We start from the raw sequence: 142,576 nt of genomic DNA on the forward strand, positions 1-142,576 counted from the left end.
GGTTGAACAGCTGAGAGACTGGAGGTACATGTACACACACACACACACACACACACACACACACACACACACACACACACACATACACACACACACACACACACACACAACACACACAGAGCTCCATTGCTATGTCATACCTCAGATGGTGTTAGGGTGTTCCCAGGTAAGGGTCGAGCAGGAAACAGTTCCCTAACAAGGACTCTTTCAAAAAAAGCTTTGTGCGGTGATGGACACAATGAATAACCCAATTTTCTGGCGGATTTTCAAGGTTAGGTTAGGCAGGGTGCTTTATCATTTCTGATAAGAAAAATGACCAAGATACTGAAGGTTCTCTTTTTCTACTACTTTTTCTACTTCTAAAGACTCCAGTCTCAGTATCACAGTTGTCGTGCAGTCACCACAACTTACAATACATTCTAACTAATTCTTTCAGTGTCCTTTTTTTTTGCCACAGCAAAGAATTATGTTGTCTGATTACTTGTATGCTTCTGTCAAAGAGACAGAGAATAATGATATTCTTGTGTCAACACAATAACAAAACTCTAGTTCTGTGGTTTTTAAATATTGGTTTGTGGTCTGGAGTTTGCGGTTGAAATTCCATAGCTTTGGGGTGACCTTTCACCTCCCTCTGCACATTAAATAGTAGGCCTGAGCAGAATGTGTGCTTCTTGACACACACACACACACAAAGAGTTTTATTTTATCGATGACAGAAATGAGGAGAGCATTTTGCTGCTGTGAAACTTTAAAACAAAATGTTCCCTGGTACACCACATCTGAAGACACTGGGCCTTTTGAACCAGCACAGTCTCTATTCTAGAGTAAGGGACAGAAATGGACCAATGGGCTGGTGGGTGGGTGGCTGAATCCCCAGCAATAACAGCACAGCTCTTTGCTGTAGGTAAAACATAGAGGACTAATTAGCCCCCGTCACTTAACAAAGGCATGTGTTGTGTTTGGTGCCACTGCTTGCTAAAGTGGAGGTACATATTTGTGTGTGGCAAAGTCTATGGGATGTGTGTGCACTACATGATGAGAGTGAGTTGCAAAATAAAAGTAAGGCTATGTACTTGGAATGTGTGGGTAAATCAGTCTGTATGTATATATGAGAGCAGAGAGCATCTTATCAGCCTGAAATAACAAATACATGTACTAATATTAAATTACTTAACTAGCAGCACCATAACAAATGGTTTAAATGGTCAAAAGGTCTGTGTTTCCCCTAAAGCTCTCGTACTGGGTGAGAGCCAGCTGTCAGTGTTTGCAGGCTGAGCTGCTTGTTTGTCCGAGTGGCAAGGTGTTTACTCCATATGCTTGTCCGGAAAATGAGCTGGAGCGAGAAAGTGAGGCTCAGAGAGAGAGTGCACATGTGTGTGTTTGCTTCTCTGTGTGGTGTGAGCCAATCAAGTTTTATTCACACATTTAAACCTTCTCTTCTCTGAGAAAATGAAGTTTAAAGGAAATGGTCTAATTAAAGCCACATACTTATCTACATTCATACCGTATCTATTCCAAGTGACAATTGTGTCTCACAAATAGAGTACACGCCTGACCTCCTGTACTTGCAGGATTTGTGGTTTTATTTACTACTAGTGCACTCTCTTTGCTAGACATATTTGATGTTTTTTTCCAAAATCAGTAACTGAAGTAACTGTAACTGTAATAACATAAAATGTATTTTATCTGTGTACTATTTACAACAATCAAACCCTAGAGCGAGGCATTCATGTGGCATAGGATAGAACTGAAACTGGACACATTCAAAGAACCCCCCTGCCACACACACACACACACACACACTCACACACACACACACACACACACACACACACACACACACACACACAAACACACACACACACACACACACACACACACAGGCATACATACACACACACAAACATACACCCACCCTTGTCACATTTGTGTCACCTCTAAGTGGCAGTGTGGGTGGGGCCACGGCAGTAGCTGCTGCAGCAGCCCTATGGGAGCGCAGGGGCCGGCTGTCAATCACCCCAGTTTACCACATAAACATCAGCCCCACACCAACAGAAGTTCATGCACAGCGGTGGACCACTTGCTAACCAGTACCTCTTACCGAAAGGTCTCAGTGATAGCAGGATCTATACCACATAGAGAGACTGGAGTCTTGGTGGACTGCTACTGAACTTCCATTTGCTGAACAAAGGAACTGGACTTCCCTCTTGGTCTGTTTTTCAAACATCTACTGCATGGGAATCAAGAACCTTTAGAAGAAGATGTTCTTGACCGGCCACCATACGCTTCTCTTCACCCTGAGCTCTGTGCTGTCCCTGTCCGGTGCTCTGGGAAAATACCACTACAACCTCTTCAAGCCTCAGCTAGGTCCACAGCATCATGCAGGAAACCCCATGGCCCGACATAAGTGAGTATTTGAATCCACCATAGGTACAAACGACCTGTAAAGATCATGCTGTATGAATGTTAACTCACTGAGTTTAAGGCAAATTTGACTAAATGTACTGCATAATTAAGACCCTAAGTGTCAACATTTATCAATCATCAGCTAAACTGAATCATTCATGGGGAGAACATAATTTGTTTTTTTGGAGCCAATAATAATGAGAAGAATGTTATGGGCAGTAGTAATGATAGATCTAAGTCATCATTTCACATTCATTTCTGATTTCATTCTGAATTCTCATTAATTTATTTGTATTCAATTTATATGTTGTATTTCATGGATGTTTTTATCTGCTTTTATGATTCCGCAGAAACCACTGCGCCTATGTGGTAGAGAAGAGTGTCTCATTCACAGTCCAAGATGGGGTAGCACCCTACGTCAAGGCAGAATACAACAAATGCTCCTGGGGTCAGAAGTGTCCTACACTAATGTGAGTTGGAAATGATGTATTACAGAAACAAGTTACAGTAATCAACTCGAAATTGACTTTTAATCATATAAGAATGAATGTAGGGAACAAATATGAACATGAAGGGCTCTTTCTCAGCCTAGGTCTAAGACAAGACCTAAGGTTGCATGGTGGTTAGCCCTCTGCTGTACCTTATAAGGATAAACCCTATCTTGAGGCCACCATAACATTGTGTTCATTTAGGCTACTCTATTTAGAAAAGTGTTCTTAATTCACAATTTGTATTTAAATTAAATTTGTATTTAAATAATCACAATTTGTATTTAAACAACATGTTCTATGTTCAACATCGATCCATTCATGAAATGTGTTCAATTAACACAGCATATATATTTCAGTTTACAAAATGTATTTAAGTCCCTTATAAAACACAAACAACTTGATCAACTAATTCCACTGACCACTGAGATTTGTAACGTTATTATTACCTGCCATGCTCAAGTATGGCACATTTCAAGGCAAAACATGAAGACACAGACATGTCCTAAAATGGTATTGGTATCTCAGAACAACTCAAATAACCAACAAAAATAAAACATTTGGCAACACCAATATCTAAGCTTGACTGGTGGCAGCAAGGTTCTCCAGAGACCCCATGTAGTTGGATAAGGTGGACACTGTGTCCAAATGAGTTGGTTCAACACAATAATATCATGTTTTAGAGAATATTTTTTTTCAGTGTATTCTGTTTCATCCTTCAGGTATCGTCTGTTCTACAAGCCCTTGTACAAGGTTGCATACAAGACAGTGACAGAACTGGAATGGCGCTGTTGTCCTGGATTTTCCAGTTTTGGGTGTAAAATTGGACCTATGCCAATGCACAAAGGTCCTATGTCAATGCACAAAGGTCCTATGCCAATGCACAAAGGTCCTATGCCAATGCATAAAGGTCCTATGCCAATGCATAAAGGTCCTATGCCAATGCACAAAGGTCCTATGCCAATGTATAAAGGTCCTATGCCAATGGACAAAGGTCCCATGCCTCCATTTAAAGGCCCAATGCCACCATTTAAGGGACCAATGCCCCCGTTCAAAGGTGTGATGCCTCAGCCCAATAATAAAGGAAGCCATTGGGGGCAGAGCATAATGAACACCAGACCTCAAAATAATTTTGGCCAAGATGGAGGTTCCTACCCAAATCCTTCCTACCCATCCATCTCAAATCCTCAAAATCCCTCTGCTGGTCATCCTGATGGCTTCCCAGATCATCACGATTCATCTCCAGAACACCATGATCCCACTTTGGATCACCATGACCAAACGCTAGATCACCACAATCCCTCACTGGATCACCACGATCCTTCATTGGATCATCATGACCCGTCTACAGACCATCTAAATCCCAATCCAGACCATGATGCTGCTCCTGAACATCATCCCATTACAGTGAATGTTGAGGCAGAGCTGATTCCTGAAGAGCAGGCACCTTCTGCTGACAGTCATCCAAACTATGGTGAGAAAATGAGTGTTCTTCATTAGATATTTGAGAAGAGTAGTTTTTTGATAATCTATGTATGGTCTATTCATGTCTATCTATTCATGTCTAATTGTCTAACTTGTGCCTGCCTCTTTACTAACAGATCAGGACCTTGACGGTGTGACTGTTGAAAGATTAGACAGGATGGAAGACGACGTGCAACGTCTGTCTAGTGGCCTGGAGACACTACGAGGCACAGTGACAGGACTGGAGGAGAGCCTCCGTGCATCTCTGCGTGAGGACGCCAACAGGATGCTCTCCGCCCTCCTCTCTGCAGCTCCTGCTGCTGGTCCACACCCCGTCCTGACCTCCAGCGACTCCACTGTAGGCTTTGCAGACCTTCCTGGTGTGGCCCCCGACGCAGTGGGCCTGGATGGTGGTGTGCAGTTCCCAGGTCTGAGCGACCTGGTCGGAAAGGTGGCCGAGCTCCGCAGCGAGCTCCAAATCAAAACAACCGAGCTGGAGGAGCTCCGGGGAACGGTACTGGGCCACGACAGCACCCTGAAGAGGCTGACCAATGGGACACACTCCCTCACTGGGAACCCTCTTGCGCCTGACGCTCAAAGAGCCATGGAGAAAATGGTCGATGCCAAGCTGAGTGGTACCCGCACAGCCATTCTGGGTGGCTTTGAGAGGCGTGTAGAGACTGCAGAGAACCGGTGCGAGGAGAGAGCAGGTGAAGTGCGGCGACAGTGCCAGAGGGATCAGATGGACGGGCAGAGTCAGCTGGAGGACACTCTGGATGGAAGCGTGACTGACCTGAGGAAGCAGCTGGCAGACCTCCAGGCTCAGCTTCAAAGTCTCTCACCAGAGGATGGTTGCTGCCATGGGGTGTCCGGTTTAACTGAGAGGGTGGTTCTACTGGAGCAGTCAATGGATGGGCTTAACCAGTCACAGAAACACCTCAAGGCTCAGCTTGGAGGACACAAAGACCACGTGGAGGGCATGCTGGAAGGCCGACTGGGTTACGTAGAGGCTAAGCTAAACATAACTCTGAACGTGCCACAAGGAGGGCCAATAGGAGGGGCTCCTTGGAGTGTGGAGTCCAGACTAGAAGAGAAGCTCAAGGCCTTGGAAGACCGTCTCTTTATTGCAGTTGAGGAGCTGGGTAATGCAACAGCTCCTGCTCTTCTAGAAGGACAGGTGGTGCCAAACCTGGAGACAGAGGTAGAATCACTTCGAAAGAGGGTGGCGGTAGATGTAGACCGGGTGCAGAGGCAGCTCTCCAGTTTGGAACTTCTGTGCTCTTCATCTTGTGCCCCGGTGCCTTCACTCGAGGGAACCACGAACATACAGCTTACAAAAGAGGACACCACTCATGTGGACAACCATACAAAGGTTTTGGACCAGCACACTGAAAGGATGAACCGTCTTAATGCAACCCTGGCACTTCTTCTACAAAAAATAGCTGAAAGAGAGGAAGTAGAGACTGGAGGTCTTCACGGGGAAGTGACTCTGCTCAGGGTGAGTGTGCGTTCAGTGAATCACACTCTGTTTGGCTTGAGGAACTCCCTGGGTGCGGTGGTGCAGGAGGTAAATCGGGCCAACACCACTTGGCAGGGTCGCGAAGAGAGACTGGCCCAGCAGGTGAAAGGGGTGGTACAGCTGGTGGGCAAGCAGGCGTCAATGCTGAGCAGCGGAGAGAAAAGACTGGCTCGCCTAAAGGGAGAGCTGCAGGAGTTGAGACGCCGACTTTCCGGAGAGCTCCAGGGTTGCCGGTCAACTGCTCTTGGGGTCCAGAAGGAGGTAACAGAGGTAGGCGGCAGGGTGGCACGAGTGGAGGGCCAGTGTGGTGGCTTGTCACACCTTGCTGAGGACCTGGAGAGAATCCGCGGTGAACTTGAGGGCCACTCAGATGGGTACCTGGCACAGTTTAACAGCACCGTGGCCAATCACTCACTGCAGCTGTCTGAGCTGAGAGAAGGACTGAAAAACTGCACAGGAAACACTGGGCTGGCTCAAGCACTGGGCGACCTTCACATAGTGCCGATCCACAAGATGTCTGAAGAGCCAATAGAGGTAGCAGCTGAGCCAAGAGGAGACCAATTTGCAGTGCCAATTCAACCAAAAAAACGACATTACCCATAATGCACCCGTATCAGAGGAGTATTACTAGTAAGCCTCAGTAACTGCACAGAATGAGAATATGATTCAAAGATGAGTGACAAAACCAGAGAAACCAACACCAGTCTCGAAAAACCTAGGGTTAGACCCTAGAGTATGTACAGTAAATGAGAAATTTGTATGAGAATGGTTGTAAGTGGGCAGTCTAAGATACAAGGGATGTGTAATGAGTTTAATGTGATGTGTCATGTGTCTGTACAGAGTTTAAATCAACCCATTTTATTGGGAAACTGTCTCATTCTTACTGGACTGCTACTGTTGATTGTTGTTAATTTTTTATACTGATTTTAGATATGTATAATTTTGACACTGATGTTAGGGAACTAATGGCAATCAGATGGGCAACATATGGGGATTATGTTATTATGCATGTCATTTGAAGTCTTCCTTTGCCGTTATTTCAATATTATGTTTACTTTGAATTTACATGTTTATAATAAAATCACAAAATGCACTGATAATTTGTAATTGTGCCCATTACTGGAAACTGCCCTGTCTCTGGTAGCTATGGATATAACTGTCCCTTCCTGTGAAATGGCATACTGTTTGGGGCATAGGGTGGAGGCTTGATTTCTCCCCCGTCACAACCTCTTTCCTTAAGGCCAATTTAGGGTCGTTTTAGACGCAGAGCCGTAAGCACGTAATTTACACAAGGAACTTGTTTTAGACAAGTTTTGATTTAAGGTTCGTTTTAGACGCAGGGCCGTGTTGCAAGGCTTGTGGGCCGTGTTGCGTGTTGCAAAGCAAATTGACGCCAGAACTGTAGATTTATTTTGCGTTAAGTAAGCGTATTTATTGCAGCAGGACAAAGGAAAAAAACTTACCGGAGCATGAAGTGTAGTGGGCGAAAGGCTTGATGTTATGAATACATGTGTTACACAAAATACAAATGTTGGCAATTCAGTACCAGTGGCGAAAAAGACAGATCACATGACGCAAAAGTTCGTTTATTGAGACATCTTTTAATGACTGCGATAGGCTTTAAAACGATGTGTTTATGAGTTACATTATTCAAAGATGAGGTGGTAAACGGCGAGAGAATCTCATCATGTTGTCAATGCTTGTATACTACAATGGTGCTGGCCACAAGGTAACGGCAGGTTAATGTTAACTTTTGTATATGAGCAGACCGGGCTCATTCTATCAAATTTGCGGGTGCAATTGATTGATTCACGTCAATATGAACTCAATGAAAGATATCACCATGACTCACAAGTGGCGGAAAATGAATATGAAAGTACCTATTTGTTCGTGAATTACCACATTTCTCCAAACAATCGCGGGTGAGAATGGGATATTCTCTCCATAAATTTGCGGTCATTTGAGCGTCCTTATAAGTGTTTAAAGAGGATCTGTAAAGGAGTTCATGTCTTCGGACCTCTTCTGTTATGTTTGTTCCTAATCCATAAGAAAAGGCTTGTGAGACGGTCTGCAGGGTATTCATGATTTTAAAAAAATGTCTGGGTCTAAAAAAGACTGTAGTATGCTATTAACCCGGAAACGTGAGACTCTGTGAAAGGTGAGGTCAGCCGGCCAATCACAGTCCTTGCAAGCTGCGTAGGGCCGTAGTGTTTTAGTCGCATAGTCAGGAATTTTGGGCGACGCACTTAAGCACGTAAGGGGGGATATTTTACCGCGCAAGGGGGGGTTATGTATCTTACGTGCTTACGTCTCTGCGTCTAAAACGACCCTAAATCGGCCTTTACTCTTGTTCAGATTCACTGTATTGATATACGATTCATAACACGAATAGACATTTGAGAAAATGTGTTGGACCATTAAAAGACATCACAATGTCGGGGAGGTCAGATGTGTCAACATGTCAGAGTAAAATGATAGACCTTTACACAGGACTTTTATTTAGGCAGAACTTCGTCTCAAAATCTATCCGAATTTTCTATCGTTTTGGCAAGTAACCATATAATAAGCGGGATAATGTATAGTGCGGCGGTCATTATCATAAAATAAATCCCTTCAGGACGAAACAAAACCTGTCCTGTTCGTCCCGTCGGGATTTATTTGTCGATAATGACCGCCGGACTACAAAATATCCCTTACAAATTGTGTGTGTATCAATTACAGAAGTGTCTCACCTGTACATTTGAAGTCAGTTATGGGAGGGGCTTAGATATTTTCACTTGACAGTAAAATATACAAGGGTTCAAATTCCAGAGGTCAAAGAGCAAGAATAGCCATGGTTAAATATTAGCCACGACAACCACACCTGGACTATCTTGAAAAAGCATTTGTATGGAAAATTATGCCAAACCACACCACTGAGGGCGATAAACAAAAGACCAGTGATGTAAGTGAAAATATCAATTTCTTTTACATGGACTTTTTTCTCTAAGAACTGAAAAGAGGGGAAATGATAAGCACTATATAATGTGTTAGCCACTACTATTATAAATATAGACCTTACAAATTGCCATAGTAAAAGTTTTTTCTGCTGTACGGTCTGGTCACTGGTCTTTGTTGGGTTTAACATGAGACGTTTCACACACAATACTAGTTTATTAGTCTTCGCGTATTTGCATATCACTGCAAAAAATGGAGGTGGTGAATGTCTGACAAGCTTCTGGTTCAACAGAAGGTGTTGTAATTGATTTCAGTAATAAGCAATACTGAGTATGTTGACACTCATCATGTTATGTGTTTAAGACCATAATTACTTGAACTTGATTGTGGTCAAACAGTAGCCTACAGTTTATAGTAAGTTTATAATTCTTCCAGACATTAAGAGTGGCGAGACTGACCTCCAGGGACAAAAAGCACAATGGAGTATCACCAGCAGGTAATTTCTCCCAAGTACTAGTACAAGTAAAATATTGTTATAGTCACTTTTTAACATTGCTTTTAAAATTACTTGTTGACATTTTACTTGTTTACTTGAAAACATATTATAATCTAAATTACTCTTAAATTCATTGGGCCTTAAAGGCACCCAGTGCAACTTTATGTAAACATTCCTATTTCTCACCACACAACGACGTCTCATCTTTGCTGTTTGAATGTCGGTATGTAATGGTATGGAGTTATTGAAACTTACTATGTGTAAAAAAGACTAGAAATTGAATGTTCATTTTTAAGCCTCGAAAGTTGCACTGGGTGCCTTTAATTTCATTGATGAGGCGGCTGGCAACATACAAAGCCCACTTCAGAGGATCGAGAGCTAATTTAATAATTTGGAAAAATAATTTTGTTAATTTCATAACATGGGCAATATTCTAGGCGCAAACAGGGGTAGGTCATTGCAATGGTGCGGCGTGTACACAGACTAGGAAGTTCCATGTATAAACGAGTGCTTTTCAAGGTTATAATAGGTTTGCATTTTTCACTAGTTTTTATTTTTATTTCGTTTTGACTTTGTGTTTTCAATTTCAGTTTAGTTATCATTCGTTTTTAAAGCGGGTTTGCTAGTTTAGTTTAGTTTCTATTTTTTGAAAATGCTTAGTTTGAGTTTAGTTTTTATTAGTTTCAGTTTTAGTTTTAGTCTTTACTGCGTAATGTTTCAGACCGGGGGGGGGGGGGGGGGGGGGGGTGTCAGGGAAGGGAAGATTTTTTTTTTTGGCGACCCCAAGAAAGAGTTTAAGTGGAATGCTGCATCTGAAACTATTTGGAAATCTACTCAAGAAGTATGAGTATGAAAATGACTCTACAGAAGGGATATTAGGGTTGTTGAAAAACAAATGCGGATACGTTGCTGGGAAACACAACACATACGTACATTGTTATAAAGATATGGGGTGGGGACCTTTTTCCTACCTCATTGAAGAAGAAGGGACTTTGGACTTCCTATTTCTCTTATACAAAGACTGAACACTAGGGCAGCAACGTGTCCATCAATGCCATCTGAGATTAAGCTATTTTCATTTTTTTTCACTTTAATTGTGGAAATCATGACCAAAAGGCTCACTGTACAATCTTTGCTGTTGTGCTATACACGTAGCAAGTTTCTTCCCACTCTGGACACTAAACTATAATTTTAAATGTAATTGTACTGTATCTGGTTATTGTTATGATTTTGTTACTAATCATAAACATGCATATGTTTTCTGTATGAATATTTGGAAGCGTCATAGGTCAGTATTCTCTCAGGCTAAGAAAGACAAGTCTGCATGGACAATGTTAATGTGGACCAAATTATGATTAACCTTTGATTGGAAATGTGCACAACTGTAATGGTTGGTAATGGTGAAATATCTCAATATTGACAGAGCATTAGCTATGTGCTATGTAACTCACTTCACAATAGGCCCAAGATGGACATTTCCCAGTCATAGACCCCGCCCATCCCATGAGCACTTGAGGTTATGAGGTTGTGACACTAGGGGAGGAAGGATGTGCAGGGGAAACAATCAGAAACATGGCAGATGAAATCATCTCCATATCATGATGAGCATGCTAGCACATGCTACTCAACACATACAAACGTTACATGGTATATACGTTCATGATACATACAAAATTGATAATAGATAAGAGGGGTTTACTATCTGCCTCCTCATCAGCAATGTAGCCTCACCCAATGATTTCCAACTGTCACCTAAACCTGCCTTTCAACTCCAAACCTGACCAGTGCTATCCCTGTGCTATAATGCACCTTGTGCATGTTGAACCACCTTTCACGAATTTCACTTCTTCCCTGTTTTCACCATTCGACTAGTGTTCTTGACTGATGGATCTTCCCACTGAGAAAAAGTCCTCTTTCAACTAGCTGATCATTGGTAACTCTAAAATTCCAATTTCCCACACAGTGCTAAAGTACTAAGACAACATGGGACCCGAAGCCATTTCCTAGCTGCCTTATTCAGACAAATATCTCTATTTCTGAAATAGCAACTCCACACATTGTCAAAGGCCATCTTTATGTGTGGCAAAAGCCCAAACTGCGAGCACCACAATTTCAATTTCCCAGGCCAGAAAGACAATGATTTCTCTTCAACCTGTCCGCCATCACTCAATGTGGAATTGTACCACCTGCTCTATACAATGGAAGGAATCACCTCAATTTTGATATAACAACTCTCTTTCACCAGTTGTCCTGTACTGATAGATAAACCTCTAAATTTGCAAGGTTTCACTATATCCTTGCTCAATATCAAACATTTAACTCAAGAGCCGATGGGTACACAGAGCAGTTTGCTGTAAGTGTTGACATCCAAAAAAGCTTAGATGGGATGTAACTGGATGCTGTCACCACCAACAACCCATTTAGATGCCCTTATAATTACCTCCATTGCCATGGTCAAAGCCAACATTGAGATGACGCATTCAGCCATGATACCAATCTCCAAATGCTGCCAGGATGTGGTGTTGTTACCTATGCCAAAGCACAGCTGAATCTGAATTGGTCAAACTCAAAAAATTATGGCTAATAGTTGATTTGTCAGAAATTGTGGTCGAGAATGCTTTACAACAACGGAAGAAACAGTTTTATCAATTACCTTCACAGATTCAATACATTGTGGACAACGGCCGGTTTGGTGATTTGATTGAGTTTTCTTTCCCTGTTGGATTTTCACACTGGGGTGTGTATGACGGAGAGGGCCATGTGATTCATTTTGCTGTTGCAGGTAACATTTAATAGAGTTTATACAGAGATAATTGATTCACCAAGTTACAGAGAGAACAGATGCCAACTTAGCTTCCTAAACCTTTGTAACGGGACCGAGCGGTGTCGCCGTGTGCGGGTGGGTCTGACCAAAACTCAGAGACAAAGTAGTTGTAGGAGCTTTATAGAGAAAGCAGGACAAAAGTATTTACAATCCCCAGTACAAGCTTCCCCCCCCAGTGAAGACAAGAATATCCAGCTCAGTCAGTCATCTGCTTGGCCTCACACACAGGAGGGCAAAAATCAGCAGTGCTTCCACTCTCTCTATCAGAGTAAAACCCCCCAGCTCTCCACATTTGACAAACCAACCGATACATATACACCAGGGACCAACACCATTTACAAATAGGGGGTACACTTCATAAATCAATCAGTATACAAAATACATGAAACACTCTAATAGAAAAATGGGTCATCATACAAGATACAAACAGCTTCATATCAAGTCCATGCATTTCAATCAGGTTTCCCTGTAGCAAAATACATACACAACACAGCTGCCGATTGACAAGTGCGATCTCCGTTATCCCCCCTACTACCAACCGAGTAAACCTGCCCAATCTCCCCCCGGAACCAAATAAAGATTCCGCATCTCCCGTCGGCACCCTTTTCTCCGGGACCGATGTTTTTACAGCCTTGGACACTAGCTCAACTGCGCATGCCGCTGGTAACTTACACTTCTTATCCCTCTCGATGTTTCCCTACAAAATAAATGTCTTTACCATGTATCAAAGTCTCTTGTATGTATTCTGTATGTCCGTTAAAATGTTTTTGCATTTGAATGTCCGTGTACCGTGCGTTGAGTGTATTGTGTATCGTTGTCTACTGTGCCGGACTGGCACCGTTTCTGTGCGGTCTCATCCAGACCGTCACAACCTTAAAACAATTGGAAAATCTCAGAGTACTTACTACTCAACACAAGGACATGTTTAACCTATAGGTGTTTTCCACACTTAACATGTTTATGGTCTTATATCTTTTATAAATAAAACAAAGGATTAAATGGATTAAAACAAATTTCAGGTGTATGGATTCAAATAAACAACGTCTGTGTGGTTTGCCTCTTTAATAGAGGCTGCCATAGTCCTTTTGGTTCACATTGAATTCATGTATTACCTTAGTTTTGGAATGTGCATTAGTGAACAAAAATACAAAACTAAAATATATTTGGACAGTGATGCTTATTTTGCCTGTATGTATCGTCTGCAGTGTATTAATGGATTTCTGTATTATTCCCAGATCAAGCAAAGTCGATGAAGAAATTCCGTGAATTTCTGCAAAAAGTGGTCCCTTTGAGTGGGGATATACTGCTAGGGGTAACAAAAATACGCCGGCAGCCCATAGCTGAGGTCAATGTACCGAAAGGAGCTAGTGTCATGATCAGCAACAATCGCCACACCTACAGGCCATGCCTGAAGAGTGAATTACAACAGCGCCTAGATGCTCTTCTGGGCAAGGACTTGCACTACAAATTATTCTCTGTGAACTGTGAACACTTTGCCACATTCGTACGATATGGAGTCGCTGTCTGTAACCAGGTAAAGATCAATGCTTGATTTCTTTGCTCAGCTATGAGCATTTTGACAACATTACTTCTTTCATCTCATCCATCATATGTTCCCTTCCCAACAGATTCCTGCTAGAACCAAGAACAAGGAAAGTAAAGAAGCATCACAAACCTTCCAGAGATTAATGTTGTTGTGACAAGTGATGTCATATGAGAGCAGACAAGAGTAAAATAAGTTGTATACTTTTTCTAATTTTATTCTATGGAGAGCTAAATATTACACATGGAGATGGTTCTGAAAATCCTCTTTGATCTTTGAAAGGAAAGATAACTTTATAGTGACAAGTCAACTCCTGTGCTCTTGACGAGATGAAACACCCACAAATGTGAGGTATGAATAAGTCTTAAAAGTCCTGTGTAACAGTGTTCTCTAGTGGCTGTGATCCAAACTGCAGGCATAGGCTTTTTATTTTTAATTTTTAATATTATTATTAATATTAAACTATTATTTTCAGGACATAGGGTAAGTTGACTGAGCATCCTCCTGTCTACCTATTTAAACAATGTACACTGTTTCAATGCCTGAGATCCCTAAGTTATAGGCACAGACAACCCCTCTTTAAAGGGATGGAACACCTTGACTGGATTAAATGCCCTGCCAAACACACACCATATGCCTCATACAAGGACACACAAGAGAAGTGGACATGGGAGAGGAGAGTGTTAGTGTATTATTCCATGCACTGTATGATTCTCAGCTAGTAGGGTTTATTATTTATGATGATTCATGTTTTTATTGTTATATGATTTTACAATGCACAAGTTTGTGTTGTAATGTATGTGCCTGTCAGTGAAAAAGAAAAAAGGTTTTGGTGAGGCCAAATGCAAATATCCAACCTTTGGCTCGATAATAAAGTTGAATTGAAATTAATTTAATTGCAATCTTCAATGAAATCTCTGATAAGGGGAATTTAGTCATCAACCATCTGAACTACCTATGTTCCAACAGACCTGTGTGGAAGCAACATTTTGAGAAAAGGGACCTTTAGTCTGCCCTGCTTTCATGTGAGTAACTGTGAGCTGTGTAGACTACTGTCTTCTAACGTGTCACTCTTCCAAATTCGACACAGTTTGGCGACCCCAAGAAAGAGTTTAAGTGGAATGCTGCATCTGAAACTATTTGGAAATCTACTCAAGAAGTATGAGTATGAAAATTACTACAGAAGGGATATTAGGGTTGTTGAGAAACAAATGCGGATACGTTGCTGGGAAACACAACACATACGTACATTGTTATAAAGAGAGATATGGGGTGGGGACCTTTTTCCTACCTTGGAGAAGAAGGGACTTTGGACTGCCTATTTCTCTTGCACAAAGACTGAACTCTAGGGCAGCAAAGTGTCTATCAATGCCATCTGAGATTAAGACATTTTAATTTTTTTTACTTTAATTGTGGAAATCATGACCAAAAGGCTTACTGTACCATTTTTGCTGTTGTGCTATACACGTAGCAAGTTACTTCCCACTCTGAACACTCAACCATAATTTTAAATGTAATTGTATCTGGTTATTGTTATGATTTTGTTGCTAATCATAAACATGCATATGTTTTCTAAATGAATATTTGGAAGCGTATAGGTCAGTATTCTCTCAGGCTAAGAAAGTCTGCATGGACAATGTAAACATGGAACATATTATGATAAACCTTTGATTGGAAAAGTGCACAACAGTAATGCTTGGTAATGGAAAAATTAGGTGTGTGCTATGTAACTCACATCACAATAGGCCCAAGATTGACATTTCCCAGTCATAGACCCCGCCCATCCCATGAGCACTTAGGCAAATGTTTTGAATCGTCACTCAAAGGAGACTCAGGGCCATGGACCATCAAAAGCAGGTAACTCTAAAGTTTAAACTTAAATGGTACATTACATTACACCCTCTTGAGATACAAATCATTCGTATGTTTTCACTTTGTTTGTCTCAAAACTGTACACCACTCTTCAGCTTCCTTGTTTGTTTCTTTTTCCACTGCATATCTAAATTGCATGACATGACCTGGATTTACCTTTTAAAATTGAATTACAATTTCAGTGTAACAATTTTCCTAATAATCTGAACATTTTGAATGGTTATGAACTATCTTTTCTTCTGCAGCATTGATTTTTTTCCCCATTTTAAAGTATTTCTTAAATGATTTCTGCACCACTTGTCAACTCCGTCAGAAGGTATGCAGCTAAACCTGTTTTAGATCCACACCACTCTAGGCACCAAAGGACATGTTGAATGGTTACTTGTACAGGTTGAAGATATTGTAGCCAACGCCCAGTTTGGTGATTTGATCGAGTTCTCTTACCCTGTTGGATTTTCACATTGGGGTGTGTATGACGGAGATGGCCTTGTGATCCATTTTGCCATTGCAGGTAAAAGTTTCACAATAACCATTTTAAAAAGTATGTAAATATAAACATCTAGACAAAACAGATGAGAAATTTGAAAGATGACCAGTGTCCTACTGTGAATCAAACTTTTGGGGGGGTAATTCATTTTCTAGGTAATGTAAGGTGCTCATAGTTTCTCATTTAGCAAATATGGAAGCTGCTCATAAAAAAAAGAACCTGTGTTTGACATTGTTGTACATATTTGGATAAAATGGGTCATGTGACAATAATTAATTGGTTAGACGAGGGGCAATTTGTTCTGGGCTACTTCTGTTTCTGTGAGACAAAATCCTAGATTTTTACACCAACGTTTTGGTTTTCAGATGAAGGAGACTTCATGACGACATTCCGTAGTTACCTGCAAAAAGTGATTCCCTTTTGTGGAGACTTGCTGCTTGGGGATACAAAAATACGTCAGCAACCCTTAGCAGAAATTAACGTACCAGATGGAGCTCATATCCTGATCAGCAACAATCGCCATGCCTGTGAGCCATCACAAGAGGGTGAAATGAGACAGCGTCGAGATGCCCTTCTGGGCCAGGAGTTACCCTACAATCTCTTCGACCTGAACTGTGAACACTTTGCCACATTTATCCGATATGGAATGGCTGTGTGCAATCAGGTATTGTAGAGTATGTTCAAGTGCATGATTATTAATTGCACCAGTGTCTGAGTGTATGTTATTTTCTAACTGGTTATTTCTTTGACACACAGATCCCTGGTAGGACCAAGAACATGGAATGTGAAGAGGCAACAGAAACATTCCAAAACTTGTGTCCTAAATGATCTATTTATGAAAAAAATGTTTTAGCTAATCATGTAGGCCTACGTTTTGATATTGAATACATTTAAGATTGTGCGTTTACTGCAAAAGTAGTTGCTTAACAAATCGGTTGTCTTTCCTGTAATGTCTCTTTTTTATAATGCTCATGGTGAACAATAAATGTTTTAATGTTAAATTCAGGCCATTCAAACGCACAAAAAAATAACCACTTTTCAACCCATCTGGCTGGAAAGCTTCAAGACTTTAAGAAGCTTCGCCATCACTAGCCTACTACAGGCTTAATGTCTGTCTGCCAAAAAATGAGGGTCCAATCTGCAATCAATGTTAGAAAATAACAGCAAACACAAAGTCATACTCGTTATTTACATAATATAACTATGTATAGAAAGAGCAAACATAACATTTCTTTAAAATAAAGACAGACTACTACTTTGTATTTCCATGCTAGAGCTGTATGTTTAAATTACACATTAAGATGACGAACTCATTGGCCTTTCACTTGCCTAGATCACGGTTCACGGCCAAACTCTTATCATTCCCCGGATGCAGTTGTAGCTGCCAAATGTGAGGACCCTGCCTGATGTGAGTCCGCCAATAGGATGTCTAGAGTCCGCCGCTGCCTGATGTGAGTCCGCATGCGCAAACACAAACGGTTTACGGCAGAAGGCTCAGGAGCAAACTATCCAAGACGTGCATTCTCATACATGGTTTAATATCAACGTATCTGGCTTCTCTTAACGCATAATGTAGGTTTATTTAACGTAGTGTTTTATAATTGTGTCAACGGTTTACAGCATAAGGCTCAGTGTCAACATATGGGGCTATGTTGTATTACTGTTACTAGTAGGCTAATGAATGCACTGCTTAACTAATAATTCAATAAACATGAAGCTTAACATCATAAACCTTGGTGGATTTCAAACGTAAACAAATGCGTTTGTCATTCCACTTCATGCTGTAGCCTACACCACCAGCATTACCTGGCTCGTTGTACTACAATAGTGTCGCAAAGTTTGCGCATGCGGCCTCACATCAGGCAGGTCCTCACATTTGGCAGCTACAGCTGTCCTGTGCTTCTAGGTCTCCCGGATATGCCTTCATTTTAGCTGTGAAACAAAAATGGGCATGTATCTGGTTAGCCTCTGGAAACGAGAGAAAAAAATCGAACTTTCCAATGTTTTAAGACAGGGGTAACCGACTTCTTCAAAGTTCCGAGTTCAAGCTTCAAAATACTGGCAGTCAACAGAAGATAAATGAAATCACAAAGGTGAGGAAACAGATATAAACAGCTGCTAACGATATCCAGTTGTCATTACCAACCAAGCCAAGTAGGTTAGCTCTGTCTGACAATGCTAGCTAATAGATTCTGCAAGCTTGCTAGCTAGCCAACGATATCACAAGCATATCGTGAGCTAGTTGGAAAGCAGTCATCGTTAAATGTACAACATTGTATAGTAAATACACTAGGCTTGGTTATTACTTTTAATATGCATTTTACTGTTGGTAAATACATTTGAAATTATGAAGATTTCCTTTGTTAGGAGACATGCTAAGTGTAACGTCAGCTTTGTGTTTTGATTAACTTATTAGTGCAAGTTGCTATCGATAGTACCATAGCTAACGTTATCTAGTCAACTTGGTTAGGTGAACAACCGTTAGCCAGTGTAGTGTTAGCATGGTAACAGTAACTATCGCTTGCCTCTTTATATCCATATGGTTGGGAAATGTTGAAGTGTTGTTTGAAGTTAGATGAAGCCATGTTTTCGGCACACTCCTTTTCATTAGCTAGCTAGCCTACTACGGTGTCATTATGTTTGGTAGCTAGCTATCGATAGCGGTATTTTATCTAACGTTAGTACTTGTGTCGCCAGGTTGTTAAGTTAGAAAACGTTGGTTAAGCCAAAGATAGTTTTCAAACAGATACAATAGGACTTTCCAGATTATGCATTGAGTTATCTAGACAACTAGCGATCCTGTTAGTTCTGGTTGGTTGGCAGCTAGCGTTTGGTTGTTCGTGAGATGTAGCAACATCCAGTATTACTCAACTGTTGTGTTTAAGAGATGTCTTGGGTGTCCTTTCTTGATATGTCTGGGCTACACCAGTCAGTGGCCTCCTTTCAACTAATCTATCCAGTTATATTTGTTCTTTGAGTGTTTTTAGTTTTAGGATCACATTGAATCATCTTTATCCAGGTATCTCGTTGCCTGCTAGCTATCGTGTTTTGAGCTACCTTAAGAAATGTACCCTGTTACCCTTTTATCTTTTGTTACTAAGACGATCATGTTGGTGCATTCTTAGCCATTTGTCTTAACACTTCGGTATAAGACTATACAAATGTTGATGTCTGTTATGATTTTGAGGTTGGGCCTCCAAATGACATTGTGAATGCCATGACGTTATGTCAGTATAATTGCTAATAGCCACTGTTTTAATACAATTCCAAAGTAGATGTTTTGTGAACTTCTTTCACATTTTCAAGTTCCACGTGTACCTGTTTTTCCTTATAGAAAAACGAAGGAGGTGAGTGCTGGTCAAGTGTTGGGAGAGTTAAAGTTAAAGTAACTTGAACCTCAAGTTGGACTTCACCTTCAAGTTGTTGACAGGGATTTTGCCATCCCCCCTTCCCTGTCCACCACCCCTGGGTGCAGAGTGATGACTTCACATCAGAATGAGAATGTCAGCCCTCCCTTGCTTGTACCACAGAACTCCTCCACCCATCAAGGTAGGCCTCACACACAGCCCAACCAGCTGGACTCATCCCATAGCAGCAGTGGCGGCAGCAGTAGTAACAACAGTGTAACTGCATCCACGGTGCGCAGAGGAGCCATGGGAGGCATGTCTTCCTCAGCCCTCAGCCCAAGCACGGTGGCCCTAAACAGGGCAGCCTCTGCCTCCTGTAGCACATCTGCTTCGTCAAGGAGACCCACGTCTGGACGTTATGAACCCTGGCCTGAGGAGGCCGTGGACAATGCCTACGGCCTGTACTCGTTGCACCGCATGTTCGACATTGTCGGGGCGCAGCTCACGAACCGCGATGTGCGCGTGCTGTCATTTCTTTTCGTGGACGTCATCGACGAGTATGAACGCGGTGGCATCCGCAACGGACGGGACTTCTTGCTGGCTCTAGAGCGGCAGGGCCGGTGCGACGAGACCAACTTCAGACACGTACTTCAGCTGCTCCGCATCATCACCCGGCACGACCTGCTGCCCTACGTCACGCTCAGAAAAAGACAGACAGGTGAGGGCATCTGCCGTGAGGAGAGGCTGTTTGAAATATGTTTCAAAGCCTACTCATATGTTAATTATAACTGTCAAGATTTGAGACCTGTAATAAATCACAGAATACACCCAATACATCTACTGATGCGCAAACTTGGACACATCATCAGGAAACAACACTGATGATGTGTCCAAGTTTGCGCATCAGTAGATGTATTGTTAGCAACTGGGTGTATTCTGTGATTTATTACAGGTCTCAAATATTTTACATTTATAAGTTATGATTATTTATTAGACTAAATCTAGCATGTCTATATTACAACCAATCATCAGAGATAACGTTAATGTCCTCTTTGGGTGCCTATCATAGTTATGAATCTGTGTGAGGACTCTGAATTTGTGTTTTTGTGTATGCAGTTTGTCCAGATCCAGTGGATAAGTATTTGGAGGAGACGTCAGTGCGTTATGTATCCCCCAGAGGCACAGGGGAGAACAGAGACGGCACATCGCACAGAAGAACAGGTCTGGGTGGGCTATTTTTACTCCCTCTTTCTGCATCCTAGCTTGCATGTTAATTGCTGGATTATCATTGGTAATTGCAACAGACACAGTCAAATTGAATTTGTTAGCCTAAATGTTTTTATCAACTAGCCTGCATTTCCTGTTCCTATTCCAAGTCAGGTTTAGATTATTCGAAAGATATTGTAGAGAGTTTAGCTTGCCAGTATTTGTTGAACTTGACATTGACCAGAACCGTGACTTTGATGTGCCAGAGGAGCTACTATTTCAGAACTGCTGTTTAACAGTTACGTTGCAATGCCTCTCTACTGCTTACCTCCATCAGAAAGTAGTGCATACTATTTCTAAGTTTACACTAATCAATCTCAGTCTGTGAGATTGGATCACCTCTGATCTATCACTGCAGTGTTATTCTTTTGTATTTACTATGCAGACTGCGTGGATAAGACATCCCCCAATAACCCCAACAACACCCAAATAATCTTTAAATGCCCAATCCAGAGGATAAACTGAAGACCACAACTTCAGTCAATGCATTAACAAAACTGACAAGCAAATCCCGGCTGCAACTGTGTTCTCTGTCTTCAGGTCCCCAGCCTCTGATATGCTGCTCACCCTCGGGGCCCCGGGTGTGTCCCCCACGTGCCAAACCAGGCTCCTCGGTCCCCAGTCGCAAGAGGAAGAGGGCCCACTCCAGCGCAGACTGCAGGGAGAAGCAGACATGTGGTGAGAATACAGACTAGCTATTGGATGACCAAGTTAAAGTATAAGTAATCTTAGGAGTGCTAAAAGTTACATGAGGCAATTTTCCAGTGGAGCTTTTTTTCAACAGCGGCTGTCTTCCATAAAGCTTTGATTGGTGAAGAATACGGGCAAAAGTTGTTTTATGTCTCATCTCAGCTGCTGAAGCTTTTAACTCCTTCAGAGTAGTCATAGGTGTCTTGGTGGCTTCTCTCACTAGTCATCTTCTTGCATGGTCACTCAGTTTGTGAGGACGGCCTGCTCTAGCCAGATTTACACATGTGCCATATTCCTTCCATTTTTTGATGATGGATTTAACAGAATTCCAGGGGATGTTTAGTGCCTTGAATTTTTTTTGTATCGTTCCACTGACTTTTCAATAACCTCTTTTCTGAGTTGTTTGGAGTGATCTTTGGTCTTCATGGTGTAACGGTAGCCAGGAAAACTGATTACTGAATTCTGACCAGTGAATAGACCTTACAGACACAGGTGTCCTTATACTACAATCACTTGAGACACATTTACTGCACACTGATCCCCATTTCACTAATTGTGAGACTTCTAGCACCATTTAGCTTGACCTCTGTTGAATTAGGTCAGTCACTTGAAAGGGGGTGAATACTTATGGTAACACTACTTTTTTATTACATATTTTTATTAAATTGACATAACTTTGTAGAAATCAGATTTTGACATTAAAGAGCGTTTTTGTGTGTTTTTTTTGTGTCAAAAAAGCCAACTTATATTTACCATGATTGATTAATAAAAGCAATAAAAGGGTAAAACATCCAATGTGGTGAATACTTATGGGAGGCAGTGTGTGTGTGTACTGTATATATATATATATATATATATAATTTCAATGCCACGTTGCAATATCATCATTCATTTTTTGAATATTGTAATTTGAGTATTTCTATACCTCTGTAAGTAACTGTAAATTGTATGAATAATTATGAAGATGATTTTGTTCACCCATCTGTTTGTCACCCCATCCCCCCCCTCTCTGAACACTCTAGATATACGTCTCCGTGTGCGTGCTGAATACTGCCAGCATGAGTCAGCCCTCCAGGGCAATGTCTTTTCCAACAAGCAGGAGGCGCTGGAGCGCCAGTTTGAGCGTTTCAACCAGGCCAACACCATCCTCAAGTCGCGTGACTTGGGTTCCATCATCTGTGACATCAAGTTCTCCGAGCTGACCTACCTGGACGCCTTCTGGCGGGACTACATCAACGGCTCCCTGCTGGAGGCCCTCAAAGGCGTCTTCATCACGGACTCACTCAAGCAGGCCGTGGGCCATGAGGCCATCAAGCTCCTCGTCAACGTGGACGAGGAGGACTATCAGGCCGGGCGGCGCAAGCTGCTGCGGAACCTCATGGCTGGCAGCGCTGCAGCCGGAGCCAGTGGGAGCAGAGAGACTACATCATAGTGCCATTTTACAGAATGTTTCTGTTGTGGTAGGAATGAGAGCAAAGTTGGTAAGCGGGGGATTCTAGTGAAGGGAGTGAGAATATTGACTTCATAGATGAAGAGGGAGGGTTTGGAGCTTCTTTTGCACGCTGAAGGAAAGGTATGTGTGTGGTATGAAACGCAGTGCAACCAATGACTGAAGTATTGAATGCCAGGTGCCACTATGCTATGAGTTATTTTAAAGACACGTGGAAGAAGTCATTTTGAGGGATAATGAATGGCAATGGAGACATTTAGTTTTTGGCTTTCTTTATCTAGTTCAGTGTGATAATATTTTCTTTCGTAACCTAAATTATGAAACATTCTTATTACACATATTCACGTGTACGCCCCCAGTCGTTTGCTTTTGCAGCTGTTCTCGAAGTGAATTTGTTGAGAAATGAGATGGTGATGTTCCTGTCTAATTGCTTGCTCCAGAGAAGAACTGGCCACAATATTTGGGATTTTGTATACAGAAATAAGTTTTTACCACCATCTTCAAATGGGTTTATATCTAAAGTGTATATTCTCATAAATAGTTACATGGTCAATATTTGTATAAAGTCCAGTACATACCCAGAGCAAGTTATAATTTGAAGCAGGCTTAGGTCATTTTTGTTTAAGGAAAATTTGGAAGGACATAATCTGTCAAGAGGGTATGTCAGAAATACTGAAGGTTCAGTGTTCAGAACAGTGGGTTTGTAAGTTGAGTAACTAATGCCTTCACACCAGCTAGAGGCTATTATTCCCCATCAAGTTTAACAGTTAACCAGTTAAATGCAATGAATCCTCATTATTTAATTTCCATTTTGGGGTAGTTAATGTGTACTTAAGTTGATAGCAGAAAGAATTGACTTGGAGCATATTGACAATTTAAGCCTTCTAGTACCCGAAAGCCATTTTGAACAATCACTGTCAGCAAGCAAACAAGGTAAGCTAGATGGGGGATAAAAAGCAAATGGCACCAGTTCCTTAAAATTTAAACTATCATTTTATGGTGAAGGGAATACTGTAAACAAGCACTGGAGATGGCTGATTACGCCTGTGTGGCAGTAACATTATTGTTAATGGTTAAAAGAAATGGAACGAAAGATGTGGACTCGGTGACACAAGAGGCACACACTTGAAGGTCAGTTTTGAAGGACAGTTTTTATTTGGACCAAATCCAACCTCATTGTACATCTTTTAATTCAGTCTTTTCTTTGTTTTCTTTTTGAATGGACAGTATCAGTTTCAAGGCATGTCCACTTTATTTATAGATTTTCCGTCAGGAAGAAAGTTCTTTGTCACATGCATTTTCCTAAACAGTCACAGTTATTATACACAAATAAATGATTAATCTAAACAGGCCTATCTGTTATAAATACATAAATAATCCTCATGATTGATTCACATGCCAACATCCAAGATCTCAAACCACAACTGATGCTTAGACATTCTGAATAATACTGCGTTAGTGGAATTGTTCTGACGGCAGGAGTTTGCCACTGGAGGTACTTCAGGTGGTCCTGGGGTTCTTACATGAGCAGCTTCCTTGGGCAGTCCCTGGTGTCACAGTGAGCATTGGTTTTATTGTTCTGGTTGGAATAGCGTGCTTTAGGAGGTTGCTCCGATTGTGTTTGTTCTTCTCACTACCCACATACTCTACGCTATCGTGTGATGTACCTGAAAGATTCCTTTTTTTTTTTTTTTTTGTCTATTGCAGTCCCATGAGCTCTTGGAAAAGATACTGGACACTTCTATGTGGTCACATTTTCCTCACTCCCCGAAAAAGTCTTTATCATCTGGATAATCTCCCAAATTATAGCAATCTTTGGAGGTGACCATATCACATGTGTGGGGATTTTGTTTCATTTTATCTTGTGTTTAGTTTCTTTGCATTTCTTTGACCCCCATAATTGTGCCCAGCTTGTGTAATCGACAAACAGGTGCACAGGTTTTTCATGTTTACCCATACTCAACTAAAATGGCAAGAATCGTTTGTGAAATTTCAGAGACAAGATGCACTGGAAAATACCAAAGCTGTTCTCTTAACTAGGATTGATGAATGGTGTCTTCCCCCCCCCCCCCCAGCATTTTTTGAGTTGCTTTTCGATTTCCTAACAGTTGCTCGTTAAGTACTTGTCGAAAAAAGAATCTGAAAGAAGAGAAAGACTGGGAACTAGTATCCAATGTCAAGGGTCTCTTGGTTCATGGCTTTTGGTGACTCAAGGCCACAAGGCAGCATTACTGAAAACTTCACCATACAAAGACAAAAAAAGGACTTTTTATGTTTTCCTAATGGAATTAACAAAATGTTACAATCTGGTATCTATTATATAGGTTATATGTTCTATCGATTGTGTTCGAGTGTCTATCTTTATAACTTGCATGTGTATGATGTTGATCCCCCACATACCCCACAGAGGCAAAAAAAAAAAAAAAACATGAAACATAACAAACTGTGTTCTCTGTAGGTTTAAAAAAATTCTAGTTGTTTCTAACATTTTTATACTTTTCTTTTCCAAGAGAAAATAATTTGGACTGACATGTTGAAAAGTGAACTGTCAACTTACTAGAAGAGGTCGGAAGGGAGCACTTTATTTTTTATTGTTGCATATGTTCACCTTTAGGATCCATGCATAGTCATATACGTCATTCCGAAACGTAGGAGATGTTGAGCAGCATTCGCCTTATGTTGCTTTATGACTATTTGATTTTTGAAAATTCTTATTTGTGTTGACCAAGAAAGAGATTGTGTTCAGTGAATATTTACATACATAATAGTAGACTGATGCATTCAATGTCCGTACAAATCAATAAAACAAGCAGTTAAGAAAATAAGTTCATCACTTCAACGTTATTGTATGATTCTTTTTAATTTGATGATCTATAGGTCTCATTGTTTTATTTTATTTTTGTCTCGTCTCTCTCAAACCCCCAAATTTTGTGGGAAATTGGCAAAATACAAATCCAACAACATTTTGAGAAAAGAAACCCTGATTGTTTGTTTCATTTAAAATGGAGCTACTGGACTTTGTCTTTTTTTGTCTGTTTTTGCCGACACACTGCTTTACACAGGGCCTTGAAGGTCATCACAAACAGCAAAACAATTACAGTGACAAAGCCAAGAAGAAACGCCAGCACATCCACGTTGTAATAGGCGTACCATGGCAGCTTGTAGGACTCTGTGCGCAGGTGTGCAGCCCCCTTGTGCCGCATTACAAACTCCAGCCAGAAGATGGCAGTATCCATGGGCTTCATCGGCTGGTCATGGTGCAGCACTGACAGTCTGCGCATGTTCTCCCTGTATGGTTTCTTTTTATCCAGGATTTCTTGTAGAGCTTGTGTCAGGATGTCCACATCCAAGGCTGTCACCTCTAGTACTTTAGCCACCCCTCTGGATGTCAGGCGAATCATGTTGTCAAACTGGTCAAAGATCAGAGGCAGCCCAAGAATTGGGACTCCGTGGTAGATTGCCTCGTAGATCCCATTGGTACCTCCATGAGTGACAAAGGCTTGAGTTTTGGGGTGACCTAACAAGTCATTCTGTGGCAGCCAGTCCACCACTAGTGTGTTGTTGCCCAAAGTAGAGGGCTTCTCACCAAGATGCCTCCAGACAACTTTCTGCGGCAGTCTCGCAAAGGCTGCTGCGATGACTTCTGAGATTTCTGGTATAAGGCTTCCGAGTAGAGTACCTAAGGACATTACAACCACCCCATGCTCCCCTGAACTCTGCATAAACTCTTCCAACTCTGGAGGTAGAGACTTGGAGGGTTTACACTGAAAACCTCCCATGTAGACCACGTTTGGCATTGTGGGACGTGGAAATTCGAAGACAAAGTCAACTCGCATTAGCCACAGGTCTGCTCCCTGAATCAAAGAGTAGATGTTGGTGTCTGGATCGATAAACTCACTGATGACCCCCTGGTAGAGGGGCCTTGTGATGCCGTGGTCAATATACTGACCTATTCCATAATGCAAGAAGTTTTTCAGCTTATGTACAAAGCTCATTTTGTCTGAGACCTGAGAACCGAGGGTGGGGATGTAAGATAGTGGAGAGGGAGCAATTGCAAAGTGACCTTCAGAGTTTGTTATCCAACGGACATTGAATACCATGGGCAGCTCTAGATAGCGCCCCAACACAACTCCCCCTGCAAATCCGGGATCTGTCAACATTATGTCATAGCCTGTGCTCTTAAGTGACTTCATCAGGTCTTTGTTTTGGAGGATGTCCCGAACCATATCCGCAGAGGCCTTGTGAGCCTCCATCAGCAAGGTCAAAGTCTCCTGCTGAAGAGCAATGAAGGACAAAATGGAAGCGTCGCCACTGCGTATTTCAATGTTCCTTTTCAAGAAGGAGGCCATATATTCTGGGTCCTCCAGGTTGCTCGCGTGTGAGGTGGGAATAGTGATGGCCGTGTAGTGGGCCGCTTGTTCCGGGATGTACCAACTAGTAGACGAGCGCACCACAGTTAGCTTGTGTCCACGATTGTGTAACTCACGCAGGAGAATGTTCATGTTCAGCCAGTGGCTGCCTTCCACGGGATACACGAGGATCTTGCCAGCGTCGGACTGTGCTGGTAGACTCATGAGCAGGCATACCAGAGTGGTGTAAACCCAACATCGGTCGAGGCTGGTCAGAGTTCTGCTCAGCAGCATGGCTCGTCTAATGGAGAAAAAGGAGATGATCGGTGAGCAGGCTGAGCATTATTTTATCATTAGTATGAGTAATTACTAAGTAATAGCATGACGCATAAATCTACAGAGGCATTATTTAGTTAAGTGTACTTTCATTTTTTAATTTTGTTCCTCAAATGACCAGATGATGAACACGGCCTTATGAAACCTGTTCAGTGTGCCCTTAGAGGCTTATAAAAAGGATTACGTTTTTATTCTTCAAAAGAGCTAGTACCATTTACTAGAATCATTACCAAGGATTACTTAAAAAATTAGGCCTATTATATTAACCTAGAAACATTATTTTTCATAACTGCTTAGAAAGTACTATTTAGTAAAAGACATTATTGTATTCCCCAATGTCATGCAAAATTTTAAATACCCAATGTGGTTTGGCACACATGCATTAATCTGGTAAATATAGTTTGTTAAGTATAGTCAAGTGTTACTTGACACATATACCTTCCACCAGTAACTCTTTGTCATCCATATAAAACATTCATATATACATTTTTACCCCTGTATGAATGGCACATTCCTATGCAGAAATTACAATAAAACCTTACTTAACTTTCCACATATCCATTTACCATGAAATGTAAAGTCCTTCAGTTGACTGACACTGACACCAAACTGAAGATTACGTTAAAGCCTTTTTGTATGCTTCACTGCCCAATTAGCTCGAAATGAACCTTTGTGTCAACTTCATTGGTCAGGTCATGGCAGCAAGAGAGAACTACAAGTTTTCTGTAGCAGACGATTGCTCAAATCGTTCGTACCAACAGCTTGATACAAGTTTATGGGTGAATCTGGCATTTTCACTAGACATGTAGATAGATCTAGATATGTCCCATCTGCCTTTGAGATGGCCACCTTAGGCTCAGCTGACTTACATGTGGTCGCTGCCTGGTGGTATGTTGGTTCTCATGGCTTCCTTGTGTTCATCCCTGGTGAATGCAGCCCTACACAAGCCTTGACGTGCTGTCTGGGGCAATGATGGCAACTAATAGAATAACAATAGTCATGTGCTAATCTCTTAGACCAGTGGTTCCCAAACTTTTCTGGCTCACGGCACCTCTAAACATATCTCTCTCCATCCACGGCACCCCTATTTTTTATGTCATATTTGTACTTTAGGCCATTTGATTTAACCTTGTGATGTGTTGAATAGGCTATAACTGCTTTTATTAAAGGCATTACATTAAGAAGGTGAGGTTTATCTCAGTTTTGTTATATTCAAATTAACCACTCTCTTTAATTCAACTAATGTAATAGAACTTTTGAATAAATAGTGAACAGAATATGAACAGACAACGTCTGTCCCTCTCACAACTATATCACAGCCAAAACGTATGGGTAATAATCGAGAAATTAGCTGGCAGTAACAAAACATAGCAGGATGGAACAAACCTTCAGACAACTTATCAACTTAGTGGGACACATGTGCCTGTCTCTGACTGCATAGTTTGTTAATGCAAGGAGGGATTGTTGACAGTGCAACACGGAGGTCCTGTTCAACTGACAGCCTTTGCCTCAGGTGTTGCACTGTCCCTTATCCCTCCTCCCGTTAACAAACTCTGCAGTCAAAGACGGGCACATGTGTCCCATTAAGTTTAGCATGGTTGTCCAGCCGCGGCACCCACTTTGAAAACCCCTGTCTTAGACGGATCTCTGTATTAGGGAGATGATATGCAATACTGAGGTTTAATGCTGTCAATGTTTAGTTAAAATGTATTTTTATTTAGAATATCTTTAAATAAACATGAAATATGTTGCCAGGACATTATAAGGATCAAATATGATTTTGGATATGTTACCATACAAGCTGTCATTTTTTACTGTCTGAGAGGCCATTTTTATGTTTGTTTTTCAGCAATGTGCTCCATGATATATAATTGAATTGTATACATTTTGCTTGTTTTCATAAAGATAGTCCGAGACATTTTATCATACAGAGATGTATTTTAATTTCTGTCAGCATTATTAAGGTTTTTAAGAACAGCTTGTGCCAGGGAATTTTCTTACTCAGCTTCTGATTTTCTAACAGAACTACTAAGCTTTGCAAAAGTCCAGTCTTTGAAAACCCTGGATAAGAGAACAATGAAGGCAAGCAATGCACCAAGTGAAGTCAACAGACTTGTTGATTGAACTTGCAGTTTTCTCATCCACACAATGATGAACACAGGTATGGAGAGTAAATGTGCTACCAAGCCAATGCTGGAAACACCAAATGTTATGTCAGACTTGCATGCAGAGCTGCCCAAGATTACCATTTTCAAAGGATTACTCTCAAAAAGGTTGAGGAATATTAACCCTGCGCTGTTAATCATTCACAAAATAATACAAACAACTTATGGCTACACAATCAGTAAATTAGTACTGTATTATGTACACATTGTTGAAGGCTCACAAATAGTGACAATCCAATACAGCATCCATAAATCTCTGACAACTCTTACCTTTTTTATTACTGACCTCCGACGGTGAATCTTTTTAAACTGACCTCGATCTTAAAAGAAGAAAAACCATGTCCACCTTGGATTTAACTCAGAAGAGTAAAAGAATGTAGACGCTGTACCTGGGTCTTATGCAACTGCTGCAGATCTGTTGTCGGCTCACTTTGCCAAACCTGGGCCAGCCTCCAGAGAAGTAGAGCGTGTCTCGCTGACAATTTAAGTCAGAAGTTTGTCCATCAAATGGATTCCCTCTCTGCTCAGTTGTTGCAATATGTTTCCAAAGGGAAAAGTAATGAACTTTGAACCAGACCTTTACTTCCTTTATGTGTTTATATAGCAGGAAAAAAGGGGTGGGCTTGATCTGAAGCATGTGTTCTGTTCAGAGGCAGTCCACAGAAACTGATTATGTGGAGTGGATTATTTCCAATGCATTCCACACTGGGTAAGCCTTTTGCACTTGGGTTCGGGTTACTTAAAAAGAGCATTATTGTTCAAGTACAATCCCCTCAGTTGCAACATCATACAGATAGTTAATAAGTAACTGATGGGGGCATTGCTCCATTAGTGTATAGGAATCCCCTGGCCCATAAACAAGGTTATGCATTCCTGATTTCAACAAGGAACTTTTGTTTAGATGTCCTGTCTATCCTTGAATTCACATATCATACCCACAACCTGACAAACATGTTCTTGTGGAAGTGGGCTACATTCTCATTCAGTTCTCTAACAGACTTATGTCCTGTGTAAATGACTGTGGGTAGAGACAACTTAAATGTTCTCTATGCTGAAGTTTCAGTTACAGCAGAGCTCAAGGTGTTACTGCCATTGATTGGTGTTAAAACCAATACAATATCCAGTGAGGCAGCACAAATATGCATACGCAAGTCATAAAATAGCACTGTTTTCCTGCATAGTTCAAGTGGAGTACTTGGTCAAGGCCACATCAATTCTTAGGGATGTCAATGGTGTTACTAGACTTGTACACCTCGAACGCACTATCAATTGAGTTAAATCAATTGATTAGATCCAGTCTTTATCTATCTTAACAGTGTTAGGAGCAAAGCAAAACATCACCAGATAAGGTAGGAGGTGAGCAGCAAATTGAGTGTAAAGTTCAAACTGGAATTCTCAAGGGAATAAAGTTAACACTGGAATTCTGCAGGGAATTCTGCCACAGAATATGAGGTACCATCAGACCATCTTTATCATAGAAACAAAGAAATGTCCAGACCTTACAGATGCCCATAGTAACAGGTTGATTTATGAACAGTGGAAGTGTGTGTAGGTCAGTTTTCGTATGCATAGTTATAGGATTGGGATAGACACACAGAAGCTAGGCTACTTCAAAGCTACTTCAAAACGTCAAACATCAGTGTTTATCTTTGCCACTGAAGATCTGTTAGCCTACATGTTGCTTAAAATGCGAGGCGACCTTGGGTGTCTTGAAAGGCGCCCTATAAATAAAATGTATTATTATTATTATTATTATTAAAACTGTTTAATATGGGTAAAAAAAATAGAGTTTGGGGTCTTGCGGTTGAACCGTTTAGGTGAAGGTCCCAGTCTCAATCACTTCCAGCCGCCTCCTTCCTGCTTCCTGATGAAACTCATGTCGGGTGTCTAATGTTTTATTAATGACCATGTAGCTGACTGTACGCTCGCAGTCTTCATAATTAATGCCCCACACTATAGCTACATACGGAAGAGGTGTTCAAGAAGGGCAGTTTGGAACAGAGCTGATTCATTTTTGGGCCATTGATGGATGACCTGTAGAGGCATGAGGCCCGACTGAGCAGGACTTTTCAACGCTAATATAAAATGTCAAATTCTGTTCCTTACTGTCGGAGGGCATCAGTAGGCCATTTCTACACATTGAAGTGTTTTAAATGCAATAATAATAATAATAATACAAAATTGAATAATAATAACAATAATAATTTTGTATGTGTTAATTTTCCAGACATAGGCTATTCGATCACGTGTAGTTTCGTGAAAAAAAATATCGGTTGATCAGCGATAACCTTGTGTTTCTATCTTTAAGCTGTTAGGAATGTGTGCTCTCTGGCCCTCTGTCCCGGTGTGTACTGTGGTTTAACATGATTGTGCCGGCAGGCTAGAGGAGGGGTTGCAGCGAGCGGAGAGAGGAGAGGAGACAGAGAGGAGGGGATCGTCGAGCGCGGCGGCATCCTTCCACCCCTCCCCCTCGCACTCGTCGCAGAGAGCAGCTCCGTTCAGATGGTGCCATCATCATAGTCGGCGAATTACTGGCTTCCAGCATGTAGAACCGAACCGCGCATCACCTACCCATCCAGAGCCTCCGTCTGATCAACTCGCGAGAAAGGCACAATGCAACAACAAATATGACATCGACACAGGCAAACGAGACAACAACCTGCTGTTGGATTTATTATAATTTATGCGGATTTGTTAATATGTAATCGGCATCATTCATTTTCTTCCGCATAAAAATAATTCCACACAGACGTCAGCTCAGTTTTAGCCTAGTATTATAATACATTTTGATCTATATGGCAACAACTGATGGAATATTGCGTTGGTCGACTCATCCCATCATCCTGACAGGCTCTCTCTGCCGGATTTAAATTAAATTTGAAGAATAAAACGCCGGATTTCCCCGATTTGTCCAACCTAACCGTTAAACGTCCTTGGAGCATGGCCTGGTGAGTGGATACATTTTATATTAAAACTCACCTCACATCATTGCATGCATGCAATCTGACCATATTTCTGCTGCTTAATTTCATGATTTTCAAATTGATGTAGCTGAACACTACATCTTGTTTACGTTTTGTAGGCCACAGGTCAAACTAATAATCTCCTAAGCATTATTATTATTATTATATATTCTCTGACCTAACAGCTCGTGCCTAAATTGGTATATTGAATCATAGTTTTAACAAACATGACGACAGGCTACCTTATCAGGGGTTGTGTTCTTATGTGAGAGGGGAAAAAACTAAAATCCTGAACAACCTTGAATCGTGGTAAATGTTTCTTCCTACGTGACGTGAACTCATACAGGATTCAGATATCGATAATTGACAGTTGGTATGCTGTTGTGTCAGCAGAAATACTTCTTATGATTCAGTATTTGGACACCAGCCGGTTTTCATGTCATGCAACCTACATTTGCGTGCTTAAGCGAATGAGACAGATTCATGCGTGGACGCCAACGTGAAACACTAGAAATGAATTTCGCTCCATATTGAAACTACTACTGGATATAAATATGCAAGACGGCGTCCATCGGTAACCTTGCAGAACAGTCAACTAATTCAGTTTGGTGTTGCACACTCTCCTTCACAGTCTATTGAAATCATATTTAGGAAATCTTCGTGATATGTATGTAAAAAAAATCCATCATTCTTCGCATTCACGTTGGTGCACTGTGTATGTGCGTATGTTTTTGCGCATTCATGTCTTGCATTCATTCTTTGACAAAAGCTGTAAGGCATATAGGCAAACAAAACGTAAAGTCCTAAACCCTGCGATATGTGCACAGAAAGTGGGATGAATCCAGATTGAGCGAGTTGTGGACCAAGGTGAACATCTGATCTTTGAAGGTGACAAGTAAAGGGCATGTTTTATATGGCCCATCATTTGAGGTCAGTGCTGAACGAAATAATAAGCAAACGTTGAATGGCTTTTAGATATGCTATTGTTTTATGGATGGGTAATTTCTTTGCCATTTACGGCGATGCGCCTCAGAATTATGTTCAGCAGACACCAGGAAAGGTACAGATGCTCAGTTTAGTGGTAGGGAAACGATGCTGATACCCTAAATTGTAGGGCATGATGGTAGTGAGCGTCGCCTTCGTAAATCCTCTCCCTCGTTGGGATTGGCTAATTCTGTGTAAACGTCAAGTACGGTCCCTCACTTCTATTGGTGTTGTTTTTTTTTTATTCGGTCAGAAGGCGGCATTGTGGGCAAATCCGACAAAGGTGATTGAAATGTCCTCACAGTCCACTATGTCCTATCAGTGGCCTGTTGTACTATCATTTTATGAGGGATGTTCTGTTACAACATTAATTAATTATGGCTGAAATCTAGACTGTGTTTTTATCGTCGCAATACTGAATAAAATATAAATTTGATCTGGGGGGTTGTGGGTTGTTTAAGGTCATTTGACAGAAATAATGAGTTTCTGTCAATAGCGCAATATCCAAGGATACGTTTATTCAGTTAAAGTCTTGGAACTTTTCTAATTCATAGGCTACCTCATGCTGTTCATCTTATTCACCTTTGTGTTTCCTGTTAGATGTTTTTAACTGACTATCTAATATCAGTGACGGATCACTCCAAACCTGATGATTAAGACATTGTAAAGTTTTTGTGACATATTGGTGTGCTGAAAGTATACTAAAATTACTCCGTTAGATAGACAGCTATAAAATATGTTCTGTCATCACATAATAAGAGCTGAAACTCATCATTTCATGACATGAAATGTTAGCATCTGTGAGTGTACACTCCTCTCTTAGTCAACCCTCCTGCCATGTCTTTAAAGGCAAAGGGGCTTTAAACTTCCCGCAATCAATAAACTCCACATCAATACAACTCATACATAAATTATGCTGTTACGCTGCCATTTTTACCTCACTTTTTTTCTTCTCTTTGGGTGGTCTTATACATCACATACAGACCAAGTTGAATCGAAGGATATTCCTTCCTAATATTGTGCCTATATTGATATCCCACGTATTGTTCTTGTGAATGGAACAGGAATATGCCCAAATTAGCCATGCACTTAGGAAAAGTTTTATTACACATTAAAAGTAAAATAATCTTTATTTGTCTTCCACAGATTCTCTGGACCCTTTCAACACTTCACACATCAAAGCCCCACTTCTCCTCTGTCAGTCACACATTGTAATTTCATTTAGAAGAATCATATTTGAATGACTCTACTCAGTAGATTTCAACCACAGATTCATTGGTATTATGTCCACCATTCTGGGAAACACACACTCAGAAGGAGACTTAAGACAGCACTGCACTAAAACAAACAACAGGGTAACGCATCAGCAGCCCAAAACTGAACTGGTTACCTCATATGGTTCCTGAAATGGCGGGCCAAAGGCAAGGCATCGGGGGGAGTGGAATGGGGGAAGACTAAAAGGCAGATCAGTTCCTGTTCTCCTTATCTAACGCACACTATCACCCTTAGACCCCTTTTCATTAAGTACCCAGTGTAAGAGCCAGCTGTCTACCATCACCATACGGCATCATGGGGGACGTAGCGAACAGCTCGGTTGAGTTTATCCCCAAGAAGAAGCGAGGCAGTGGTGCAGGTGGAGGCGGAGAGGGGACCAATCATGCTGGAGATTTCGGGGCCACCCTGGCTGACCTCCGGGACCTCATGGAGCTTAGGGGCCCCGAGGCAATGCAGAGGATCGAGGAGAGCTACGACAGCACCGATGGCCTCTGTCAGAGACTGAAGACATCACCCACCGAAGGTGAGCAGTACAACTCTCTGTGGGTGTAGAGAAGGTAGAGAACTTTTCAGAAATGTTCAGGAACTTTACCTCTATCTAGTTATCTCTATCTCCTCTTTACCACCTCTGCACAGAACCGTTTCTCTGCAGTTGAGTTTGAGATATTCACTTGAGCTAGTTTTCATGTCAAGTTCTCTGTGACACATATTAAATAGTTTTACATGGCAACAACATAAGATGACACTGATGGTTTAAAGAAAAGGCATTTGTGGAGCATTTTGGTCTGGAAGTCGGATGTTGTTGGATTTGCACTCTGGTAGCTCCAGTGCTCCAGCATCTCCACTGGTTCTACAAGGTCAAGAGGTCAGTTTTGTGAAACACATGCAGATTATGTTCATTAAGTGCCATATCTGTATTGTTAAAAGCTTTGCATAACATTCATGATAGATGATAAATCTATACTATATGTCATGCTACTGTCAAGGTCCCCATAATAGTCTTCAGGTCCAAGCTGGCCTCAGTGTCTCAAAGACAGCCCAAACAGGGGCTCATGCAGTCATTTGGCTCCTGTGTTCACCTTTTCACTCTCTCCATCTCTCTGCAGTCTCCCTTTGTGTGAGGCATCAGTTTGCAGTCCCTAACTGTCCACACATGCTCTCATGTCATGTTGCTAAGCTACAGAAGCGGCAGTGATCTGGTGGGTGTGAGAAATAGAGGCAGACACGTCCTCTTGTTCATCAATGAAGCCCACAGTCAAATCCAGACTGTTGGAGAAGACTTCCAATTGAAACAGAGTCTGTAGGGACATATCACATTTCAGTATTGGATTCTCCAAGCAGGGATATATTAAAATTAGTGTTTATCAACCTAAAATTAGGCTACTGGAAAGAAACAGATATTGTAGTTAAGATGTTGAATTTGTAAATGATGGTGTATTTATAGCATTTATGGTATAATACATATGCATTCATATTCACAGCCACATTTTTAATTCGTCTGATAAGTGTGTTTCAAGATTAAAAAAATAAGTAAGACAAAAGTTGGGATTTGTCACAAATCAAATAAATGTATTCTTACTTTTTTTTAAGTTGTTGTGAGGAATAAGATTCATCCTGTTAAAGTGAGATATTATTTTCAGAATCAAATTAGGTAAACTATTGAATGAATATGAGGATATACAGTTTGATTAAAGAAATGCAAGACCAATTTGTGCATGAACCTATATTACCATGGCAACTGCTAGCAAATGATGTGAATGAGTAATACTTAAAGGTGGCATCTTGGCGAGAAATTGCCTGTTTTTTTTTGTTTGTGGTCTTATTTTTCATAATGTTAGTTTCTTTGTTTATTTCTTAATTTTTAAGTATTTTTACTTTTTTCGGGTTATTCATAGTTAAGTAGGTTAGTCCTCTTTGAGTATGCCTTAAATGACAATACCTGTACATATTTATATCCACATATGCCACATATCATGAAGTATTTTAGAGACGGCATTAATCATGCATTTATGAGAGGCTTGGGTAAGGTAAATTATGTGATGTGTGTGTGAGGTATGCGTACATGAGTGTCAGAGAGAGAGAGAGAGAGGGAGAGAGAAAGAGAGAGAGAGAGAGAGAGAGAGAGAGAGAGAGGCAGCAAGAACGGGAAAGAAAGAGAGAGGGAGAGAGAGATTGCCACAGCCAGCAGCAGGCGGTTAGGATTGGCAGGGGACAACATGAGAAGTGTGTGACAGTCTGCCTGAGCGGCACTGCCAAGGCTCCCACCCCAGAGAGAGGCAAACACACGCTGACTCCGCCATCTGCCCCGGGCCCCCCCCACTCCAGCACAGAGCCGAGCCGCACCTTTGTCAGCGTTAGCACTCTTTTCACTCAACTGATCCTCGTGATGAATGAACATGGCCGAGAACCATCAGTAAAATGAAAGCTACCCCAAGCTGTCCGACCCACTGGCCGTCTCTCTGTCGAATGAAATTAAATGGCAGATTTATCGACATTGTGGAAGTGCAGGGAAGTTCTTGGGTGACATTCTGTTTGAATGGTGGCATTTATTTATACAGCGTGTCAGGAGATGTCAAGGTTCTGTTTTCAGCACTTCATGTTTGCTTGATGCAGAAGGGTTTTATGCCAATAAAATAGCACCTTGTTGTGTGTTTTATTTAAATACATGAGTGAATGAACAGTTACTATTTTCAAAAGATCTTACCAGTGCCATTAATATGTTTATTAAGTATACTATCCAGTTTACAGAAGAGGAGAACTTATCAATTAATTAATGAATTGTCTTCAAATTCATACGACAATGCTTTTATTACAATTTACAGTTTGGTGATGTCCCCATCTGTGCATGTGACATGACTGTGGTCTTCTCCTGCCTGAAAGGTCTGTCGGATAATGCTGCGGACCTGGAGAAGCGCAAGGAGGTGTTTGGGCAGAACTTCATCCCCCCCAAACAGGCCAAGTCCTTCCTGGAGCTGGTGTGGGAGGCTCTGCAGGACGTCACCCTCATCATCCTGGAGATTGCTGCACTGGTCTCCCTAGGCTTGTCCTTCTATCAGCCACCCGGTGATGACACTGAAGGTGAGGGGAAGGAGAGATAGAGAACGAGAGATGGAGAGCTATAGAGACTTGGAGGGAGAAAAAGAGAGAGGTGGACAGAGAGAGATGGAGGATTGATGCAGAGAAAGAGAATGACACAGAAGGAAAGGGGGAGAGAAAAAGGCAGAGAAAGAGAGACAGAACAAAGGGTGAGGAGGATTAAGAAAGTGATGGAAAGGAAAGGGTGAACAGGGGAGCTCTGAATAACCTGTGCAGAGGAGCGAGTGCTGGGAAGAGCATCGAGATAAGGCCAGGATAAAGTAGGGAGAGAACAGGCCAGCACACTGTGTGAGGATTACTGCTATCATCTCCTCCAGCCTCGGACTCTAGCAGGACCCAGGTCCAAAGGAGGGTGGTGCATAGAGAGAGAGAGAGAGAGAGAGAGAGAGAGCGAGAGAGAAGGAGTACGAGAGTGTTGGATAAAGAAGGAGTACTGAAAAGACAGATTGATAGAGTTAGAGAATGTATTTAGAGGAGAGGGTGCAGTGGTAAAAGACACAGACTTTGGCAAAGCAGCAGGCTTAACCCTAACCCTGTCTTAACCCTAAGCTCTACCTATGGAGCTCATACTGAGACCAGAGGAGAAAGAGGCTATGTGGAAGTAGCCGGAATCATGCTGTAGGGTTCATTTAATGGAAGTATGATTGGACAGGAGTGAGGGCAGGCAGGAATCAGGAGTGCTCTCACCACAGATGTACCATCACATGTATGCCTGCCTCTCTCCCTCACCATCGCTCCCGTCAGCCTGTGGGAATGTTGCGGCCGGTGCAGAGGACGAGGGCGAGGCTGAGGCGGGCTGGATCGAGGGGGCGGCCATCTTGCTGTCCGTGGTGTGCGTGGTGCTGGTGACGGCCTTCAATGACTGGAGCAAGGAGAAGCAGTTCCGCGGGCTGCAGAGCCGCATAGAGCAGGAGCAACGCTTCGCCGTGGTGCGCAACGGGACCGTCATCCAGATCCCCGTGGCCGAGCTGGTGGTGGGAGATGTGGCCCAGGTCAAATACGGTCAGTCCTGCCCTGTCAATCAACTTCTGTTTGTTTTGTTTTTTTGTATGATCATATATGTGGTTTGGAGTATGTGATAATATGAGAATAAAATAAAAGTACATCTTACTTCTGTAATCAACTGAATGAATGTGTCTGCTCTGAAAAGGACACCTCTAAACTGGCTTGTGCATGCAGAGAAGTGCAGACTCATTTCTCATTCTCTCATATTTCTACTCTAGGTGATCTCCTGCCAGCCGACGGAATACTGATCCAGGGTAATGACCTGAAGATCGATGAGAGCTCGCTGACTGGAGAGTCTGATCATGTCCGCAAAGCTGTTGACAAGGACCCCACGTTGCTGTCAGGTAGGATGTTAAAGAGGAAGAGTACAAAGAAAATGTAAAATAAGTGCTGTGTGTGTGTGTGTGTGTGTGTGTGTGTGAGTGTGTGTGTGTGTGTGTGTGTGTGTGTGTGTGTGAGAGAGTGTGAGAGAGTGTGAGTGAGTGTGTGAGTGTGTGAGTGTGTGAGTGTGTGAGTGAGTGAGTGTGTGTGTGTGTGTGTGTGCGTGTGCGTGTGCGTGTGCGTGTGCGTGTGCGTGTGCGTGTGCGTGTGCGTGTGCGTGTGAGTGTGCGTGTGAGTGTGAGTGTGTGTGTTTGTCTGGTCCGGTGTGTGCACATTTGCATAATTAGGTATGCATGTGTATTTAGATGTGTACATAAGATTTATTTAAATTAGGATATTCATGTTGTGGGTGACTCATTAGCCTAGACCTGTGCTCTGTATTTGTGTCTGTGTGTTATGTGAAGTATCAGTGTATGTATTGTATCCATGTATATTTGTGTTGTATGCCGTTCTAAAGCCTTAGATTAACATAGCCTGAGCCTGTTTGTGTTGGGTACCTTCATTGTGTTCATGGGGATTAAGGCAGACTGGTTTGGGCTTTTAGGCCTGAGAGTTGCTTTGAAACAGTTATCAATTTCTTCAATCAGTGGAGGGAACAGAAATGATGATTAAAACACTAAGAGAATTATCAGATAATTAACTGTCAGCTAATGCACATACTGTATTTTGAGCATATAACATACATTGAATTCTAAGAAACTATAAATCACAAGATCCCCATCCTAATGAAAGAGAGAAAGAAAAAATGATGTGAATGGAAAAAAATCTGCAGAGTGGGGGACAGTTTGTCTTGCTGGAGTAGACCATGTAATGATAATGATTACCATAAATTTCATTATGAGGAAACAGGTGGTTATCTGGGAGTTAAATTGCTTTTCCTAGCACAGAATGCTAATTGGCTCAAATGCATTTGGGGCCATATATTATTCCTGATAGACCAACACTTGTCATGAGCTTTCCATTTTGAATTATCATTACTGTGCAAATAAGCAAGTGAATGTGACCCTGTTATGTCATTGAATAAGCCATAAATGATGACCATCCTTTAGTATCAGTAAGTGACAAGATCTTGTAAGGGAATTAATCTTGATGTCCATCTAAACTGCGTATTGGCCCTTAAGAAAGCTTTGCAAAGACAGATTGCACTTTAGGTTTGTTTATTCAATCAATGCATTTGCAGGACCCACACAGCACAAGCGTAAATATAGGGATGTCCTTTGTTTGCAGGCTTGAAATCACTGCAGCAGCTCTCTCATGAAACAAGAGCCAGCTCTCATGTGAGACAAACACATATAGTACGCAGAAATGTGTTTTTACGGTGGACCATTTTCCCTCTGTCTACTTGTGACCGTCGATAGCGTGAGAGCGAGGTGGAGCTAGTCATTATCCAGGGATATGTGTATGAAAAGCTACAAATGTTTAAATAAGCAAGCAGCCATTTTCTAAAAGCACTAAACTTCATGTGCTCCGTGCTCATTATTCCTTCAGAAGCCAGACATGATCCCTCAAATATTACCTGGATTCTTTGTTGTTGGCAAAGTACTATGTCCCTTTTTTCCCTGCTCCCTCGTCCCCGTTTTTCATCCGTTTAAAAAAATATTTCTGTGGCAGGTGGCTCTTCCGAGACTAAGCCCGTAAATATGACGTGTGTGTGTGTGTGTGTGTGTGTGTGTGTGTGTGTGTGTGTGTGTGTGACGTGTGTGTGTGTGTGTGTGTGTGTGTGTGTGTGTGGGGTGTGTGTGTGGCATGTGTGATCCGGTGATGAAGGAGCCGTCACAGTGAATGCTGTGTCTGGTGTGTCACTATGTCTCTCGGTGGCCGGTGGAAAATCTCATTGCCTCGGCCTCTGCTCTCTGACTGACTGACTCCACCCCTCTCCCCAGTGCATGATAATGGGTAATCAGATTCTAACCCCCACCCGTCCATAACCCCGCCCCACCTCACACTCACTCTCTCTGACACACACGCACACACACACACACACACACACACACACACACACACACACACACACACACACACACACACACACACACACACACACATGCACTCATACACATACCCCTCCCCATTTTGGTTGTCTGTGGAGCAGGTCACTGCTGCATTAAGCCCACGAGGGACCCTTGCTCATCCCTTTAATGACAGCCACAATGAAAAACTCAATTTGTCCTTAGTCTGCGCTGCACTGGTTTAATTGACTGGTCACTGGTGTGTCATGGTGCAGCAAAAAAGGAACACAGTACACAAATACAGGAACAGATAACTTGGTGTTTGGATTCGCTTACAGAAAGTTGTAGTTTGTTGTCGAATTAGATAACATTTAATTACAACAACACATCACATATCACCCGAGAACTGTGTATGTGATATAAACCTACTGGTGGTGTTTTAATTTAAATGCCTTTGTGAAGACTCAGAGGCGTGTACCCAGCCTGCAGCCAGCAGTCGCGGTATTTTTCCTGCCCTTGATATGTCCCTGGCAAACGTCCACAAAAAAATCCCCCGTTGCCCTGGCCTGGTCACGTGGCCCTTGAAAGGTTCTTGAATTCACATTGATCTCTGCCGGTTCAAATTCTCCCATTTCCTCTGCAGCCAAATGAATGGGAGAGAGAGAGAGAGAAAGAGAGAGATAGATGTAGAGAGAGATCGAGATAGATAGATAAAGAGAGAGCGAGAGAGAGGGAGAGAGAGAAAGAGAGAAAGAGAGAGAGAGAGAGCAGCAAACTCGTGTGCTTGGTCCGGAGCAGCGTTTTCACTGTCATGTCCCATTCTCTAGCATTCGCTCAACACGGGTTGCCTTAATTAATTAAACCACAAAGGAGCTTTCTAGCACACGGTTAATTAGATTACATGCTAATAGGACTGGCCAGAGAGAGGAGGGATTTTTTTTCATTATCTGAGAAGCCCAATCAGGACGCTGCAAAATACATTATAGAGCTAGATGCATATCAGTTTGTCATTCATTGGAAATAATAACAGGGTGTAATCCTGTGTGTAACAACTTTAACTTACTTATATTGTCCTGTGACAATTGTTGACAGTCGTTTGTGTACTTACTTTCATTTTTGGATGGAAGCTGTGTTTTGGTATATGAAATGTATAATTAATAATGTCTACCTTATACTCTGTTAATTTATGCATCCATTATGCATGTTTGTACAAACAGTATGATTCTGTGTATCTGTAGGCACTCACGTTATGGAAGGATCCGGAAGGATGGTGGTCACTGCGGTGGGGGTGAACTCTCAAACAGGCATCATTTTCACTCTCCTGGGTGCAGGGGAAGGAGAAGAGGAGAAAAAAGAGCCCAAGAAAGGTAACATCAAATGGGGAAAGCTAGTGAGGCAGGCCTGGTGCGTAATACCTGTATACCATGTAGAATAAGCATACTGGCTCACAAATTATAACCTCCACCATTAGAAATCCTTTGCCTCTCCACAGTCCCCAGCTCTCACAGCTTATTGAATGATTTCAAATTCTTCCACATGTCTATTGAAGTGCTAATGTGCATGTCTGTGATTTAGACTTGTGAGGCGCCATTGTATGTGGAAATATACTAGGCTATTTACACAACAAGGACTGATGCGAGACAAGATCTATCGCTTTTCAGCTTCTCTCTCTCTCTCAGTTGTCTTGACGGAGGGAGAAGATGGCTGCTGAATAATTTGTGCCAGAGAGAACCACAGCCCCACTGCAGCATATAAATCTCAATTATTGAGAAAGGGGAAAAAAAGGGCGCAGACAGCACATGGCAACCAGATATTGTACAAGCAAGACTCTAAGTGCTTAGAAAACACACATTATAGCCTCAATAATATTTAGAAGCAATACCAAGAAGTACCACTGCATTCAGAAGAATGATGTATGATAATGATGTATAAGAATGGTTAAGGGATATTATTTGCCATATAACATGACTGACATGATTGTTGATCATACTTCTAAGTGTTGGATTTCAGTTCGAGGACTGATGTGTTGCACCAATGACACAATGGGGTTGATTTCCATTGAAGAAGTGCCAAAGATATTCATGTAATGTTCTACATGTCATTATGGATATATGTATGTATCTGTGGACTGTGAGTGTGAAAGTAAATCAGGCAGCACAGCATCTAGCGTGTTGTACTACAGTCACTCATTCATTTTTAGTCATTCTTCAGTCATGTTGGTTTTCTTTACTTTTGTGTTTTTTTTTTTTTTTCTTTTTAGAAAATAATTTATTTGTTCATCCTTCTTATTCTTGTTATTATTTTGTTAAAAAGAATGTCATCGCCCCTCTTGTATCTCCCACCTCCCCCCAAACTTCCAACCCCTTCAGAGGGCACTAATAGCTCATCTGGGCTGCATCCCCCTGCAGTCGAAGCCAAACAGATGACCATCACCAATGGTACGTGATGCCTTCACCAGGGGCTCCGTGTGCTACTGTAGGATAGTCTCTGTCCAGAATTAGTCCATAGATCTTCTTTGGGAGTATGGTGGGCGCCACTCACTCTTCTCTAAATGCTAAATGCTAAGTGTAGGCTACACCACGCAGTTCATACCTGTTCATACTCATCTGTGATGTGACACTGCACCAGTCTTTCTCACCTTTTCCTCATTTTGCCCTGTGGTGGTAGCTGTCTGACACTTTCCTCTTCTCCCCTTCCTTCCGTCCTGCCTTCCTGCCTTCCTGCCTTCCTTCCTTCCGCAGTGTTACTTTGTAGTTCTTGAAATATCCCTTCAAAAGATCATAATTCCATGTAATTCACACACACAACTTCATGTTTCTGATTGTAGGAAAGCAAGATGGGACCCTGGAAAACAACCCCAATAAAGGTAATAATGATAATAACAATAATAACAACAACAACAAAAAACAATAATAATAAGAGCCAAATTCATGATTTCATCTGATTATAATAATTTAGTTAAAAAAGATTAAAAAGGGTATCTGAAGAAAAATAATTTCATTAGGATTTGAAAGAATGTTTAGGTTAAAATATATAATTTAGTATTGTATTTAAAAGCTGAATAACTTGTCAGAATGTAAGCTTCCAATAAGATGACGTTACATCAGTTCAATACCTGCGTATGGAACTTTTAGTTTAGATTTGAGCTCATAGATGTAGGAAGCGAAGTGACCGTCTGAACTTGTAACTCTACGTTTTGTAGTAAACATTTTTTATTGAAGTTTTACTTGTCTCACTCGTGTGTCAATTAATAGTTTCTAAGACTGAACTCAAAATTGTGGTACAGAAGACTCAGAATCAGACGGCGTGCCACTACAATAATAACATATACTTCTTCACTACCTCAGTTTGCAAATATAGGTTGAGGAATAACCATAGAATACCATGGTATGGTACATTTACTTTTACATTTATTCATTTTGCAGACTTATGTAGACTTAGTAATATGAAGCTGGCTTTGATGGGTACAATTACAGAGGATTAAAGCTGGAAATATTTCCATTCTTATTCTACCTACCTGCTGAGTAACTTTGTGACACACCCTGCTTCAGCCAAGAAACAGGATGAAGCCGTCGCCATGGAGATGCAACCTCTGAAAAGTGCAGAGGGCGGAGAGGTGGAGGAGAAAGAGAAGAAGAAAGCACATGTGTCCAAGAAGGAGAAGTCTGTGCTTCAGGGCAAACTGACTAAGCTGGCGGTGCAGATTGGGAAAGCAGGCAAGAAACCCACTCTCACACTTACCCTGATTATACCCTTAATGCTGGTGTACAGCACTTCACCGTGTGAAGGGACGGAACATGGTGTTCCTATGCAGCCCTGATCTGACCTATAATGCTTTTCCGTGTCCTGTCAGTGCTATGCAAAGTTACAAAAGCTCAAAGGACATGTCAGAGGGATAAAAATAATGTGTTTTTGGAACATTGAAGCCTGTAAATCTATTCTAGTGGACCCCCAAAAGTTAGCATAAGAGGTCCTCTCTAAATAATTAACGTTATAACAGTGACTGAAAAACTAATCTTCACTATTTTATGAAATGCGGATTATTAGAGAACATGGTCATTTGTTAATGGTGGACATATTTTTGGATTATTTTCATGCATTATATTCATTGAAGGCCCGTAAGCCTTTGTTGTTTACGTAAAAGTTTCCTGCTTGTGCCTTTTGTTTTTTGTTTTCCTTTTAATGTATATCAGCATGTCTTTTAATGTATATTAACTATGTCTTTTCCTTACTCAGGGCTGGTGATGTCGGCCATCACGGTCATCATCCTGGTGATGTTCTTTGTGATTGAAACGTTTGTGGTCCAGGGCCGCGAGTGGAAGACAGAGTGCACCCCGGTGTACGTTCAGTATTTCGTCAAGTTCTTCATCATCGGTGTGACTGTGCTGGTGGTGGCTGTTCCTGAGGGTCTGCCCCTGGCCGTCACCATCTCGCTGGCCTACTCCGTCAAGGTGAGCACTCAGACAGCCGTGATTTAAAACCTCTGCTGGTGTTGTGCTACTATTTCCAGAGGCCTGTTGATTTATGGGGACAAAGCCTGTATTGCATGGATGGGCTGTCTGCTTGGGTCAGGTGCCGATTACAGGTGCATTTGGAGAAGTGTGTGAAATAACCCACTCTAGATGAAATGAAAAAAAAAATATCCAAAACATTTTCACCTAAATGTACTGTCATATAGAGCCACCTGGTGTTGATATATTGGCCTTGTAGATGTTATCTATTAAAAGGTCTTCAACAGAATTTGATGCAGGAAGTACGTTATTTGAGCCGAATGGATGCAATATGACCTATGTTGCATACATACAATAATGGCTTTGCTGTCTTTCTTTCTAAGTATTTTCTTTCTCTATAATCACATCTTCTCTTTTATACAGAAAATGATGAAGGACAATAACTTGGTTCGCCACTTGGATGCTTGTGAGACTATGGGCAATGCCACAGCCATTTGCTCTGACAAGACCGGGACCCTCACCACCAACCGTATGACGGTGGTCCAGGCTTACCTGGGGGACCAACGCTTCTATGAGGTGCCAGACCCCAATCAGATTAACTCCACGACCTTAGAGCTGATGGTCAGTGCCATTGCTATCAACTGTGCCTACACATCTAAGATCATGGTAAGTAAAGTCTACACAACATCTATAGCGAACATGCTCTTAAGAGATACATAATATTGAAGTATTCTGAATACCATACAGCACAATTTAAAACGAATGTATATAGCACAGGTTTCAAATCTATTTTTGATGTATTTTATAATCCTACACATGGGTAGAGTTGAGAGCCAGCCCACTGTCCAAGTTCAAATCAGTGCAGATAAAAAGAATATGTCATATCAATTTTTTACATATCAATTTTTTACAAATATATATATACACAGATGCTCTTTTTTTTTAAATCTCTCTTCCTGTTTTGTAACACAAATGTGTGTCTTAATGCCCTCCCCCAGGCGGCCGATCAGGAGGGTGGTCTGCCCAAGCAGGTGGGCAATAAGACTGAGTGTTCCCTGCTGGGCTTCGTGCTGGACCTGAAGAGAGACTATGGCCCAGTGCGGGAGCAGGTTCCAGAGGACAAGCTCTACAAGGTCTACACCTTTAACTCCGTCCGCAAGTCCATGAGCACCGTCATCCAGCTGCCCGATGGATCCTTCCGTCTCTACAGCAAAGGAGCCTCCGAGATCCTGCTGAAAAAGTGAGTCAGTCACTCAATACTGGACACCACAAACCACTAACTTAAAGGTTTACGTTCTGAACTATAGCATGTGGTGTACATATTCTGTAGATTTGTATTTTGGTATTATCAGTGTACAAATCTTTAATTATGTTTGAGCTATGGACATGTGTGCAATATTGAACAACAGTATGAATGAGACACTCTCATTATATTGTTTAATTTAACACACTTAATTAAATTCTGTGCATTCACCGACAAAGAAGACAGTCTAATATTATGGACAGCTTTCTGTGTTAGATGTGGACAAACCACAGACTCAGACAGCTTGTTAAACTTTGTGAAGTTGTGATTAGACTTTGCTATATATTGCATCTTCCTTTCATTATATTCTCATTCCCTCTCCTCTTCTCAGATGCACCTCCATCTTGGGGGGTGGGGGAGAGGCGCGTGCCTTCCGGCCGCGGGACCGGGATGATATGGTGAAGAACGTGATCGAGCCCATGGCCTGCGATGGTCTGCGTACCATCTGCGTGGCCTACAGGGACCTGCCAGCCAGCCCAGAGCCAGACTGGGACAATGAGACAGACATCATCACCAACCTTATCTGCATCACCGTGGTCGGCATCGAGGATCCAGTCCGCCCTGAGGTACGGTACCATTTAAGGACACAAACTGAAACATGTAATTAATAGCAGATAGTATGTAGATAGTAGATAGTATGCACTCTAACTACAGTATACAGTTTCATGTTCTGCTTAACTGAAAAACTGTATAAAATGTTAATAGAAATACAAAGAATATTTTATGAAATATAAAGAATAGCATGCAACCACTTAAATTCCTATTTGGCATTAAGGATCCTATTTGACCTCAGGCACATGGAAAGCTTTTCAGAAGACTATGTGAGTGTGAATGGCAATGAGCAGTTCTGTTCATGATGTGCGCGTGTTGAAGTAAATCAGGGTCAGGGTTAGTCATACAGATAAAGATGTATAATGGTATGCAAATGGATTTGTATATGTATGTCTATGTATTTGATGTGTAAATATATGTGCATAATATGCTAGTATGTCATAGCCTTTCAAACTTATTCAAGGACTCTATACAAATAATAGCGGATAATATATGACCTGAAAATTGCAAGGTGAATCCAGTGGTCACTGCATTATGATGTGCGTTCACCCTTCCATTCGCTCAGGTTCCAGATGCCATTAAGGCATGCCAGAGGGCTGGCATCACAGTGCGCATGGTGACAGGAGACAACATCAACACAGCACGCGCCATAGCTGCCAAGTGTGGCATCATCCAACCTGGAGATGACTTCCTCTGCATAGACGGCAAAGAATTCAACCGACGAATCAGAAACGAGAAAGGAGAGGTACGCCATGCAGTTCAACACTGGACCTCTTTGGTTTGGCTGGAGTGGTTCAGGCCACACCCTTATTTCATAAAGAAATACAAATGAAATGTTTTTTCATCACTTAGCTTACATTTCTGAGACTTAAGCTCAAGGGTGTGCTGTGTGTATAATCACTCTATTTTGCCTGTATTTTGTCAACAGATTGAACAGGAGAGAATTGACAAGGTTTGGCCCAAACTCCGAGTACTGGCCAGATCTTCCCCCACTGACAAACACACATTGGTCAAAGGTTGGTCAAAGTGTTTCTTTTTCCCAAAAGGTTTTTAAAAATTTATGAAAGATGAAATATAATTTACTCTGCAATTTTATATTGATTTGCTGAAACATAAAACGTGTAGTGAGTTCAGAGGGCAGTCTATCGGTCCATATTTGTGTATGTTGAAATGGTTTACAGTTCGTCAGTTTTCACAATGGTGTGCTCTTTTTGTGCAGGCATCATAGACAGCACTGTAACGGAACAACGGCAGGTTGTTGCTGTAACAGGAGACGGAACCAATGATGGGCCTGCACTTAAGAAGGCTGATGTTGGCTTTGCAATGGTAAATAAAGCCTGTCTGCTCGTGTCATTACATACTCCTGGCTTAAAGGAGGCTTTACAGAGAGAGGCTGTCTATTTATTTATAAACCTCCATTGAACTGAATATTTTGCTTTGTATTAAGGATGTTCAACTCTAAATGGTAGGCGGTATAGCATTACTAAGCTAATGGGGTTGAGTATCAAGGAACACAAATAATGAGAAATGTATAACTTCCCTGCATAGTGTGTCACTTTGGATTAAAAGCATCTGTTGAAAATGATATTACCCTTTATGCCATGTGAATGTTTTGGTTCAAAATATGTTGCAGAACTCTTTAAAATGTCCTTAAATCTGACCACTTACTCTGCAAGACTTCTTGAACCCATCTTATATCCCACCTTGTCTTTTTTACTGTTCCTTTTTGTCAGGGTATTGCCGGCACTGATGTGGCAAAGGAAGCCTCAGACATCATCCTGACAGACGATAACTTCTCCAGCATCGTGAAGGCGGTGATGTGGGGGCGTAACGTCTACGACAGCATCTCCAAATTCCTGCAGTTCCAGCTCACTGTCAACGTTGTGGCCGTCATCGTTGCTTTCACTGGGGCCTGCATCACACAGGTACCTCCGTAGGAAAGGACTAAATGACCAAAGGAGTACTCCTCAAAAGCAATGTTGGGCTCTGACCATGGGCAATGAGAGAGAGAGAGAGACGGAGAGAGAGAGAAAGAGAGAGGGAGAGAGAGAAAGAGGGAGAGGGAGTGGGAGAGAGAGGGAGAGAGAGAGAGGGTAAGAGTGTTCACAGTGATGAGAGTGTTCAAAACTGTCCTGCTATCATTTAATAATGGCTGTTGCACAGCAGGGCTGTTGGGAGACAAACACAAGGGCAGTGGATGGATAAATCTCATTCCCCAATACTGAGACAAGCAGTAAAGCAATTTTCTTTGGATATTTAGTTTTGCAGTAGGAGCACCTGGCAATGAACCCTTAAATTGTGTCTGACACAATGACAATGAGAGGGTGACCCAAAGCCTAATAACCTTCATTTTATAAAGCCGTATGTTTCTTTTTTATTACACTAAAGTCTGCTATTCAAAAACACAACCATACGTCTCCATTTTGTGGGCTATTAAAATGTCCCCCAAGCAGCAGGCAGTCCACAGAGGAAAAGTGTCCGAAATTGGCCATTTGCTGAGTACTTCTTTGTGTTTGCAGATCTACCAATCATTTCACCTATAGTCGTTTCCGTCACTGCAGCTCAGACTCATGAGCATGGTGCTAGCAACAGTAATAGCCTAGTTTACCACAGCAGACAGACACAGGTGAATTATATAGCTTCACTGCACTGGAAATCATACAGTAATAAAACCTGCTGCCAAATGACTTTATATTGCTGTGTATCTTTTGCCAGCTCTCACTCTGAAGGCTGATATGGAGTTATTATTATTATATATTATTATTTGTTGCCATTATTATTATTATTATTATTATTATTATTATTATTATTATAACGTAGATATCTGTTCAGTGATGCCTCTCATGAAATTGCGCTCAATCTGCATTTACTGCCCTTTTCTCCCTCAGTCTTTCTTTTTTATCTCTCTCTAGCTGTCCCTCGCTCGCCTCAGTAGCTCTCCTCTTGGTTGAGGACCTGCCACTTAAATCAATACAGTGTGATTGTGGGGCTATTGTGTGTCTATGAATAAATAAAGCCATTCAGATTGTTCAGCAGGTGTCTGTTTAATCACAGTCACACACACCACACACTTCCTCAGGGGCCCACTCTAATTCCCCACACAGATGGGCTCAGGCCTTAACATGGACAGATGGGCTCAGGCCTTAACATGGGCAGATGGGCTCAGGCCTTAACATGGGACAGATGGGCTCAGGCCTTAACATGGGGCATGTGCACTGGGCTCAGGCCTTAACATGGGCAGATGGGCTCAGGCCTTAACATTGGGCAGATGGGCTCAGGCCTTAACATGGGGCATGTGCACTGGGCTCAGGCCTTAACATGGGCAGATGGGCTCAGGCCTTAACATGGGGCAGATGGGCTCAGGCCTTAACATGGGACAGATGGGCTCAGGTCTTAACATGGGCAGATGGGCTCAGGCCTTAACATGGGGCAGATGGGCTCAGGCCTTAACATGGGGCAGATGGGCTCAGGCCTTAACATGAGGCATGTGCACTGGGCTCAGGCCTTAACATGGGGCAGATGGGCTCAGGCCTTAACATGGGGCATGTACACTGGGATCAGGCCTTAACATGGGGCAGATGCACTAGGTGACTTTTCTCACTTATTTGGGAGACAAAGCTTTAATGTGCCATTATTAAAAACTGGTAGATCTCTCTCTCTTTCTCTGTCTTTCCCTCCCTCAGGACTCTCCTCTCAAGGCACTGCAGATGCTCTCTATATATGTGTCTGTCTGTCTGTCTGTCTGTCTGTCTGTCTGTCTGTCTACTTCTCTTTGTAGTCATACTGATGTGTTTATCCCCGGTCGTCCCTCAGGACTCTCCTCTGAAGGCGGTTCAGATGCTGTGGGTGAACCTGATCATGGACACCTTCGCCTCCCTGGCCTTGGCCACGGAGCCGCCCACCGTGTCACTGCTGCTGAGGAAGCCGTACGGCCGCAACAACCCCCTCATCTCCCTCACCATGATGAAGAACATCCTGGGCCACGGCATCTACCAGCTCATCATCATCTTCACTCTGCTCTTCGCAGGTTCGTCAGGTCTGAGGGAGGGCTGAGGTGGAGCAGACGGGGTTGAATATCTGTGGGGTGAAGGGGGTGAGGAGGGTGGGAGGGTGTTTTGCATCAGAAAAACATGCAGTCCACTCAAAAAATAAGAAAACAGCCACTTGACACAGTCAGCCTTGCATCTCAACTGTTATATATACATATATATATCTTGTATATACTGTATATATATATATATATACAGTATATAGCTCTATAAATATAATGTTTCTAAAATCACTGATCATCATGCTCTGTTTTCCATTTCAGGGGAGAAGATTTTCAACATTGACTGCGGGCGTAATGCTCCCCTGCACTCCCCCCCCTCTGAGCACTACACCATCATCTTCAACACCTTCGTCCTCATGCAGCTCTTCAACGAGATCAACGCCCGCAAGATCCATGGCGAGAGGAACGTGTTTGACGGCATGTTCTCCAACCCTATCTTTTGCAGCATAGTATTCGGAACGTTTGCAATGCAGGTGAGTCTTGGCCGCTGCTACGGCATATTTCTTTGCTAACCTCCTATATCCCATTTTCCCATATGGGAAAGGTCTTTAAAAACATATAGGAATCACACTTGCATGATGGATCTGTGATAAGGAGCTTGCATATACATTTCATATTAAAATGGATTGATACCCTTCAACATGCAAGGTAAGTCATATAAAAGTAAAACATGTGTGTACTGTATATGAGAGGGGCCATAATTATGTGTGTTAACACTGTTATCACATAAAACATGTGTGTACTCTATATGAAAGGGGCCATAATTATGTGTGTTAACACACTGTTATGATATAAAACATATGTGTATATGAGAGGGCCCATATTTATGTGTGTTAATGCTGTTATCATATAAAACACGTGTGTCCTGTATATGAGAGGGGTCCAGTTAACACAGTTATGGTGTACAATATATAACAATTAACATATATGAATTTCACAGACTTTTCCCATATTTTGTTGTTAGTAAAGTAATGAAAATGCATGAAAATTATTTAAACTGGTGAATATTTATAAAATATAGTAAACCATTATAAGAATTGTGGGGTAACATTTTTCAGATACAACTTTTATAAGATATCAGAATTACTCATATCCTCTTTTTTACTTGAAAAGTTGCTGTTCTATCTTTTCCCCTCTCAGTTCGTGATCGTGCAGTGGGGAGGGAAGCCGTTCAGCTGTGCTCCCCTGAACGTGGAGCAGTGGCTGTGGTGCCTGTTTGTGGGAGTCGGGGAGCTGCTCTGGGGACAGGTGCTACTCCTCTCCTCCCTCTGGGCTCCTCTCAGACACACACACCTGTGGACCTCATCCTCCTCTTAAACACACACACATGCCTGGGGAGCCCACTCCTCCTCTTAAACACACACACACACACACCTGGGGAGCACACTCCTCCTCTTAAACACACACACACACACACCTGGGGAGCACACCCTCCTCTTAAACACACACACACCTGGGGAGCTCATCCTCCTCTTAAACACACACACACACACACCTGGGGAGCCCACTCCTCCTCTTAAACACACACACACACACACCTGGGGACCTCATCCTCCTCTTAAACACACACACACACACCTGGGGAGCCCACTCCTCCTCTTAAACACTCACACCTGTGGACCTCATCCTCCTCTTAAACACACACACACACCTGTGGACCTCATCCTCCTCTTAAACACACACACACACCTAGGGAGCCCATCCTCCTCTTAAACACACACACACCTGGGGAGCCCACTCCTCCTCTTAAACACACACACACACACCTGGGGAGCTCACTCCTCCTCTTAAACACACACACACCTAGGGAACACACTCCTCCTCTTAAACACACACACACACACCTGTGGACCTCATCCTCCTCTTAAACACACACACACACCTAGGGAGCCCATCCTCCTCTTAAACACACACACACCTGGGGAGCCCACTCCTCCTCTTAAACACACACACACACACCTGTGGACCTCATCCTCCTCTTAAACACACACACACACCTAGGGAGCCCATCCTCCTCTTAAACACACACACACCTGGGGAGCACACTCCTCCTCTTAAACACACACACACCTGGGGAGCTCACTCCTCCTCTTAAACACACACACACACACCTGGGGAGCACACTCCTCCTCTTAAACACACACACACACACCTGGGGAGCTCACTCCTCCTCTTAAACACACACACACCTGGGGAGCCCACTCCTCCTCTTAAACACACACACACCTGGGGAGCTCACTCCTCCTCTTAAGCCACCTGTTAAGTTTAGTTACAGCTCTGCTAGAATCTTCATCTGACTCATTTAGAGAGAGGTAGAGAGACAGCTTCACTCTGCACAGGGTGGGGGATCTCTAGGAGATTGACTAGGTTGTCTTGTGATTGATAGCTGCTTCTGCATCTTCCATGAAGGCCAATCAGTCCCCTCCTGCTACTGTGTTTAGCTTCAACTGTACCAGACAACAGCTAACTTAGTTTTCTGAGACATGTTTTAGTATCAGGCTCACGTGGACATTATCAGTGTGGCAACTAAACTGGAAAGGATGGCAAATCTTCCAGATATGCATTGGGTTGTCCTTTGGTAGACAGCTACCTCTGATTCATCTTGACCCCTCTCCATGACTCCCAGTCATTGTCATTGCTCCAGTGCTCTTGAGGTGCAATATGCCCTGACATAATGACAACATTTAGCCCCAGGTTACGGCCAGGGATATTTGACCAAAAATTCCGCCAAGGTTCATTAGCCTTCATGCCTTGGGGGCTAAGCACTATGCATGTTTGACCAAGACCTTTGGCCTCTGAGCACTACATCTACTTAAGTCATTCTCCATTGTTGATTATCTGTCTCCATGAGCTTGTGAGTTGTGGTGTTCTTTAACTCCGCTGAAATTCTATGCCGCAGGTCATTGCCACAGTGCCCACCGCTCAGCTGAAGTGCCTGAAGGAGGCCGGCCACGGGACAACCAGAGACGAGATTGAGATGGACGAAGACATGGCCGAGGACGAGGAGGAGATCGACCATGCCGAGCGTGAACTTCGCCGTGGGCAGATTCTCTGGTTTAGAGGCCTCAACCGTATTCAGACTCAGGTAGAGTTTATATGTCTTTAACTTTCATCTGCCATTTCAGCAGAGTTGTCTGCTTTTTTAAAAGACTTCTTTCCTACAGCCAGAAAATGCTCTGAATGCACTGAACAAAAGGGCTTATTTCTCAACCAAGATTTGTCACAGTTTTCTGACAGTAATGATTTTGTACAGACTGCCAAATACATTTCCAGTGCTAACCAACCTCAATATGCCTCATTTGTTGATATAAAATAATGATAATAATGTTTTAAATGAAATCTTAACCAGTTCTTTTTTACATTTTAAAACCCTACCACAACCAATCCCCTTTCACTCACCGTTTTGTGTGCCATCATTACATTTCTCTCACTCATTGCATTCACTTCAAAAAATAAAAAAATAAATAAACATTTTAGTACCACCGCACCCCCCCTTTTGCCATCATGCCATTGTCATACTGACATCACAGATATCAACCATGTTATTTTTCACTGACATCAAGGCACTCTATATTTGCTTGCCTGAGGAGAAGAAGCTGCTCCCATAGATGTGTATCTAAGGTCTCCAAAATGGGCGACTGGTAAACAAAAAGGACAATAGTCCTACAGAGACCAAACACTGATGATGCAACAGATACTTCTGATCACTTAATATCACTAAGGCTTCATATATGCCTGCTAAATAACCATATATATGCTAACTTATATTTAAATATTCACAGTGCATACGCACGATGGATTTCCCCAGAACCACAGACATCCACTACAATAAGTAGACCAATCAGTGATTTAAGAACTACTAGAACCCCTTATCCAGGTTTTTAACTGTGGATCAACTTGACTGCTGAGCCCCCCTGTTTCCTCTCTCACATATTGAGACTCATTACGCTGTGTGTGTGTGTGTGTGTGTGTGTGTCCCTCTCTCTCTCTCCTGCAGATGGAGGTAGTGAGTACCTTCAAGAGAAGTGGTTCCTTTCAGGGGCCTGTGCGGCGGCGGTCCTCGGTGCTCAGCCAGCTCCACGAAGTAACCAATATTTCTACCCCCACTCACGTAGTTCTCTCCACTGCCGTTGCCACTGGTGCCCCAGGGAGTGAGTTCCTACTTTGCATTAACAGCACCCTACACTCCAGTTAGCACACCTAGCCACTCTTCAGTTAGGGTCTAATATTAGACACGTACATTGTGCAGTAGGCAAATACATTTATGCATGTGCACACACTCACCTACATCTGTATATTCATATACACAAACGTGGATGAATGTACTTCCGGCTTCTTCACAAGCTGTCTCACACACACACACACACACACACACACACACACACACACACACACACACACACACACACACACACACACACACACACACACACAATCCACCAACATGTGTCCACATCCCAGCCGAGGGAGCGGATTCACACCAGGTGCCTGTTTCATCCTTGTTTTGTCTTTCCATACCAGTTTATTTTTCCTTTTCTAGTTTGAGCTTCATGTTTCCGTTGGCTGTTTTGCACTCTTTTTTTTCTTCCCCCTCTTCCTCTTCCTCCTCTTCACTACCTCATGTTAATCTTAAGCTATTTCTTTGTCTGGCTGCTTCGCTGGGCTTCGGTGCTGCCTGTGATTTGGCTCGCTTTCCTCCTTTTGGTGCCTTGCTCCTTGCTTATTTACTTCAGTTCTGACGGTCCTGAGCTATCTATCACAAAAAAAGACATTGATCCTTCCAAAAGAACCAATACATTCAGTCAAGTTTGTCAATCCCGATGAGAAATTTCCAGAAGGCAAACAACGTTTTAAACTGAGTAAGCTCCACTTTCTCTGTTTGAGAAAGGGATGTTGCAGTCATCCAAACAAAACAGAACACAACAGAACAAGTTTTGTCTTTGTCTTCGTTTTTTAATGGACAAAGAAATTTGAAATGCAGTCTTTTTTATTTCCTTTTTCATTGTAGAGTACTAGTAAACCTTCGAGTATAAGGCCATGAGCATTCTGTTGCATCAACACTAATTCTCTTCCATCCCTCTCCAGGGTCTCCTGGACTTCCTCAAAGAAGCTTCCAGTGTGCCTCACGTTGTGTTGCGAGTGTCCTGTTCAAAATAGAGTCTGTCTTATTTGTTTTATACTGTGTTTTTCTCTGATTATCTGTCTTTTGTGAGCTTGTTTGGTTTGTCTTTCTTGCTTCTTTCTCTCTTTTCCTATTTTTCCTCCTCTTCTCTTTGTAGGCTCTGAATGTCACATAGGGATACATCAGTGTTACTCTGCCATGCTGTTAAATCCTGTTTTTTTTTTTTTTTAATAGTTGTTTATTATTCGTTTAATTGGATTTGGTTGGAGCTACTGAATGCTGTGTTTTTTATTGTTTGTTCTGGTCAATGTGCTGCTGAAATGAGAGGAGATACAGGAGGAGTCAACTTAGAAACGCTCTTGATCAAACTGTCCAATTTCCCCACAGCTGGGAAATACATGAGCATAATTGTGTATAAGACAATGAGCTCCATAACAGGGACGGTGAAATGTGCATACAGAGAGTGCATTACCATGCAAAGGCCTGTACTGCACAGCTGCATGTGTGCATTTAGTGTCAGTCTGGAATGGCATCTTCCAGTGAAATGGAGTATTTTGAAAGCCACCACATGGAGTGCCCCAATACAGGTAATGTACAGCAGGCTTTTGCATGGTAGTTCATCTCTTCTGTATGTGAAGGTAAATGGACACAGGATAGATGTGTTTACATTTCCCCAGCTATCTGCCACCTGGAAATTGTGTTTATTTATTAGACCAACTATTTCTGCTCTTATAGTTAGACACATACTCCTCTAATTTTATCATTCTCTTTTTTTATTTTGATAAATTATAATAATTATGGTATTATTTTTAATACAACCATCAGTAGACATTATATCTATGGAAGTGATTTGGTTCCTCCACTCTTCTTTGTCATCTTCATTTTATATCCTTAAGGTTGTCAGTTCAGTAAAATGTCTCGTCACACTTAAACTGGGACAAATATGCCAGTATATTTGTCTCTCTCTCTCTCTCTCTCTCTCTCTCTCTCTCTCTCTCTCTCTCTCTCTCTCTCTCTCTCTTTCTCGTTCTGTATCTCATCCTCACTGTCTGTCTGCTTTTTCTCTGTCTTCATCATTTCTGTGCTTGTCTATCATCCCAACTCAAAGGGGAATCCTTTCATGTGTATCATGTAATGTGTTTGCCAAACACATAAAACATTCAATGGACAAATGCTAAAAGTAGCTTTGCTCTAAAAAGTCTAAAAATGACACCCACTGAATAGCCCACTTGTAGAATGAGGTATATATCATAGTTACAGTATTGTATGATTATTTAGGTCAGTGTTTTCTTGTTTTATTTTGCCTTTACAACATAATTCAAAATTATATAATGTCACGCATACTTAATATTTCCAATCTTTTTGCCCTTGAGAGAAAGAACAGTAGACTCCATGTCGCAGAAAAGCCTCAATTCATTTTGACATCTCTAAATAAAATGACATTCTGCCTCAGAACTTGGCAAGGTAGATGGTAGGTCTAAGTCAGCTTATTCTGTTGGTATTTGGTAACGTTCACTCTTGTGATGTACATAATCCTTTGTTTGATTGTATGTTTTCCATAAAGCTCCTACAACAACATTGTGAAAGACCAAACATCCATTTAAAAAAATGCTCCTGACCACTGTGCAAGAGAGCATACATCTTGTCCAGCATTTTCATGCATTTTGTACAGTTTGACAGCTGTGGGCCTTATACTCGAAAGTTTACAATGTGCAATCCAAAGCAATGTTGAGGAAAACATTAGGAGGCTATTTTGTTACCAGTGTTTTCCTTATGTTCACAAACTGGCTCCTTGGAAAAACAAATCCACCTAGTTGCTTCAAACTGTTTCTCTGTTTTGGTTTTCCGTCTCATTTTCCTTTCTGAAGGTTTTTAGTCAGGCAGTTGTGTTGCCTCCTATCCATTGCTTGGGTAATTGTGTTGCACATGTACAAACCAGTGAGCAAGCCACCATTGCAAGCCACCTTGCAAACGAATGCAGCAGCACTTGTGTGCATGTCGAAACTCACAATTTATGAATCTGCTTCACTGCAATGAATATATATATCACCAGGACCATCAGACCTGCTCATCACATACTGTAGGCAAAGCCTGACCATGGGCTTCACACCCAGTAACTCCTTCAAATGTCTATCTACCTGCACTGCCCACGGTGCTCGTAAGGCCCTGGTTTTCCTCATGAGTAAACTGAGCATGGCTGTATTTGGCTGATTTGCCAAATTTTAGTAGTGAACAAGAAAAAACAAAGTTAAAAAAAAAAACTGTTTGTGCAAAGAAGCACTGTACATGATTGGGCGGCATCTAAGGAATAAAACGAAAACCACGTGTTGGTACCACGTGTACTGGGGTGCAGTCTTCCCTGGACACACTCCAACTGTGTACCGTACCATCTGTCCGAAACATGGATTTAGATGAATCATCTCGTGTCACACCCTTCTATTACCCTTTTTGGCATACTGGGTGGTTTGTCAGGACCTGCTCAAGAGAATCATTCCTCATGAGGAAAACTTGTGCTCGCTTTTTACATTTTTTTTAAAGTAAAGCATTGCATGCAAATGTTGCATTGCACTCCTGAGACCAAAGCCACAGGGCTCATAAACAGGGAGCGTGATGTTTCTTGGAGCACTTGTCTGTGACCAGCTTTAGTTTTCACTTGTTTCTGACCAGCTTTAGTTTTCAGGAAATGTTACCATATTTAGCTGTCTGGTCTGTTCCACTGCAGTAATCCTCCCAAGACCATTGGTAATAAATCTACCCACGCCCTTCCCTATATATCTAATGGCAGTGTAGACTATTCCACATTTGATCTACTTGGGGCTCAACGTATCAAGCATGCTACCATAACAAATTTACTGAAGTCATTTTTTACTCTGAACAAACACAGAAAACATTGGTTTCTCTACACAGTCCCAGACCTGGTTGTAGATGTAGTGAGGCAATTTACCAAACCATTTGCTCCAGTGCCTCTTTTACAGCAGAAATACTATGCTACTTATTGCAAGGCAGTGCTTCTTTTTACAGCCTCTAAACACAATTAATCATCATGAAACATCCTCGACAGGCAAGAGAGGATAACACAGTTAGGTTGTGAATAGATATCGATTGTCTTGTTAAAGCTTTCTGTTGATTATGTTTGCACTGCATTATCCTGTGCTTGCTTTGCTTAGTGGACTGCTGCATTTTGTCTTAATACGCTCACTGTTGCTTTCATTTGTGTTCTGCTTGTAGCATGTGTGCTAGTGCATCCCTTGAAGGCATATCTGCATTTTAGGCCGGGTGCCTCAATCATGAATGTGCATGATTCTCCCTCTTGTATTTCTTTTGCCACTACCAGTCATTATATTTGATTTTGTGCATATCTGTTCACTTATATTACAGTTCATGCCAAAAAAGATGGATTTATATATGCAAAAATAGCAGAGCATTTTCAGTCATCAGAGTTTATCACTGTGTTGTCTCTTGTGTCTGTCTCTGCCTGTGTGTGTGTGTGTGTGGGGGGGAGTGTTTTATGTGAATTTGTGTTCATTTATCCATTGTTATCGTTGATTTTTATTTGCTCATAAATCATCCATTTTATTGTCTAAAGTATGAACTGACAACTCCAAAAGTTGGTTTAACATTTTTGTTTTCCATTTAGTTTTTCGGTTCCATTTATTTCTCTGTCCTTTGGTTTGTTCCCATGTTTTTCTTTTGGTACATCCAGAAGCACTCCTTGGTTGAGACACATTTGAGAGCTGCATGAGGGAGAGTGTGCCTTGCTAATGAAAGCCAAAGCAATCTGTAATTATTAGGCCTGCATCTCCTATAGGGTAAATATTGGGTCCTTTGACTCCTCAAACTATCCTGCATTAGAGACGGAGTATCTTTATACTGTCGTCACAAGCTTCCCACTCTCTAAGGTAAAACAAGAACGGCTCCAAACTAAACTGTCCTCCGCTTTTCTGTCTCTTCAACACCCCCATCTTGTACTCCCGTCCCTTTTTATTTTGTTGTGTGCTCTGCTCCCCCCTCCTGCCCCTCGCATTGCTCTTTAGATCCGGGTGGTGAATGCCTTCCGTAGCTCCCTCTATGACGGCATGGAGAAGCCAGAGTCCAGGAACTCAATCCACGACTTCATGGCGCATCCTGAGTTTATCATCAACGACTCGGTGAACAGCATCCCTTTGATTGACGAGACAGACATAGACGACGAGTCGGAGCGCACCAACCACAACCATGTGCGCTTGCCTCTGCGTCACGGAGCCCCGCCCTCCCAGCCCCCCCAGCGCCCGCCTCGGTCCCGGCCCCCACCCCGCCCCTACCGACAGCAGAGCCTCCCTGTGACCCTCAACTGCAACAACAATGCCGCCGAGAGCGATGTCTTTCTCACCCCGAAAGATGCAAGAAAATCCGCTGCTTCCCCGATCCCAGCTAGTCCATTGCACAGTTTTGAGACATGTTTATAATTACTTGGGAGGGAGGGAGGGAGGGAAAGAGAAATTCACACTTTAGTTTTAAGTCGGAAAGGCCATGAATGACCTTATCAATGGACAACCAATGGATCTCAAAGAGATGGACCAAGGAGAACTGAACGAAGGCAGTATTATATAACTGAGATAACTGACTTTGACACTACTGAGTTACAGATGTTTCTATCCCCCTCACCTCCTCACCACAACCACCTCTTTTGATCTTCCCTCTTGGTTTCCCAACACCATCATCGATCTCCACTGCTCTTCAACCCTTCAGCTACTTGACCCCGCTGGAGTCAGATGGAGAGAAGAGCTTCAGAGAATGGAGTCAAATGGGGAGGAGAACTCCAGAGAATGGAGTCAGATGGAGAGAAGAGCTCCAGAGAATGGAGCCAGATGGGTAGGAGCGCTCCAGAGAATGGTGTGTGGGGATACAACAGTAGAGTGTCTGAACTGGCAAGGAACATGGACTTCCGAAGGGGTTCAATCATTCCGTGTTTTAATTATTATATTACTGTTCCAGTTATTATTATTATTGTGGTTACTACTGCTAAAATTACAATTGCTACTACAATTACTATTCCAGTTAAGATGCTTTATAAATTAGCTTTATATATCCATATATGTTTGTATGTATGATGTATGTTTGTATGTATGTGTTATCTGTTTGTATGTTGCTGAAATGTAGTTAGCGTCTGTTTTTTCTGTTTGGTTCTTTCTGTTCCCATAACCTTCCTTTCCCACCTGTCCACCTCGCGCTTTTTCTGTGTTTGAGTGTAGTGTATGTCTTTAAACAGGAAAATGAAATAAAAAACATACAAATCAATTAAATAAACACAGGTACATTTAATCACAGTTGATTATATCTCACAAATAAAAAGAGTATATTCATAATACATACAAGTACATAGCAAAGCCTTATTTATGGTTTATGGCAACTGACAGTGTCATTCAAACATCTGTTTGTGAGTGGAAGAAAGAGACTGCAGGTATACAGGTTTTTGACCATTTTTGTAGGTAACTAGTTTTTATAACACCCTCAAATTCATTGTGATGGCATATGGTCCTGTTAGGAACAGATAAATACACCTGCTGTATAGTTTTTTTTCCAGGTTTGAAACTACAAAAATGTAAGAATAGTTGTACAGCATAAAGTATCACCAAAATACATTAATTAGCTCTTGTAACTTGCGTGTGTGTGTGTGTGTGTGTGTCTGTGTGAAAAGAGTAAGGGAATATTTTAGTGTTTCAAGTGATTTTTCCTCTCAGGATCTTCAACATTTCACTGAAGCTGATATGACACTGTGGATAAAGTCAATAAGGATATCTGGTGGGGGATTAGGAGATGATGAGTTTCCCTCCATGTTTGTAGATATTACTCCAAAACCTTCAGTTGTTAAATCAATATTATTATGATCTCTAGTGACTGTACCTTTGCTCTGTCCTTTCATCCATAGTGGTCCTTCAGGAAACAGAGTGAAGTCATGCATAATAATCTCTCCCACTTTCTTGTAGTTATTAAATATTAAACTTGACTTTTCTTTATGATAATATATTTACCCAAAACGTGATTCCACATAGTAATGCAGCCGTCATCCATATATCTCATAGCAAAACTATTTACAAAAAATGTCAGGTATTCTTGAGGAAATAAACTGTTGAGCCTTCTGGTGGAGCCTTCTGGAGTTGTCGTGGGCCGAGTTCAAAACACTGATGAAAGAAGGTGCCTGCTTATATACTTTAGTGAAATGTTTACGAAGGCTTTCATGTGACAGTGAAATGAAGTCCTCAACCAATAGCCAAAGGAATTTAACATTTTTACCTGTGTATATCCAAAATAAATAATTGACTCATGTGAGTCATTAAAAAGAGCGCCTTCTCAAATTAGACAGCCTGGGATTTCGCATTTCATTCTCCTTGAACTCCGCCCTCCAAAGCATTCACTGTGTCCTCAGTGGCTATGGAGAAAATCTTTTCTTGAATGCCAGACACATGGTGATCAGCCAAGTTTTTTTTTATTTCTACAATATACTGTGGCATCTTGAAAGACGTATAGGCTACACTTAGAATAAACACAAAATAGACGCAAGTTTGTCAACTAATAGTTTAAAACTCCAATCCAGTCTGAAGCTCATACATTTTGACACACTCAAGAGGAAAGCTTAAACGTTGCACTTTTATCAACCGTGAATGATTTATTCGGGAGGGGGGGGGGGGGGGGGGGGATCGGCATTTCTAGGCACTTCTCACATATTTTAAACACCACCTATTCAAATCGTTCCTAAAAGTGAGTCAAAATTACAACGTATTCCTGTACGTTTGATTAGGCTACTTAGTCTGTAAAAGACATGGTGCTTCACTATAGGCCTAATTGTTAGCTACTCTTGCCCGGGACCCACGGAGTCTTTTTTTGAAATAGTAGTGTGCATAAATGAATGATGAATGTTATCAACAAACGGATGCAATACAATAATAAATATGAATTGTTCACCTAAAGTTGTTTATACATTGCGTTTTCATCTTCAATGTAAGTTGGTCTATGTCCATCATGTAGCCTACAGATCACCTTACATGCTATGTGGACACAAATACCCTCAAGGGTATGGACAGGAAGAGACACCGTTCTACCTGTGCTCTGAAGAGGACGTACGGATTTGCTGAGGGAAAAAATCGAAGCAATTCAAAGTCATTAGAAGTAGCCCAAAGAGAAACCTGATTTATTTTGAAACACTAAAAGTACTGACGCGTCAGAAAGCCATTCAACTACAAGTTGAGGTTAAGGTTAGTTAAGGTAAGTTAAGGACTACAAGGCCTTAATATCCTCTTTTAAATTTAAATGTATATATACCCCTTTTGTTGTTGTTTTCTCTCACTGCATTCCTTAAAATGTTTGTATATTTCTTTATGATAACTGTATAAAGAAAATTAAATAAGAGACTGTAGGTCATTGAGAGACTTCAGAAGAGAGGTGCAGGCCAGACAAGGCTCCACACCAGACGAGGGCGGCAATTCCACATTTAGATGGTTTTCCAACCCTGAACACAATTATAAAAGAAGAAAATAATGATGACGTAAAGCATATTTTCTGTGTTTTCTACTTCATTAGTCGTTTGTTCTCATAGTTTGGGAAGCAACAACGGGCAGAAGCTCACCACAAAATAGCTGAAACAGTAACCTGTTCAGGGGATTACGCCAAAGTGACTTCAACCTTGCTGATGACATTTTGAAATTTGACGCAGTATCCTCTGTCATTTCCCGCAATTCCCCTTGACATTATGAATTTCAGCATCAGGACTGACCATGACGAACAGACGAAAACGACAACTAATGTTACATATTCCTAAACATGGTTGTACGACAGAGGATCGGGAGCAAGCGATGCCTAACCATCTTTACTGTTGATGTCCAAGTGTTTTTTGATCCTTTATATGACACATGGTTGCTTGGCTTTCATCGGACAACTTATGAACAAGTGAGGGATCTGAGAGGGATCTGGAGTTCATTCATCACGTCCTTTGGAGTCATGGAATCGGCAAAAATACCTTCACCAATAGCGAGGATTGCCCTTGTTCTTTCAACACTGGGTCTGAAATTGCTTGTTTTTGAAACAATAGTGCCATTTGTAGAAATAATAGTGTAATTAACTGAGATGGATTAGTATGCATGATCTGTCTTATTGTCTGTTCTTATTATCCTGTAGGTTGCAGTATTGTATATGTGAACGTCGAAGCTTTAGGTGAGACGTACGAAATTGTTTTACTATTTGACAAGCGGAAATTAGTTTTTGTCTGTTTGAACATGTCCAGACATGTACTGTTTCATTTCGTCAGACCTTGTCACAAAAGTAATTGGAGACGGCCATGAGTGTCGCGGCAGAGTGGAGATAAATCACGAGGGACAGTGGGTGACCGTGTGTAACCGCGGCTGGGACATGAGCGATACCCGGACGGTTTGCAGGGAAGTGGGCTGCTGGCTGGTCTCCCTGCCCAGCGGCTTCAAATTCAGCCCCCACAGAGCCGTGTGGCTGAACCATGTAAGTTGCACAGATGAAGAGCCCGACCTGACGCAATGCTCGCACTCCAACAGGAACTGTACCATCCTTGATGAAGCCATGATAGACTGCACAGGTAGGTATGATAATAAAAAGTAGTAGAGTAGTTTATGTAAATCACCTCTGAGCTCAGATATTTTATTATACAATATATGCTAAGAGATGTTTTCAGAAACTGACATCAGACTTCCTCTCCCTCAACCAGGGAAGCCTGTACTGTCCATTCTGTCCCCCTTCACTGCGTTCCAAGTTGGGGAGGCCATTCATTTCAGCTGCACGGCCCCAAGTGGGCCCAAGTTCCTTAACTTCCACCTGTACAAGAAGGGCGTAGAGACCCCGCTCGTGACGCAGAGAGCTGACAACGGACAGAGGAGGATGGAGCTGACCCTGAGCGATGTGGAGGTCACGCACCAGGGCACGTACAGCTGCGTGAACAGCGACCGGAGGAGCTCACACCCTCCCCAACACATGTACCACAGTAACTTCATTGACATTGCAGTAGGTATGTGTCCACTGTGTGCGTCTTGCCTACTCTGACTGGTTGCCATACCATTGCAGTGAAATACTTCAGTAGTTCAGAGGAGAACTGTTTCTCTCACTTGTGTTTAAGACTACATTTAAAAGCAGGAGTTTTTATGCTTTTGATTCTGAATTGGAATGGTATGGAAAAGAGGTCATGGTTGAATGCATTAAGTCCATACATGTGTTTTTCTATTTACTTTATGCTTGATCTCATAGGAGCACCATACTCATCTCTCTCTCCCTCTTTTTTTCTTTCTTTCTCTCTCTCTCTCGCTCGCTTCTCCAGTGGAGCTTAACCGGCCACAGATCTGGTACAACACCTCCATGGAGGCGCCCTCTGGGTGGGTCTTCAAGGGGGAGAGCTTTAGTGTCACCTGCTCCACCCATCCCCTGTATCCCGGCGGGTCCTTCCAGCTGCGGCTGATCCGTCCCAACGGCACTGTGCGCCACTCTCTGCCTGCTCTCACCTCCACGGTGACCTTCACTTTCAGCAATGCCCACACCCAGAACGAGGGCTATTACTGCTGCCAGTACAAAGTCCAGATGGGCAGGCGTATGTTAGCTTCCCGAGAGAGTCAGCCTCTTCCCATTTCTGTCAGAGGTAAGGGTATCTTACAGCGAATGATAAAGTGTCATGCTGTAGTCTTTGGCAATGTGGCCATGCTGGAGACACAGCCTTCTGGGATGCAACATAACCAGTGAATGGTTTACACACCTGGATTTAATCTTCAACTTAAACATTTAACATGATTGGATTGAAAAAATTGGCAAATTCCATAGGTAAACGTTTACTACTGTATGAAGCAATAAACGAGTCACTGCTGGTGTTGATAGTAGCATTACATTCAACAATTACATGCAGTTAAATCCGTATTGAATGGAAATTTGTGTGTGTGTGTGTGTGTGTGTGCGTGTATCCGCAGATACAGAGCTAGCCATAAGTCCTGTGATGATCAGCTTGCTGGTGTCGGGGTTGACGTTTGTTGTGGCCACCTTCATCATTCTGATTGTGTTCAGAATACTCTCCAAGAGGAAGAGGAAACTGACCGAATTAGAGAGAGAGAGCAGGACTTGTGAGTACATGTTCTCTGTGTGTGTGTCTGTCTCTGTGTGTTTTGTGTATGTGTTCAACAAACATACTACAACTGTAATGATAAACAATGATAAGCAGTTTTTGCTTCAGGTTATTGACCAGTGGCCAGCTTGTATTGACATGCCATTTGTTCAACAGGTGTGGACAATACATACATCGCATTGACAACTATAAAATAATAAGACGACCAAACTGAAACGAACCAAACGAAAACAGACAAGGTAAAGTTTGTGTAACTATGGATATATTTCTTTGTCAGTACTTTCCCCTTAAGGCCAATTTAAGGTCGTTTTAGACGCAGAGCCGTAAGCACGTAATTTACACAAGGAACTTGTTTTAGACAAGTTTTGATTTAAGGTTTGTTTTAGACGCAGAGCCGTGTTGCAAGGCTTGTGAGCCGTGTTGCGTGTTGCAAAGCAAATTGACGCCAGAACTGTAGATTTATTTTGAGTTAAGTAAGCCTATTTATTGCTGCAGGACAAAGGAAAAAAACTTACCGGAGCATGAAAGTGTAGTGGGCGAAAGGCTTGATGTTATGAATACATGGGTTACACAAAATACAAATGTTGGCAATTCAGTACCAGTGGCGAAAAAGACAGCACATGGCGCAAAAGTTCGTTTATTGACATCTTTTAATGACTGCGACAGGCTTTAAAACGATGTGTTTATGAGTAACATTATTCAAAGATGAGGTGGTAGACGGCGAGAGAATCTCATCATGTTGTCAATGCTTGTAACTACAATGGTGCTGGCCACAAGGTAACGGCAGGTTACTGTTAACTTTTGTATATGAGCAGACCGGGCTCATTCTATCAAACTCGCTGGTGCAATTGATGGATTCACGTCAATATGAACTCAATGAAAGATATCACCATGACTCACAAGTGGCGGAAAATGAATATGAAAGTACCTATTTGTTCGTGAATGACCACATTCTCTCCAAACAATCGCGGGTGAGAATGGGATATTCGCGGTAATTTGAGCGTCCTTATAAGTGTTTAAAGAGGATTTGTAAAGGAGTTCATGTCTTCGGACCTCTTCTGTTATGTTTGTTCCTAATCCATAAGAAAAGGCTTGTGAGACGGTCTGCAGGGTATTCATGATTTAAAAAAATGTCTGGGTCTAAAAAAGACTGTATGCTATTAACCCGGAAACGTGAGACTCTGTGAAAGGCTGTGGTAGCCGGCCAATCACAGCCTTTGCGAGCTGTGTAGGGCCGTAGTGTTTTAGTCGCATAGTCAGGAATTTTGGGCGACGCACTTAAGCACGTAAGGGGGGATATTTTACCGCGCAAGGGGGGGTTATGTATCTTACGTGCTTACGGCTCTGCGTCTAAACGACCCTAAATTGGCCTTTAGTGCATGCAGCTTGCTGTGCAACACATTTGAAGTAACATGTGGAGTGGATTCATAATGTTGACATCATTGGGTTTCAACTAAGGAGGTGGTGACTCGTTTGACCATCAGGATGATCCTTTGGTTATCCCATAGATCTTCAAATAACCTTGTTAGGGAGTTAACGGTTATGACAGCCACTAATTAAGTTGTAAAGGTTGTGAGCAGTTGTGGCCAGGGTATAAAATGTTTGTTCAGACCCTTAGTGATGGTGAGATCTGGTCTAAGTCCCTCTCACTGAAAACTGCTTGTGTTGATGAAAGATTGTCCCAAACTCTGTATAGTTTAATTGTAATGAGAGATCTAAATGTATTTGATACAGAATGAGAGTGGACAACTAAACCGCTGGCTGTGGACAGCCTCAGAAGAATCTGTCATTCTGTTCATGAAGGATGACCGACACAGACCACCTTGTTGTCTTTGAGAAGAATGAACATAATGAGTTTGAAATAAGAGGATTGTAGGGCTTATGGCTTCGTTATCTTTGTAGAACTGAAGTGAGGAGTCACACGAGAACCAGCCCACAGTAGACCATGGATGTATCTCAACTCATGACCCTTTCTCAGGAACAAGACGAAGATGAGACAAGACAAAGACCCAAACGTCGGAGAGCCACATATTTTCTACGTCTCATCCATCTACTGCAGGCTTGACCTCTCGGATGGTCCACGTGGATGCAGGTATTCAAGTTAACTTCTCAGCCAGGTCTGGTTTGAATACCAGAACCCCATTTGCCTTGAGCCACTCCTGCTAAATGTGTTCTCATCGTTCTTAATGCAGCTAGGTTGTGTTTTGTGAACAGCGCTCAGTCCAATGCAGTACAAGCACCGAAACCATTGCAGTGCAGTCAATCCAATCCAATCCAATACAATACAATAGAATTGCATAGAAGAACAACATTAAGCTCTATATATTTTTCTTATCTCAGTACAGAGCATGTATGTCTAGTCTTATTCAACTATACCTCTATACCTCACAAGTTCTGGAAAACGGTAGAAAGGGTATTTTTTTTTCTTCAGTTTTTTCGTTTAAAAAAAAAAAAGTCAATGCAGACTATGTAAACAAAAACAAAAAAGGAAGAAAAGAAATACCATCGACAAACCTGAACCATTTGGTGTGGTTATTTAGTTTTATCATTTTACAGCACTTTAATGCCCCTGCTGGGAACAGGCACAGACGTGTTAAATTCCACTTCCAATCTTCATTCTGTGAAATTCAGAATTATTCAGTAATTAATTACCATCTTGCGCTTCTTAAGTCAGTACAGAAATATATGATTTCTTCCAGTACAAAATGTGTTACACATATCCATACCTGACCTATTTCAAGTTGGAGATGTGTAACAAAGACTTCCGTGAAACACTTCATTAAGAACGCTAGTGATCTTCTTAGAGAGATATTTTCAAAACAAATTCAGTTGTGGTCGGACAGTCCCCCACTGACTCTATTTATGGGTAGGCTATTCTGTGCTTGGTCGCTTAGTCATACTGACGCCAACAATATAGGCCTACTGTTAAGAAATGGTATGCCCAATATCCTCAAACGAAAGTGAAGCATTTAGAAAATATTGAGTTGAAAATCTGTGACATAAATGATCAGTTGAATAACATGAATAGTATTTTAACATATTAAGATATGGTGTAGTGGACATACTCTGGAGGGTACTCCCTCATAGTGAGGACGAGCTGATATGGAATCCAACATGGTGATGAAACACTTTGGTGGAGGAGTTCTATGGAAGCCCAACTCCCAACCCCCTACTCCACCCCACACATACCACCCAGAAGGACACACTACAGTTCCATGTTCACTTCCAAGTTCCAAGTTCCACTGTGCCACTTGAAACATCCAAAGATACGTCTGCAGTTTGCATGGTTAGTGTACAGTGTGTGCTGCAATGGTCTCTGTTTATGGCTCATGTGATAAGATGTTTCTGTAATGGGTTGTCATATGGCTACAGACTTTACTGCTTGTTGCCTATTAGAATGGGTTTTGGCGTGTCTTGTGAACTGCTCTCGTGTAAAATAATGCCGTCATACACCTGCTAATGCAGAAGTAGCGAATTGTAGAGAAACAGATTTTCATTTAGGCCAGACAATCTCAAAGTCTTTTACTAATGCTTGACTTAAAAACTGTTTATTTTGTATCTGAGGTATATGATTTTTTTTTCCTTGGTTTATTTTTTGTGTCATTTTATATTTACACACATGTAAGCAGATATTTATGAATGTATTTGAAATGTGTTTTTAACCATTTATTTTATAACAGTGGTAATTTTTACATTTTTGTTGCTAGACACAAACATACGAACAAAGTCCTATAGACTTCTATTCAGCATAGAAATCTTTCATTGAGTAAAGGTGCAGTATTTCCTTAACAGGATGTTAAAACAGATGAAATAATATGGTACTTGTAGATGATATTGTAAATAGGAAAAACACTGGTCCTTAATTTTATTTGTGACCACTTTTATTTAAATGCCCAAGGGACTGGCCATCAAATGGACCTCCTCAGTGTAAACACTTGCCACACCTGATGGGATCAGAGATGTGATGATGCTGCTATTCACTCCCACTAAATGAGCCCTAGATGCTGGAGTGAAATGCATCATGTCCTAAAAGTGAATGAAAAGAGGTACCTGAGACCCTTAGCACTGCAGAAAAAAATTGTGACCACAGATTGTATATGAGGTCTATCACAAAGTGAGAACATCTCTTTTTGTTACATGTAACTGTTTCTTTGATCATTAAAAGCCTTTATTTGAAAATTGTATTGGAATTCATATCCTTGGGCTGCAACATACAGCGGGTAAAATAAGTATTGAGCACATCACCATTTTTCTCAGTAAATATATATTTCCAAAGGTGCTATTGACATGAAATGTTCACCAGATGTTGGTAACAACCCAGGTAATCCAAACATACAAAGAAACCAAAACAAATTTGTTCAGAAATTAAGTTATGTCTAATAATATGAAATGACACAGGGAAAAATTATTGAACACGCTAACTGATATGTATTGAATACTTTGTACAAAAGCCTTTGTAGCTAATGACAGCTTCAATACGCTTCCTGTATGGAGAAACTACTTGTATGCATTGCTCAGATGTGAGTTTGGCCCATTCTTCCACCAAAAAGTCTTCAATTCTTGAAAGTTCCCTGGGCCTCTTCTATGAGCTCTGATCTTCAGTTCTTTCCATAGATTTTCAATTGGATTCAAGTCAGGTGATTGGCTTGGCCATTCTAGCAGCTTTATTTTCTTTCTCTGAAACCAATTGAGAGTTTCCTTGGCTGTTCATTGTCTTGCTGAAATGTCCACCCTCGTTTCATCTTCATCATCCTGGTAGATGGCAGCAGATTTTTATTAAGAATGTCTCGATACATTTTCCATTCATCCTTGCTTCAATTGTGTGACGTTTGCCAGTACCATATGCTGAAAAGCAGTCCCACACCATGATGTTCCCACCTCCAAACTTCACCGTTGGGATGATTGTGCAGTGCCATGTCTCCTACAATATGGTGTGCATTATGTCATCCAAACAGTTCCATTTTGCTCGCATCTGACCAGACTATATTCTCCCAGTATTTCACAGACTTGTCCAAATTTCGAGCTGCGAACTTTAAACGAGCTTCAACATGCTTTTTCTTCAGCAATGGAGTCTTGTGTAGTGAGCGTGCATACAGGCCATGGCGGTTGAGTGCATTACTTATTGTTTTTTTGCCAATTCCAGGTCTTACTGAAGCTCTCTTGCTGAAGTGGTCCTTGGCTCTTTGACAACACTTCTGATAATTATTTTCACTCCTCTGTCAGAAATCTTGCGAGGACCACCTGGTCGTGGCTAGTTTATGGTGAAATGATGTTCCTTCCACTTCCGGATTATGGCCCCAACAGGGCTCACTGGAATATTCAGAAGTTTAGAAATGCTTCTGTAACCAATGCCATCCGTATGTTTTGCAACAATAAGGTTGCAAAGGTCTTATAAAGCTCTTTGCTTTTACTCATCATGAGATGCTTCTTGTGTTACACCTTGGTAATGAGACACCTTTTTATAGGCCATCAATTGGAATATTAATTTGCACTGACTAGGGGCCGGATTGTTTTTTTAATTACTGAAAGATTCCAGCTGTTTTCTTGGCCTTCCATGCCTTTTTGCACCTCCCTTTCTTCATGTGTTCAATACTTTTTTCCTGTGTTATTTCACATTAATACACATTACTTAATTTCTGAATGTATTTGTTTTTTTTGCTTTGTATGTATGGATTACTTGGGTTGTTACCAACATGCGGTGAAAGTTTCATGTCAATAGCACCTTTGGAAATATATTTACTGAGAAAAATGGCGACGTGTTCAATACTTATTTCACCCGCTGTATACACATGAAGCTGTTTGCCTGTTTCGCATGATGCATATATGACTTGATGAGGAGCAATTCTACAAGTCAGAAGTGTAATATTGTCAAGCATATGTGAAGTATTTTGTACTATATGAACTATATTACCAGGATATAATAAACAGGAACAGTAAAGCAAGTACACAATTTAAGTTATTTATTTTTGCAAATTAAAAATGCAGGAGAATATTGTACAAAACTGAACAAATCTGAGAAATCAAAGTTAAGAATGAAAATGTGATCTTTATAATTAGTGTATCACAGTAGCGGTAATACTGTTTGGTTTGTTTTACACTACAGAGACTGCACCTGTCCCCCACCACTTACTTAAGAAATGTAATATAAATGTAATTTTTACAGACATAGACAATATAAAAAGCATCAGATTTGTGATACATTCATATGGGCATTCACCTCACCTTGCACACTCAAACAAGACAGTGAAATAGTTCATCATCACATTTTGAATGCCAGTGAGTTGTGTGAGTCACTGATGATTTGTCACAGTTATACTATGATTCACTCAGTGCACTACTGGAACCTCTCAGACAAGCAGTAAGTACCAACAAAAGCTTAACGAGATGCTAAGGGAAGACATCCTTTGTTCTGTTCACATCTCGGAGATTCTGACATTTCAGCCTTTTACAAAATGAACAAACAAACAAAATGACACATTTACAAATGTTTCAACAGGTGGGGACACTGACTTTGCTCAGGCTTTCTCTGTACATACAGTACGTAGCACCAAACCCTAAAAGGCCTTCAGGAAAATGTCGGAGCTCAGCCCTACATGGCTAATTTATTCTTTTAAAGGGCACACTCTCAGCTGACTCCATGTTGGTGAAGATAAAGAATAGGAGGGCAGCGAATAGCAGGAACACCAGAAACTGAACCCACAGTGGAACCCGACGAGAGTAGCTCTTCTCCTCAGGGGCAGGAGGCGCGGTTCCCCACCTTGAAGCAGCTGGTGCTGACTGGGTCATGTTGCGGTGAGTGGCTTGAGCTCTATACTTGTCAGACCAGAATGAAGATGAAGACGCCAGAAAGTCAGAACATTAGGCCATCACTGACCAGAAGTCACCCTAAAGCTAATGTGAGAGCCTCCATTTGGTTCTCCTTTATTGGAAACCTCAAACCTGCCTGTTGGCACCCTTCTCTAGACATTAGGCCTCTGGAGCCATTAGACCCAATCTTATCAATGTAAACAATAGTTATAGAGTGAGTGGTGGTGGATACATACCTGTAGTCATCTACAGCATCCGTTTCTCTATATTTCCATTGCCTGGAAAAAAAGATTCAGCAAAACTCAAAATTTCATTGTGTGATGTATGGTGTGTAGTGACAGTGTAGCTATGGTGTGTAGTGACAGTGTAGACAGTTGCTATGGTGTGTAGTGACAGTGTAGACAGTTGCTATGGTGTGTAGTGACAGTGTAGACAGTTGCTATGGTGTGTAGTGACAGTGTAGACAGTTGCTATGGTGTGTAGTGACAGTGAAGACAGGGTTGCTATGGTGTGTAGTAACAGTGAAGACAGTGTTGATATGGTATGTAGTGACAGTGAAGACAGTGTTGCTTTACCTTTCGTGGAAATCCTCATCCCTGAACTAACAAAGGAAGTGAAGGCAGAAGGATTAATATAACTACCAAATTAAACAGTCCTATTACCAGTAAGCCTTAGACAACCTCTCTTAACTTACTCGAGGCTGACGGTGTACATAGGTGATCTCTTCCTCTGAAATGCAATTATAAACATTGAGATGAGTTCTGACATATAAAGAGTCATTGAATAGTCACTACAATAACTGAATGAAGAAGATATGTAAAAAGCAATAGCCTACCCTCTCTGTAAATGGTCCTTTCAGAAGGTGGCCTGGGTCTCAGTCTCGCTTTCTTCTCATTTGCCATGGCTTCCCTGAGCTTCCTCTCGTATAACTGCCGCGTTGTACCTAATAAAGAAAGTTCAGTCTACTACGGTATACTTTATGGATTTAAATATGTCCGGGGCGATATCAATTAAAGTACATTCCTTAGCCTGTCCACATATATACTTACCAACAACTGGCCCATGGTTGATCCCGTAGTCTTCTAACATCCATCTTATTTCATCGTCTGATCTATTACTAAATATTTCTGACATTATTGCTGTAATCTATGGCTGATTATAGCCTACTTCTTCCAATCGAACTTTCAGACCTCCCTCTAGACAACTGTTACAATATTAGCCAACAATATCGCTACACTTACTAAAAAGGATATGACTCCTTATTCAGCGTCCTTAATACAATGTAACCTCAAAGTGTTTACCACACACACACTCTTCATGGCGTTATGTTATTGTTCCTTCCAGCTGATTGCGCCAGCCCACTACGCCTACGCAACTTCCGGTACACTTGTGCAAATCGTATTCATGTAATTTACAAAGCCTGCTTGCTAGTGCCTTAAGCAGGCAGGTAACATGGCGGATTTAAAAACTCAAACCCTGTCCCTCAAAATCGGTCATCGTGTGGTGCCTAAGTACCATCTGCATATCCTAATTAATATCTCCCTGGCAGACCTGTTAGTGCCACGTTCACCCTGCAAGAATAAATAAAGACGAAATCGAAACCAATGATGACTACAACTTTATTTCAAAAGGAAACTTGTACAACTCATTTCATTACTCGAGATAGAAGTAGATAAAATACATTTTCTTATGCTATCTATCTAGAGAGTTATATTTAGAGGTCACATTAGGTTCAAAACACATAACAAAAAAATATTGAAAACATCCCATGACATATTGTGCACAATTCAGCCTGTTATGACTCAAATAGTGCGGTGGGCAGCTACCATCTTGTCCAGTCCAAATGGTCTGTTGCCCACCAGAATGTCAGCAGCCCAATTGCAAGGACCACACACATCCTGAGAGCAGACTTGAATATTCCAGGCCACTGCAGGAACATATGAAAAATTCCTCCTGTTATAAGGTCACTGATTTGACCCCAATTACATAATGATTTGCATTTGAGTTAAGCCTACTTTAGTAGTGGAGTATGACATTTACTAGTTTTTATTATTACCAAAGACATTTCTACTTTTACACATCACATGTGTATGTCTGTTTGTTTGTAAGGTGTTGGACAAATATTAATTGTAAGTATGTCTGTTTGTTTGTAAGGTGTTGGACAACTATTAATTTAAATAATGAATGCAGAACTGGAGAGGCTTTACCTTTTTCGTCTTAGATGAGGTTTGACACTGAATAATTATTTGCGGTTTGTCTACCGTCTGCAGAGCTATATTCCCTTCTTCCTCTGATTCATCAGTCATCTGTTTTTCCATGGGTTGATCAGTAATCACTGTTTCAATGGGTTGATCCATTTCTGGATCATCCTGCATGGGCTGTTCCTCTTGTAACATCTGGTCTTGAGCACAAAGAGGGAACATGTTCTCAGGTGGTTTCTCCTGTTCTTTAGGTGGGAACGTGTTGTCTGGGGGCTCCTCCTGATCATGAGTTGGGAACAAGTTCTCTGGCGGTTCCTCAGTCTCACTCTGCTCCTGGAACAAAGCAATCTCAAGTTTCCCATAACCCACAAACTCCTTCCAAGTTCTTAGTATAGTGCAGGACATAGAACACAGCACGGAGTAAACCAACCTACCTCATCATAAATGACCTCCGAGTCCTCCTCTGAGTCTTCCTCTGCTTCCATGTCGCTACTACTAGAAGTGAATGTAAGACTGGGATTTGACTGGGATTTGCATGATCGCCATTTGAACATTCTGAATAATGCGTGTGATGTTGCAGCTAGCCATTGATTAACATACAATTCTACAACTATATCGTTATTTTTCCGTCACAGTCAGAAATTGCACTTACAACTCTGAATCTGAGTCCAGGATTTCAGTGATTTGGGGCTCCAAACAGAAGTGCACTTTATGTGTCCTTTCTAATGGTATGAAAACACATGTAAACATTCCCATATCTGTATTTCACATACAAACACTATAGACAGCCATATTTCAGTTAACTCAACCCTTACATATTGCACAATGACTATTACATCAACCCTGTTGCTATACTCATTTATTTAAATAGACTTATATTGCCGTTGTTAATTTAAATGACTAACCTCCTTTTCCTTCATTATTGCTTTCATCTGAATCATTGTAAAACTGGTTGAAAGCCTCAATTCTTTCTCTCTCTTGATCCCAGCTCCTCTCCTCCTCTCCAAATGTGTCACTTGTATTGTCCTCCATGCCTTCCTGTGCTGTATCTTCACTCAGCAGACAACCACCAACACATCCGTCTGTGGCATGACTGTCCCGTTCCAAGCTGGTGTCAAAATGAAAGTCACTGTCTGGCATCACGTCTTGTTCAACCACAAGGAATTCCTGTGTGGAAGTTCCTGATGGATTCCTGAGGGGTTGGTTGTGCTGTCGGCTGGCCTCGTCCAACAGTATTTCGGTTGGCCATGTTCTCTCTGATGCGTTGGTATCTGTCCCTCCTGAAAGACTGCTTCCGTCTGCTCTGGCTACATGACCATGGCTTATGATGTTTGGGAGATCAATGTCAGAGTCAAGAGCGTGTAGTTCACAGATGTTGATATCTAAATTCAGCTCTGTGTTAAGCATGCCTTGGACTCCAACATCATGTTTGTCAACACCCTGCTCCTCTTCATGTCTCTCTTCCCCTTGAATTCCTAGGATTTCTTTTTTAACCCTACCTTGCAGTGTTCTGTGGAGAGTTAAGTCACCTTCATCAGTGAAGACATCATGAATTTGAGTGAGTTTGTCACTTTGTCGGTGTCGCTGCATGTTGGGATTTACAGACTCATCTTCTCTTTGGGGACCTGAATTCTCCCTACTCAGGCTATGCGAGGTTGGTGTAGCCTGCCTTTCCTCTACTGTCTCATCATTGCTGCTCTCACTGCTGTAAGTCTTTTGACCGTCATGGGGTTTGGCATGCATGGGTCTGTCTTTCACTATATCATCATTACCATGATCATCTTCTTCTTCCTCATCTTCTTCCTCTGGTGTGTTGTCCGCCCCCATATACCCTATTCTGCATACAGGTGCTCTGGAGTCGCCTTCCACTTTCCCTTCATTATCATCATCACCGTCGTCATCATCATCATCATCATCATCATCATCATCATCATCATCATCATAATCATCATCACCGTCATTATCACCATCACTGTCTGCCAGTCCTGTTGGATATTCCGCAATACCTTCACCGACCCAGTCTTGGTCCTCCTCAGAAAACTCCCTCAAGTCCCCTTGGATGTGTGTCTCCTCATCATCTTGCAAACCCTTTGCAGTCGGGGTCAATGGGCTTAAATCCTCAGCTGTATGGAACCTGTATGGTATGGTACCCTCTGTGTTCTCAGACGCACATAATGACAGTTCTTTCACTGCTTCTTTGTCCACAGGCTCAAGTTGTTGTCTTGTCGCTTCTGCGTCTTCATTTCCTGAATCTGAATCTGAATCTGAATCTGAGTAACCGCTTGTGTCGTCTAGACTTTGAGGGCTGGCCTGCTGTAAAAATGGCACACAACCTTCACCTTCTTCATTTTGGACTTTGCCAAGGCTGTCAGGTCTCCCCGTGCTTGGCTGGTCTTCTCCTGTTTGATCTCCTTCAAAGCCCAATTGCCTTTCAGTCCAGTTCCCTGTTTCATCTTCATGAAGGTGTCTCTTGTATGACATTTCTGTATTCTCTAGAGTTCTGAACTCCTCGTCAGTTTCACTGTCTGTGTCTCGCACATACGCCTCCTTTCCTGTTGTGTTCTTGTGCTCGTTGTGATTCTCCACTGAGCTTTCTGGTGAGGTGTTCCTTGGAGCCCCTGTTAGTTCCTGGGTCTTATCAGTCTCCTGTGTTTGTGTGGGTCTACTAGCCAGAGAATTTTGGTCCATGCAGTCTTCAAAGTTAAGGTGCTCAAACTCTAGCTCCACATCTAACAGAGAAGGGTAGATGATAGAAAAGAAATGCTACATTTTTGTTGTGAAATATCTGAGAATTGCACAGAATCTCCATTAATATCTAGATGAGTCTGCAGCATTGAGATCTTCCTCAAAAATAAAAGTATCTCATACCTGAATATGTGTCTTTAAGTAAATCAGCAACATTTTGCTCCATTTCTGTGCACAAAATGTACAATCAAGAGAGAGTTAAGGGTTTGTTCAATGCAAGTGGAATCCCAATGCACGAGAGCTCAGTTTATGATCAAAAGAAGGTCAATGTTTTCAAATTCAGTTGAAAAGCCTTACCTCTGTGCACCAGATTAGCTTCCTGTCAAAGTGGAGGTAAAGAACTCACTTCTCTCTTTTAAAATAGAAATCAACTCCCAACTCAGCCATCAAAACAAAACAAATGTGTTATTAAAAGAGTCGATGTGCAAGTATCCGTTGTTAAACATAACGTCTATGCTACTCCACTGGCCTGTACTGCACTAGATTTTGTTTTCCTTTTTTTTTTCTTGCACCATGTTTCTGACGTGACACCGAGGCACTGGTGACAGATGAAGGGGCAGGTGCACCACACTCTTTTTTTTTTTAAAACATCCTCTGCGTCAACAACAAGAGAAGCTCTCTTTCTGACATTGTTATGTGTGATGGTTACAGTGTCTCAATCAAGCAGTGGTAAAAATCGTTTGGAATACATAGGGGGAAAAACATATTTAAACAATTCAGGCTGTTAACAAAATTCAGATATAAGTAATGTGCTGATTTTTGTGTTTTACATTTATATCAGTGTGTCCACATAATTGCTCTTTTGGAACACATTAATTGGTGGACACAACCCAACAGTTTTAGATCCATTGTACATTCAGATAAATGAAAGTTTGCTTTTCCAGAGTTCCCAGAGTACTGTTGTCATTGGTCTGGTCCAGACTAGCCATTTCGAATATGACACTAGGGTCCTGATATTTTGGCCTCAAATGGTCCCACTTACATTTCCTGTTTGTTTGTTTGATTTTATATATCTCTATCCTACCACTGCAGCTTCTAGTCATATTTTTATGCCTGTCTCTTACTGAATGATGAAATGTTAAAGGAGAAATATGAAAGTTTAACAAAGTTCTGGTAAGTAGTAAAACACTCTCAAAACTGATGCTATAAGGGTTTCATTTATTTATCTTTCACAAATGTATAAGGTAAAAATGGTTTTGTCTTAGCACTGAAGTATGTATGATCTGTTTGGTGGTGGAGTGCACGATGGAATCATGTTGGAATCAGAGCTCGTGTCGAAGATGATAGCGGTGATTAGGTTTCAGGTCCACTTCGACTGGGTAGTGATCGCTGACCTCCAAAGCCTGAACAAAATCAATTAGCAAAGGTTCTCCTTTAGTACCATCACATAAAGCTTATTTCTACTCTTCGATTTAATGGCAATGGTAGTGGTAGTGTACCTCATCCTCAGGGAGGTGGAATTCCTTCTTGAAGTTGAAGGGTTGAGCGGAATCAGGAACAATCCCATGGAAGAGCTCTTTTCCATGGACAACAATTCTGTTGGAAGGCATGAAAATATTTCAGAGGCTCAATGGGTCCAGCATGACATTGAAAATGAAAATAGCAATTTTTAGGGATCATAACATGCCATATATTTACTGCACTGTATATTCTCAGTGGAAGTGTCGCTCTGACAAAGACATTAAAATGTGCATCTTAACGAAAGCAGTCTGAAATTAGATTCTGTGTGGCAAATCTGTAGTTACAGCTACAGTAAAGTGTGGTCGTACCAATGCCAGAAAACAACTGTTTTTAAATTCTTCTTTAAGTTACCTTGCACAAAAATGGCTACTTAAGTGTGTGCTTCTTATTGCGGAATCATCTGAATCAATTTATAAAGTGAAGGAGTTTCAAACCATATTTGTGGGGTAAGCACTGGCAAATATTTTGCCTTAATGTAAGTTTGAATTCTTTACAAGTTAGTCATGACCACCAACCTGTCGTAAGCGCAGTGTGTGTTTTCACGGACGGTGGTGTCCACTTCATCCCCTATGAGCCAATGGAACTTGGGGTCATTCCTCAGGCGAATGGCTCTCCAGCCCTTGATAGTGATGTAACTGCAGGCAGCATTGAGATCTCCCAGAAACATCACATTCTGGCAGAGAGCGAGGCGGAGAAAGAGAGAGAGAGAGAGAGAGAGAGAGACCATTTTAAATCATAAACGTGTCATCCACTGTACAGTAACTTTGCTTGTGTGCCAGAGTAGAACTTGTGTTCTCAGTGTGGGTCATAAATTTGGTAAGATGTCTTTATACTAAAAATATGCAGGTAAGAAGAGAGATGGTTGGCACATATTTCTGCAGTGGAACTGCTCAGCATGATTTAATACTGGCTTAATAATAGCCTGCCCCTCCCAATAAGAGAGTGCCCTTCATTTAACACCTTCAAAACTCACTTAAAACAGTGGCTCCTAGACAATCAGAGATGCACTCACCTCTAAACTGCCACAATTCATCACCCATATTCTATCCCCGAAATTCAGAAAAACAGTATAGAGGCGGATGAATGATGTCCTTGTCATCATGTTTTTCTGTTCTGTGTTTTTATTAATCATGTCCTTGTCATCATGTATTTCTGTTCTGTTTATCTGTTGTTTATATGTACGTCACCATTTTGTGTTTAAGTGTATAGTGTATGAGTGCTTTCTGACTGCTGGCTGTCTCTATGTTTGTCCTATGTCACCTGCCTAGGGACTGCAGATGGAAAGTAGTTATTTTTACTAACTCTGGCATATTTACATGGTGTTTTATATACAATGTTCATGAATATGCATGGTCCCTATCAAATAAACCAATAAACAATAAACAACAGAGACACACAAAGAGGTCTAAACCTAAGGCGTATCATTAGGCTGGAAACTGGAGATAGGAATAGGGAATATGGAATGCTAAAAGAATAATGCCACATTATATACATACATTAACGGTTGATGGAAACGTTATGTCAGGGATTAAATGAAGAATCAGACATAATGTTAAATTAAATGAAAATGCACATTTGGTCTCTCTCTCTCTCTCTCTCTCTCTCTCTCTCTCTCTCTCTCTCTCTCTCTCTCTCTCGCTCTCCTATTTCTCTCTCTCTCTCTCTCTCTCTCTCTCTCTCTCTCTCTCTCTCTCTCTGTGTATGTGTGTGTGTGTGTGTGTGTGTGTGTGTGTGTGTGTGTGTGTGTGTGTATATCCTAACCTGAGTTTTCCATTTTTTGCTAATATCCGTGTAGACTCCATAGAGTTCCTCAATCTCTTTCATGGCATTCTTAGGACATGTGTGTTGTCCGACGAGGACTAAATCCTTTACCACTGTAAAAAAAAAAAAAAAAATCTTTAATTAAAATCAAGTCCATACAGTCTCAGAGAACATAATGGCCATTCAATTCTTTCCATTTATCACATTCTCACATAACATCCATTTCATTAATGCCGAACTGTAACTACATTATAATTACTCCAACTGTGTTGCTAACGTGATTGCTGTAGCGCTGTTGTGATTTCACTGTTTTGGTCACACTGACAGATCTGCCCTTGGTACACACTGTCATCCTCGTGAGAAGATTGCAGAAAGAGAGTGCTTACGAGTTGAGGGAGAGTGAACTCGAATGATGAAAGGCTCTCGGGAGAAGAGTCTGGTGAGATTGGACCCTCCCTCCTGCAGGTAGTAGTGATCTTTCACCTCCAGAACATCTCGCCTGGGCACAAACAGAATGCTGCAAAAGTTTGCGTTTCCTTGTCTTGACTGATACACTTATCACATTTACACTGATCACATTTGTACTCAAAATTGGACCTTTCAACAGGTGTAATGCCCCTTATGAATAGGGATCAGCTCTATCAGTATGTAGTAACAGGTGATTAAGAACTCAACGACTTACCGGTATATGTAAACGTATTGTTCCTTGTAGGTCGTCTTTCCCAGTCTTTTGCTCTCTAAATGAGCATATGAATGAGACTTGTCAAATCTGGTTAAAAGGACATCATTTGAAAAATAAAGTCAACAACCAGTATGCACATATCTGTTCACCTGCAATCATAATGATCTTGAGATTGATATCCTTAGCTAAGACCCTACTATTATGCATGACATCCCGGTGCAGACTCTCTATAAAGGTGTTTTCCTTACTTGTTTAGGTTTTTCACCAGTTTAGGGATGGCTTCACCTTTGGAGTCTCGGACCTCCTGAATCAAACAGAGGTCACAGCGGGCAATAATCTGATGAGGAAGAACCCCATCCACAGGGTCAAAAGAAACAGTTTCAGTTAATCACGTCATTCCAAAAGTGAATGTCAACACACGTAAAGTAAACACAAATAGAGTGGAACCCTGTAACACACTGTTGGATGTAGCACTACTGTACCAGGTGTGTGTTTCTGAATCTCATACCTTGGTCAGAATGGCCATGACCTTTTTGTTGCTTGCCTTTGCCTCTCCAAACGACTGAACGTTGAAGGCGCATATTTTCAGGGAGAGGGCGGTAGGCCACAGACACAGCCCCACAAGGCACATCAGCAAGATCAGAGACCTCATTCTTCTGCTCACTCAACCCCTATATGAACTGCAAAAGTCCTGTTTATCAATATCAACCCTTGTCACAATCTATGTAGCATCTACACAGCCGTAGAAACTGACACAGTAAAGTAAACTGACACAAAAAGTACATTTCTGTTGAATGTATGACATGAATTCTACACAAACTCTTTGACTCCAGACTAATGGTCCACATGTTATTTAAATATTTTTCAGATAGCACACTTATTAATTGTACACTTATTTAATAATGACATGAATAAATAATGAGATAAATAAATAAAATTCACAAATAAATAAATAGTGAGTGAAGTCACCTACCCACTGCCAGGTCTTTTGGTCGTTGTCCTTCTGAGCCTCATGTCTTGAATGTGTGCGTTATGTGTTCATCCAGGTGAGTTGGAGAGAAAGACAGGGGGGGAGGGGAGGGTGCTGTCAGAGAGATGTGCTGTGTCAGGGTTCACTCTCTGTGGAGCTCCATCCAGAATGGTGCAAAGACTGACATGCAACAGGGGAACACACCGGAAACAATGGGCCCCCCACCCCCGCTTATTCACAGTGCACTGCCAATGGACATTGTCTCTCCCACAGAATACAGACTCCAACAGAAGCTAAGGAAGGCCTTGCTATTTCAAATACACATTGTCTTTACCAAAGGACCGAGAAGGAGCATTCTGAATACTTACAGTGATGGGCTATGAAGTGACATGAGCAGATGAGCATTTCCCTCTACTGTTCCTGTCATTGCTGGATGATATTTGACTGCAGTGGGTGACTACATTAACTCCACATGTACATTGCATGTCTGTTTCCGTAATTGTGACACTTCCTCCCATGTTGGCCTGAGAGCTGTGGGGTTTGCCAGAGATACCCGTTTCCTCAAAACACCACAAACTTCTAGAACATCACACATGCAGCTAGTATTTGCACAATAGAACACTAAGTTGTATGATACCAATAGTTTTCAGAAACACTGAGGTTGAGTTAGTAATTACTATGACATTTAAACATCTACATTCACATGTCTTTATACTTTAATAATCATGTACAAATTAAGACTATTCCAATAACGTCAAAGACACACATCTGTTTATTTAATGAAAACGTACATGAATTCTATAAAAGCACCCTGTCTATGTCTGAATTGCATTCACACATTCAACACTTTTTCCATCTTCTGTGACTTTCAATGGGACACATATGACAGACACTGCTGGAGTGTTCAGTTTTCTATGAGCACTCTAGCTAAATGCACTTAGTGAAAAAAGGTAGTGATCCCCATTTTATGCACATACAATGGTAAACACATATAAATAATAGAAAATAATATGACTATATCTACGACTCCACATGATGGTATACCTATTATAAGTTTATCATACAATATAATAACAATCATTTTATTCTGTGTGTCTGTGTGTCTTTGCGTCTTGCTAACTGCAAGGCTGGATATGTTTTATTTTCAGTGCAGAACTTGTGCATCTTTTTTGCACAATAGCAAAGTCCAAACCCTCATAAAATCCAACAAAATGAAGACAAAACACAAGCAACTCTCTAATGCTTTACCAGAAACTGAAACATCAATAATCAAAGTCTTATATTCTCCTCCTCAACATCATTAGCTTTAGAGTCTGTCGCTTCTATGTCATATAGGCCTGAAGCAGCCTGAGTTCTGTGATGAGGCCAGAGTCTTCAGATAGTCCTCTACATGTTGCTCAAGACACATGTAGATGTTCTGGAAGTAGTCAGTGAGAAGAGGGTAGCACAGGCACAGGCCTACCAACAGGGCTGCTCCCAACACCAACAGCAACAGAAGGAGAACCAGCCAGTATCCACAGGAGGGCTGTGAGAAGTAAAAAAAAAAAAAAAATGCTAAATCAAGTAGGCAACACCATCAACCTAAATATGTAATGGTTCCCAAAAGGATGATTAATTCATTGGTTTCACATGAACAATAATGTCAATCGAGTCCAGACTGACAATGCATGGAGAAAATGTGAGAAGCAGCCATGTTGGCTGGGCTGTTTGCTCACCTTTTGGCTGCGTCGGTTTCTCAGCTGTCTGAGCTCCTCTCGGCACAGGGTCACACTGGACTGATAGGACCGACACTCCAGCTCCAGAGCCTCCAGCTGCGCCTGGAGCTCCACGCACTGCACACACACACACACACACACACACACACACACACACACACACACACACACACACACACACACACACACACACACACACACACACACACACACACACACACACAAACACACACACAAACACACACACACACACACACACACACACACACACACACACACACACACACACACACACACACACACAAACACACACACACACACACACACACACACACACACACACAAACACACACACACACACACACACACACACAAACACACGCACGCACGCACACACACACACACACACACACACACACACACAAACACACACACAAACACACACACACACACACACACACACACACACACACAAACACACACACACACACACACACACACACACACACACAAACACACGCACGCACGCACACACACACACACACACACACAAACACACACACACACACACACACACACACACAAACACACACACAAACACACACACACACACAAACACACACACACACACACACACACACACACACAAACACACACACAAACGCACGCACGCACGCACGCACGCACGCACGCACACACGCACACACGCACACACGCACACACACACACACACACACACACACACACACACCATCATCATCATCATCATCACCATTATCACCACCACTTACATAACCTGGTCAGTCTGAGTTTGGTTAAATGCCTCACCTCTCTCTCCTTCATCTTGAGCCTCTCCCCTGTTGCCCGAAGCCGGCCTGCCATGTGGTCCTCTTCCCTAAAGAGCTGCAGTGCTGGCCCCTCCTCAGACACGACTCCAGCCCTAGTGGTGAGTTCCCCTGGGCCTTTTCTGGAGAGCATATCTGAGCGCCGTAGGGGTCGGGTGCCATGCAGGAGGAAGCCCAGTCAAATCAGTTCCCCTTTTTCTCAAGTTTCAAATGGCACACTTATGAATGATGTAAGGCTGCTACAGCACCAGTGCCCAAACGGGTCTTGTGTCATATTAGGATGTTAAATGCAAATCCAAACGCTGGATATCGAAATAATGCTTTTGCATGCAAAACAAGCTGCTACATTTGAGGGTGACAGTGCTACGTGTTGACTGCTGCAGTGTGACCGCAGGGCAGGAAGTGAGAATACCTCTGGCTTCCTGTAGCTGTGTGCTCAGGGTTCGCTTGTCTTCCTCAAGCTGAGCGACGCGCGAGCGCAGCTCCTCCTCCTCCTCCTCCTGCTGCACCTCCTGCACGGCGTCCAGCTGCTGGCTCAGCTCACACTCTCGACCATGAGAAAGCTGAGGAGGACACACGTATGCCCACACACACACGCACGCAGAAAACACATACACACAGATTAAAAACATCCATAATCATGCACAGGCACAGTCACAAATGAACATGCACAAACACATCACATACAGAAACAAACATACATTCAGACGGAAAAAAGCACATACACACAAACTTATACCAAAACAATTGAATAAAAACACAATTACATTTACACAAAAAGTTACGCAAGTGAGATACAGTACATTAAGATCAGCTATTAAATAGATGCATTTGATGTATAAGACATGTAGTGTATAAGACACGTACACACACACACAGAAGTCGGTCCTGTGACCTTTGTTTTTCATTACTTGGCTGGACTGTCTCTGTGGGTTTGACTAAAGTACACACAAACACACCCTCATTCCCTGACACCCTGTGTCCTGATCAGAAGTAAGCTCCTCTCACCTCCAGCTGAGTGTGCAGCTGCTGCAGCTGCTCGGTGCAGACATCCAGGCCTCTCTTCAGCTGGGTGGAACTCCCGCGCAGCTCCCCGCAAAGGCTCTGCCACTTAGTTGACTCAGCCCTGGCTGTCTGCAGCGCCTCCTAATGGACAACATGGGAATAGGTGTAAAGACAAGTTGAACAGACACCACGCAGTCATTTTCAGGCAATGAACTCTGGAGCAGAATCTACTTTATTAGACTGACTCTTACATAGTGAGTTACATGTGTGTTTACATTTACATGCCATTTGTCAGTTGTTTCCCACTATAGTATGGCAAAGAAAAATACAACAGATTGTTTTACAATGATAAATATGTTAGATTATATAGCTGTAACAATTAAAGATATTTTACAAATATCTCTGTGGGCCCAAACCTCTACAGCCTTGGTGTTGCTTTAGATATAGTTAAAGTATTAAGTAGATGCTTTTGTTCAAAGTGACTTACAAAAACAGTAAAACCAACAATGAGAAAATAAGTAATGGACATAATGAAATGAAACTCATAAAACAATATTTTGTGTAATTTTAAAGTAAAACCATAAGTTAACAACAACAATGAGAATGATCATCATCATAATCGTAACCATAATACCATATACCATAACTATGAAAGAATAAAAGAATGCCTCAAATACCACTGAGGTCCAACTATCGATAAGGGGGAGAATAGATCTGAATTATAGCATTTAAATAGGCTAGTGTCGATCCAGTGGCTGTCCTATAGGTGAGAGTGAGGGATTGAAATGTAATTCTAGGACCTTCAGGCAGCCAGTGAAGGGTGACCAGCAGAGGAGTTACATGTGTCCTCTTGGCTGATGATAGACCAAACAAGCCGCTGCATTCTGAATCATCTGCAACCGTCTCAACACATGCAGGCAGGCCTTTTCAAATTGAATTGCAGTAAACTAGTGCAGAAATAACCAGGGCCTGCACAAGAGGTTGTTTACCATATTGTTTGAGATAAGGTCTGATCTTCCGAATTTTATAGAGTGGGAACTGACAAAACCTCAAGACAGAAGCTACATCCTCATAGAAATCAGTGCTCACATGCTCAGGATCAGTGAAGATGAAGATGTAGATTATTTTGTGAGATTGGCTGGGAATACCAGTAGAAAGTTTGAGCTAAAGGTGATGACCCCTCATTCAAACTAAAATATTACTGAGGCTTTTAGAAATTTGAACCAATATTGAGGAGTCATCTGGGGGGAAGCACAAGTACAGTCACAGGAGAACCTAAGGGAACAGATGATCTCATCTAAGGAAGTGGTGTAAATAGAAAATAGGAAAGGAACTTCCAGTGAGGTACAGTTTCCCCAAAAGGAGAATGCCATGGTTCACTGTGTCGAAGGCTGCTGACAAGTCTAGTAAAATCCAAATTGATGACTGGGCTTCAGTCACAGATTAAAGAGCAGTTTCAGTAGAATTACCACTCTTAAAACAAGAGTGCTTCGGGTCTAGCAAATAAGACAGAAACACAAAATCAAAAACTTGCTTGAAGACAACCTTTTCAAGACTCTCTAAAACAAAAATCTAGCTTTGTGATCTACAGACACTAATTACTTTGTATTAACAATTGTATCTAGGCATAACGCTGTTGCTTCATATGCTTGACAAATTGTTTGGAGAGTAGCTAGTAGATTGCCTAAACCATGTCACAGTGCTTGGCAGGCAGTGAGAGTCCTAATGTACCTGGAGATTTAGTATCTTGCCCTGGGCCTCGGCCCTCTCCTCTGTGCCCCTCTGGACGGCCTGCAGGGCCCTCTCCTCCTGCTCCCCCTTCTCCTTCTCCATGTCCACCAGCAGCCCTTTCACTCCATCTTGAGGAAGCCCCTGAGAGAGATTCCACACTCTTGCATTATCAACCACCTCACCATTCATACAAGAAGACTGATGCTGGACCTATATCAAGCTGATCAGCATATCCTATCGCAATAAAAGTGGTTTGATAAAAGAATATTAATATTCAATATTAATAAATAATAACCCATGTATTCATATACCAGTGCTCTCTTAACCTCCATATACCAGTACACAATGTCAAACCTTGGGGTAAGGGATAGGTACAGAGAACCCTTTTATCGTTAGCCTCTGGTCAATAAAACCCCACTGAATTTAGGCTATTTAAAGCAGGGGATTTAGTCATAGACATGGAATGAAGCTACAATCTTTCTATGGAAACAGATCTGAAGGATTTAAGCACCCATCACTTCCTGGTACCCTCTTGAGTTACAGCTTGCATAGTCAGACTCAATCAGACTGTGTAAATACAGATGTGTCATTCTGCAGCTGTTCTGGACATGTTAGGCGTCAGTCTTACCTTCATGCAGACCTGCAGCTGAGACTCCAGGGCATTGATCTTACTCTTGAGCAGGTCCTCGTTGCAGCGAGTCTGACAGAGGGAGAGACGATGGAAATGTGAGAGATGCAAGAGTATCACATGGAAAAATACTGCAACGTCCAAAACTGAGCACAAATCCAACGGTGTTGTCAAGAAGGGTGTACATGTACTGTACGTGTTATTACTGCTCATATCAAAACTCAGACTCAATCTTCTCTTACACAAACTGTTCCACTGCACTTTGTAATTTAAAAAAAAATTAAAATCCTGTAACAATATATAAAACCCTACCTTAACAACCCTGCCTAAAAACAGACAGATTGAGTGGTTTGGACATTTGTAAGAAAGAGTAACAGTTATCGGTGTTAGCTCCACCCTCCCTTCCTGTGTGAGAGTGTGTGTTTAGCGAAATCAAGATGCTACTGATAGCTGAGTGCATCCTACTGAACTATAGTTCTACAGGAAATACCTCACCTTTGTGGTTTCTGCACTTCTGCTAAAGTGTCAGGACACATCAACATTTAACATTTTCTAAAAATACTTTTTTAGGATTAATTGGGAATGGAAATGTATCGACATGGAAGTTGAAAGGGATTGGTGGAGAGACAAGAGAAATTTAAAGACAGCAGGCCTGAAATATCTGCACACAAAATGAAAAACAGAAATCCCCAACCGAGTTCACGGGCGTCTCATGTATTGACTGAACACTAGCTATAGCCTACCATCCACCTGAGCATCACTAATAGTTTTAAAGCAGGGCCTATCTTCATTAGGATAACATAGAAAGCTAGCTTAAAAATTCCACTTACCCTTCTGACTGAGAAATGCACACAATGTGACATAGCTGTATCCAATATATGTGCCCTGACAGCTTATGAAAAACAGTAGCTACATGCCACCTCCCCCAAAACGGAGGAGTTTACATGACATATTCTGCAGTATTCTCTCGTTCATTCAAAGACACCCCTGAATGCTGAATGTGCAAACAGATAGAATAGAACAGGCAAATAACAGTTTGAATTCTATGTCAGAACTGCAGTGTCATAATGGAAGTCATATACTACATCATAATGGAATATGAAAGTCCATTGCAGTAATCTGAGGGTGACCTTAGTTTGTGGCCTATAATAAAAGTTTTAACACTCCCATTCACCATTGTCTCCCTTCACTCCTCCTTAAGAGGCTGTTTGTCACTTACAAGGCTGGCACTGGAACTACAAAAATGTCTCACCTACCAACATAGAGGTTAAGTCAATAAAAAGATGTGCTTTCATTATGCCAGCTAGGTTGCTGGAACGATAAGCCTGTCAACACACATCTGTTTGGACAAACCAACAGCAGTGCTGATATGATGGTATTGTGGATGAGACCAGAAGGGACTGACCTTCCACAGGTACTCTGAGGAGTGGAGTAGCGTAGCGGTGCTGCGCTGGAGAGAAGTCAACTTCATCCTTAAGTCCTCCTCTCTGTGCAAAGCCTCCTGTAGGAAAACAGTACAGGTCCAAATATTTACCCTGTCAGGAAATTAGTCCCTTGGTAGTCCCTCAATGCATCACCTTCATTTTTAATAAATAGGTAAATACATGCTAAATGTTTCCTTAGAACTGTAAATATAACAAAATGTTTATGTACAATATAGTACCTGTAAGTAGTCGGTCAGTAGGAGAACATCCTGTAGTTGCGGAGAAGACAGTAAAAAATAAATACATTAGAAAAATGGTTTGCTCTGACCAGTTTCTTATGCAACACACAGATGTGTCCACATTGTTGCTTAGAAATAGATGGAACTTACGTCTTCCTTCACTGTGACAAAGCCAGGCCTACCACAGTTAGAGAGAGGACACAAGGAGGAGAGGCAGACAGTGTGTAAGAGGATGGCACATTGGCTTCAGAATGCTTTTAATCTTCACAGACATTTTTTTTTTAAGTTTACCACACATTCATATTAGTTGTATACTTACTTTGTCTGCATGCCCGTATTTTGTTGAGTCTTTTGATTGCCTATGTCTCCAAGAATGACTGTAATTGATTGTGGTTGTCATAGAGAAAGTCAGAACACAGATCAATGACACCTTATGTTGGTCTGAAACTAGTCACAACATGGAATGATAGCCCACCTCTCTCTTGTCTTGTTAAGATGGTTCTCTTTTGGTGGACTTTCATCCTCACGGAGGAGATGATATTCAGGCGAGCTTGCTTTGCAGCAGACTCTCTTCCTTTTAGAGTGTAAGTGGCCTGGCCTTGACCAGTGGTCTACAGTGGACATCAAAACATATGTTACGTGCTTTCACAACTGTAGTGAGAAAATAAATAAATACACCACCTTAAATTCATATTTTTTACAAAAAGTGACATTTTATGCAGTTAAATTTAATATATTAGTATTTCAACTTAATGAACTGCCAGACTTGTCATGATATCATACTGTAGCTGTAATAACAGAATGTTCTGTAGACCTGTGAAGTTGATTTGACGTCATTAGGGATTCCCATGCCACCCCTCGTTATCAGCGGACGCTGTGTTGACAAGGGTGCCTCACGTGCCAGTGGTCCTAATCTCGTGCCGGTGGGTCTTCTCACGGTGGCGAATTCGAACCTAGTGGTGCCACCGTCTGTGGTCCTTCTCTTAGCGAACTCCAGCTGCCGCTTATGCTGTTGCTCCTGCTTAAACCACAGCACATCTGCCTCTCTGGTAGGGCTTCTGCAGGAGGTCTTGTTGTGTTGGTCTCGAAGGTGTTCGTTCCTCACAGCGCGCTGCTCCACTTTGATGTCATACTCTCTCTCCAGGAGCCACATGCTTCAGCTCTTGGCCAGGCTTACCATGCTGGTGGCTGGAACTGGGGAAGTCTTCAGCAGGTGGAAGTATAGTGCCTCAGTTTGAGTGACTGGTTATAAAAAAAACACACCAGTCCATCCAGTTTTAGCCTTGTTAGTTATTTGAAAGTGACATGAACAAATGTTCTGAGTAGAGCTTCTTTCGTTATTGGACTTAAAACATGCTTCATTAAAGTGTTATCTTATCTATTAGTAATTTCATAAACACATATAAAAGAAAAGGTGGCCTTAGGCTCTAATTTTTTAAGCAATACACATCCTGAGAGTCATACAACTAGACAGCCACTAATGAAAAACAAAACAAAAACAAGAACAAGAAAAAATACCTAATGACAAGACAAACAGAAAGCTTTTATTAGAAAGTTGATTAAGGCGAAGGACAAACCTCCACATGACAACTTACATCATCTGTTCTCATGGGTCATCTAGTGGTGACGAACCCAGCCCCAGCATGCTCTCCCCAAGCCGCTCTAAAGCTTGTATTTCAGCTTTGCAGTCTCGCACAGAGAGCAATCGTACTTTTGGGGTATGCAAGTTAAACAGGAAGTCGCGAGGGCCACGCCATGCCCAGGAGTTCCTCTATCTCTGCAGACACTCATGTCGGGACCAGTGCCATGCATGCATGGGCGCTCTGATTAAGCAGACACGTGTACTTTCTGCCCTGGTATGTACCCTTTAGAATGTTCTTCACATGGGCAGGGCAGCTTTTCCCTATTTGTACACATATGGGAGGCAAATAAGAGGCTCACAGCCTGGGGGGGATGCTGATCTTTTGGCAATGAAGTGAGAGGAACTTGAATCAAACTGACTTGGGCACATTTCACAGTCAGGGTGGGGCACATTAGAAAGGTCAGCGTTGCATTGAGAGGAAAGGTTTATAAAGCCAGCTTCCTGATTTGAGAACCTGTTTGTGTTGCATGGACTTGTGTACATATCTACTCTGTTAAACAAGACCTAGACGTTGTTGACGGTTTTCAAATGCTGTGCCAAACCTTACCAGCAGGTGGTGGTCAAGTTCCTTCTCAAAGGGTTTTCAGCTAAACAAAGACGGGGATAGATTACAAAAGGTGGACTCTAAAACCACACTCAATACAAGAAGAGGAGGACAAAGAGACTCATTTTTTTCTTCAAAATCCACAAAGAAAAACAAAAGATAGGTCATTGCCTCTGAACTGACCCAGCACTGAGAATAAAAGGACAGAGACAGATGTAAAGTCTACCACCACCCCCCCCCCCCCCCCCTTTTATTTACAGTATGTAAACATTGAAATCTGTGAGACAGACAGAATAAACACGCTCACAAGAAATACAGTCATTAATGCTCTCTTGCAAGCTTTCAGCTCTGTGATTATGTTCACAATACAGGATCTGAGGAATCTTCCATAGTGTAAGTGATGACGGTTCCGTCCTCAAACTGAAGGGTGGCACATCCATTCATAAAACAGTCATTTTCCACAGTTCAAAGAATGACGTGGTGTCCACCAGGCACTTCGAAGTGCTGCCATCATTACTGTATAAAGTCTCTGTTTTTCAATGTGGAGCTATATGCGTGTATAAAAAAAAAGTTGTTTCACATTTACACAATTTGACAGTTTCTTTGTGGTGTAATGTGAAGTTGCTGGTAAGGTCCAAAAGGGTAAAAAAAAAAAAAAATCTTCATCTTGTCATCCACAATCACTGGACAGACGAAAAGGCATGGGGAATCATTTTCAACACAGCCATAGAAGAGTGAGCATCAGTATCCCACCTTAGCAGTCTTGAGTAAGATGTATGTAACATGGCGAGGTGACATACACCAATGTAAAAAAAAATATAATAATACATAATAATATTAATTATAATAACAACACAATATATATATTTATGTACAGAAACACAGGCACTGGTGCTGTGCTTGTGGGTTAGGACACGCTAATGGTGGCACTGTCCCTGCCTTTATCAGTGCCAGCAGGAGAGCGATCTCTTTTGGCCTGGGCAGTGCCATCCACAGGGGGCGAGGGCTGGATGTTGGGGGACTGACCCACGGGTTTGCACGCCGGTTCCCCTTCAGACTCCTGCTGTGAGGCCGAGGCTGTGAGAGCAAACACACATCAAGAGAAATTAGCCCTAATCGGGTCTGTTATACATTGTTTATCATTACAGTACAGTGAAATTAACTTTACATTTCATTACATTACATTTCAAGTCATCAGTACACTGTTTTCCAGTCAATTTTGTTTCCACCAAATAAAACTAAATATAATGTTCTTATCTGTAATAATAATTTTTCATCAAATATTCTCACTTAAGATAAAGAAATTGTAAATAGCATCATAAAAGGTTACATTTAATGACAATTCTTCACAACAGACTAAACAACACATTTCCTCAAACACACAAAGAAAGGAATGAACCACGGGGTCATTTCAAACACAAGGTTACAGTTCAGAGAATGGGATTCTATGTGTGAGCCTGTAAGGGATGAAGAAATAGTGTAACTAAGGAAAATATTTCACGAATCTATACCCACATTTGCACTTATATCAACCAACAAGCCACAATCCACAACTTATTTCATATGTGAAGCCGCTGAAGTGGGAAACTTAAACATGTGGTAAATACTTTATTGCTACCAACAGCACAAGCCAGTGTGTGTGACGGCAGACTCACACCAGACTACAGACCTCAAACATGTCAAACTTTAGATAAAATGCTAGCAAATGACTATAAAACAGCAAAACCAGTTTGGTTTCCTATGTTATGAAATACAAACAAACATAAGCATATGGAACCTATACAACTACAACCTATAGATACCTAAAGAAACATACCTAGCTGGATGGGAAGACTGTACCTTTATATGGGGTCTTCCCTGGTGATGATATTGTGTGTTTTTGCTTTTGGACTTCTATCGATGGTCTACCAAATAAAGATGTATTGACCTGGTTATTGAGCCACCTCTATAGTGAAACTATACAACTACCTTGTCTAATGCATGAGTCTTTCTTCTACAGAGTACATGTAATGTAAATTACAAGAACAATCGATCAGATACTGTATTCAGGGATTCATTTTAAGAAAATGATGATGAAATGTACCAGCATATCCATCATCACAGGCAAAGTTTTCTATCTGTCTTTTACATGCGACTAGAATGAATCTAAATTACATTAAGCCTGTACCTTCAACAACCATTTAAAAACACAGTTTGATCTACACACAACATTTTTAGTAAGTGGGCTAAGAATGTCTATCAAAAGTGAAAAACACAGGCCTCCATTTGATCATTTGCCCAAAGTGTGCTCTGGGAGCCATAAAGCAACAACCTCAGCATGACTAACCATTCCGCCCAGGATCACATACTACCTTAGGTCGCTGTACCTGACTGCGTGCAGGATTTCATGTGCTCAGGCCAGTGGGCCTGCTGGCAGGGGTAGTCGCAGTAGCTGGTGTTCCAGCAGCAGTAGAAGATGGCCTCCTTCCTGCAGTTGGCGCACCACTGCTTCTTCTTGGTCTCGTCCGCGGCCTGCTGCTTCTCCGCCTCCATCTGCTTCTTCACCTCCGCCACCAGACGCTCGCGCTCCTGCTCCAGGCTCTGACGCATCTCCGCCATGGTCAGCTCTGTGTCCCCACACACACACACACATATAATATATAAACTTTGTTCAAACTTGCTATGACAAAGTGCAGCTGTTTGTATGTGTGTATAATGGGTATGGCTCCATTTGTGTATATGTTCTGTTGTAGTTAGACAAATAAATCACACACACACACACACACACACACACACACACACACACACAGCAACACTGCTGCTGTTATAATGTGAATGTGCAGTGTATGTGCATGTGCTAGCATAGTCTGTTTTAGTTTCTCATACCCAGGTTGTGCTTCATCTCAGAGAGCTCCTGCTGATGTAACCACTGGAGTTTCTCAATCTCTATCCTTAGCTTGCGGATCTGGGAACAGTTCAAAAGTCCAGCATGTCACACATACACACACACACACACACACACACACACTACACAAAATCCTGTCTCTGTGCCAAGCACCTTAAAACTCAGCTCAGCCTTTTAAACCTGCCCTACAGACCTGGGCCCATATTCACAAGGCATTTTATCTTACCACTAAGGGTAAGTCAGACTAAAAGTTTACCCTCTTAAATTCTACGCACAAATCTGCTGAGACCAACCTTTACTTAGTAAAAGTAAGAACTCCTAAGCTAAGAGAGTGACTGTGTTGCTATGGAAAAGTGAGAACTCCTAAGCTACGGGAGAGACTGCGTTGCTAAGGAAAAGTGAGAACTCCTAAGCTACGGGAGAGACTGCGTTGCTATGGAAAAGTGAGAACTCCTAAGCTACGGGAGAGACTGCGTTGCTATGGAAAAGTGAGAACTCCTAAGCTACGGGAGAGACTGCGTTGCTATGGAAAAGTGAGAACTCCTAAGCTACGGGAGAGACTGCGTTGCTATGGAAAAGTGAGAACTCCTAAGCTACGGGAGAGACTGCGTTGCTAAGGAAAAGTGAGAACTCCTAAGCTACGGGAGAGACTGCGTTGCTAAGGAAAAGTAAAAACTCCTAAGCTTAGAGAGAGACTGCGTTGCTAAGGAAAAGTAATAACTCCTAAGCTTAGAGAGAGACTGCGTTGCTAAGGCTGACGTCAAGTCTCAGGCACAAGCTTGCTATGAATGACTTGGGTGATTGGTGGATGAGTGACAGGTCTGTGGCTATGAGTAGGCGTAAGCCTCATAGGCCACCACATGGCTGCTATTGCGCTAGGAGACTACCTGCCATGAAGGAGCTAAAAAAGCACCTCAAATTGGCATTTAAGAACTAAGATCATTCTCAGTTACTGTGGTGTAGACACACAATAAAGGGGGGCTTCCTCCAACAGTTCTAACAACTATGAAAAAGTTCCTCCGGTCCAAAAGCACCTATATTGGAAGAACAACCCAGGACACCCTGACAAAAAGTCTAGGCTGTCAGACTGTTTTCTATTCTCCCGCGTATGATGTGTTCCTTCATGATGACCACTAGGAGCACTCTCTGACCTGTGTTAAAGCGGTCAAGATAAATGCTGCTGTTGTGGCTGTCAGGTGGAACAATGAAACAGAGGAAAGGTTCGTGGAGCTGTGGCTTCACAGCGTTATGGTACCATACTAATTGAAGACATGTTGTAGCTTCATGTTGAAACTTGTAACACAAATTTAACAACATGATACAGTTTTCGTAAACAATTGATTTTGCCTTATATTGCCAGGCACATGAAGTTCTCTTTGAACGATAAGACAGCCAATACTGTCCTCTTCGTAACACCCGCGAACAGAGAAGAAACACAAAAGGAAGAAAAAAACTATTGTGGACCCGAACACAAGACCGACAGCATCACACTCGGCCCTTTTGTTGCCATGATTGACAACGTCTTGACCCTCCTCCCAGATGGTCTTTAAAGTCCTGCGAGCACACGAAAGATGATTGTTCGAGGTCACACGTGTAGTGATGTCAAGACCACTAATCGGACATGGTGACCATTGTGAAAGACAAAAATATCGTGTCTAATCCTGGCATTAGTCCTCTCGACTACTTCTTAGTTCTCCCAGTCTGAGGTGCTAGTTTAGTGCTAAGGAGATTTGTAAATGAGTCTTATTATTTGAAGAGTTTCTCCTAAATCAGCAAGTTAGCAGCTACTTTTAGCCTTCAGATGCTTAGGGAACATGGGCCCTGACCTCCTTATAGGTCGTATCTCCTTCAGTTTAACAGCCACCAATTCTTACTGATTACCATTATGCAACAATTTAAAAATGATTTCTTTCTGAGAATGAAGACTATTGCTATTAAATCACTATAACTGTTTTCCAACTAAGAACATTGAATCTGATATAATTGGCTTCATCAGCCCCACAAATACAGCATAACCTAAATCACACAAGGACAAAGAAATACATAGATGAAGAGAAATACAGTTCTTTTGAGTTCATCCCAAGGCCAGGACTGACCTCTGCTATAGTGTTCCCAGATGTGCTTTTTGAGAGGTCATTATAAATTTCTGTCATAGTCCCTTTGATTGTGTCCATCATCTGAAACGAGAATACAAACCAAAGTTAAATCTTACAGTGAATTGACAATACCACATTTAATGGATCCAGAGAAGTGAGATGTAAATGCCGTAACACTTTACTTAAACCTAGTATCCATAAAGCATTATAAACACATTCATAAAGAGGTATAAAGTATTCATAATGCCTCATAATGATTGACATAATTCTATATAAATGGTCACTTTCTCACTTTGGGAAATGCCTCTGACATGACTGACCACAGAAGCACCAATTACACCATGACTGTGTGTAGACAAACCAATCACAAAGAGTCCCAACACCCCCTTTATATATTTCTATAAAATCAGTTTGCACGCCCCCCTTTGGTGATTTGTACGCCACCACAGTTGAGTTGTCCGTCCTGATTAGGATATGATAACCGTGCAGATGGTGAAGAAAGTGTTCCAGTGCTAAAAAAACACAGCCAGCAGTTCAAGGACATTTATGTGTTTGTTGTGTAGCCATGTCAGCCAAGTACTGTTGACATGCCCTCGTGAGCTGATAGGCAAACCTAAAATACTTCCTGTGGGCAGGGTCAATGCGTTTATGAAAGTAAGCGTCTTGGAGAATGGCCAGAGTAAATCTCCTGAACGTATTGAGCGACACATTACTTTGTGTGTGAGCATTCTGAATTTCTCCTTTCTGAAGGTGTTTGTTATAGAATAAGTTGTAGTCCCCCATCTTTCTTTGGAATGAGGAGGTACAGAGAGAAAATCCCCCAATGACCTTTAACCACACTGTTCCGATTGCTCTTTTGCTCAGTAAGGGGATTATCTCTGTTTCCAGTGCTTGAGCTGAATCCCCCCATTGTGACTGTAGTGTCTATGGGGACATTGAGATAAGCAATCCTCTCCTTGTTGCTCAGGCTGGATACATTTAGCCATAGTGATCTATTGCGCCAGACCCATCAGGCAGCTGCAGCTCTGAACCACACCTCATGTGGTGCTGTGAGTTTGGTCTGCAATGATGCATACCTCTTCCCAGGTAACTAGGTTTGGAAAGCCAGCATTTAGTTGTTTCCTCATTTCTTACAACAACTCTGTTTGGTAGTCAAGACAGAGGTCATGTTAAGAGCTCTGGAGGCCAAGGACAAGGTAATCATGGCTATTGGGTTCAAGCCCCAACTCCTCCACGCTGCTGATGTCCAGCATGGAAAACCCCTCCACGTGTAGACAGTGTGAGAAGGGTTTAGCAACTACGGGGCTTAAGGAAAATGTAGCATGAGCTAGTTTCTTCTTTTCATAACGCAAGCGGGCGCAGTTGGTCGTTAGTCAGGCAGGCAGCTGTGGTGAGGTTGCTATGACGACAGAGCCTACAACAACATCTTAATGCTTCATGAGTGAAGTCATGACTATTTACAAGCTATGATGCATTATGAATACTTTATAAATATTTTTAAATGTGTTTATGAAGCTTTATGGACACTTGGTTTAAGTTAAGTGTTTCCATAAATGTCATTGTGCTATGTTTATTAATAACAATTAAACAAAGAACAATCAATAGTGGTATTGGTAACAGGTAATGGCATCACTCAGCTTCTTGAGAGTCCCATGAGCTTGTGTACCCTATGGAAGCCCAACGGGTCAAATGACATGTGCTGTGGGACTTCACTTGTAGTTAACATACTTTGCCAGTGTACTTGGCGATGTCTGCGGCCACGTCAGCAGAGGCGGTGGGGATACCAAAATCTCCAGCCATGGAGGAGGACGAGAGAGAAGACCCAGATGTTGATGCACCCTGGGGAGAGTCTTTAGGTTGAACAGCTATAGGGGAGGGAGAATGTAGAATTACAATGATGCAAACAGACAAACACACACACACACACACAAAACACACACACACACACACAGTAAACCACAAGCAAAATACAAGTCAGATATGTACATGATGTAGTGTTGTTGAACTGTGATTGAACTGGGAGTGACTACACACACTGACCTTAAATGTAATGTCATAATATGGAAACCTCTGATTGTATGAATGCAATCACCTTTCAATGCTTGTCTGGTCTGGTATCGTGTGCTGGAGGACTGTGCCTGTGCAGCTGACATGCCTTGCGTCTGCACCTGCACCTGCACCTGCGTCTGCCCCTGCGTTTGCCCCTGCGTCTGCGTCTGTGCAGCTGGCTGTGAAGACTGCCCCTGTGCAGCTGGCGGTGTGGCCTCCCCCTGTGCAGCTGGCGGTGTAGTCTGCCCTTGCTGCTGTTGCCGCTGCACTTTCTGCATGTGCCACTTCTGCGAGGACGTTTGAAACTTGGCACTGGTGGCAGGGTTCCACACAACCGGGCGCTGCTGCATGGCCGGAGCGGCAGCCGTGGAGTCTTTAGGCAGCAGGGGGCGCTGCTTCTTCACCGCGTTGGAGGAGGAAGAGGAGGAGGAGGAGGAAGAGGAGGAGGAGGAGACGGCGTTAGAGGAAGGCAGCATGGACGGAATGGCGGCTGGAGAAGGGGAAGAGGTGCTGGAGGTGACTCCAGGGGCCAGAGTGGAGGAGGCCAAGGTCGGCATGGACACCACGTTCGGGGGGGGGCCCACAGCTGGGTGGGGAGGGTCTTTGACGCCGGTGTTGGTGGAACTGGAAGTGCTGTCAGCAGAGGAGGAGGAGGCTGCGGTGTTGCTGGAGGAAGGCGCTTTACCTGAATGGAGAATGAAGTGACAGACTATGATGAAATGCTTATTAGAGCGCATAAACTTCACCTTCAGTGTATGCGTAGAGATCATAGTATGCTACACAATACATAATGGAGTCATCACTTGAAGGTAAAGCACAATCAAACTAAACCACATGCAAATGACACACTGCCCTGATAAAAATTCAACCATAACAAACATATGACCAAATCAGGTTAGGCCTTGAATCTCTAAAAACATGTATGATTTCCAGTGCATGATTTGCTTAGAACAATCCCCTTCCCTGGCTTTACACATTCTCGCCATCATGCAGTATTAAGAGTGAGATGACGCGTCTTTACCCTCGGCTTTGACAGCTGTTGGCTCCTTTTTGGTTTCCGAGGGGACAGCTGTTGGCTCCCTCTTGGGCCTCTTGCGGTCCCGGCCCGTGTCCTCCCCGAGGTCTATCACCAGCTCCCTCTCGGAGTCGGAGTCCATGTCTACATCGGCGCGAGCTCTCGGTTCCTCCTTCACCTGCCGCTGATGCTGCGGCGCCCGAGGTTTCTCCTGAGCCTCCTTATCCACACTATTGTGTTTCTCTCTTGCCGGCCCTGGGCCATCGGGGGCGGGTTTATCCCGACCTGGCATCCCCGCCGCTGTTCCGGGGACCCCCCCGTTCTTCTCCTGCCTCTCTGCGGAGGCGTTGTGGGACCTCTTCTTGGACTCTCTGTCACCCCGGTCCTTGTCCTTGTCATGACTATGGATCCTGGGCTTCTGTTCTTCGTCGCTGAGGTACTCGCTGTCACTGGAGTCGGACTTGTCCGAGTCCTCAGAGTCGCTGTGCTCCACACGGTACACGTCTTCAGAGAGGTCATCAATGCCTGCGACAGGGATCACTCAACAGCTGAAGCGCACTTCATCAACTATACGTACAGGAACACCTATACTGCATGTTCATGTATTCATTGAGCAAAGGTACACACATATTTTCTATATAACCTGTGCTTCGATGGCATTTCAAGGGCATCGTACCTATGAGTTTAATGCTACTGGTACAATGTTTCACCAGAGCTATAGGAACATGGAAAAGCTAATAACTATGCCTGCAAAACTGTTATGGTGTTGGTCTGTATACTTGTGTTGTGAGTAAAAGATTTAAATGTTTACCAAGCTGGGCCTTGCAGCTCTCAATGGTCTTGTCCAGGCTGCGGGTGGGTCTCTTGGCCGAGGCCCGGAGCACTGGTGCCCCCTGCTGCTGCTGCTGCTGCTGCTGCTGCTGTACCGTCTCACTAAGCTCTTTTAGGTCCATCTCTGCTTTGATCCGATCTGTGGAAAGACATCACACAGGGCACATTTGTCTAGGCTGCTCCCTACGTCGTTTTTCTCTCCATCTCTACCCATTTTTCTTGTCCTTTCGATTTGACTCGTCCTCTAATCACATCAGGATATGTGTGTTTGTGTGTTTGTGTGTGTGTGTGTGTGTGTGTGTGTGTGGTGACTAACAGGTGTGGTTTCTGGACAGATCTTAACCACACAGCATCTCTTTCTGTTTTCATTTTGATTTTTTCTTGTTGAAATTTGCATTTGGCAGTTGGGTGCTACAGTTGTTCTCTCACTCTGGTCACGGGGCTGACTCTTTCATGCTGCCAATGCACTTTGCTGTTCCTCACAACATCCTCCTCGTAGAATCCTTCCAATTTGATGGTTCTAAAGATTCTAAAATAGAGTGAAACTAGGTTTCCCTGTCAACAACAATTGATAATACTTCAAGGAAAACTAAACTAAACCTTATCTTTTGTCGGAGTTATCACACAAAAATCATGAGTGTAAACACACCAAAGTGATCTGGGGGTCAAATAGGATTTCTGGGACGCCACCACTACATACGGAATGTTTACATCTGCTACCGTTGATTATACAGTAAATACGTTGTGAAATGAAACAAAAACACACCACAGTTAAAGTTGTATTAGTATTGATTGATTCACATCGATATGAATGGATTACATGACTAACAACTGGTGGAAAAGTAATATGAAAATATTTGTTCACTGAATTAGCGCGTTCTGTCCAAAACAGTTGCATTCCAGTTTCAAAGTTTCAGTTTCGGTTTCAGTATTTCAACGTGAATGAGAGGGAGCACAAGAACTGAGCGTCTAGCAGCGATTATCATATCATAGACATATATGATGCATGTATATGTCTGTGGGCAGGATCTCAAGCACGTGCAAAAGTTGTTGTTGTCTAATTGGAATCTAGATTCGAGAGACACATGCGCGCCCAGTCCGTTTCCCAGCGGAATCGAATCGTGTATCCAGGGGTTTGCATCGGAGTCCAGTCGGACTCAAGTCGGACACAAGAAATCTAGATTTGGGGAGACACGTGTCCAATTTCCGATTTAAATCGGAAATTGGACACATGTGTCCACACTAACTATGTCATTGAAGTGATCAGACAGCCATAATTGCATTTCAACCTAGCCTCAGAGCACCATCCAAAATCTCCTTAATCCAATTCACCTTCCAGATCTTATTAGTGCAGGCACAAACTCCAAACCCTTTTAATCCCAGTCTGTGTCTGTGCTCCCAGTGGTTAGCTTACCCAGGTTAAGGTTGAGGATGCTGCCGGTGGAGCCTCTCTCCTGCTTGACGAATGGCGTGGCAGTCCCCTGGGGGGAAAAGGGCTTGGGGCTGTCTGTGCTCGACAACAGGCCCATCTTAGAAGCTGGAGATGCTGAGACGACATGGAGGAGGCAGAATTGAACAAGTCACTCTTCAATACACACAACCACACACAAAATCATATTTTTGCTGTAAGCGTGACACGCCTGTGTGAGTGTTATGAGATTAAGGATTAGGACTTGTTAGTAGTAATTGGAGTAGTTTGTGTAGTCTTCACACTCATCAGCCTTTTAGTACAAAACTATAACAACCCAAAAGATCAAACTTGCGGCAACCGACGACAGCCATCAAAAAGCCATCATGGCCATGAAAAGTAAATACCATGAGAGCAGGTTTCAATTAAATTTCTCTCAAGGTACATTTGTCTTGCTTTTTCCTTAAAGCATAGTAAATACAATATACCTGTGTAGTCCATGGAATCCTCCCCTGCACTGTAGTGCTGCATTCGTCCTGGCCTGTCTGAAGAATCCTGTTCCACGTCTGACCCTGTGTGCACAGACGAGTTGGTGCTCATGGGGGATCTCGGCCCCATCTCAGTCATGGAAATCCTTCGCCCCGTTCCGCCCGTCAGCATGCTCTTGCCCAGGAGCATCTTGGGAGAGGCCGTCATGTCAAAGTTGAACTTGATCTTCTCTTGCTTCTCCAGTCGGACCGTGCCGGCACTGGGGTTGTTCGGGTCCAGCAGCATCTGGAACTGGTTGTTGGGTGTGTAAGGCGTCCGAAACGGAGCGTAGTTGAAGACGCCCAACTTCTTGCGGATGTTCTCCACATACACCTCCATCTCCTGCATGGCACTGTTGAAGATGCTCTTAGTCTTCTTCACAGAGAAGGGAATCTCTTTGGACATTAGATAGCAGTTGTTTATAGGGACCCATGCCCTGTGGAAACCAAAAAGCAAAAGTGGTTAACAATTGTATTCCTTTATTTTGTATAATTAAAAACATTAGAACATTGTGAGCCCACAAATTAAAAGAAAAATCAACAGAAGGTGGAACAGATGCTGCAACCTCATTTGGAGTTCAGACAGATAAGAAGGAGAGCTGAACTGTTCAGAAAGAAAACGGGGGCTGAGCTTCCTCTGCCCGTTATAGGGAGGTAGGAGAAATCACCTGTCATGCTGGCCAAAAAAGCGGGCGTCCACCTGTCCATCTTTCTCTCGGAGGGCTTTAGCTGGCCAGAAAGGAAAGCCCTTCAGCTTGGCCCAGACCAGAGGGTGAGGATGGCACTGAGCACGCAGGAAGCAGAGAGGACACATGACATTTAACACAGAAAATAGAATATAGAAAAGTATATATAAAAGAGAAACCCGAGAAATATCAGCATGTAGAAATGTATCAGAGTCAGCCAAGGTACATCACATGCTATGCATTCATTTTACTGATGTTGCATAATATTATACACCAGTCAGCCAAAACACTGGGATCGCCTGCCGAGTATGCTGTCGGTCCTCCAAGTGACGCCAAAACAGGTGTGATCACGGCGGTATGGACCCTAAAAGGGCCCTGTGGCACCAAAAGGATAACTTCAAGAGCTTTAAGGAGCTATTGTTGTGAATTGTTGCCAGACCTGATGTTGTGCCACCTCCCACCTGCTTAATTGGATTGAGATCTGTGGAATTAAGGGCCAGGGCAGCCGTGACCTCTAAGCCATGTTCATCTCTGGAACCAATCCGGAACATGGTGTGCAGTGTGGCAAGGCACACTATTGAGCTCAAATGCCAAAAGGGCACTGCCACGTGCTCCGCAGCAATGTTCACATAGTCTCTGACCTCCGTGTTAATACCCAGAGCCAAAACCAGAGTTTCCCCAGCAGAACATTGTCCATTGTGTCATACTTCTTCCACCAGCTTGTCTTCTTCCCACAGTGCATCCCGGTGTCATCACTTCTCCAGGCGTATGGTGAACATGTGCCAGCAGTCCACACGATGCAAAAGAGAGAACGGGTCTCACTCAATACACCAGGCAACCTTCTGCCATTGCTCCCAGTGGACTGATTCGAGGACTCTGAACAGTCTGTCCATTTTTCCTGACATTCCTGGCATGTCAACTATGAGAACAGACTAATCACTTCCTGTTCAAATTAACCTGGTCGTTGACAATCCAATTAACATAATTCACTTAATCTGTTCTGGCTCATTGCTCTATGCTCCTGGCAATACTACAGCAGATGAGCAGTACATGACGCATACGAGTTCAACTAAACTTACACATGGCTCACAAAACCAGTTGTCCCTTTTTTGGCAAGATGATAAGTAGCACTCTGGACAGACTTCAATTTCATTCATCTGGAAAAGAAGAACAAGGAGAGAGTGTGGGAGATATTCCACATGACTGTGGTCAAATCTATTTCTGCACAATGCAAAGACACAGTCTCATAAATACCTCATGCTCGCAGATCTTCACAATCACTTTAGCTGTCGCTGTCAGTTTGTGGTTGCCTGGGAAAAATACAATGACAATTTTTAAAAAATCCACTGGAAAAACAGAGTGCCACTGTTGATAAAATGTTGCCACTGTGTGACTGAAGCAGCTGTTCTGCAGACCTCCGTTGTAAATGATGCAGTTGTGTAGGATCCACTTCACGTCAGCCAGGAAGGCCTCTGTGCATCCGTACATCTTCTTCTTTATGTTCTAGAACAGTGATGCAGAACAGAATTTAAACCATCATAATATAATGGGTTCATTTATAAGAATGCGGTTCTTTTGGTTGATTACGTTTGTGGACATAATATATATACAAACAAATATAAGGCTAAACTACTATAAGAGTGCTATGCAAGTTAAACAGCATAGAGCGGAGTACATCTATTAGCATGAGTTGCTACCTTCTCTAGTGACAACAGGTCCATTGCGTGGAAGATGTACTCTGCGTAATCTGGATGCTGGTCCAGAGAAACCGGCTTTTGGAATGGCTCTGTCTGCTCACAAACCCAGGCAAGACAACATAGACAGAGTTTGAGCCACCTCATAAACACATTACAGACATTACATATCTGTGAAACAAAGTTGTGTGTAGGAGCACCAGAGCACCCATGCAAGCACAGTGACAGACACACACACACACACACACACACTCTTCCTGGAGTATACCCCTGGGTGAGACAACATGCATCATATGAGTGAATTAGTCAGGAGGGCCTGCATGATAGATTGTGGTGAGGACTGCTGAGTGTGCATGGCCCCTTACCCCTGGCTGTTTCATCTTCTGAAGGGCAAACTTCAGCAGATAAGACAGCTGCTCTAGTGTGAGCATGGTCATCGCTTTGCTCTGAGTCTCTATGCATTCGGCCACCGTTATTTTCTGGAAAGAAATTACAGAATGTTTACATTGATGACAGTAGAACACAATTCAGCCTAACATAATATCACAACAGACCACATTTAGTGCATGAGAACATTAGTTTATATTGGCTTCACTGATTATCAAGGAGCACAAATTGGTCTACATCGAAATCAACTATGAAGCCACTGATTCACAATGCTGCACAAGCAAATAATCTAAGTAGAGCACTTTCATCATTTAGTGAAAAAAAAAGCTTTACCAGTGCAACAACATAACTATGGAAGCTGCACTTACTAACAGTAGCATATGCTCGAGCATAAATCTCAACAGGCAACTGTGAGCACTAGCAAGTGCGCTAATCCCAGCCCAAAGCAAAAATAACACAATGGTTCAACAGGTCCAACCCTGCTATGGAGTACAGTGCAAATGAATGCTCATAAGCATTGGCAGCAATGGAGCTACACAGCAATGGCTAAGTGGTTTAGATCTGTGGAATAATTTGTGGCCATTGTTTTTAGGTGTGCTACAAATGTATCAGTAGCAGATATGAGCTCATAAGCACATGGCCAGGCGTCTCCACTCCTCTGTTCTCTGCTCACTGGATCTGCCTGGCTGGACGCCAAGAGACCAGAACAATGATACGTGTCAGACAGCCAAGCCAGTGTTATCTTGGTAAGACAATGAAGGACAGAGAAAGAGACAATAGAGACAGTGATGGAATGAGAGGTAGATAAGCAGACATACAGAGACAATAATGTAGAGTGTCATAGTGTGTGTGTGTGTGTGTGTGTGTGTGTGTGTGTGTGTGTGTGTGTGTGTGTGTGAGTGTGAGAGAGAGAGAGAGAAAGACAGAGATAAAAAGAGAAGGACTGAGTGGAAGAGACATAGAGGGAGCGATAGGGGTGGAAAAGGGTAAAAAACAGACAATGTAAACCGATCCAATCACAGTGAGAGAGAGCAGGGAGGGAGGCCGCCCATGGCCTACTACACCCAGGCTCAAGCTGATGCACGCATTAACACCACACATGTCCACACACACACACACACTTGTGCCGTGGCCATCCACCACACACACGCTACCTCACACTCGGGGCAGAACCAGTCGCCCTCCGGCTCTGCCGCCAGTTTCAGGCATCTGGCGTGGTACACCCGCGGGCAGAGCTCACAGCAGAGCACCTGGCCCTCGCGGTGGCACACCCAGCAGTAGAAGTCGTTGCGGCCGTCCTGCGGTACAACATCAACAGGGTCTGTGGTGAGTGCTGGCTGCTTCACATAGTAAAAGGGACCATGCCTTAGCTCAGACTGAAACGCAGGCGGAGAGAGACACAAAAGGAAAAGGGGGTTTGGAATCAAAATACAAGCCACAAACACAGGGGGAGGTGCAGTGAGCCACAGCAGAGCAACTGGCAGGTAAATATCAAATACACACGAGCAAATCAGGGACAGTGACAGCATAAGCATCAGAAATCAAACGACACAATGGGTTTTTAAGGTAAGCACAGCAATCATCACAGTGAAAAGGCAAAAGCAATCACATGTGAGGAGTCCACACTGGTAATGTCAAGGTACTGTTGTTGAACTAGGTGTGATCCGAGTTGTGCTAGGATGACTAACCAATGACAGTAAATGTAAACTGGCTCAGTCTGTCAGTAAAGTAGCAATAGTAGTAGCTTAGTAGCAGTAGTAGTAGTAGTAGTTGTTTACGTCTTCCCCTCTGAACAAAAATAATCACAAAAATGGATAGTAGTCCTATAAATGGGAAAAGCACTATGGACCTGAGTGACTAATACTTCCAGCGAGACTATTTCTGGTAATTCTGTTGTAACATTGTTGCATAATTTTTATGATGAAACCACTTACAATGCTTTGGGGCTAATGGCGTTCAGATTATAGATTGCTTTAGCTTATGGTTTGTGAAATTGCAACCCCTACAATTAAAATACACCAGGAGAAAGCAGCGAGCAGCAACACCCCAATTATTTAAGAGTAAAGATTACATAGCAAAGAGTGCATTTATTAATAGGAAGAAAACAACAGTACTTAATTGCTTGTGAATATACACATTTGGAGATCTAAAAATTATCACACTTTTAGATTGATTTTAGGGTTTTATGATAGCAAACAGATATTGCCCATATAGGAATAGGAACGGCCTGATTAAAAAAAGAAAACTGTCACATTGAATGTTTCAGCCACAAACTAAATATGCCTGACCCCAGTGACCGTTAAAGTAAACGAAACAATGACCCTTAAGCTCATTTACAATGACCTTCTAAGCTTATACATGCATTCACTACTATTGCCTAAACTAGGATTTGTTTAAAAGGTGACACTGGTGCATGTAATAATGGTGGGGATGAGAGCAATATTTGACAATCACACCACGGTCATATTCTCCGGAGGCCTACCTGGTCTTTGCTGCTGTGGATGAGACCGGGCTTCTTCTTCTTCCTAATGGGGCTGGGGGAGGTTCCAGAGGGAGAGTGCCCATTGGAGGAGTGAGGGGGGCTGGGCAGCTTGCGCTTCGGTGCTGCCACGGCCTTCTCAGCTGACCCTTGGTCCAATACTGGTGACAAGGCAGAGAATGGTGCCATGGGGAAGAGAGATACAATGACTGATCAGGCTTGATGTTTTAATAATCCGTGAGCTAAGCATGATGAATGATCATTTCTAGTTTCAGTAAAACATCCACCATAGCCACACCATTGTCAATGTCAAAGTGATGCATCCAATTTAAGGCTGAGCTAGAACAAATCTGGGCCCACCCTCACAAAGCATCTTAAGGCTAAAAGTAGCTGCTAACTTGCCAATGTAGGAGAAACTCTTTAAAATAATGGCCATGTTAGGCCTCACTTTGGGACTCCAAACTGAAACTAACACCAAGTCTGGTTGAAGTTGAAGCTAAGTTGTAGTTTAGAGGACTCCTAACTCACTAAGACCAACTCCCAGACAAATGGAAAATGGTTTCTTTCATTCTGCGTTATAATGTTTTGAAACGCAGAATTAGCCTACGATCTCAATCATGAAGGAAGACGTATGGAGCTGCTAAGGGATTCAATAACATCACTAACCAACTGAAACAACTAACAACCTACCGAAACTGATTTTAACGTTTGGTTGTTTAATTAAACTAGCTCCTGTCTACACAAACGTGTCATCATACAGCTGATTTTTTAAAACTTGTACAACGATAAGTCAGCGGGTAGCATATTCTGTTATTATTTAATGTCCAGCCTATCACATATATATTTATTTATCATTCTCTGGGATAGACTATGAAGCGCATGCCTACTTGCAGACCTCTGAGGTCACTGAAAGCAAGCTTGTGCATAAGACTTGACGTCAGCCATAGCAACACAGTCTTTATCTTAGCTTAGGAGTTCTCACTCACCAAAGCAACTTAGGAGAAGTCTTGGTGGCAAGATAAAACTGCTTTGTGAATACAGGCCCTGAACTATAACAATAGATGACATGAATCAATCTTGGTACCTGATAACCAGGACCAAGGCCAAAGGTTCTGTAGTGACCATTACCAGGGTAATCCTACCAGCCCTATACACCAGTACATCTATCAACCATTTTGTAAGACTTCCACCAGTTCTCCATCAATCCATCCAATCATTCATCCACCAATTTATCTTTTTGTTTTTCCATGCTCCTCTAAAATCTTAATTATACGTCACAGTACAGTTCTGTGCATTGCTGCATTCAACATGAACATATATCTGGATCTACTAGCCTCCTAACAATCCAGTAAATCACCTGCTAATACCAGCGACACACGATAAGCATCTTATCACAGAAGATTCATTGCTCTCAACACAACAATAAAGTGATGTCTAAGGGTAGAAAACAATGCACCAAAGGCTATTAAGTAGGACTGGATGTGTGTTTCAGACCCTTACCTTTGGGTTGCATGGACATGTCCATCCCCTCCATTACATCTGGCCCTGTCTTTATCTCCTCCCCAGCCAAACTGCAACATAACAGAGGGAAAAACAGAGAGAAAGAGAGTCAGATCTGAGATTCTGCTGTAGCACATCTGTTAAGTGGTAAACAAGGGTGACGCAAATGCTGGCCAACTCCCACACAGGAGACTGTCTCCAGAGTTTTCAAGTTGTTTACAGCTACCGCAGCATCCCTCTGACCCTCTCCACTGAGACACTCAAGGTGCATGAAGAAGGATGGACTCACACTAAAATTAATTTAAAAGCTTTGTGTGGCATTTCCGGTGTTAAAATAATCCCATCAAGGCCCAAAGATATCTTGAATTGGCTGAATATTTTTGTTCCAGTGTGGAAATGCAGCAAATTCCCATGGCGATAGGTCTACACAGCACGCATGGTGAAGACATTAAGGTTAGGGAACTTGGTTTCCCACAGTGAGGTGAAACCAGAGCAGTTAACCTAATCATCGTTGGCGTCATAAGCCTTCATCCGTCCTTACGTTCACTGTCCGTCTGGCAACTTCCCAAGTATTTTTTTAATGAGACTACAGGCATGTACACAAATCTCCCTGTGACTTATTCATGATAAGACTAACTACAGGATAATTGACATTATTGATCCTGTTAGGCTCGAACACATCTTCCTCCACCTCCCCCTTTTTCTATGTGCCTAGTCCCATGTGGTGCTTTAAAAGGATCCTTACTCAGGCCTACACCTGATCTCCCAAGACACCCTACATAGGAGAAGACAAGCTCCTACTCAAGAGCCTGGTTAATCACAGCCACGTACAGCATATCTTACAGCTATCTCCATGTCCCACTGATCTCTTTCTCAATCACAATAATTCACATGCTTTCATCTCTATCTTTATCTCCATGTTCTCGAGCTAGGTAAGAAGCAGACCTAGAAAATATCTTTGTTAAACCACAACGTTCAATGAAAGCATCCTCACCAAAACCAAGCAGATTAACATCCAATCAAGAACGCTGCAATCAAGCCAAATGCAATTGCTCCAGTTCCTTGAGATTTGCCCTTAATGCCAATCCCTGTGACAAGACAAATGGGGAGGAGGAGAGGAGAGACTGAGGCCCTTCTTTCCGATGAATGACGCTCTTTGAGTGTTCCGTCCCTCCTCCACCTCCTTCTCCCTTCTGCTCAGGTCTCTGTGGCACCCTCCTCTTACTCATTCAGCCCTGCTGCTGCTACTGCTGCTGGCCTGTCAGGTTACTCCATTTCCTGATTAGCCACAGAGATGTAGCTGAGGCAAAAGGTGTCTTTAACCTTTTATGACATTCATCGTGTCATAATGCAAGCTTGACTAGATTCAATTAGAATACATTACTGATCTACACCCATTAAATGATTATGAATATATATTTTTAAGAGCCGTTAATATAGTGTGGTAAGGTACTTATTGTCTTTAATGGCCTCACTTCCACCATACCTCTGTGTACGATCTACTAGGTTCAAAGGTCACATTGCAACAAAAGACAATCTTGACAAAAGACATTCTAGACACCTGCATTGAAGAAATAACAGTCATGACAGCTTATCGATTACTGTGAAGGCCTGTGGTTTCACAATATGGCCACACAAGGCTGCAAAATCTCAGAACTAAGGCAGCCAAAGCACACAATTAACTTAAATTACAGCGCTCTGACGCAAATCCAGTGACTCACACATCTATGCAACCACACACAGCAGATTATGTACTATTGTTGGCCCAGGCGACCACTGCCACAGGCAACCCCTAAAATAACACACGTCTAGATGCTATGCCGTCTGACACACAAAACTACCCTTTGGCCTCTTTGCAGGACCTGTTATTAGAATCACACCACAGAGACACTTCAGGCCAAGACTTTAAATCCTTTCCAACGTGTAGTTCCGATAATATCAGGCTGACAAAGAGGAAACTAAATAACCTCTGATTAAGGGCACTACATAGACTTTTCAGTCCAATGTGCCATGTAGACAAAGCACATGAGCCTGCTCACACTTGCACGTCACACATTCGTCTTGAAAACTCACACTGTGTGCTTGTGCGTGTGAGCTGGATTAAAAAAAACAGAGCATGTCGATCGCAGAGGGGCTCCTTCAATCCCTTTTTTTCACGTGTAGGAGACAGTCACTGAGTGTCACTGCTTCAGCCATTGAGAGAAAAGATGGCTGACGGTTTCCCAGAGGACAGTGTGTATCAAGAAGAGAAGAGAAAAGAATAGACAAAAAAAGCACACAATCCCAAAATATGAAGTTTTCAAGTGATCACCAGTATGTGTCCATGGATAATGGGCCTGGATTCTCCTTTAGAATACAGGGCAATCCATTGGTGGGGGAAAAAGCAAAAAGCACCGTGTGGATTAATCCAATTCATTGAACAGCACAGAACCTCCACACACCCAAAGAGAGAGAGAGACAGAGAGAGAAAGAAAAAGAGAGAGGGAAAAATGTGAGAATGTCACCACAACACAAAAAAACAGGTTGGAGATAACACCATACCCACCAACCACAGCACATATACAGACCACAGTCAGGGTGAACTGCAGGCTTGTTTTTTTTCCCTGTGTCTCTTTTTCACTTGCTCTCTCCCTGCACTCTCTCTATTTTCTCTGCTCCTCACAGGAAATGAAAAACATAGCTTCCCCTCCCCCACTCTGCACACAAACCACCCCCTCCCCTCCTCCCTCCCTCCCTTCCTCCCCTGTGGGTTACAGACGCGGGCTCTGGCACGTCCATGGCAGAGGATCAGGAGGCCTGCAGAGCTTTCCGTTAACAGAGGAGAGAAGGGGGGGGGGGTGGAGAGAGAGAGGGAAGACACTCACCCCTTTCCACCATTTTAAATTCCCACATGAATAACTTAGAAGGAGGAGAAGACAGGAGAAATGTAATATCATAACCGCATACTATGCACAAGAGCAAACGAGTAAAGACTTTTAGTTCGCCTCGGCTAGATGTTATCTTAACATGATATTGTAAACAGGAACGGACCCATCTTGGCTTTCCAGCTGGCTGCTTTTGTTGATGGGGAAAACACATGCCCCCATGACCTGAAAGACAGTCTGACTACCAGAGATGGTTGCCCGAGACCTACATCGAGCTTAGTGATGAACACTTGAGATATAAAATGTCTGCTTTCTCCAATTCGTGGAACCCAACCTTCAGTCAAGTAACACACATGTACAGAAAAACCAATTTTTGCCTTGCTTATCACATATCCATACAAACACATGTATTTCAGAGTTATTCTTAATTTATCATTCCCCCTTCACCATATCAAAAGTATTATACATGATGCAGAAAATGGACAGCATACCTTCTCATAAAGCACTGAACATGAAAGGCAATTCTTCAAGCTTGGCCTTTACATTTAGTTGGAGGGGATGAAACAAAGATGGCTATGGAATTTTCCAGAAGGCCCTTGCTCACACTGCTACCCTCACTGAGCTTGTCAGTCTTTAACCTCAGCTGCCATTGTGATTGGCTGGAAAGCATACACAGAGGAGCCTGATTGGTTGGCTGAGCAGTGCCACATAGCACAGTCATTTTTTGCCCTCTCTCTCTCTCCCTCTCTCGCTCACAGAAACATTTTGCTGCAATGCAGTGATTTTTATTCATGTTAAATTGAAGACACTCTTTTTGATACAGTCTCCCTGAAAAAGGACTTGATGGGTTGATCAGTGTTGGTAAAATGCTTTTGCTATTCTCTGGCAGAGGCACACAACAAAGAGTTTCTGGTTTGATGTGTAAACACTGAATACCCTTTTAAGAATTGAGGACACTGTAACCAGATTTAACCAGAGTGAGGACTTATTCGTGAAAATGGTCCACTTTAGATGCCTCTCTGGCATAAAAAGAACGACATCTACCAATGCATTCCCTGAAGAGGCCATATGAAAACATTAAGCTGTTTCACCCCTCACTGACTAAACCAACTGATTTGATGTCAGAATAACAGCTGTGATAGCGAAGAATAAAGCCACAATTGCGTTTCAGAGCCCTGCTTGCATGAGCACTTCAGCCTCCACGCAAATCAATCGAATCCCCACCTCCACAAGCCGTGTTGGAGATCAAAAATCATGTGATGTCATTCTATAAATATATGACTTGTGCTTTAGTACCATGTTCGGCTGCTACACTAAGGGATTCTTGGCTCACAACTTCAGCCTGTAAAGGTAGTAGGTCATGGGTATAATGTCTTCCGTATGCATGATTCCAAATCTCCTAGTATTTACATAAATATAAGGTATAAGGACAGAATTTCTGCCTTCATTCTTTGCTTCTGTGCTGTTTCTCAGGCGGCAGTTATTTCAAGGGGATTTTTCGAAGTAGTGAGGGTCTGAACATGGCAAAGAAAGAATACAAATGAAGCAAGAGAGGGTAAAGAGAGGGAGAAAATAAACAGGAAAAAAAAAAAACACTGAGCCTACTCTGGGATAAACACAGCCTCAACATTTCTATGTGGACAAACTGAATGAGGGTTCAAAATGAAAGGTTAATTTTTAACAAAGAAATGGTTTGACTGTGTTACTACAATTCTCAAAATAGCAGCAGCTGCTTCCTTTGCAGCTAACTGCAGAGAGGGTCGAACGTGAGGCACTCTGCTATGCTCCAAGCACTTCCAAGATGGCCACGGATGTTTCAGTGGTGTGTGTGTGTGTGCATGTGTGTGTGTCCGTGCAGGGAGAGGGAGAGGCTCCAGTTACAGGGGTTTGCTTTAATCCACACAGTGTCAGATAGTAAAACGAGCTTGACGACTAGAGAAGCCCAACGTCTCAAGAAACCCTCACCCAGCCCCTTCTCCCGTGAGACAGTATTGGCAGGCAGTAATGAGGTGCCAAAAATGGTTGGAAAAACATAACCATGCCAGTTCAGGGAATGATTTGTGCTTGTGCCTGGTGGGGTGTATGATACGTGATGGACATGTAAGACAGAAGACAACGGACCTGAAAGACAACAGGGTGACAGAACATTCCAGTAAAGGATGGTTTCAATCATGAATCATCCCCCACCCCTCCCCCACCCCACATACTAACATGTAGAGGCTTTTAAGAAGTAAACCATTTCAACCATGCACACCTTGTTCATTTCCCCACTCGTCATGTAAATATACTGTCCATTGACTCAGACCTCCTACTGAGCTTCAGCAGCTGCATCAAGATATCCTGCCTCCATTTTTCCCCCAGCCTAGCTTGTGACATAGCCAGACAATAAAGCAAAGCAATCAGCTTACAAAAGAGGTACACCACCCAACCCCCATCCCATCTCTACGAAACCAATTCCCCACCCCCATCCTTTCACAAGCAGGGAGAGCCAGAGAGGAAGGGGGGCACAAAATGTGTCCTGGTTATGTATCAGAGTTGTGAACACAAGAAAAGAAAACAGGATAGTAGGAACAATGATTTACCACGGTCACCTCAGCATTAAGCCCTGGGCAAGTGTCCAGACTGTGCGTCCCATGTGACCCTTTACAGTGTGCAGGCCAAGAGGCTGAAGCCTCTAATCCAGCCTTAACCTTTGCCTGCCCCCCTTCACCCTCAGCCTCAGCCATGGTTAGTGAGTGGAGGCCTGGCTGCTGAGGCCTACCCTCCCTCCTCCTCCTTCAGAAAGCCCCACTGAAAAACTCACAGGATTTTACAGGAGTGGCCTTGACAAACAAACAACAGGAAGGCAGAAGACAAAGAAGAAGAGAACAGATATACAATGAAAAAAAGATCAAGCTTACCTCTGTGGATGCATGGCTGACACTGTTTTATGTCAATACTTAAAAAAAACATGGAGACCAGTCTCAGTCTTTAGACGAGGGAGGGCTAAGCACTTCAAGCTTGGTGATCGGGGCCTGTCTGGTCGTAGCTTGACTGTGAGTGGCTCCTCTTTCACATGCAGCATGTAAGGCCGCAGCTGATTGGCTGAAACATTTCCTGAGTAATTATCTTTGTTCAGTGCTGGCAGGGGCAGCTAGGAGTGCGAAGGAGAGCACGGGGAGAGAGTGGTGAGTGAGAGCTAGGCCCAGATCACAAAATATCACATTTGAACCACATTTCCTACTCCAAAGAACCACTCAGGGGTGGATTAGGGTGTTTATGTGGGGCATCGACTGTTTCCTGTAAATTGTGTGGCTCTATTGCTTGTCTTTAAGAGGCTAAATCAGATTTGTTGGCTTGTACATTTCTTGTAGCATCCATGTTGAGCTGAGGACATTTTTTTTTTCAGATCCCTCCCTCTCTTTCTGCAAACAGAAGACAGAAATAAACACCATGTTACAAATACGGTGTGATCTTTTTTCCTTAATTTTCATAGATTTCCAAAGGAAAACAAATACACGCAGACAAACACAAATGCAGTAAATAATTAATGAAAAGAGCAAGAATTGCGAATTAATATTCATGACATGTCATAATTTACCCATCCAATAGTGAATTTTGATTTTACGCAACCACTGAGAAACAGTAACGTCAAGTTCTCTTTATCAAAGCTCTTAAAAATGCAGTGAATAAATGGAAGACACAACTGACAGAGATTCAGTCTTGTGTGTAAATAATCCCAGCAATATTTACTTATTTTATACACTATATTCGACTCCGTTCAATTTCCTATCATCTGCTTGAAATGGCCAGTGCAAAACACAAGGATAGATTTTATCATACAGAAACAATATGGGATAAATGTGAAAATGATACAGCAGTTTTATTCAAGGGAAACCACGACAAATTATTGACAGATCACTATGATATTTTAAGACTAGCCAATATCCTACTGGCTGTTGGTAAGCATTGTCTATCATTCAATGATCCATTTCTAGGTGTGTACTGTACAAAGAGCTCTAAGGTTAATCGATACTGGCAACACTCAAGACAAATATGTAGTAGTAAGGCTTTATGGCCTACTAGGACTGCTCACCACGGCATAAACTCTGTTGAAAGACACGATGCTGACCTCTGCAGGATGTTGGAAAAAAGACAAGGATGTTATGTTATGAATGGATCAACTGAAACTTCAGAACTCCTCGCCATTGTTTCAGCCTGTAGCCTATGTTAGATAGGTTTCCAGTCGACAGCCTAAATCACTTTCGTTTTTAGTTATTTTAAAGTGGAAAATAGTAGACTAGACTAGCTACTTTAGGTCAATTTCCATTTTAAGAACCGTGGTCAACCATACTCAATTAAATACTTAGGACCAGCAGACTGTCACAAGACAAATAACATCCAGTGTTCCGTGAGTGAATCCTCAGCAATCACATGCGTGACGGTGCATCCAAATACGTCTTGCCATTTCGTCATCTCGGATTCTTTTCCTCTCCTTTTCAGATATTTATTGGATCCGGATTGGTCATGTTAAATCTAAATTTGCCGATCAGAACACAACCTACAGACATGGGCCCAATGACCTGTTTTGACACATCCGGCAAATTAAATGCGTAACCACCAGTGTTGCTTTGCTGTTCTATTTTCTGTACCTTAGCGTCAAGAAAGACATTGGGAAATTTACAATCTCAAACCACAGAACTATAGCCTGGATACCAGCCTGAACTCCGCCCACAAAATGTTTAGAATTATGAGTATGACATCGTCAGGCTAACAGAACTAGAGAGGAGTTTATCATCACATGAAAACGATATGCTTTTGTTCATCACCGGTTGGCTGGGATTATTGTCAGTCATGGTTTAAACATGTATGTGGGTGGTTGTATTGAAGCCTGCGTCAATGGGCGGGTCATGAATAAACAACAGCTAGAGTAATGCCTTCAATTACTGGAAGTGTCTGTCATGTTTACTTGCCCCCCATCGATTCGAGGATGTTAGATTACCCATGTAAATAATGTTTAGCCTAAAGAGATTTTTCCCTTTCAGAAATGTGTTAACTATCTAAAGGTAGCCTACTCCAATATAGCCTTATCTATTTTTTCAAATTAAATAGCATTGAGGGAACCATCACTGAGAGAGATCAAGACATAAATTGTCTTCAACATAAATGTGTACATTTTGTATTAATATATCATTCTTATTATTATCTTGTAGTAGTAGCAGCAGCGTTCAGCCAATGATCATGGGCAGTATTATCAATGTTGCACATGAAGTAATCCTCGATTCAATCCACTGGGGGCGCGGAATTTCCCGTGCTTCAAACTGCTTGTACCTTCCTCTCCAGTCATGAGCCTACAAGGTAGAAACTGGGAGGGTACAGTGAGTGTTGTTGGGTAGCTAACGTTAGTGTACATGTGTGTTATATGGTTTATACCTGATCCGAAGCACACAGTCATAAACAAGTAATAAGGGTAGGAAACGGAGGTCGAATAGACCAAGACCCGCTGCGAAAAGAGGCATAGGAGGGAGCCATTTCAGCCATGGGTTTCCGAAAGAAGAACAAGAGTCCACCGGTTTTGAGCCACGAGTTTGTTATCCAGAATCACGCGGATATGGTTTCATGTGTGGCGATGATCATTCTGCTGGGTCTAATGTTTGAGGTACGGTACATTAACTACCCAAAGCAGCTGTTCCCTGAGCGGGAGCTGAATTGTTTGACAGCAGTGCACAGATGTTTTGAAGCGATTTCCCCTGCAGGTCCGACAGCTCTGCCAGGAAACGCAGGCCTGTTGTTAACCAGCTAGCTAGCCTTCAGTTTTATCCCGTGCCACCAGCATTAACATTACCTTTATAACATCCATTAATAGCACATATGAGAATAGTGATGTGTAGGTCTAAAGTGACTGAGTTAATTAATGATACCACAACCCAGCTTACACTTGCTAGCTAACTTATTGCTGGCTAACTTGTATGGTAATATTGCTGCGTGTATCGTTAGCTGCTACCTTACCTGTCATTATTCCTGAATAAGTTATTTTACTGATGTTACTATGTGGGCTGGTTGTGTTGCAATGAGAGGAGTTGATAAGCTAGTAGGTTACTGTAGGTAGTTAATTGTAGAGGTGACTGAAAACAAAGCAATAACGTGACACTTGCAATAACGTTAGCCTGCTCGTTCCTCGCCATCCTTTTATCTTGTCCTAGCTAATGGTCAGTGGTTTGTACGACCTGAGGCATCGAGCAAATGGGGATTGTCTGAAGTGTAAGACAGGTAGTGTGCGACCTGTGCTGGTGAATTTGGCGAAAGATTTGTCGTTTTTCTCTTTGTAATGTTGATGCTACGAGCCGGTGATGAGATGACGTGCCTATAAGTGATCCAAGAGTGAGGCAGCAGGTTCAGGTGTAGGCCTAACTTATATGCAGATATACGTAAGGGAAGCAAATGCATTATTGCGATAATGAGTAAATAAATCATTTTTATTTTGTTTGCAGGTGACGGCAAAGTTTGCAATCATGTTCATAACAGTCCAGTACAATGTGACCCAAACACTTGGTGAGTATTCTTGCTCTCACTTGACTGAAAGACTGTAACCTACACACAACATATTGAACATATAAAAACTTGAATAACAAAGAGTGAAAATGATTGTATAGGGTGTTTCTGTTAATCTATATATCTCGTTTTATTTCATGCAGATGAGCGGCCAGAGCCTTTGGTGCTCTATCAGTATGGACCCAAAGACATTGCAACTGTGTTTTTCTACCTTCTTATTGCTGTTATACTTCATGCCCTGATCCAGGAGTATGTACTTGATGTAAGTGAACAATCATCCTCAACTGTTATGTGTAAAGCCCACCAAAAATGTGTGAGTCTAGAATGACCCCTCCAGTGCCAATTGTGTCTCTGCTCTGAGGCGGTGCTGCCCAGCCAGCCGTGTGGTTTTGCATGGTGAAGGAGCACTTGGATAGAGGCAGGGATTGAGTGGACAGTGGCTGGCCCAGTGAGGTTGTCGTTACTTTGCAGATTTTCCCTTAATGAGCATTTTCCTTTGCATCTTGGTATGTCGGTGTGGGTGTGTGTGTGTGGGGGGGGGGGGTTTAAGAATACATCTGGGTACAGCTATGTGAAACAGATTATATTTAGATTTAACAGACCGCCACTGCCTTTCAGTTTCAATTGTTAGGTTGTTTGACGTTTTCCAGCTAGTGTTTATGATATCTTGTATGTTGTTTTGTTGGTTCAGATTGAAGTGTTGATTTGTTATGGTTACAAAGATGAAAAAAAAAAAAAAAAAAGGAAACAATAACGAATCTCTTCCTACCAAGAAACAGAGGTTCAGATCTGCGGCTTGAACTGTTTTTACTTTGTGCGCTTTTCAGAAAATCAATCGGCGGCTACACCTGTCCAAGACCAAGCACAGCAAGTTTAATGAATCCGGACAGCTGGCTGCCTTCTACCTGTTCTCCTTCGTGTGGGGATGCAGCATCCTGACTGCGGTAAGGGAGAAGTGTTTTCTCTTCCTGCTCTGTGTTATCTTGAATGCACTGGACTTACACCCTGGAGCACCATTGAGGAATGTTTAGGAGAGGTTTATCAAATAAATTGTGTAATAGTGTACTGTGAAATCAAAACCAGTGTACCTTTTACTGTATTCCACGCCAGACGTGCCTCACTTTAGAGCGTCTTTGCCGTCAGCACCGAAGGAGGCAGATGCTGATGTTTTGAGAATTCTAGTGAAGTTGCAACTTTTCGGTAGAGGTTGAAAAATGGTATCAGATTGTACAGTTATCACAAATTCTTCATGATATAGCACCTCTGTAAATGTGGCAAAATGTAAGTATATCTAGATAAAAAGGATGTTAAGATCCCGAACGTCATTAGTTCTATACCTGGGGAGCACAGATAGTGATGTATATCCTCAATGTGTTGAACATATTTTGGATGAAAGTCTTTGCCAAACTCTGACTATGTATCTTCAGATTTGCTCATTGGACCAGTAATCTTGAACCTGCACGTTCATTGTTTCTTCATGTTTCTGCCCCCCCAGGAGGAGTTTGTGACCAACCCTACGTTCCTGTGGGAAGGCTATCCACACACTCACATGGCGTAAGTACCGAGTCATGTGTCACCAATCACACACACACACGCACACAAACAAACAAACAAACAAACACACACACACACACACACACACACACACACACACACACACACACACACACACACACACACACTCCATGGCGGGATGGCTCTCACATGCAGGGTCTTACAGAAGAGAGTTTGTCTGAGACATTGCCTTTGGTGATCACAGTGGGAATGCTTGTGTGTGTGTGTGTGTGTGTGTGTGTGTGTGTGTGTGTGTGTGTGTGTGTGTGTGTGTGTGTGTGTGTGTGTGTGTGTGTGTGTGTGTGTGTGTGTGTGTGTGTGTGTGTGTGTGTGTGTGTGTGTGTGTGTGTGTGTGCTTTCTTCCTGTGCGTTTGTTTAGGCAGTGACCATGAAAATGCCTCTCTGTCTACCGCAGCAGTTTGCATTGTATGTCTCGCATAATAAGAGTGAAATCTGTGGCTTTTTTGAGACGTTCAGCAGGAGTGCTGTGTCACTGGCAAAGATTATGCCTCCTTCAGTTCTGTCCTAACCAGTTCTCTGACCATATATACTTTCTCATAATGTTTTTCCAGCCCTCTTTGTGTTCAAATGTACTGGACCTCAAGTTGAGTGTAAGGATTCTTTGTAATGCAGCGTCATCCTTTCTCAACATGGAAACTTTTTTTTTTGAAATGTGATTTTTCACTGTTTGTACAGAAAGAGGTAATGTATTGCTTTTCTTTTGACAGATTTCAGGTGAAGTTCTTCTATATTTGTCAGATCGCCTACTGGTTCCATGCCCTTCCTGAGTTGTACTTTCAAAAAGTCAGAAAGGTAAGGAATTCTGTTTGAGTCGCATTTTCCTTGGTTAGTGTTCCATTTTGTTCGTGTTTTGTATCGAATACCTTAAGACCAGACCCTCAATAAATGCTATACATTTCCATAAATGCAATTTTAGTTTGGTATTTTAACACAACTGCAGACCCACAAACATGTGTTTCTTTTTACTTAGGAAGACATCCCTCGCCAGTTGTACTACATTTGCCTTTACATATTCCACATCACCGGTGCCTATGTCTTAAAGTGAGTATATAGAGCTCAAATCTCTCCTAGGGCTGGGTGATATGGCAAAAACAAACTCAGATTTTGACATGGTGAGGAGAAATGGCAATATACAATGCGATAAAAACACAATATTATGTTAAAGTATTTATTTGTAATATCAAACTATCAAAAAACGAATCATACTGTTGTGTATCTAAATAGCTGCTCAATTGAAATGAAAAATTAAGAAACATTATACAATTGTAGGCCTACACACAACCACATGTCTGAGAAAACTGCGAAACAGGGGTCAAATCGAACAACTAACTGTTTAAATGAAAGGCAGTTGGACTCCCCCTTAGGGTCATTTCAAATTTACAAACAATGCCCACAGATCGGTAAACCGTGCAGATCGATTTGCAAACAAATCTTCTTTATTCAACTTCTTTATTCAACAAGGAATGGAGCATTTCAACATCCAGATAGCAAACGGTCATTGAAACTGTGTTAAAATCAACATCGTGCTGCCAACGTTAATTTCACTGAATCAGTGTCAAACTCGTCAATATTGAAACATTGAAATCATATAAAAAAATAACTAAATGGTATCTCAACAGATTTGAAACCTCAGCAGGTTACTGTTAATACTGCAATATATTGTGATATTCAAAATATCAAATATCTTTAACTACAGCCGGGGTACATGTTGTGAAATACATAGGCCTATCTCAAGAGCGGAACATCAGTGGGTGCTGCCAAACCCCCATGGCTGGCAATAATAAGTGTTACCAAATCAACTGAAATACACCAGGCTGGAAGGCTTAAGCATGTCTGAATTGTATGGGGCAGAAGAATGCATTAGAGCAGTAAATAAAGCAGGAAATATGGTTAATGTGAAACTCTCTGAATTATTAAATTACCTTCAATATTATCAAGCAGTATATTAAGTAGTGGCACAGTAATGACATGGCACACCAGTGGTTTAATGGATGGTTCATAAATGAATAGTTTATTACTACAATAAAAGGTAGGCTAAGCTTAAATGTTCAATATCAATATGATGAAGCCCCAAATAATGGGAAGAAAAATATTAGTTGGCAATTTTTACAACTTTTTGTGCAGTGGATGTTTAAAATCTGTCACAATGTGTTTTTTTATAATTTTTGACAGGCTGTATCTGACACAAATCTCTATGAAATGTGCCGACCAGAACCTTGTAGACCAAGTTCACATCTTTCCCCATAAGGGAAAAAGATGTGTAAAAGCTCAATCATGTTGATTCATTTTCTCCCCTGTTAAAATGCAGTCAGTTTTAAATGCACACAGAGGGTATAGCTTACATTATGCATATTGAATATTACGAATGGTCATGGTCATTTCTTCTATATCTTGTATAAAATGGCATGAAATAGCGTGTCATTTCCTGTCTTTCTCTTCCTCTTCCTCTTCCTCTTCCTCCCAGTCTCCACCGCTTAGGCCTGGTCCTGCTGGTGCCACACTACCTGGTGGAGCTGCTGTTCCACGCCTCACGGCTCTTCTACTTCAGTGACGAGAACAAACAGAAAGGGTAGGTGTGTCTGATCCCTATACGACACAGACACCGACACAGACACCGACACCGACACAGACACAGACACAGACACAGACACAGACACAGACACAGACACAGACACAGACACAGACACAGACACAGACACAGACACAGACACAGACACAGACACAGACACCGACACCGACACCGACACCGACACCGACACCGACACCGACACCGACACCGACACCGACACCGACACCGACACCGACACACTCTCTCACACACAAACACACACACACAGACACAGACACACTCTCACAAACACACACAGACTCTCTCACACACACACACACACACACACACACACACACACACTGCAAGGGCTTCAATTAGAAAAAGGAAGTAACACTGGAGGATTTAACAGAGGGGGTTTAATATGAATATTTTTCTATATCGATCATGTGGCTTTGAGCCTCCATTTTGTAGATGTTTGGGAGTTGTACTTAGTCTTGATTCCAGAGTGACTCAAACAGTCCTGCTGTGGGATGGATTACTAAAGCAATAAGGTTCGAGAGGCAGTACGGCAGTACGGCAGCTTGTTTTGGGACCAGTTTACGGTTGTTTGCATGGGGGACTTCCCCTGCATTGTGTGTTTGTGTTGTTTCATGAAAAATGATATCTCCGGCCGCCCCTATGGCTAGCGGACAGAGGCATGTTTGCAAATGAAGGGGAATGTTTAAACATTGATATGCAGACCAGCATGATCCAGCGTAAAAGCTGCACAAACAAAACGTGTTTGACATTTAGGACCGGATCTCATGATACTATGACTCAACAGTCAACATCTTTCAGTGAGGCTGGGCTGGAACCTTCCAGACAGATAGAGAAAGATGTATTTTCACTAAATATAACATAGGTATTGAGTACAGTACAGCTAGAATCTGTATGCATTTGCTTTATCTAGTGCTAAATAACTATAAGTATCTTTATGGAACTTAAGGTGTACACTTAGGCACGTTTCACACTGGCTGTGTTGCGTGTGCATTGCGGCTGCGCTACCTTTTTAAATATTATTATTGATTTTGAGCCGCGCCTGAGCATCACGTCTCACGTTAGTGGTGTGCATGCTCTGAATCAACAGGTAACGCAGCTCCAAGGCACACACAACGCAGCTCTACCAGCTCGAGTGGGAGACTGGACTACTTAAGGAGTCTAGACAAAAGCCTGACCATGAAAACTCTTGAAAAGGAGAATGCTTTGTACTGAATCAAAAAGTGGACAGGGAGCTAGAGCAATGGCTTGATAGTGGGAGATATGGGTCCCCAGGGTCTGCTGTAGATAAAGCAGCTGTAGGTATAAGCAGTTTTCTGCTGTTTAAGCCGTAAGCTAGTGTTGATTGATAGCTGTATGTAGTAGTAGTAGTATTAAAGGGTTGTTGTGTGTTGTTTTGAATCTCCCTCTGTAGGTTCACCCTGTGGGCTCTGCTGTTTGTGATCGCCCGCCTCCTGACCCTCACGCTCTCCGTGCTCACCTTCGGGTTCGGTCTCTCGCGCACCGACAACCAGGGCTTCTCTCTGGCCCAAGGGAACTTCAACGTGCTCACTGTCAGGCAAGTGCAAGTGTGAACCTTCAGCAACCTCCTCACTGAACACCCTTAGGTTCTCCACAGCTCACCATCTCAGATTACCGCCTCAAGGTGTCATTTCCCATGTGATGCTACTTGTTTACATGTTCCGTCCATTATCTAAAGGACACTCTACATAAACTGGTACAGGAAGATATTTATCTTTTGATATTTGTACCCCCCACATAATTGGTGCCTTGACTCTTTGAAAACATTAGTTTCAGGTGCAAACTTTTTTCATGAGATGGACCTGTGGTGAAGAAAACTGTAGAAATATACATATAATAAAAACAGATAATTAGTCTCCTGAATGATCAGCATACCAGTGCTGTTTTTAGTGACCGATCCGAAGCCAGAGCCTCTTGCATTGTGTGGTCATGCCGTGTCGTCTCTAGCATAGACAGGAAGTGTCTGCTTGAGGATAACAGAGAGGAAACTGCGACGGGCGGATCTTCTGCCTGATCCCATCTTAAAAAGAAGAAAGTTTCTCAGATATATGAAAGTTCATCCCCCCCCCCCCCAGAGAAGGCATGTGTCTCATTTAATGTCAGGGCCCATCACACAAAGTTGACATGAGATGGGGCTAATTGTGCTGATGGTTTTAGCCAAACTACATCATTATGAGGTCTTTGTTTTTTAACACCATCTTCCTCTGGGAAGCTCTTCTAGTGTTAAAAGAATGCCATTGGGAGATCTTCCCTGGTCACACTTTGAAGATATTATATTTTTAAAACCACTCTGAATGTTGAACACACATACATACACCTTTGCCTATGAAATGTGCTACACCAATAAGCCTGTCTCGGCTACTAAACAAGGATGAGATGAGCTGAACCAGAGTAGTCCTCAACTCTTTTGGCCTAGGCCTTGGCTTGGGTCTGAACTTAACCCCCCTGCTCAACTGACCCTCATGTCTCCCTGTGACCTTCAGGATGACCTGCCTGTCAGCCATCTGCCTGACCCAGGCCTGGATGATGTGGAAGTTCATCAACTTCCAGCTGAAGAAGTGGAGGGAGCAGAGTCAGATCCAAGCCAGCAAGAAGAAAGCCGTCAGCCCAAAGATGAAGCCCTCCAAGAAGGACTCGTCTCGAGGTGAGGATAAGCCTTTTTTATGGCTCTGTCACAGAGTTTGTCTTATTGTCATGGGGCCGTGCCGCTTGCCTTTTCAGTGTTTGTATAATACAAGGTTAATTTTTATTTCCCATGATATGAACTGTAACCCCCCCTACACACACACACACCAAATGTACATGAAGTACACACCATTTGTAGGCGTTTCTTGTTTTGGTACTCGTTTTGAAAAACACATAATGTTGATAACTCTGTCCAATTCAAGTGTTTAATAAATTGCGTGTCATACATAAGCTTCATCAGTCTAAATGAGTTAAGGTTCTCACTTTTTGACCTGCTTTTGTTATTTGTCCTTCTCAGGAGGTTCTGCAAATGGAGTGATGAAGCCAGATGACAAGACGTCGCCCAGAGCGAGAAAATCAAAAGCCTCGTAAAAGGTGCAGAGACTGTTGATGGGAGGAGTAGGGTCCTGTCCTTGTGACATCCTCACTTTTCTTTACTTAAAACAAGGTAGTCCTACTGTCTGTCATGACAAAAAAACACTTTACCACACAAACAAAAACCTTAATCATCATGACAGAGTCCATGTGTGGTTGTACTCATATACTTCTACTTTTCTTTTGTAATCTCTTCTTCAGATTGCACTATGAGTTTATTGAGTCATACTTTGGCTGAAAATGCTTGGTTGTTCAGGAACTGATTTCGTTAAGTGGTACACAAAACCACAGGCTGCCAGTTTTGTGGCAATTTTAAAATTGGAAACAGAAAGGTTTTTAGAGGATGTGTTACTTGTGTTTGTATATTCTGTGAGGGGGGGGGGGGGAGGACGAGCACCTAGGGATGGATTTGAAGGACCAGTCGCATCCTTCAAAACTCTTAGACCGTTTGCTTTTGAGGTCGTCCTCTAGGTGGAGAGTAAGAGGCGTCCATCTCTCTCGGTCAGGAGCTGCAGACCTCCCTCTCTCTCTGTCTCTCTCTTTGTCTCTCTCTCTCTCCTCGAGGCTCCTTGCGTTGACTACACTGAAAGCACTGCACAGCATAGGGGAACGAAAAGAAGACAAAACGGAGGAAAAAGAATGGCAACACCCTGCAGCCTATCACAGTCACACACCGCTCAGCATCCGCCACTGTCCTCGTCAAGAAACATATACGCAGAAGAGAGAGGTGGTGGAGGAAAAAAAAGTGTCCTTTTTCTTTCTTATTTGTATTTAGTTTTTGTTGCTGTTGTTGAACAGTTGAGTGTCCTGCTGCTTTGCCTTTTGAGTCAGTTGTGTAAGAAAAGGAGTGTCACCTAAAAGGCACCCTTACCTGAAAAGGTAACGGAGGATGTCGTCCTTTCTGAGGTGTGTCATTCTTATTTTGTTTGAATATACACAGCCTTTTATTGCCCGTGGCTCTAGGTCTGCTGATCGATGAATCAGGGAGCTTGTGTTAGAACGAGAAAGCTGTGTCTCTCGCTGTGCTTGCCTCAGATCGAGCGCTAGGTTTGAGGGGAATCTCATCAGGACGTTGGAACTATGGCTGTCAGATGTAATGACGGATTGCGAGGGCCTGGAAACCTCTGGGAGTCTCAGATACTCAAGTGATGGAGCAATGGTAGTTTGGTGTGGGTCACACAGAATGGGACATGTACTTCACTGGTTGTGCGTTGTTTTGCATAACTCAACTTCAACTCCATGTGATGGCTGGGCATGAAGTAAATGGATTAACAGTGTAAACCTGCACCAGCAGTTGCTCACTAGGTAGCATGTTGTCATCCCCTTTTACAGATTGTCCAAACACAAGAGGGTCTGGGGAGCTTTAAGGGTTTCTTCTGATATTGTCAGGAGTCAATGCAGCGGTATAGGGATTCTAGTTCAAACCAGTTAGCCATTGCTGGTCCAGCCTTAGTGTAGACGGAGAAAGCAGGCAGGGGGCAGGCAGAGAAAAAACTGGCCACACTGTATATTAAGTGTTCTTAGGTACTATGTACTCAATACATGAAGTTTAACTAAAGTACTTTTTTTTAAATAGTACACATTCTTCATTGTGCTCATTCTCAAAATGTACTGCAAAAATGTCACTAGGCTTGACCTGTAATACTATGTTCCTGAAAATAGCCTAGTATTATGAATGACTGGTAAGTATACTATAATAAGAACACTTAATTTACAGTGAGACCACGTGAAGTAGGGAAGTGAACAGTGCTTGTGCTCTCCAGCAGATAACGACCGGCCATTTTGACATGTGACAAGGAAGTTGTGAGAGTCTTCAGCTTTCTTTCATTTTCTCCACACTCGTCTCCCTTTTCTCCAAAGAAGTGAATCTTATTAGTTTGGAGTATGTGCTGCAGCATAGGTTGTGCGTGGCCTTGTGGTATTCATTGGAATGCTTCGTGCTTGCTTTTATTTCTCTAGTTTCTCTCTCCCTCTCTCTGTTACTTTTTACTTTATTTGTTTTGTTTTTTTAACGTTGGTATGAGCATTGATATGAGATGCGGCTACTTCAAATGATACAATCCTTCTTCAAGTGTCCTTAAAATAGCTCTATTCTGTTGTGTTATGACCACACTGAGTTTATTTTTTAATATGTATATTGCCTAATATGTGTGTGATGGCTTGTGGAGCACTGACCTGGTCATTTTGTTCGTCTAGATTTATTTTCTTTTTGCTGGTGTGCACTAGGTATATATGTGTATATTTGTTTTGAATGAGTGTGTGTGTGTGTGTGTGTGTGTGTGTGTGTGTGTGTGTGTGTGTGTGTGTGTGTGTGTGTGTGTGTGTGTGTGTGTGTGTGTGTGTGTGTGTGTGTGTGTGTGTGTGTCTGTGTGTCTGTGTGTGTGTGTGTGTATGCACAGTATGCACATGTGTGTTTGCATGTGGTGGCCTGTGCATGAACCAGATGGATTTGTCTGTATGAAACCCATACCATTAATGGGGCATGGACTGCAAAATAACTGGAATGTTTTATTTTTGTTTTGGTTTTATTTTTTTCCAAGTGTTTTGGATTTTACACTCACTTCACTAATGTTGGTTGAGAGACAACTGAAGTGTCCTCCTTTGAACATCACACACACACACACACACACACACACACACACACACACACACACACACACACACATATATACATACAAAGAAACAAACAAAAAAACTAAAATACACAATCTCCCTCTGTCAGAATGACACGTTGCATGACCATTACTTGCCAAAAGGTGCTGCTCCTTGCTGGTGATTTTGACATTGCCATCAGATTTCTATCAACCTGTAGAACACTCATGTTTGAGAAGAAACAGATGTAAAGTTCTTTATCTAATGTTTTTTTTTTATCCAAGAACTGTAAATCTGACCTCAGGTTAGGAAGACAAGGGCCCAAGGGTAGATGGAAATGAGGAAGAGTCTGAGAAGATGAAAGGAGAAGTGGACTGTCTGACAGACGCTAACACCTAAGAAAACAGACAGAGGCAGTACTAATGGGTTTGTGCAGCCGTTTCTGGAAAACACTATTCACTTCCTGTACGGTCAGATTTGGAATGATGGTGAAGGTGAAAGTCTTTTCTATGTGTATCTTGACCAACAGAACGTTGAAAGCCGGTCTCATATTAACAGGGGGGCAAACATGGCAGGTCTTATGAAGGAAGGAGCAGCAGGAGGCCCTTTTTTATTATTATTATTTAGTTTTAAACCAACATGCTGTCTGATGTTTGAAATAATGAAAAAATAAAAAAGTAAAAAGAAATGTATAGATGAATATATTGAGACACTGTTCTGAATCCTTTGTCAGATTTTTGAAAAGCTATTTTTATAGATCTGAAAACAACTATAGAGAATTCAACATTTATTTAGCACACAATTTTTGGTTTGTTTTGCCGCCTTACAGACTTTGTGTTTATTTTTTTATATCATGTGTGAAAGCTTGCTATCATGAAAGTGTGGGTCCCATGGGGGGGGGGGGGGGAGCTTTCATTTTACAATGCTGTGAAAGTCAAGTCACTAAACATGTAAGAAAAGCTGACTGTTTGCCATGTTTGACATGTCATGATGGGTCTGTCTATGGAGAAAACAAAATTAATATTTCACTGCCAAATGGACTCTAACAGGACTGCATTGACTTGTGTTTTTTGTCTGTTTGTTGTTTTTGTCATTTGGCATATGAGGTATGTGTGCTCGTGTGCGTGTGTTCTGTGGAGTCAATACAAAGCTGAGTTTTGGTTTGTCGCTGTATTTTTGGGGGTGACGGAGGAGTCCGAGTAAGAAAGCAACGGACATATGGTCTTAGAGGTTTGTGTGTCCATTTTAACATCCCCAATGTGAATGAATATTTTCGATGATGTGTTGTCCTCGGCTGGAAACATGGTTGCTGGGAGAGAAAAAAAGCACTGAATGAAGAAAGATCTCTTTTGAATGTGGATTGGATCCTTTTCCCTGTAGACCATCCTTTTTGCGGATTAAGCCCAAGCTAAATATACGGAAATGGAAAATAATGACACCATTTGAGCGACATCATTTAGAGAGTGTAGATTCTAAAGAAAATGTATATGAATTGCACCAAAGCTTTCACAGGCATCACAGTTGGCATACTGATTTTTTTAAACTTGTGTTCTTTTCGTGCTTCACGTATGCACTGGTCTTTTCTATGTAGATGCTTGCCTCTATGTTGAAATATATTGCTTTTATATAAAAAAATCAATTGAAATCAGTTTGACTGATGAGTTTTAAAATGTACGTATTTATGCAAAACTGTGTGATTGTTTGTTTATGTTCTGTTTCATGTTTCTGTTTGATTAAAACTTTTTGTTCAATCTGAAGGCTTGTTTTATTGTCTTGGTTTTGCTCTACACACATCTCTCTCGTTCATTATAATTGTTATGTCTTGTCAAAAGTGCAAAAGCTTCTGTCTTGCACAATTTCTGCTTGAAATACACATTGCAATGTTGAATTGAATACACATTGAATAATTTGTATCATCATTCCCCTGGGAAGTTCATGCCCTTGGCTGCACCAGAAAGTTCAATCTGCTGTCATTCTATTGGAGTCTGTGACTACATGTGTTTGCCAATAGAGGGTGCTGTGGCACTACTGAGAAGAGTTAGCTCTTGTCTGGCACAGCCCACTGCATCCAGCTGCTGCATTAATAAATCAACAGACTGCCATTCGTCTGCACCGCCGGTAAAATAGAGGGAAGGAGGGAGAGAGGCAGAGGAAGAAGATGAAAAATTATCGCAGACAAAATTCTGAAATTGCTTTGTCTCATGGAGAACGCCTGGGTTGATGAATGTGGTCGACTTGAGGAATTTGCCTAGGCATGTGTGTATTGTGTAGGCTGTATGTGTGCATGGTGGTACTCTGCAGACAGTTTTGTGAGTGTGTGTGTGTGTGTGTGTGTGTGTTAACAGTAACCTTTATCATTGTCATTGTCACTCTCATTCTTTCTTGACTTGTCATTCGTCCTCTTGTCTCTGCCGTACTGTTTGTGCTCAGCCCTGAACCCCTCTCACACCCGCTGCATATTTCAACGTTCTGTAACCCCAGTCCCCCCCCCGCCAACCTCACCCCACCCTGGTGCCCCTTCATCGGCTTCAGTTTTTTGCACCATCAGCAACATGGAGGGAGTAGCTCAGCACCAGTCACAAACTCCCCAACTCTGCAAAGAAAGTGTGTGTGTGTGTGTGTGTGTGTGTGTGTGGTGTGTGTGTGTGTGTGTGTGTGTGTGGTGGGGGGCAAGGAAAGGGAAAAAGGCATCCCCCCCCCCTCTTCCTACCACCAGTGTTCAATAAGTATAAATCTCCCACTGAATCGTGCGGATCATGCCTCATTTCCATATAAATTGGCTTCATTAAAAGGGGAGTACTTTTGTATTTAACGTGGCTCATTTGGAATTCTCTATTTAATAAGACATGTAATTTCAATCGCTCAGACTAATAGCTCACAATTAGCTGGACGGAGGTTTAGCAGGCTTCTGCTGTCGCTGCTGTGGCCTCCTGATGCCAGTAGGGTCCAAGACTCTTCCCCTCTCACTCTCTCTTCCCCGCTCACTCTCTTCCTTGCATGTACAGTTTCTCTTGTTGTCCCTCTTTCTCTCCATCTCGTGTCCTGTCTCCCCTTGTGGTTCCTCACTTCTTCTCTGCCTCTCTCCAGACTGTCTCTCTCACCCTTTTAAGTGTGACCAGACGTCCCGGATTTCCTGGTACAGTGTCATATTTCAGCCCCTTTTTGGTGTCCAGATGTATTTTCAGAATATGCATATGTCCCATGTTTCAATGGGAAATGTGTTTTGTGTGTTGCAGATGTTTTACAGACTGACGTGGAAAGTTGGAATGTGTTTATTCTGCACTGGAGTTTTGAGAGACCCCTCTACTCTTGTTGTCTCTTCCTTCCCTTTCTGTTTTTCTCTCTGCTCTCAGTTTCTCTCTTCCCTCCTTCCTCTTCCAGTGCTCAGCATGATTCATCTCATATTGTTTGTTTGGGCTTCATAGGGGAGAGTCTACCTGGAGTGATTTTGCCTGCCTTATAAAACCTTTGTTTTATGTGTCATGGCAGGTGTGATTTGTGCTCTCATCTTACTGGAGGTGGCACAATAGACAATGTCTCACCCCACTCATGTGGTCCTGCGCTCCTCGCATGGAGGGAGTGTGGTGGCTTTAATATCTGGGGGACTTTGGATGTTTCGTCCTGGTCAAAGTTCACAGAGGGTTAAAATGAACCCGTTTGTTAGGTTCTGCTGGCCTCATAAAAATGTTTAGTATGTTATGCACGCCGCTCATGAGTTAAGCCAGATTACATGTATGTGTGTATCTAATGGTTAGAAACAGCTTCCATCTTTTCATACTGTGTGTGTCTGTCCAGGGACAGAAGAACGGAGCTGTTAGTTTGGGGCCAATGCCAGCCATGTAGAGTCTGGGAGGTGCAGCTGGAGAAGGCTCTCTGAGGAAGAGGCTGGATCTATAGCTGCCTCCGCACACAGATGAAGAGGCCTCTGAGGGTCAATGCCTACATGCTCTGAGAAGAGGAAATGACACATGATGACATATACAGACAAACAAAGTTGATGATGACATATATAGACAGAAAAGACCCAAACAACAGAACAGAGCAGAATAACCACTTCCACCAACCCACAGATGGACAGGTGATTGGACAGGCAGACGCACACACAGATGGGCAGAAACTGACAGACAAACCAAGGCAGTGTCTGCCCGTGAGGAGGAGCGGAAGCAGATCAAGCGAGCGAGTGCTAGAGAGAGGAGTGGTATGATGCAATAAGATGATATTGTGGTTGTACTGCTGTTGTTTCTGCTTAGGGGACCAGGAGAGTACATATTGATACAGTGGTATCATCTAGTGTTTTATCACTTGTGCAATCATTGGATTCTGAACAGTCATGGGCAAACTATGTATTAGAGCTAAGTTCTACATTACATATATTACAGCCGTCTCTGTCTCTCTCTCTCCCTCCCTCTCTGTCTCTCTCTTTCTCTCCCTCTCTGTCTCTCCCTCTTTCTCTCTTTTCTCTTTCTCTCTCTGTCCTGCCTGGCTTTGCTGATTGTAATGCTGATTAATGCTGCAGTAGGCGCCATGTGGTAGATCTAGTCTTGCCTGGGGACAGTCACTGAGCCTATAGGCGACTCTTGCCCAGGACTGGAGCTGCTAGAGGACAACGAGAGGAAGAGACCGCAGCAACAACAAGGAGGGGGAGGAGAGGGGGGAGACACAGAGAAGGAGAGGGGGATGGAGAAAGTGAGAGGAAAACAGAGGTACGAAGACAAAGTGAAACAGACACAAAGGGAAAGTGAGAGAGGCAGACACTGAGAGAGTGGAAGCGAAACAGAGGAGGAGATTCATACACACACACACACACACAGAGTGAGTGTGTGTGTGAGAGAGAGAGAGAGAGAGAGAGAGAGAGAGAGGGGTGAGTGCGGTGGGTGGGAGTGATAAGAAGGCAGAAAGACTCCAGCACGCTGAATCTAGGACACTACCCCTCCAGAGCGAATGACTTGAGCCACTCTCTCCTCTCCACAGCTAATACCAGCCTTGTGTGTGTGTGTGTGTGTGTGTGTGTGTGTGTGTGTGTATGTGTGTGTGTGTCTGTGACCTTGTGCATTTGTATGTTCGTGCTTGCACTTTCATCACCACTATCAGTGTGTTAGTGCGTGTGTGTGTCTATGCGTGTGTGTGTGGAGGAGGAAAGAATTGAACATGTCCCTGTCCTTACGGTTCACAGCCTACCCAACCTTGCAGAGGCTAAACAGTATTCCAAAAGCATTGTGCATGTCATTCTTCCACCAGGTGAACAAGGCCACTAAGTATCAACATCCTGTGTGGGGCGACCAGCTGTCCACTGACCGACCAGCGGGCCTCTATTGCGGCACACCGTCCTGCAGTCCTCCTCTGACGGAGGCTCTTTCTGGATGTTTCCATAAATACACCCGCCGACTGAAGTGTCACTCACATGGGAGAATAAGGAAGAGACGCAGCTCGTAGGAGCAGATCCATCTCTCGGGACCCAAACTCATTTGCTCAGCTGATCTATGGAGCTGGCAGGAGGGAGATGAAAAAAGACCTCCAGAGTTCCCTGATTTTACAAGCAAGCCATAGGAAAAAATATGTCCACCACCACTCCACCCCTAGGTCTCGCACTTAAACAGACAAACTAAGGTGCAATGCACACGAAGTCTAGGGCCTCCGAATCGGATTTACTTTTCACACCAATCGAATCTTTTAATTTCGTACATACGGAGGCTGGCAACGAGAGATTTGCGTAAACACGGAGGCAGCAGATTGCGGTGAACCGACTGTAGTACATACCTCACGCCTGTGGGTGGCGCTTTAGCGCTTTATTTACACAACTGAAAAAACGTGAAAAACCTAGAAGAAGAGACTCAAAAGCACAAGGTAAAGGAAGCAGAAAACGGATAAACAAATTACACAAGACATTCAAGCTCCAATTAACAACATTACATTATGATGGTTAATAAAATCAGTGGTCAGACTAAAGGATATGCGAAAATGAATTCTTTTTTCTATTGATAATAAAGAGTTTGGAACAGTAACATGACATGTCTGTCATCCCATCTCCCATGATGCATTGCTCCGAGCATTTTACATACATTTATGAATAAAAAAGCAAATTAAATCGCTGGCCAATTTATATTTGTGGTCATGAAAGTTGTGTTACGTCTGAATAAGAAGAATTAGATCAAGATAGGGGGCTAATCAAAAATCAGAAGACTGGGTTAATGTTAGTGAATTCGAGGCCCACCATGAGTGAGATTTTGAGGGAGAACAAGTTATTTATATACTGGTTGGAGATGGCGGAAAAGATCACGTGGGGCAGTGACGTCATCAGGTTGCGTGAAACCGTGCAGACGAACACCAGCCCCCGTAACGATTCAAATCTACTCACTTTCTACCCCGGACTGCGATCGTTGCAGAAACGAGGTGCGGATAGAGAGTGTTCGTATGGATGATAGGGCTATCTGTATTAGCTATCCGTATCAGTTTGACAAACTAGGCTCCATGTAAACGACACTTAAATATTTCGATGCTTCTTGTCCATATCTGAATCTATTTTCTGTGGGTGTGGTCAACATAAACGGGGTGTGGAGAGGGGGTTGGGTGGCTAGCATCTGGACCTGGAACCCCAGTGTTCGTTGACAAGTGATTGCCATGACAACGGTGCCACCCCACGTGTGTTGGACTTTGAAGTGTTCTGCCATTTTCCCTCTTGTTAAGCGTCGCGTCAGCTGCAGATTTCTCTCCTACTCTCTCTCTCTCCTCCCGGTGTGAAAAACAGCCTCCCTCTCCACCTCTCGTCTTTACAGCACATCTGCCTCTTTCAACATCCACCTGTCTCTCCCTCTTTCTCTCCCTCTCCCTCTCCCTCTCCCTCTCTCTCTGTCTCAGACTAGACCTGTCTGTGGTGCTGTCCCACTGGGTTAAAGGGGGAGTGCTGTTTCCAGGGGGCTCTGGGGCAGAGGCACACAGACAGCCTTGCTGGCCCTATCAGTGCCTCTCCCTCAGGATTAATTATTACACTACAGGTGGAGATAAAGAAGGGAGGATGAAGAAGGGTGGAGAGGGAAGAGAGGAGAGAGGGAGAAGAGAGAGGAAGATTGGTGTTATAATGCTGTGTGATGTTTTTTATTCCTGTTGCAAAAGTAGATGAGCTTTTTTCTTTGTGGCCCAGTTGTGTGTGTACGTGTGTGTAAGTGTATGTGTGTGTACGTATATGTGTGTGTAAGTGAATGTGTGTGTATGTTTTCTTTGTCAGCTGCACAGTTTGTTGGACACCAGCTGAATGGCCACCCTTGAACACTCACATGCTCTTGTGTACACACACACACACGCACACACACACACAACCATCAACACACACATACACCAGGCAGGGTATCCAGCTGTAGAAACAGCAAACAGAACCACAGGGTCACATGCATTCATTTTGAACAATCCTCTCTCCCTCTCCCTCTCTCTCTCTCTCTCTCTCTCTCTCTCTCTCTCTCTCTCTCAGGGCATTTGTGTGTAACTTGGTTATGCAGTGTGCACTTTTAGCTTCTTTCTTTCTCTCATGTATTCCTTAACTGCCTCTCTCTCTACGGTGCTTTCTGTCTGTACATTGTCTTCTTCTGATACGCCACTCTATCCCTCTATCTGTCTCCCTCCATCCATCCCTCCGTCCCTTTGAGGCTGGTTGCCTTCACCTGTGAGCTGTAGTTTTCCACTCTCCCACAGTGGCAGCTCCTGGGTTCAGGCTACCTGTCTGGAATGTTAAACAGTATCTGTGTCCCTTCTATCACTTTCTCTTATTCTTTATTCTCCCTCTCCTTCCTCTTCACTCTTTATTACTGCTGCTGCGTCTATCTTTATCCCTCCCTTGCCGTCCCTTTATCTCCTAGTTATTCTCCTTCCACCCCCCCACCCCCAACTCCGTCTTCAACTCGTCCTCACCATTTCCTGTTTCATTCTCTGTGTTTAGTGGTATCTGTGTACACTACTCTGATTGTGCTGTCTGTGTACCAGTGACCTTCCAGTTCAATTATATCCAACACACAAACATAGCCCCAAACAAACCCACAAACACACACACACACACACACATACACACAGAAGCATTGCGTCTTTTAGTCAGTGGCATCTGCTACTTACCTGTGCCTGACACATTATGTTGATTATCTCTCTCTCTTCATTTTCAGCGCCTGCAATTGTCCCCTCGGTTTATCTGTCCATCAGTCTTCTGGAAGAATATTTTTATGTCCACTCATCTTTCAGGTTATTTCCTGTATTTTGACTGTCAGTGTAGGTAGATGGGCATCCATCTTTCTGTGAACATTTGTTTGCCCTGTCGTGTCTGTGCATTTGTATCTCTGCCCGTCAGAACAGTGGGTGCATTTGACTCTAATGAATGGATCGTGTGTCTCCCTCTTAGAACATACGACTCCCTGTCTGCCTGTCTGTCTGTTTAACTGCCTGCTTGAACAGTTATCTGCCAACTTGTGCCTGCATTCATGTCCATTCACTGAAGTGTCTGTCAGTCTGTTTGATGCCATGTCTGTCCGCGTCTTTGAACATTTACTTGCCCACCTGTCTATTCCCCAGTCCCTGTGAATCTGTCTGCCCGCTTCTGCACATCTGCCTGCCAAGTTTTGCCTTTGGGGTGTTGAGGCGAATTGTTTGTCTCTTTACCTGTCTGTCTGTCTGTCTGTCTGTCTGTGTGAACAGTCTGGGCATTCATCTGCCCTCCTGTGGACCTCTGTCCATCTGTCTGTCTTTCTGACCTGCTTCCTTGTCTGTCTGTCTGTGGGTTTCCACTTAGCCTTTCGCCTTAGCCTGCCCAGTGGTGTCTGTATGTTGGCTTCTCCGAGCACTGGACCGCCTGCTTCTGTCTGGCTGACTGGCTGTTCTCTGGCTTTGAATAGAGTGCATGATTTCCTCCGAGGGCTTGACTCCGTGAATATCAGGTGTGTGTGTGTGTGTGTGTGTGTGTGTGTGTGTGTGTGTGTGTGTGTTTTTACAGTGTGTCTTTTTTTTGACCTTATATTTCTGCTTGTATTCCACTCACCACTTTACCTGTCTCTTCACCTTTTGTGTTTGGATCAAGCACATATACATACACACATATGTATGTGCACACATGGGGGCTCTTTATATAGCATGTTCATGGCAGTACCTTTAACGCAGACAGGAATTTTGCGCCTTTATTCCACCTTGCAATTCTGTATAAAAGGTATGGACACAGAATGGGTTGTTCCGCCTTTAAGCCGGCAACGGACGGTAGTCACAGAGCCCGATCAACATCTGTGTAATAGGGAGAGCCGGTATGGCAGGATGGGGGTGTGATGCAGCCTAGCAGCTAACCAAAACAAAGCAAGACTACTGTTTTGTCAGAACATACAAATCTGATATGATGAGCATAAACAAGATGTGTATGATGCAAACTAACTAGATATAAATGTGCACGGCTTGCAAGAGACCGCCGGCACAAGTTTACCTGTCATTATCTTTGAAAGTAAGAGTTAGGATAATTTATTTCAGACGTGGATGTTATTTATGGCACATATGAGACGACTTGGAATTTGGATCATCCGACATGGTACTACCCAGCTCTGACTTTAATGCGTTTGGGCCAAATTACTAATCAGTGGATTCTCCTTCTATCTACTGGATATCAATATTATGTTCATCTTTTTTCTTGTTCATTTTGACACACTGCCTGTTCATGCATCATCTCACACACTTAAAAAAGGTTTTGAGGGCTCTGTTAGGTTTGTCGCCGTATTGATAATGTTGTCAAATTGATTAAATGACGCTGAAGCCGGGATTTTTTCTTTTTCTCTGTGTTTCTGAGTGGGAGCTCCAACTTCAAGTGGAATTCTCAGAGTGGTAAATGCGGCATTTTAGACACTATGTTCAAACGTCACGCCCCTAGTTCTGGAATGCAAGCATGCTATCGAAAAACACACACTGGGATTGATGCCGCCTCTGTTGGTTCTACACAAGCGAAGGCGCCATTATGAGGGGTGTTCTTAACGGCACTATTGCATGATCTCGGTATAGAAGAGGCTACACTCTCACACATGCTGAAGGCTGCATCGGTTCAATCTGCATTGTGTGGTGGGGGAGGGAGGACAATGAGCCCTGACAACACCCTCATTAGATCACACAGCAGAGAGCAAACACTCCGTCTCTCTCTCTCCCTCACACACACACACACACACACAGACACACTAGTACTCTCCCCACATACATGCAAATTTACATGCATGCAAATACAAACTGGACTTACAGCAATGGTACTGCAATCCACTCTTGGCTCTGCTGATCGTGCTTAGAGGGACACAAACCATGCGTCATTTAATAGTTTCTGTTCAAATGTACTGTATGTCTACGATAATGTTAATTATTTCTAATAATATTTGTAATAATACTTGATATACATTATACATCTCAGACTGCATCTGAAAGGGATGTCAAAAAGGGACTTTGCTGTCCTGATGTGCAATGTCAAACTGGAACTCGTTTGGATATGTGGAGAGCAGCAGTCCTTTCTGTAATAACGTGTGGCATTCCCTATTCATTTTTTCTTTGGCGAAATACCTCTCAGGCATCCCTGTCTCCCTTTGAAGAAGAACTGTTTTTATATTTGAGTTTCACTTCTGTCTATTCAGAAAAATTCATAACTTTTTAACAGTAAGGGGATCTGCTAGAACCTTTTCTAAGAAGGAAGCAAGGCATCAGAGAACAGAGGGGTTCTTTACAGCAGGAACTGTTTGTTAATCTGATGGCCAAAGAAGCATAAAGGGAGGACAGCTTGTGACAGACTTGTAGAGGAACCTTAAATAGTTCCTGTTGAGAAACCAGAAAACAAAGCCTAATGTGTAGACTTTGCTCACTTTTTAAAAGAGAGCATTTATGTTTGTTCTCTCTAAACTGTGAAGAGTGCGATGAAAAATATGGCAGTTAACTGCAAAGTGTCTCCTCCTTATAACCCCGTCTTGTTTTCTCCTTCAAAGCCACTCTTTCTAATTTTCCTGTCAGTGTTTTTCCCTTTCTTCTTTCGTTTGTTCCATCTCTCTTTGCCTCTCAGCCCCTCTCTGTCCCTCCCACCCACCCTCGCTGCCTCTCTCTACCTCATTTATCATTTCTTTTTTTTATCTGCCCCTTCTGCCCCCACTCCTCTCTCTCTCTCTCTCTCTGTCTCTCTCTCTCTCTTTTAACATGTCCATCCTTCTTTCCCTTCTGGCACTGTGGACATGTTACTCTCTGCTGGTGCACCTGCATGTGATCACCATGGAGACCCGTTCCTCTCGCTCTCTCTCTCTCTGTCCTCCTCCCGCCTATGTTGGATGAGGGGCCAGGTGCCGGCCGAGCCTTAGACCCCAGGACGTCGAGCTGGGCAGCATTGGCCACACGCTGACCCTGTCTACTCTCCCATATGGAGTCCACATATGGGCCTCATGCATAAAGCATCAAGCCTAGCAGTGATAGTTTCTCCCAGTTAGGGAAGGCAAATCCAGGGCCCTTGTTAAAAAAAATGATGAGTTGCCTTTATGGCAGTAAATCTATGACACTGCACATTTTTAAAAGACAAGATCAAAAAAGGAAATACTTTCAGAAGGCTATAGAAATGGCCATCATCATTATTATTATTATTATTATTATTAATACTTGACCTGTTGCTATTTCAGGTAGGCCTATTGCATATTATTATTATGTCAATTTGAAAAATAGCCTTAATTAAAAGGGAAAAATCCCAATTTGACATTTCGAGAAATGTTTAATTGATCGTTTCTCCTTCATAGAAAAATTTACAAAGGGGGTTAAATTGTTTCATTGAAAGGTGTTGACTGTATTGTATGCACTCACAGAACAAGTAGGCCTATCATTACATGATAATCCAGGTTTATATATCACGAACATTTTGCCCCTAGGTCATTGTTTGCTTTCAGGGTGCTTCTCAGGTTAACTATAAATAAATACTGTGGCATGTTTCTCATATCACCGCTGCCAGCCGTCTACATAGGAGTTCAGTCTTTGCTCTTTAAGCATACATGTACTTGTAGTCTGGAACTCGGAGGGCTGTCACCACTTGGACTCAGAGAATGCAGTTACGGACTACTTTACCCAGAATTCCCATCGTCGGCAACAAGCTGGCTGATTTCGCTTTGGGAGTGTTTCCCATTTAAACAAACACAGTGCGGAAGATGGCGGAGAGTTAATAGTGGAGGAAAAAGAAAATTGGGTGCTCGCCAGGATACGTTTAAATTGGTAAGTTTGTCGCTTTGTTTGTTTTGCTAGTGTCTGACATTAACGCATCTCTGTTGGTGCACAACGTTATTGTGCCCGGCTTGATATGACGGAAATTCTCAGACTTCGTCCACCACAGATGTTCGCGTAGACTCGCAACCGCAACACATAGTAGCATAGTGCCGTGCATGCTGGTTTATTTTGAGGGTAAGAATGTATCATATTCTGAATGACTGTTCCAGAACTGAGGCTAAATGTATTAGCACAAGTTACACATTATCAACTGAAAAGCGAAGCTGTGAGTTACGAAATAAGAGTGAGTATA

General features: G+C 42.5%; 13 protein-coding genes across 23 annotated transcripts in view; 8 read left to right on the forward strand and 5 right to left on the reverse strand.

The window, feature by feature from the left end:
* Positions 1-2,261: 2,261 nt before the first annotated feature.
* emilin3a (elastin microfibril interfacer 3a) lies at positions 2,262-6,724 on the forward strand (the record flags this gene model as incomplete). Its single annotated transcript, XM_080853863.1, has 5 exons — positions 2,262-2,407; positions 2,757-2,876; positions 3,617-3,951; positions 4,496-6,392; positions 6,718-6,724. The coding sequence occupies 5 exons, from the start codon at positions 2,262-2,264 to the stop codon at positions 6,722-6,724; spliced, it is 2,505 nt and encodes an 834-aa protein (XP_080709989.1).
* Positions 6,725-9,292: 2,568 nt separating this feature from the next.
* On the forward strand, positions 9,293-14,535 carry LOC308377281 (phospholipase A and acyltransferase 2-like; the record flags this gene model as incomplete). The annotated part of the gene is made up of 4 exons (XM_080853864.1): positions 9,293-9,310; positions 11,972-12,092; positions 13,370-13,668; positions 13,763-14,535. The coding sequence occupies 4 exons, from the start codon at positions 9,293-9,295 to the stop codon at positions 13,832-13,834; spliced, it is 510 nt and encodes a 169-aa protein (XP_080709990.1). The 3' UTR covers positions 13,835-14,535.
* Positions 14,536-15,516: 981 nt separating this feature from the next.
* Positions 15,517-16,864, forward strand: LOC308377282 (phospholipase A and acyltransferase 2-like; the record flags this gene model as incomplete). Its single annotated transcript, XM_080853865.1, has 4 exons — positions 15,517-15,534; positions 15,940-16,060; positions 16,402-16,700; positions 16,793-16,864. The coding sequence occupies 4 exons, from the start codon at positions 15,517-15,519 to the stop codon at positions 16,862-16,864; spliced, it is 510 nt and encodes a 169-aa protein (XP_080709991.1).
* Positions 16,865-17,983: 1,119 nt separating this feature from the next.
* On the forward strand, positions 17,984-25,554 carry dedd (death effector domain containing). Of its 2 annotated transcripts, none has more exons than XM_080854407.1 (5): positions 17,984-18,129; positions 19,371-20,101; positions 20,500-20,610; positions 21,190-21,327; positions 22,362-25,554. In XM_080854407.1, the coding sequence occupies exons 2-5, from the start codon at positions 19,516-19,518 to the stop codon at positions 22,769-22,771; spliced, it is 1,245 nt and encodes a 414-aa protein (XP_080710533.1). In that variant the 5' UTR covers positions 17,984-18,129; positions 19,371-19,515; the 3' UTR covers positions 22,772-25,554. The 2 variants fall into 2 exon arrangements, with proteins under 2 accessions (XP_080710533.1, XP_080710534.1); XM_080854408.1 differs by having other exon boundaries at positions 20,500-20,604.
* Positions 25,555-25,797: 243 nt separating this feature from the next.
* ugt5e1 (UDP glucuronosyltransferase 5 family, polypeptide E1) lies at positions 25,798-27,432 on the reverse strand (the record flags this gene model as incomplete). The annotated part of the gene is made up of 1 exon (XM_080853238.1): positions 25,798-27,432. One exon carries the CDS (start codon positions 27,430-27,432, stop codon positions 25,798-25,800), a length of 1,635 nt encoding a protein of 544 aa, XP_080709364.1.
* A 7,723-nt stretch (positions 27,433-35,155) lies between these two features.
* atp2b3a (ATPase plasma membrane Ca2+ transporting 3a) lies at positions 35,156-61,216 on the forward strand (the record flags this gene model as incomplete). 2 transcript variants are annotated; one of them, XM_080853537.1, is made up of 21 exons in its annotated part: positions 35,156-35,384; positions 37,742-37,939; positions 38,702-38,959; positions 39,181-39,306; positions 42,531-42,659; positions 43,662-43,730; positions 44,120-44,158; positions 44,844-45,008; positions 45,529-45,743; positions 46,167-46,409; positions 46,742-46,983; positions 47,378-47,612; positions 48,164-48,343; positions 48,527-48,614; positions 48,818-48,924; positions 49,332-49,523; positions 51,412-51,625; positions 51,911-52,122; positions 52,790-52,897; positions 54,549-54,734; positions 60,806-61,216. In XM_080853537.1, the coding sequence occupies 21 exons, from the start codon at positions 35,156-35,158 to the stop codon at positions 61,214-61,216; spliced, it is 3,846 nt and encodes a 1,281-aa protein (XP_080709663.1). The 2 variants fall into 2 exon arrangements, with proteins under 2 accessions (XP_080709663.1, XP_080709662.1); XM_080853536.1 differs by lacking the exon at positions 43,662-43,730 and adding an exon at positions 55,647-55,733.
* Positions 61,217-65,030: 3,814 nt separating this feature from the next.
* On the forward strand, positions 65,031-66,497 carry LOC308377283 (scavenger receptor cysteine-rich domain-containing protein DMBT1; the record flags this gene model as incomplete). Its single annotated transcript, XM_080853866.1, has 3 exons — positions 65,031-65,349; positions 65,479-65,775; positions 66,082-66,497. 3 exons carry the CDS (start codon positions 65,031-65,033, stop codon positions 66,495-66,497), a joined length of 1,032 nt encoding a protein of 343 aa, XP_080709992.1.
* A 6,376-nt stretch (positions 66,498-72,873) lies between these two features.
* LOC308376817 (uncharacterized protein) lies at positions 72,874-74,939 on the reverse strand. Of its 2 annotated transcripts, none has more exons than XM_080853289.1 (6): positions 74,727-74,939; positions 74,513-74,620; positions 74,372-74,406; positions 74,253-74,278; positions 73,914-73,955; positions 72,874-73,678 (listed from the first exon to the last, which is right to left on the reverse strand). In XM_080853289.1, the coding sequence occupies exons 1-6, from the start codon at positions 74,809-74,811 to the stop codon at positions 73,468-73,470; spliced, it is 507 nt and encodes a 168-aa protein (XP_080709415.1). In that variant the 5' UTR covers positions 74,812-74,939; the 3' UTR covers positions 72,874-73,467. The 2 variants fall into 2 exon arrangements, with proteins under 2 accessions (XP_080709415.1, XP_080709416.1); XM_080853290.1 differs by having other exon boundaries at positions 73,527-73,683.
* Positions 74,940-79,885: 4,946 nt separating this feature from the next.
* dnase1l1l (deoxyribonuclease I-like 1-like) lies at positions 79,886-83,179 on the reverse strand (the record flags this gene model as incomplete). Its single annotated transcript, XM_080853867.1, has 8 exons — positions 79,886-79,966; positions 80,063-80,159; positions 80,600-80,757; positions 81,846-81,958; positions 82,232-82,344; positions 82,528-82,614; positions 82,776-82,864; positions 83,036-83,179. 8 exons carry the CDS (start codon positions 83,177-83,179, stop codon positions 79,886-79,888), a joined length of 882 nt encoding a protein of 293 aa, XP_080709993.1.
* Positions 83,180-84,824: 1,645 nt separating this feature from the next.
* On the reverse strand, positions 84,825-92,759 carry traf3ip3 (TRAF3 interacting protein 3; the record flags this gene model as incomplete). Its single annotated transcript, XM_080853745.1, has 14 exons — positions 92,680-92,759; positions 91,899-92,326; positions 91,560-91,695; positions 91,404-91,461; positions 91,235-91,262; positions 91,085-91,114; positions 90,827-90,922; positions 89,422-89,493; positions 88,794-88,934; positions 87,066-87,203; positions 86,470-86,620; positions 86,041-86,192; positions 85,213-85,329; positions 84,825-85,022 (listed from the first exon to the last, which is right to left on the reverse strand). The coding sequence occupies exons 2-14, from the start codon at positions 92,235-92,237 to the stop codon at positions 84,825-84,827; spliced, it is 1,656 nt and encodes a 551-aa protein (XP_080709871.1). The 5' UTR covers positions 92,238-92,326; positions 92,680-92,759.
* Positions 92,760-93,531: 772 nt separating this feature from the next.
* On the reverse strand, positions 93,532-114,299 carry LOC308377459 (MYND-type zinc finger-containing chromatin reader ZMYND8-like). Of its 8 annotated transcripts, none has more exons than XR_013968939.1 (21): positions 113,138-113,426; positions 110,827-110,897; positions 109,330-109,487; positions 108,002-108,223; positions 106,826-106,939; positions 106,464-106,556; positions 106,182-106,269; positions 106,021-106,076; positions 105,846-105,923; positions 104,749-104,864; positions 104,042-104,517; positions 103,560-103,691; positions 102,126-102,284; positions 101,321-101,839; positions 100,343-100,984; positions 99,979-100,115; positions 98,251-98,331; positions 96,136-96,214; positions 95,637-95,876; positions 95,110-95,174; positions 94,208-94,347 (listed from the first exon to the last, which is right to left on the reverse strand). XR_013968939.1 is itself a non-coding variant. In XM_080854118.1 (20 exons), the coding sequence occupies exons 1-20, from the start codon at positions 114,187-114,189 to the stop codon at positions 94,178-94,180; spliced, it is 3,639 nt and encodes a 1,212-aa protein (XP_080710244.1). In that variant the 5' UTR covers positions 114,190-114,299; the 3' UTR covers positions 93,532-94,177. The 8 variants fall into 8 exon arrangements, 5 of the variants coding, with proteins under 5 accessions (XP_080710244.1, XP_080710246.1, XP_080710243.1 ...); XR_013968940.1 differs by having other exon boundaries at positions 95,622-95,876; XR_013968941.1 differs by having other exon boundaries at positions 94,231-94,347; positions 95,087-95,174.
* A 4,734-nt stretch (positions 114,300-119,033) lies between these two features.
* LOC308377461 (translocating chain-associated membrane protein 1-like 1) lies at positions 119,034-130,938 on the forward strand. Its single transcript, XM_080854123.1, has 11 exons — positions 119,034-119,328; positions 120,161-120,221; positions 120,365-120,483; positions 121,049-121,165; positions 121,717-121,775; positions 122,504-122,588; positions 122,767-122,837; positions 124,261-124,365; positions 125,798-125,953; positions 126,888-127,048; positions 127,388-130,938. Exons 1-11 carry the CDS (start codon positions 119,209-119,211, stop codon positions 127,459-127,461), a joined length of 1,128 nt encoding a protein of 375 aa, XP_080710249.1. The 5' UTR covers positions 119,034-119,208; the 3' UTR covers positions 127,462-130,938.
* An 11,246-nt stretch (positions 130,939-142,184) lies between these two features.
* LOC308377457 (nuclear receptor coactivator 3-like) overlaps positions 142,185-142,576 on the forward strand; it is an 86,192-nt gene continuing 85,800 nt past the window's right edge. Inside the window, exon 1 of the mRNA XM_080854115.1 lies at positions 142,185-142,272. The gene's annotated coding sequence lies outside the window, so the exon portion shown is untranslated. The remainder of the gene's footprint in view (positions 142,273-142,576) is intronic.

This window comes from Sprattus sprattus (genome assembly GCF_963457725.1).
Source record: "Sprattus sprattus genome assembly, chromosome: 16".
In the NCBI taxonomy this organism is placed as follows: Eukaryota; Metazoa; Chordata; class Actinopteri; order Clupeiformes; family Clupeidae; genus Sprattus; species Sprattus sprattus.

What these genes read in the sequence shown, in the direction of transcription:
- dedd (XM_080854407.1), top strand. Translation starts at nt 19,516, where the DNA reads ATGACTTCACATCAGAATGAGAATGTCAGCCCTCCCTTGCTTGTACCA. An exon ending in GCTCAGAAAAAGACAGACAG is followed by an intron (nt 20,102 to 20,499) that starts GTGAGGGCATCT and finishes TTGTGTATGCAG; the next exon opens with TTTGTCCAGATCCAGTGGAT. An exon ending in GCACAGAAGAACAGGTCTGG is followed by an intron (nt 20,611 to 21,189) that starts GTGGGCTATTTT and finishes CTCTGTCTTCAG; the next exon opens with GTCCCCAGCCTCTGATATGC.
- LOC308376817 (XM_080853289.1), bottom strand. Translation starts at nt 74,811, where the DNA reads ATGTCAGAAATATTTAGTAATAGATCAGACGATGAAATAAGATGGATG. An exon ending in ATGTACACCGTCAGCCTCGA is followed by an intron (nt 74,279 to 74,371) that starts GTAAGTTAAGAG and finishes TTCCTTTGTTAG; the next exon opens with TTCAGGGATGAGGATTTCCA. An exon ending in GATGCTGTAGATGACTACAG is followed by an intron (nt 73,679 to 73,913) that starts GTATGTATCCAC and finishes TGACAAGTATAG; the next exon opens with AGCTCAAGCCACTCACCGCA.
- LOC308377459 (XM_080854117.1), bottom strand. An exon ending in ACCTGTTGTCACTAGAGAAG is followed by an intron (nt 106,270 to 106,463) that starts GTAGCAACTCAT and finishes TCACTGTTCTAG; the next exon opens with AACATAAAGAAGAAGATGTA. An exon ending in GACCAGACAAGCATTGAAAG is followed by an intron (nt 100,116 to 100,342) that starts GTGATTGCATTC and finishes CCTCCCCTATAG; the next exon opens with CTGTTCAACCTAAAGACTCT.
- LOC308377461 (XM_080854123.1), top strand. Translation starts at nt 119,209, where the DNA reads ATGGGTTTCCGAAAGAAGAACAAGAGTCCACCGGTTTTGAGCCACGAG. An exon ending in CAATGTGACCCAAACACTTG is followed by an intron (nt 120,222 to 120,364) that starts GTGAGTATTCTT and finishes TATTTCATGCAG; the next exon opens with ATGAGCGGCCAGAGCCTTTG. An exon ending in ACCGGTGCCTATGTCTTAAA is followed by an intron (nt 122,838 to 124,260) that starts GTGAGTATATAG and finishes TCTTCCTCCCAG; the next exon opens with TCTCCACCGCTTAGGCCTGG.